At 35.3% G+C, this 144,179-nt stretch overlaps 2 long non-coding RNA genes across 2 annotated transcripts; one reads left to right on the forward strand and one right to left on the reverse strand.

The window, feature by feature from the left end:
• Window positions 1–1,503: 1,503 nt before the first annotated feature.
• LOC112436995 (uncharacterized) lies at window positions 1,504–90,983 on the forward strand. The gene is made up of 6 exons (XR_004666117.3): window positions 1,504–4,560; window positions 10,818–10,910; window positions 59,592–59,676; window positions 61,931–62,001; window positions 81,004–81,120; window positions 89,339–90,983. It is a non-coding gene; the product is annotated as an uncharacterized LOC112436995 (long non-coding RNA).
• Window positions 52,125–105,262, reverse strand: LOC130540793 (uncharacterized). The gene is made up of 4 exons (XR_008954788.1): window positions 105,146–105,262; window positions 103,834–103,932; window positions 91,826–91,914; window positions 52,125–55,484 (listed from the first exon to the last, which is right to left on the reverse strand). It is a non-coding gene; the product is annotated as an uncharacterized LOC130540793 (long non-coding RNA).
• Window positions 105,263–144,179: the final 38,917 nt, after the last annotated feature.

The following is a 144,179-nucleotide window of genomic DNA, read 5'->3' on the forward strand; positions in this document are numbered from 1 at the left end:
GGAGACTTCTTAATCACTTCGAGCCTAGCCTCAGTTTTCTCTTCGATAAAATAGTTATAGAAACACCTGTCACAACATCACCTATGGGAACAACCAAGCATCTTGTTTCCACATAACAGATGCTCAAAATGTAAGAATCTGGCTCACACCTATAATTCCAACATTTTGGGAGGTTGAGGTGGGCAGATAAACTGAGGTCAGGAGTTCGCGACCAGCCTGGACAACATGGTGAAACCCATCTCTACTAAAAACACAAAAATTAGCTGGGCGTGGTAGTACGCTCCTGTAATCATAGCTACTTAGGAGGCTGAGGCAGGAGAATCGCTTGAACCTGGGAGGCAGACGTTGCAGCGAGCCGAGATCACGCCACTGCACTCCAGCCTGGGTGACCAAGCTAGACTCTGTCTCAAAACAAAAACAAAAAAGTAGAAATGTTTTCCCTTTCTCACTATTACAGCGCAGGAATGTGTATATAGCTATGACATTTTCTTTTATGTACTTTTCCCTCTTGTTTCTACCTCATTGAAGTCATTTATAATTTTCTTATCAGAATTTCTTTTTAAAAGCCTCTAATTCTTTTAGAAGTCTAAGGTGGTAGAATCACTCACATCTACTCTCTGAAAGTTTTGAAATCTGCTTTTCTAAAGTCCTAAGTATCTGTCAGACTGTGCCGAGTGTTTCCTTTCTTGGCTATTTCAAGCACTAAGATGACAACTTGACTTTCTCCCCAGGTTCCTGTCACTTGAATTTCATGAACCAGTTTTTTTCTTTTGGTCAAAGTTAAGTCCAGAGAAACAGTTGTCCTCATTGCTTCATCAAGTAGCTGAGAGACAAAATTTTCAACAAAATTCATTGACATTTCAGCTATAGCCTGCCTACCTCTAGTTCATTCTCACATCAAAATCATTTATGCCTCTCCCTCCTGTAATCCTGAGCATGGTATAATTCACTGTTTCTCAAACTGTCTTTAGATAATGCAGTTTTATGGTACAGGAGTGCTCTATAAGAATTTTAAATGTTGTGGATGTTTTAAAAATTTTGCTGATACAGTCTGGATTATTATTTCAATTCCTGGATTTGCATGCATATTTATGATTTTGTAGATGTCAAGTATCACCTAAAATGACACTATTTAATATTATTTTGCTGCCTTTAGGGATGGCATGTCTTAATATCAAGATGAGAACAATATTTTCATGTATATTGTTGCTGAATTATTTTGCCTCTTATAACACATAATTCCTTTTGCAAAGTAAATTTGCAATTAAAAGACATTTCCACAGCATAAAAACTTTAGTTTCTTAAGTTTTTCAATAGATTAAAACATCGATTTGACCTCATGAAAAAGACAGTGCAATACTAGTTCAATTGTCACTCGCTAATGAGAAAAGAACAGAGGAAGTTAACTCAGCATATAAATAATGCATCTCCATCAAATGAAGACCTTGCTGTTCTGTAGGAATAAAGGTGTAACAGAGTTTGAAGAGAAAGATTGGAGGAAGACTTGAATTATCATGTGGAACACATTTTTTAAAAAAGCAGGATAATACATTTCATATCTGTCTTGTTTTAATTTTAGAAAAACAAATTATTACATAGAATAATTTGAATGTTTTTGGTTATGTTCGCCATTGCTTTAATTTAGACTATTCCTTATACATCTTAACTTTATAATTGTGTTAGGATAGGATAGGTGTTAGAGATTCAATGGTGTGTATAAAAAATTCTTGTTACTGTTCTGGTAGAGCATTTCTAGCAAAGTCAGAAGCATCACGAAGCCTTGCAACTACTGCAGTGCTGCTTTTCACCTCAGGACATTGGACTATCTCCTGAGATGACACGAGAATGAAGCAACATCTTCTCATTCCCTTCCCATCACTCATATAGCTGCTCTGTATGATGGAGTCTAATATCAAGCTTTGTAGTTGCAGCAAAAGGGTTAAATTAGAAATATAGCTACCTCTCAGTATAGGTTTATTTAAGAAAAGTCTTTAAGCAGCCAGATGGCTGTGTGGATATTCTCAGATTGTGGGTGAGAGTGAAAGAAGGTGAGGTGAAGATGAAAAAATAAAAGATGTGCCAGGAGGAAAAAGAAGAGGAGAAGGAAGTAAAAAAAAGAAGGGAAAAAGGAAGATTAGAAGGAAGGAAAAAAGAGGAAAAAGTGAAAAACATAAAGAGAGAACACAAAGTCCATATAAAGTTGATATTAATAATGTAACCTAAAATAATTCTAAAAATACAACACAATTAAATCAAAATAGAATATATACTTATTTCTTAATGTTTAATTTTCTTCCATCTCCTTGGTTTTTTATAATTGAATAATGTGTTACAGTAATTTATATTTGAGCCAGAAATATTTAGATTATAAACTAATCATTGCATTTCATGATATATAGACACTCATTAAATTTTTAAAATATGTACATATGTGGTAATAAAATTTGATGCAAAGGCAAAAATTTTAGGATTTAGTATGTGAAATTTATTGTTGAAAAAGCAGGTTCTTGCCTTCTAAGGGGTTAGATGAAAAAAATAAGAAAAAATAAGAAATGCAGGTTTCAATAAATGCCAATTAAGGCTTGATTCTGATAATCATTTTTAAAATGTTATTTACTATTCCGAGTAATCAATAAAATTAAAAACAAGATATGATTTATACGTAACACACAGGAGAATGTAAAAGTAGAAAAAATGTAGTCTATTCAGAAAAAGTTGACTGAAATAAGATAAAATATATGAATTATAATATGAATGAGATTAATTTATTCATTAAAATACATAATAATTGTTCAAGTCAAACATATAAAAGAATATGATCACATGCTGTTTACAAGAGATGCTTGAAAAACAAACTGATTAAACATAAATATTTTAAGCATAAACTATTAAAAAGGGAATTTGTATTAGCAGTAATAACATCAAGTAGGTAAGGCTATTTTATCTCAGCTACAGTTTAAATCAAAGGATCACTGAAGTATGAATGAGAGTTCTTATAAAGTCATCTGATGAAGGATTCATGTGTAAACCTAAGTAAAAGAAACCAAAACCAGAAACTCTATAGTACACATATAGAAAAAAATACCTATGTTAAAGACAATGAAGCACCTGTAATACAAGTAAAATATGCTGAATAAGAAATGTAAATATTTTATTACAAATGGTTTCTCAGATCCATGGAGAAAAACATGATTTTTTGAGAGGTAATCATTTGAAAGTAAAATCAACTCACATCTGTTTTCAAGCAACTCACAATATAAATTCAATTTAGGATGAATTAATGATCTAAAGTGGTCAAATAATTTGAGGATAAACTACACACAATATTAGACTCTGGGAAATTCACAATAAGCATTTGTCATATTAAAACTCCGGGGCCTTTTTTCGCTAGTGAGACTTGCTTTTCTAACTGATCATAGAATAATCTTCCACATAATAATATTGTATTAACATGGAACTAAAATTTTGCTGAAATAACTTTGGCAGGTGCTATGCTAGAGACAAAGCTGATTACTGTCATTATTATTCATTATTTTTTGGAAGACACAGGTAATGCTATAAAACAAAATTATAAAATGCATAGATTTTGAAATAAATATTGCCAAAATCATTTTTGGTTTGTAGATAATATGTACCTAGCTGAGAAACCCAAGAGAATCAACTAAAATTCTTTTTTATGTCCTTCCAACTTTTATTTTAGGTTCAAGGGGTTCATGTGTAGGTTTGTAACATGGGTAAATGGCTTGTCACTGGGGCCTAGTGTACAAGTGATTTCATCACCCAGGTAGTGAGCATAATATCCAAGAGGTAGTTTATCCATCCTCACACTCCTCCCACACTCCACAGTCAAGTAGGCCCAAGTGTCTGTTGTTCCCTTCTTTGTGTCCATGCGTACTCAACATTTAGCTCACATTTATAAGTGAGAACGTGGTATTTGGTTTTCTGTTCCTGCGTTAATTCACTTAGGATAATAGCCTCCAGGTGCATTCGTGTTGCTGCAAAGAACGTGATTTCATTCTTTTTTATGGCTGTGTAGAAAGCCATGGTGTATACGTACACATTTTCTTTATCTAATCCACTGTTGATGGGCATCTCAGTTGATTCCAAGTCTCTGCTATTGTAAAAAGTGTTACAATGAACATATACATGCATTTGTCTTTATGGTAGAACAATTTATATTCCTTTGGGTATATACCCAGTAATGGAAACTGCTGCGTCTATTTTAAGTTCTTTGAGAAATCTCCTGACTGCTATCTATAGTAGCTGAACTAATGCACATCCCCACCAACAGCGTACAAGCGTTCCCTTTTCTCTGCAACCTTGCCAACATGTTATTTGTTGACTTATTAGTAATAGCCATTCAGACTAGTGTGATACGGTATCTCATTGTAGTTTTGATTTGCATTTCTCTGATGATTAGTGATGTTGAGCATTTTTTCATTTGCTTGTTGGCCACATGTATGTCTTCTTTTGAGAAATGTCTGCTCATGTTCTTTGTCCATTTTTTTAATAGGATTGTTTTCTGCTGGTTGCTTTCTGAAATTCTACTGGACCTAATGCGTGAGTTATATGAAATTTTTTTTATAAAATCAATATACAAAATCAATATCATTTTTATATACCAAAAATAAATAATTAGAAAATCTGATCAATATGTTTTATTCATGATATCACTGGAATTCAACTTTGAAGGAAATCTTGAGAACCCTTATATTAAAATAAATAATAATTTTTACAAAACTATGTTTAAAGGCACTCCAGGTATTAACAAAATCTTACTGTAGCAACAAATTTCTAGAATCTGATTCTAATTCTTCCTCACCCATGCAAGCCTAGTTCACTGAAATTAACATGAGGCATTTAAGGAAAATATACTCATTGGAGTAAGTAAACTTCCTTCGAGTTTCTTCCACCGGAAAAGGAAGACATATCTTTCATTACAATCAGTCAGAGGAGTGGGGTCTTGATATGGTTTGGATTTGGGTTCCCCAACAAATCTCATGTCAAATTGGAAAAGAGGCCTGGTGGGAGGTAATTGGATCATGGGGGTAGATTTCCCCCTTGCTGTTTTCATGATAATGAGTGAGTTCTCATGAGATCTGTTGGGTTTTTTTTTTTTCTTTTATTATTATACTTTAAGTTTTAGGGTACATGTGCACATTGTGCAGGTTAGTTACATATGTATACATGTGCCATGCTGGTGTGCTGCACCCACTAACTCATCATCTAGCATTAGGTATATCTCCCAATGCTATCCCTCCCCCCTCCCCCCACCCCACAACAGTCCCCAGAGTGTGATGTTCCCCTTCCTGTGTCCATGTGTTCTCATTGTTCAATTCTCACCTATGAGTGAGAATATGCGGTGTTTGGTTTTTTGTTCTTGCGGTAGTTTACTGAGAATGATGATTTCCAATTTCATCCATGGCCCTACAAAGGACATGAACTCATCATTTTTTATGGCTGCATAGTATTCCATGGTGTATATGTGCCACATTTTCTTAATCCAGTCTATCATTGTTGGACATTTGGGTTGGTTCCAAGTCTTTGCTATTGTGAATAATGCCGCAATAAACATACGTGTGCATGTGTCTTTATAGCAGCATGATTTATAATCTTTTGGGTATATACCCAGTAATGGGATGGCTGGGTCAAATGGTATTTCTAGTTCTAGATCCCTGAGGAATCACCACACTGACTTCCACAATGGTTGAACTAGTTTACAGTCCCACCAACAGTGTAAAAGTGTTCCTATTTCTCCACATCCTCTCCAGCACCTGTTGTTTCCTGACTTTTTAATGATTGCCATTCTAACTGGTGTGAGATGGTATCTCATTGTGGTTTTGATTTGCATTTCTCTGATGGCCAGTGATGATGAGCATTTTTTCATGTGTCTTTTGGCTGCATAAATGTCTTCTTTTGAGAAGTGTCTGTTCATGTCCTTCGCCCACTTGCTGATGGGGTTGTTTGTTTTTTTCTTGTAAATTTGTTTGAGTTCATTGTAGATTCTGGATATTAGCCCTTTGTCAGATGAGTAGGTTGCGAAAATTTTCTCCCATGTTGTAGGTTGCCTGTTCACTCTGATGGTAGTTTCTTTTGCTGTGCAGAAGCTCTTTAGTTTAATTAGATCCCATTTGTCAATTTTGTCTTTTGTTGAGATCTGTTGGTTTAAAAGTGTGTGGCACTTCCCCCTTGGCTCTCTCTCTCCTGCTCTGTCATGGTAAGATGTGCTTGCTCCTCCTTTGCCTTTTGCTGTGATTATAAGTTTCCTGAGGCCTCCCAGCCATACTTCCTGTACAGCCTGCTGAATTGTGAGTCAATTAAACCTCTTTTCTTCATAAATTACCCGCTGTCAGGTATGTGAGAATGGACTAATACAGGTCTCAGTATTTACTCAATTATTTTTATTTTACTTAAGGACCATAGTTCAATAATTCAAACCATGTTTTTCTTGGCTGAGTTGTACTGCCTGGTAAAATTTGTCATTGATTTATAATATATTTTGAGCCAGAACATTATACTTCCTAAAATTTCCATAGGCGATATAACTTTTTGTTTTTCTTTTTCAAAAGCAGAAAAAACATAATATATTGCAGAGGGAAATCCATAATCAGTAAGGCCATTTCTGCCTTATTTTTATTTTCATCGAAGTTAAACAGCTTAAAGTTTTCTTGAAAATTTAGCCAAAATTTAAATATAATTTTATAGACAAAACTTGAAAAAATGATTATATGTTTAGAAGAATAATTAAGGAATAACTGAAGAGTATTTTGAAGAATAACTAAGGAAGCTTTGAAAAATAAGGGTATTAACATGAATACTTTATGGCTGGGTGTGGTGGCTCATGCCTGTTATCCCAGCACTTTGGGAGGCTAAAGTGGGCAGATCACTTGAGGTCAGGGGTTCGAGGCCAGCCTGGCCAACATGGTGAAACCTCATCTCTACTAAAAATGCAAAAATTAGCCAGGTGTGGTGGCACACACCTGTAATCTCAGCTACTTGAGAGGCTGAGGCAGGAGAATCACTTGAACCAGGGAGGTGGAGGTTGTGGTGATCTGAGATCACACTACTGTACTTCAGCCTGGACCACAGAGTGATACTCCGTCTCAAAAAACAAAACAAAACAAAACCATTTATAGTTTAAAAGTATTCAACAGAACAAGCAGGTTAGTGAAAATAATAGTACATGAAATAGAACCATGTATGTAGAGAACTTAACTATGTAATAATATTGACCTCTCAAGCCAGATAGAGGAAAGAATAAAACGTTGAATAAATACTGTTGGATCAACTTGTTAACCATTTGGGAAAACGGTACCTATGACACCTTGTATCTTAGTCATAAATATAAAAGTTACACAAATTAAATTATTTTCAAAGAAAGCATAGTCAATTATAAGGTATGATGTCATAAATTCATAGACTGTGTGTTCAGTTGTTTTATAACTGGCTGTTTTATTTGTAGAGAACATGTATAAAATAAATACAAATGCATGCACAGGTTGTGGTCTTTTATTAAGCGTGGCAGATATGGCTGTGGCATTGTACACAGTTGTATAATTTTATATCAAAGTCATGTGCAAGCACAAATCTAAAATATACACTTGTGAACTACAACCTTCCTAATCAATGACTCTATCATAAGAACTTCAAATATGTGATTTATTGTGAAAGTAGCAAAACAAATGGATTAACTTAAATACTCAAATCCATCATTGTTGCTCCAATGTGTTAATATTTTAAGATATTGTAGGACAAATTTTGTGTTAATTAAACAAGTAATAACTTCACAAGCTTCAGTAGCCTCATCCATGTAATACAAATAATAAAACCTTCCTCATTGAAATTAAATAAAATTGCATATATAAAACACAGTGGCATGTAGTAGGCACTTAAATATTAATTTTCTTCTATTTCCCTGTTACCTGAATGCCTGTGCACTGCCAGTGAACACATACTACACAGTAAGATTAGGTTAATCTGACTGTGACCCATGCAAGTAATGGGATTTTAATCTTTGATATGGGACAAATGGAAGTTAATGAAGTCATAATTTTTTCCTTTTGTTGATATTAAATTATTACAACAATTAACCCAAAGAACCCACACAAAGAGTTATTTGAAATGCAACATCGGGAGATGCCCACATCCAACATTCCATTTTGTTTTCCTATAGCTCTGACCTGAATGCTCTAGCTTATTGAGAAAAATTTTGAAAATTCAAAAGTTAGAAAATTCACTTTTGTATTTCTGTGCACCCAATTTGGTTTTAACACAGAACTAAACAAAATATCAAATCGTTATTGCCTAATGGTCTTGCTTTAGTCCTTCACAAATGCTGTTCTCTCTTCCTGCAGCATTCTTTCGACACTGTCTCTCTCCTCAATCTAGCCACCTGAATCCTACTTAACCTGAAGTTTTCACTTAGACATGATTTTGCTGGGATATCTTTTGTGATTCTACCAAACGGGTAATATGTTCACCCCTTTTATGTACTTCCACAGCATATTGAGCTTCCCACGCCATTTCTCAAATTGCATTCAAATTACTTTCCTTATATATCTGAAGTATTGATATGTGCTAGACAGTAAGCTCCCTGAGAACAGAAACCTCCTGTATTGACCACCATTGTGTCTCTAAAGCTGTGCATAGTACAGGGTACAATATAAATATTCAATTAATATTTTTTGAATTGAGGCTAATTAGGAAAAGAAAATGGCTAACTTTGGGATTCAATTCAACATAAAATCTAGAAAGAGAATTGTGTAAATCTAAACTATTAATTCAGCTCAGCATTTGAGAGCCTGCTATGAATTTTAAGCTATTAATTACACTCATTCTCTGTAATGAGGATTTGCAGTTCTGAAGAAAAGCTAAATGATGCCTTGTGAAAAACATTCATTGCTCTGTAACTGTTTAATGAATAGTTTTATCACCAGCGAAATTATCAGCTTTGATATCTGGAATCAAATCTTAGACTATCCTGTCATCCCTTACAAACACACTCAGGAGCCTCCAGAAGTATTGTATTAACCTATTACATGGTTAATCTATTAACCATGAGATGTATGTTACTAAGTCATTATCTGTAAAACAAAATTCTACTGTTTTTGCTGTTTGCCTCATTTATTGATATTTGTCAACATTTTCTGAATTAAAATTTCAAGAACCACATTTGTATGTGGTTCTTGAAAGAAAAAATGCAAGAGAAGGTTTTTTTTTATGACTTCTAAAGCTTGTAATCAAATTAGGAACATTTTAAATACTAAAACTGATTTTTGGTAATTTAGTTTGCCATTACTGTGGATTATTGCAGATTACCCTAGTAGACTGCAGCTTAACAGCCAAGGAAAAGATAAGTAGGAGAGAAAAAGTCAGGTGGTTTCAAGGATAAAAGGCTTCCCAAAGAAGATGAAGTTTACACTATGAGTAGTAGAAAATATACCCTCCATTGCAAGAAACAGAAAGTCCCACTCGGATACAAAAATAAAGGGAATTCATCAGCTACTGTAACAAGAAAGTTAAAAGGTAGATCTGGCTTCTGAAAAGAATTCATCCTGGGATACAAAATGTCATCAAGGATCTGGCTCCATTTGTTTGTAAGCTTTTGTGTCTGCTGCCCTCGGCACGTTGGCATCATATTCAGGCACCTCTCTTCTGGAAACAATAATGATTACAGAATTCCAAACTTCAAACACTCTTCTTACTCTCCAGAGGCTGAGTTATCCCGGGAGAATCTCTGAATGAATTACTGTGGCTAGTGGGTATGGAGTGCATATGCCCCATCCCTGGCTTTGAGAGAGAAGTAAATTCCTCAGAAGATTCTGTATCTCAAATGAAAACAAGATGCTAATTGGAAGGGGAAAGGGGAAAATTGGCGCTGAGAAGGCAACCAATAAACATTGGCTGCACTTGGCTTTGAAGGAAGTGAAGAATACAGGCTTGTATTCTTGTATCTAACTTGTAAGTTTAGATTCCAGGCAGAAGGAGTGATGTGGCAATCAGTAAGAAAAAAATCATCGAGATGATTTTTAGCCAGAGTGTAAAGAAATAGTTACATATTGATGAATTATGTGATCGAAAACTTTTATATGGTCTTGAAGATTAGCTTAAAGATGCTAAGTTTAGAAGTTATATCATGGAATGGATACTCTAGTGTAAAATTTGCCCATTGAGACTAATAATTCTCCCCCTCCACCTGCTTTTCATGGATATAGCAGCCAGTAAAAGCTATTCCAAAGATACGAGAACAATTACCAAGACCCTTTTAGTTATGTATACAAAAAGCAATAGTCTTAGGGATGGCTGAAGTTACCTGAGTGCAGATGTTGTAGACTAGGAAATTAAGTATAGCTTTCTTGATATGCATTGTAACCATACTGGTAGTTTCATCTGCAATTTCTAAAACTCCTACTATGGAAAAACTGTCATGGAACTGATGTCCTCATGGCATAGCCATACACAGTTTGAGTTGTTGATGTTCACAGCTGGCAATATTTTTAAGACTGAATAGTTACAGAATTTGTTGATGTTAGGTTCTATATTCCAGTGTAATTATCTTCTTGAAATCAAATTAGAATATACTTCTGTGACAGGTAGAAGGGCTTTGGTTGAAAAGAATACACCGTCTCCCTATTATCTAAGATGGTCTCCCGAAACAGGAAATAAGGTCTAAGGATATGTGTTACACCTTGTTGGGGGAAAACAAATATAAGTTTCTTGTTGTATTCTGTGACTGTTTTATTCTGGACTAGGAACTGTGCATAGTCAAAGTATTCCCACTGGTTAGGAGTAACCTGGTTTTTATCTCATTTTGACAGCATTGGAAATGGATGGGGAGAAGGCCTGATGAAAACTACTGAGGAAGCCTCTTAGCCTATGTGCTCTGAGAGTAGTGACACCCAGTAGTCCTTGTAAGTACTTCCCCGTTTGCACTTTACCTTCATTTTTACACAAATCTTTAGTAAAAACTATGCATCTTAAATATATAGTTTCATCTCTGCTGAGCCATAGGAAATAAAAATGGGCGTATAGCTTATGCCAGGCCAGTGCTGAGAAGAAAACCAATAAACATTTAGTGATGATTCTGACTAATCCCTTAATGCGAGAGCAGTGGTCTAGCAATGGCCCCCAGTTGAGGACAGCTGTGAAAAATGGAGGCCTAGTCTTAGGAGGGTCAGCAGCAGCAATGGAGGCAGTGGGGCCACCTGGTGGAGACACTGGAGAGATTGAAATATTCCAGAGTATAATAAAACACGCAGAAATGTTACTGAGTAGAGAAACAAGGCTCTCTGAAGGGACATAAGTAATTGGGACATTCTGATGGGGATTATTAAACAAAAATATAATTTATATCATACTCAAAGGCTGGCAAGGTAAGGACATTTGGCTAATAATATTATAAGGAGCCAGGGTAATAATAGTATAAAAACAGTACTGGAGGAGCATCATATAATATCATTAGTCATGTATAAGGTAGATCATAAGGCAGAATAAACTAAAGATCAGGGTGACCAGTGGAAGAGTGAATGAGAAATAAATACCGTTAATGGGTTTTAAATTCCTCTGTTTCAAAAGAATCTGCAAGCTTTAGGGTTGAATAAAAATGTGTTTTGTGTGTGGTGTGAGCCAATGGTAGTTGAAAAGAAAATAGTTCAATCTGGAAAAGAAAAATAAATTAGAGAATAAGCTCTAAGATCTAGATCCCTTTTTCCATTTCTTGCCCACCACAGTTCAGTCTAGATCTGAAAGTCACACTAAGTCCCCCCTTCCAAGAACACTGGGATGATTCACCAACACCATGATTTAATTTGGTCTCTCTCTACTTAGAAGCAAAGTTTGATCGGAAAAACAAAACTGAATGTTTCCTTATGATGGCCATGTTTGTACTTCTTAAACTATGGAAGTAATTTTAGGAGACACATAGAGTATCCAACATCATTCCTCTTTCTTTCTTTCTCTTTCTTTCTTTCTTTTTCTTTATTTATTTTCTTTCTTTCTTTCTTTCTTTCTTTCTTTCTTTCCTTTCTTTCTTTTTCTCCTTCCTTCCTTCATTCCCTCCCTCCCTCCTTCCTTCCTCCCTCCCTCCCTCTCTCTGTCTCTCTCTCTCTCTTTCTTTCTTGAGACTTCTTTCTTTCTTGAGACAGGGTCTCACTCTGTCATCAGGATGGAGTGCAGTGGCGCAATCTTGGCTCACTGTAACCTACGCCCCCAGGCCCAAGCAATTCTCGTGCCTCAGCCTCCCGAGTAGCTGGGACTATAGTCACATGCCACCATGCCCAGCTAATTTTTGTATTTTCAGTAGAGATGGGGTTTTTCCATGTTGCCCAGGATGGTCTCAAACTCCTGGCCTCAAGTGATCCACCCACTTCGTCCTCCCAAAGTGCTCCAACATCATTTCTATCCCCAGTTGTATTTTAATGGGTATGATGAATTTGGGAATAATAAATTATATTTCTAAATGTCAAGTTATATCTGTTTCTCTTAATAGGAAACAAAAACCTAAATAAAACAGTTTATATTTCCCATGGAATAATTGTATTAGACCCTGAAGGGTTTTTTAAACATTAAATTAATTAAAACTTAATTTCCAAATTGAAATATAAAATTTTATGTATTTATCATGTACAACATGATGCTTTGAAATATATGTACAGTGTGGAATGACTAAATTAGCAAATTAACATGTGTTACCTCACATACTTATCATTTTATAGTGAGAACACTAAATATCCACTCTCTTAGTGTATTTCAAGAATAAAATCTTTTACCTATAGTCACCATGTTGTACAATGTATCTCTTGGACTTATTCCTCCTATCTGACTAAAATCTGTACACTTGAAACAATACCTCTCGAACCCCTTCCTCCACCCCAACTACTCTAGCTCCTCATAATCACCATTCTACTCTCTATTTCTATGAGATCAACTTTTCAAGATTGCACATATGGAGATATATTAGTCTGTCTTCATAATGCTATAAAGAACTGCCCGAGATTGGGTAATTTGTAAAGGAAAGAGGTTTAAGTGACTCACAGTTCAGCATGGCTGGGGAGGCCTCAGGAAACTTACAATCATGGTGGAAAACAAAGGGGGAAGCAAGACACCTTCTTCACAGGGTGGCAGGAAGGAGCAGTACCAAGTGAAGTGGGAAGAGCCCCTTCCCTTATAAAACCATCAGGTCTCATGAGAACTCACTCACTATCATGAGAACAGCATGGGGGGAAACCACTTCTATGATTCAGTTACCCCCACCTCGTGTCTCCCTTGACATATTGGGAATATGACTATTACAATTCAAGATGAGAATTGGATGGGAGTACAAAGCCTAACCATATCAGGAAATCATGCAGTTTATCTCTCTGTACTTTGCTTATTTCACTCAACATAATTTTAATATGTGTGTTAAGTGTGTCTTAAGTGTTTTTTATTAAGTACAGTGCTGAACCAGAGGGAGAATTAAAGATTTAGGTGGCCTTGCTATGACAAGATGACAGAAATTTGATGTGTGGTGTTAGCTAAGGTTTAATATTACCAAATACTTTTGACAAATTTTGAATTACTGGTTAATTTACAGCTGCCCATGTGCTTTTGATGTGTGGTGTTAGCTAAGGTTTAATATTACCAAATACTTTTGACAAATTTTGAATTACTGGTTAATTTACAGCTGCCCATGTGCTTCATTAGCTAGAGAATATTTAGCTCCAATTTCAGAGATCATTTTCAGTTTTAGTAATTATAATCCCTCTATGATTTAATTTTTATCATTTGTCTGTGGGTCCATGACACAGAAAAATGGACAAAATATTGTGTGCAATTATAGTAAAGTGACTTTTAAATAATGTAAAACACAGTGGAAAATTAATACATTTTCAAATAGGAAAAATCCTTGTGTTACTATTATAAGAGTTTTGTTTTTTTAATTAGCCTAAAGTCATTAAGAATCTTAGATAACATTGTCTTTTCCAATACTACTTCTTTAGAAGAATTCAAATTATTTTTGCTAAATATCTTTATTAAAGATCTAATCTTAAAGTATTTAAGTTGCTAAGTGATGGTAGATAAGTTGGTGGTTTCCTATTTTCTCTAATGCTAAAGTTAAGGATGATAAAAGATATTTCAAAGTACTTTAAATTGTGCAGGAACATTTTTTTGAACAGCTTGACAATATTGTATATTCATAAAATAGCTCTTTAAAAAACAAATTTGAATATTTCTTTTGCTAACAACTTTTGTCACTTATATTTGGGAAATGTTTGGAAAATTCAATAAAAGCAAACATTATAAACAAGTTTCACATAAAACTTGGTAGCATAATTATATTATTAGAGGTAAAGTTTTTCTCCTTTCTCTTTTTCCTTCTCTCCTCCTCCTATTAATGGAAATAACTCCATTTGGATTGAGAAATAAAAATGTCAGTCTACTACAACATTGTAGTGTAGAGTTATCTTAGATATATGAGTTTTTTAGCTCTTGCCATATGCAAATGAAGAGAAAAGCATGGATGATAATTTTCTTGAGGGCATGGTGTCTGTCTTTTATTTATTATATTCTCTGTGCTAACATAGTAGAGCATAATAGTCACTTCTGTTATGAACTCCAGTAAAATAACCATATAAATATAACCCCGAACCTCACTTCTGATTGCTGGTTTAAACTTAAGACAAGGTTTAGGCTGGGCATGGTGGCTCACGCCTATAATCCCAGCACTTTGGGAGGCCGTGGCGGGCGGATTATGAGGTCAGGAAATCAAGACCATCCTGGCTAACATGGTGAAACCCCGTCTCAACTAAAAATACAAAAAAAAAAAAAAAAGGTTTAGAATTTCAGGGTTCCTTGACTCCTTTTATAATATTAGTTAATTTCATAGTATTTTTCTTGATCATTCAGGTTAGTTATCATGTCCATTATTTTTCATTGTTTTCTGTTAATACTTTATGTCTTTTCTAATATAACCATGCAGTTTCCTGGACTTAGCATCTGGAAATAAATTTCAAAATTTTGAAGTGATTTTCCACCGTTTTTTAAAGCAAAATATTAAAGTCGACTTTTAAGTAGAGTTGAATTTCTTTCTGTGACAGAAGACCGTTTAAATTATCCTAAGACAATGGATGTGAACAGGCACTTTTCAAAAGAAGACATACATGCAGCCAACAATCAAATGAAAAAAAGCTCTACATTACTGATCATTAGAGAAATGCAAATTAAAACCACAGTGAGTACCATCCACACCAGTCAGAATGGCTACTATTAAAAAGTCAAAGAGATTGCAAAGAAAAAGGAATGCTTATACACTGTTGGTCAGAGTGTAAATTAGTTAACCACTGTGGAAGACATTGTGGTGATTCTTCAAAGACCTAAAAACAGAAATACCATTCAACCCAGCAATCCCATTACTGGGTATCTACCAAAATCAATATAAATTTTTCTATTATAAAGACACCTGCATATGTATGTTCATCGTAGTACTATTTGCAATAGCAAAGACATACAATCAACCTAAATGCCCATCAGTGATAAACTGGATAAAGAAAATATGGTACATATACCATGGAATACTATGCAGCCATAAAAAATGAATACGATTATGTCTTTTGCAGGAACATGGGTGGAGCTAGAGGCCATTATTCTTAGCAAACTAATGCAGGAAAAGAAAACCAAAGGCACCATATTCTCACATATAAGTGGGAGCTAAATTATGATTACACATGGACACATAGAGGGGAACAACACTCACTGAGGCCTATTGAAGGGTTGAGGGTAGGAGGAAGGAGAGGATCAGGAAAAATAACTAATGGGTACTAGGCTTAATACCTGGGCGACGAAATAATCTGCATAACAAAGCCCCATGACGCAAGTTTACCTGTGTAACAAGCCTGCACATGTGCCCCTGAACATAAAAGTTTTAAAAATGTCCTGAGAATATATCATTAAAAATGTTATTTGAATATCACATCTTCTTGTATAATGATTATGGATGAAAAAGTAGGCAAGACTTTTTACCACTAGCTTTGGATGACTTAGAGGAGAAAGTGAGAGTTGAACTGTCTTGTTGATTCCCTAAAGTGAGATAAGTTCTTTCTATATGAAGTTCCTAAACATCATGACTGATGTTAGCTTTCCTAATGGACTTTGATGAGATTTTCATGAAAGTTTTTATGTTCCTAAGTTTCATATGATTTCATATGAAAGCATGATTGTTTAGATATAAACTAATTTCCATAGGTATATGATAATAGATAAGTTATTTTCCAAAGCCTATTTTGTTTATTCCTTTGCTGGAACAAACACCCAGGCAATGAGTCAACACAACCAATAAGAATGTTCTCTTTTTCCTTATAATTTTTAAATGAAAATATTTATAATAAGGAACAATTTGGAAAAATTCAGCTCATAAGCTAATAGAAGTTGACATATCCATCACTTGCCTTATATGAAACCAGTTTTTCAAAAGTCTATGAAGTTTTGGCAAATATTTGACAATTGGGATGCATGGTTGATGATCTCATTCCACATTAAATATTATAAATATTTCCACCTTTTAAAATTTTGTTTCAAATATTATTGCTTGCAATTTATTTGGAAGGCAGGAACATCTATATGCTTTGACTTTAAGGGTTGTCAAGTTATGTTCATTTTTACTTCAACAGCTGGAAATTCCTAGCGCAAGGAAGGTAAAGACTGGCAAATATCCCCCTCAGAACTAGCATAAATGCAAACGTGGTTATTTTGTAAGGCCCTCCTGACACCAGGGCTGTTAAGTAATACTTGGCGTTCAACTTTGGGGCTACTAATATTGAAAACATTTAAAGAACATGAAAGTCTCTGAAAGCCTTATAATTGTAAATGCTGAAGGAGGGACAGTTTCCATCATTCAAAATCAGGAGTGTTAACATCACAGTCAATATAATTATAAATATGAGATTTGTGGAGATCTTATTTATGAGAGCAAGGTCACAAAATCAAAGATTGAAAATTCTGCTGTGAAAAGTTGAGAGTCATCTGAATTCCCTTTATCCAAGCAATAGCTAAAATACATACTCCAAAAGACTCCCTTACATTTTTATTAACTTTTAAAATTGGCAATGTAGATAAAACATTGAGAGATTATGATGTGAATTATAAAAATTAGCTGCATTGTGTCAAGTCATAATATCTTGAGGATAAAGAAGATGACAAAGTTATAATAGCAAACAGGTGTTATGTAAGACTTTTATGTATATTATTCATTGAAAAAGGATATGCTTTTTCTAAGGGGATAAAAATTATGTAAAAATATAATATTTCTTTATTTTATCTATGCTGAATAGCACCCCAGGCCTTCCCACAACTTATTTTAATGGATTGAATTTCTGTAGCTCTTGAAATCTCTGAAATAGCATTTTGATATGCTGAGGACAATCATTATTTCTTGGTTGATGTGGTAGAAAAATAAGTTTCAAGTTTAGATTTTCTTGGTTCATATCCTATGTTGATAATATCGCATAAGGTGGCCAAGACAGAAATAGGAAGAAAATATATGATCAAACCTGTAAAGGCTGCTGATAGGATATGCCTGTGTTTTGAGATAGTGCTTTAGATCCTGTTGGTGGGTGCGTGGTTACGGTTATGGAGAGGGTATTGCTCTACACATTAGGTAAAGTAATTTCTATTTGGAGTACAAATTCTAATTACTTACAAAATGGAGAGCACAAATAAACATGAGCTGGAGCCATAATTCCAATAGAACAGGCTATTTATCTAATTGTTTGAGAAATTAGATAAATGCAGGAAACAGCAAATGTGTTAGACTTCTAGTAGCTTCTCCCAATAAGTGCTCTTTTCAGACAAAAAAGTTTGCTGTAAATTCTAACCACCTCACATTCTTTATGCTTCCTTCAATATATTGTGTACTTTCATGCTTTCTTGCTGTTCCATCTGCCTAAAATGCATCTTTTTCTGTATTTATTTAATAATCACTTACATATATTTCAAATAGGTTTTTCTTAAATAGTCATCCTCAATCCAGCCCCAGGCAAAATTAACCACAGATCTCTAATTGTTTGGTTATTATAAAATTATTTCCGTATGACTCTGTTTCCACTTTTAGATTATATTTTTCACAAGGACAAGACCATGACATTTTCTACTATCTCCATACCCTCTCTTAAATATTTATTGAATTGAATAAAATAACTTAATGTTTAATAGTTTCGTATTACTTTGTAACTCTCACACACACATTGTTAATTTATTTCTGTGCATTGCTTGATATTCACAGAGTTTTAATATCTTCTCTATAGCAAATTTCATACTGTTTTCAATGTTCAGTTACACTTTTTTATTTTTGAATTCTTCCTAGATTTTGCTTCCGGCTTTTGTCCTTGAACTTCAAAATATAAGAGGAAGACTTTTATTTGATAATCCATTCAAAAGAAAAGTCTTTCATACTGAGAGCCTACAAAAGTTTTTGTATTAGTAGGTACTCCGTATTTTAACAGAAATTCAACATTAAGAAAGATTATTTTTCTCTCTTTTTTGTATATTTGTACACCACAAAATGGATGGCATATATGACACATTTCCACTGTTTCATACGTTCATGATCTAATCTTGGCTGTAGTCCCAAAATCTGTTTGTCAGCAGCCTGCTGCTTAAATCTAATGCCCTTTTCTCCCATTCATCTTAGTTGAGATAGAATTATTGACAGAAATGATTTCTAGAGGGAAATTAAGAATGATAATTAATGTGGTGCCCCTTACAGTTACTAAATGGCATGTCTGTCTCTATTTGTGTTGGGGGAGGTGTAGTAACTTCATCCACTTTAAATGAATCAGTATAAAATTTGGCACCAAGACATACAACTCAGAGACCTTATTAAATACAAGGATGATGCTACATTACATTTAAGCAGTACCTGTTGAAAATTAACACCTAATAGGGTGCAATTGCTTCACAGTTTCCTCAAGAGGAAATCTGCCTTATCTCTTTAATTCAATTCATTTTGCTTTGAATAATTTCATGTATATTATTCAGCTTCTGGCTCTAAACAGTGGCAAAAGTATTTATTCATTAGAAAGTAAGTGTCTTGGTTGTTGAGCAATCCTCTTACACACCAGACACATTTTCCCCTGCTATAGACTTTTGCTTCAAATACCTACTTGCATTTTATTTTGTGGATATTTCACATAATTAATTATTTAGCATCAAATTGCTCAGCTTGGAATAAAGGACTAAATATAAGCAAATATATTTATATTTTAAATTAATTTTAATTTTTATTTTGCATTGATATGGTTTGTATCTCTTGTCCATTTGTAATCCCCAGTGTTAGAGATGGGAGGTGATTGGATCATGGGGACAGATTGCTCAAGAATGGTTTAGTATTATCACCTTAGTGCCATCCTCACCGGTGAGTGAGTTATGAGATCTGGTGATATAAAAGTGTGTAGCACCTCCCCTCTCTCTCTTGCTTCTGCTTGGACTGTGTGATGTGCCTGTTCCTTCTTCACCTGCTGCCATGATTGTAAGTTTCCTGAGGCCTTCCCAGAAAGCCTAACAGAAACCAGCATCATGATTCCTGTACAGCCTGCAGAACTATAAGCCAATGAAACCTCTTTTCTTTGAAAATTACCTAGTCTCAGGTGTTTCTTTATAGCAATGAGAGAATGGCCTAATACAGATATAATTTACACACATTGTTTAAATGGTCAAATAGCATTCCAAGGTTTCACTCTTTCCTCCTAAATTCCCATCCCCAGGGCTGATGTTTGGTGGGTGTATCCTGGAGCAGTCTTGCTGATTGTTTATGGACAGAGACTATTGGATTAGTTGGCATATATGTAAATTATTGGTTGTTAAATATTTTAATATTCAGCCTTACTCATCCCCCTCCCTCGTTCTCATTCCAAGGGAACTTCTATGAAGAATTAGAGATACATGATGGATGAAAAGGAAAAATGAGGCCATTATTATTCCAGAAAAATGGCAAAATGCTATACAAGAATGGAAATACATTTTCAATAAACTTGTTTTAGCAAGTAACATTATTTATATAGTCATGACAGTATTAAAACTGAATATTGATTTACCTCAGAGCCATGATATAACTATATTGGGAAGGACACAAGAAAAGAAAACGGTGTGGTCATGGTATTAAAAGTGGTTAGATGACATAAAAGGCAAATAATTGATAGTGTCTAAAATTGATCAAGCAGCCATATAAACAGATTGCTTAGAAATATGAAAGTACATAGCAGAAGAAACAGCTAAAGAATTTATTTCCTCTCTGCTCAGTTAAAAATACACTTTTTAATTCTTTTAGTGATAACACTAGAAATCAAAATTTGCATACTCAATTCACTAAGTCCAAACATACTCAATACTTTTGTCTTTCTCTCAGACAATATTAGTACTGCAGATCATTTTATTTCCACTTAATGCCCCTTTCTAGACTTACATGTTATTGATTTATATACTTTAATCTTAATATTTAACTATAAAACATATTATTGTTTTATATGACCATTCTTCATTTTTCACTTGCCTTTCTCTCCATTCCTAGGATTACCATCCTTCTGCCTAAAGTACCTGCTTTACAATTGCTTTTTATGAGACAAGGTATGCCTTAGCTTGGGTGAAAGATAGTGTTTGTGCTGGGCACTGGTAATCTTTTATGCAGAAGAAATCTTACAAGGCAGCATTTTAAAATAAAACATAAAGAAGTAGAGCTTTCCTGATTGATTTGAGTTAGGAACCTAAAATCCTGTTTAGGCTTTGATTTACTCATTTGTAAATTGAAGCTACAGCACAAAATGGCCATTTTTTCTCATCTACAATTTTCAATTCTTCAGCTATCTAAGATCTCTTCACTCTTCAGTATGATCTATCAATTTACCATTATCTACAAATTGAATGACCTTCTATTTCTTTCATTCATATATAACTCCTTTATTTATTATCTTCCCAAATAAATAGCCACAGAGTAAAAAAGGGAAGGAAGCATAATGCCATATCATGGATGTAAAATGTTGCCAGTGACTTCTCTCCTTATTTCAGACTGTTGGTACTTTTAGTGGTGATGGTGAAGCTAGTTTCTTACAGCTTCTGTTTCTCACTGGAGCCCAAGGTTTTGGAGGACTCACATAGCAGGCTTCATGCAATACTATTGTGTCCCTAAACCCCAGGGGACAGCACTAATATTGTTTTCTAGGTGAATAGTGCCCTGTGGAACTCCAGGAACTTCAAAACATTTATATCCAGGCTTTTGCTACATTTTGATTAATAACCCTTAACACTGTGCAACATGGCACCCTAGTCCCGAGTGAGAATCCACCTGCCCAGAGGTAAAGTCCTGCACAAATTCTTTTTTCTCTTTAAATGACAAAAAGAACAAAGGAAAGATGGTAAACAAGACACAGGGAAAGAGAAATGAAAGTTGTTTTGCTTTGTTTTTATTTTTTGCTTCGTTTTGTTTTTAAAGATGGAGTCTTTCTATGTTTCCCAGACTAGTCTTGAACTCCAGCTTCCCGAGTAGCTGGGACTCCAAGGGCATGTCATCATCAAACAAGCTCAGTCAAGTTTTGACTCCTGGTTATAGTTCCAGTCATGAGAGCAGACTTTAGGAAATCACAAGATGCAAGCTCAATTAATAGCACGGTACTCTCCTAAAATCATTAGAGCAGCAGCCATAACAATGGGGATGTATTGCCTGCTGCAGCTGTTTTATTTCTGGAAGCTCACTTCACTCCCAAATGGGAAAAAAATACAACACAATTACTTGACTTTCCTTTCCATTTCCTGTCTAAAAATTTTTCTTTTGCTTTGCTGAAGGAAAAAAAAAAAACCAGCATTGATTGATACAGCTGTATGTTCACAGTAGGTGATGCAACTGAGCTATTTTCACTAATAATACATGCATCCACTGAAGGGGTATTTTTTGAAGGAAGAAAAGGCATTTTCACAATCAATCAAATCCTGTTTCAATTTTTTCCTATGTAGTAAAGTTAGAATAACAGATATCCTGAAAAACTATGTAAATGACATCCTTTTTTTTCCATTTGTCTACCCATAGATTTCTTCAGAAGTGTGGGCTCTCAGGAATAAATAAGACAACTATGTCATTGGGTTGACTCCATTTTTTCTTTTAAAATTTTTGATTATCTCTCTATAGAAAGAAAAGAAATAATTTGATGTGATTTATTATAAGGAAAAGTAACTTTCAAAATCTTCCAATGAAAGTTATTATTCTGAGCTTTTAATCCTTTTAGGGGACTGAGGCACTTACTTTTCTGCCAGCTTTCACTGTTGCTGCCTGCATTTCTATCCCTCCATCCTTGATACTCCATCTTATTTATCATTTGTCCATTCCTGAGGCACCTTTGATTCCTTACTGTTTTATGTAATACATTTTGTCACCCACCTCTTCTGAAAATGTACTCATTTTCATTTGAACAGTTAAATATGGTTAAAAATCTCACACAACTGCTACTGAATTTAAAGACAGAAAAAACATACACACGCTTGTTCTGACTACCATTGGTAAACAAAGTGAAATGGACATATTGTACAATGTATGCATCTATTTAATTTTCAGATAGGACAACATATTTTGAAGATGAAAGTCATTAAATGGTCTCTGTTAACTACCTACATTAGTTAATCTGAAATGTACCACAGATTCAAATATGTGTACAAATATCTAGATTTATTCCATAACCTTCCTCACTGGTTACAAAATATTTTAGTGACTTCTGTATCAAACTAACCATGTAATCTTTTAGTGGTTAAAATTTTAACCACTAATCTAATAGATCTTAACCACTAATATGACTTGATCCCTAAGTTATATTTCTATCCACATTTTAAATATTTGCAAATATAAACTATGCACCCATTTTCTTCAAAGGTTACAATAGTATTTATAAGGGAGCACTAAAAAGTGTCTTGTTTCATGGTGTAACAAATAATTGTAAACTGTCTTCTAATCATTTATTTCTCTTTTCTCAATTTCCAAAAGTCCTTAATTTCCATTGAGTGATACTTGCAGTGTTAGAGAAACTGCTTCCACCCTGGGCTACGGTAGTGGAATATGTAGACTACAGTATCTCATTCCATATTCCTACCCTAAGTCAGAGTAATGTGTGATTTAACCTGTTCTAATTAAGGTAAATAACAGAAATTCTGCTGGGTATATTGGGGTTAAGATGCATATACTTTATCTCTCATTATTATTATTTTTTAAATAAGTAACATAGAATATGCAGAATTTTTTTATCTGAAGACGTAGACTGGGCCACGATGAGGACCAATACCACTTGTATTAGTCAGCTTGCATTAGGTTATGATGCATAGCAAGTATCTCTTAAATCTGAATGCTTATGACAACAAAGTTATTTGGTTTCTCTCATTACTTGTAATCCGTAGGCCACTGCTAAACAGAGATAACCCAAGTCTACTCTTTTTCTATGAGTCTTTTTTCATTTGAGGATTCAGATGGAAGGAGCAGTCTCTATTTGGGCCATGCAGTTCTCATGGAATAAATAAAATAGCTGCTAAGTGAGCCCAACCACTTGAGTGCTCAAACTTTCTGTTCGGTCATGGCGTACTTCACATCCATTCACCTTCCATTAGCCAAAGCAAATCACACAGTGAACTCCAAGATTAACTGGGCAGGGTAATTAAGATGTTAATAAGTAAAGTCAATTTGCCTTTATGTATAGCTGCTATAACTTTCCGAAATTTTGGACCTACCACGAGATAATGGTTATTAAAAAGTAAAGTACCGTTAAATGTTATTAAAAGTTGGATTTTAGTTTTAATTACTCGGAGAAAAATGATGTCACTTTAAATAATGATTTGACTTTGGTTTTAATGAGATAAATTTGCAGTAAGGAGTTCTGAAACATCCAGTGGAACTTCTCTAAATTTACCAAATGTTTCTCCAGATGTCTATTAAGTGTCAAATTAAACTTGCAAATTATTTTGCTTCACGTGGTGTTTTTAATTGAAGAATCACTCATTTTCTTCTTTCTTCAAAATCTGTGACATTTGGTAGTTGATAGTATTACACAGGAAAATTTCCTTTCAATAAATTTATGTTTCCAGTATAATCAAGAAATACTTTTTTTTCCAGTATAATCAAAGCATGCCCTTGCAGATTTCAACATGTACATGTGATGGTGAATGACACCTATTTTAAATAAAGTTTCCATGTTGCTTTATCAACAGATTATGTAAATTAAAAATTATTCAGTTAACCACATATTTTATTTTAAAATGAAAAGAACATTGCTATGTATATTACAAAATTCTTAAGGCATATGTGAGTCCAGATTTGTTTGCTTGTTTAAATATAACTTCCTGAAGCATATTTGGCAAATACATGTCTGAAAATTATACCTGAAATTCTGCCATATAAATTAAAGATAGAGGTAATAACATATTTTGTATTGCTTTATGTATTAATTTAAAAACTAACAATTGTATGGTCTGTTATATCATCTATCATGTGATTATAGAAGGCTTAGAAATAAGTAAAAGGGAAGAAAGTCATGGAACTAAGCCAGAAGTGGAAGTGCAGACAGACAGGGGTATCAGGTGGCTTACATAATCAACAGGGAGGATGAGAACCAAGACTGAGCAGGATCTTGGTTGTGCAAAAAACTCTGCACAGATAAGATTTTGTTATAAGAAGTGTTTGTTTGCTTAGGGCATCACTTTTGGCATAATTGTCCCTGGTCATGTGACATTTCTGGCCCTGATGCCACTGGACAATTAGCTGGTATGCTGCTTGCCTACATCTTTGAATATTTGATTTACATCATGTCACTAGGCTGTCAACTCTTGGTAGCTGCTTCACAGAGCCCCTGTTTGGCCCTTTATCTTTGTGTCACTCCCCCAGTTTTCTTTTTCTTCCGTAGCAGCTACTAAGTTGCTGTGTTGACTCACATGCCTAACTCTAGCTGCTAAATCATGTTGAGAGAGACATATTTTCACATACTGTAGAGGTGGGAGGAAATTGCTTGCCATACTGAATATTTGCATGCTGGGCAGACAAGACAATAATACAATGTCTACCACTGTCACTTTTGGTATTATCACACAAATATGGGATCATTAGCATTTTTGTTTATATATTTCTAATAATTTTTATTATAATTAGTACATCAAACAAAACATTTTCTTAAAATCTTAGTTTAATAAAACAAAGTTAAGAGATTAAAAACTGGAGGTTATCTGCACCATATATGATAAAAATATTAATGATCTTAATACATACAAAAATTTCAAAATCAATAAGATAAAACAAACATTCCAATTACAAACTGACAAAGGACATGGACAAGCAATTCTAAAGGGAAATGTAAAAAGCTATTAAACATGTGACAACATGTCAACATAACTGGCATTCAAAAACACACACATACACAAAGCAATGATTTTTCACATTTTTTGTCAATCTATGAAATATTAAAAAGATTGACAATATTCAATGTCAGTAAAGACATGAGGAAACCAGCATTCAGACTAAATTGATACTTTCAAGGAGAAAGTTTGTTAACAAATGTAAACTAGTAAAACATAAATGTGATATCCTATTTTCCAGGAATTTATAATAAGAAAAACATCAAATAAATATGGGATAATACATGCCAAAAATATTCATTATAATATTGTTTATAATAAAGAATTAAGCTAAATGACAAATAAAAAATTTAGGAGAGAAGTCCTAGCTAAAGCAATCAGACAAGAAAAAGAAATAAAGAGCATCCAAATTGGAAAGAAAGAAGTCAAATTATCCTTGTTTGCTGATGATATGATCTTACATTTGAAAAACCTAAATACTCTACCAAAAAATTATTAGAACTGATAAACAAATTCAGTAAAAGTGCATAAAATCAACATACGAAAATCAGTAACATTTCTGTATGCCGGCAGTGAAAAATCTGAAAAAGAGAAGGAAAAGATGTCTACAATGAAAACTATAGATCATTGATGAAATAATTGTAGGAAGACACAGAAAAATGGAAAGATATTCCACATTCATGGTTTGGAAGAATCAATATTGTTAAAATGTCCATACTACCCAAAGCAATCTGCAGATGCAATGCAGTCCTTATCAAAATGCCAAATAACAGTCTTCCCAGTAATATAAAAACAATCCTAAAATTTATATGAAACCAAAAAAGACAGATAATGGCCAAAGCTTTCCTGAGCAAAAAGAACAAAACTGGAGAAACAAATCACCTAACTTCAAATTATACTAGAAATCTATGGTAACCAAAACAGCACAGTATTGCCATAAAAATAAGCACCTAGACCAATAAAATAGAATAGAGAACCAAGAAACAAATCCATACATCTATTGTGAACTCATTTTCAACAAGGGTGCCAAGAATATACATTGAGGGAAGGACAGTCTCTTCAATAAATAGTGCTGGGAAAACTAGATATTTGTATGCAGAAGAATGAAACTAAACCTCTATTTCTTGTCATATACAAAAATCAAATCAAAATAGATTAAAGCCTTACATCTAAGACCTCAAATTCTGAAACTACTTAAAGAAAACATTGGGGTCACTCACTAGGACATTGGACTGAGCAAAGATTTCTTGGGTAATACCCTACAAGCATAGGCAATCAAAGCAAAAAAGGACAAATGAAGTCACAAAAAGTCAAAAGCTTCTGCACAGCAAAGGAAACAATCAACAAAGTGAAGAGACAACACACAGAATGGGAGAAAATATTTGCCAACTATCTGTCTGACAAGGAATTAATAATCAGAATATATAAAGAACTCAAACAACTCTAAAGGAAAAATCTGATAATCCAATTAAAGAATGGGAAAAAGATCTGAATAGACATTTCTCAAAAGAAGACATGCAAATGGCAAAGAGATACAAGAAAAGCTGCTAAACATCACTGATCATCAGAGAAATGCAAACGAAAACTACAATGAGACATCATTTCATTCCAGTTAAAATGGCTTTTATCCAAAAGACAGGCAATAACAAATGCCGGTGAGGATGTAGAGAAAAAGGAACACTGTACACTGTTGGTGGGAATATAAACTAGTCCAACCACTATGGAGGACAGTTTGGAGGTTCCTCAAAAAACTAAAGATAAAACTACTACATGATCCAGCAATCCCACTGCTAGGTATATATCCAAAAGGAAGGAAATCAGTATACCGAAGAGATATTTTCACTTCCAATGTTTATTACAGCACTATTCACAATAATCAAAATTTGGAAACAACCTAAGTGTCCATCAACAGACAAATAGATAAAGAAAATGTGGAACATACATACAATGGAGTATTATTTGGCCATAAAAAAATAAGAGCCTGTCACTTGCAACAACGTGGATGGAACTGGAAGTCATTATGTTAAGTAAAATAAGCAAGGCACAGAAAGACAAACTTTGCGTGTACTCCCTTATTTAGGGGGAGCTAAAAGTTAAAACAATTGCACTCATGGAGATAGAGAATAGTATGATGATTACCAGAGGCTGTGAAGGGTAGTTGTGGGGAGAGGGTAAAGCAGGGATGGTTAATAGGTACAAAAAAAGTAGAATGAATAAGATCTAGTGTTTGATAGCACAATGGAGTGACTACAGTCAACAATAATAACTAAAAGAGTATAATTGGATAGTTTGTAACTCAAAGAGAAGATAAATGCTTGAGGGGATGGATACTCCGTTTACCCTGTTGTGGTTATTATATATTGTATGCCTGCATCAAAATATCTCATGTACTCCATGAATATATATATTGACTATGTACCCACAAAAATTAAAAATAATTTTTAAAGAAATATATTGAAGAGAGAGAAAGAGAGCGAGAGAGAAAGACATGTTTACAAGTTGGTTCAAAGAAAATATACACTGGTTACTTTCAGTTAATGGGGTGGCGAGTGAATTTTATTTTCTTCTTTGTATCTTTTTTTATTGCTTAAATTTCCTATGTGAATATGTATTCTTTTCATAATTAGAAAAATAATCTTTCAATTTTATCTAGAATTATGGAAAAGATCATTAAATTATATTGTAAATTTGGTTCTCTTTATGTTTCTGAGTCTTTATTTGTCTCTAAATTGAGAATTTGAGGATATATGATGAATTGTTTTCATGGCCCCATCAGTCTCCAACATGTTTAGTCTACACACTGTTTCAAACCCTAGTATGTCTTCTTCAGAAGGAGAAATGTAATAAAATGTGGTAGGATTGAAAGAGGATGTTCACTTGGAAGGTGACTCCTGATTATTTCTAGAAGATCTTGTATGTGATGTGAAATCAGACATGTTAGTAAGGGTGGGGAACACAAGGTACCTCTTAGAAATGCAGTTCTTCTGTAAAACTTTGGAGATGATGTTAAATGGCTACAGAAGTCTGAAAGCCAACATCAATAACATTTTTTATTCTCAGATAAACTGCTGGGGAAGAAGTTGAGGTGGAACTCAAGATTACCAGAGAATTTTCAAAAGACATTAACTGACAAGAGATGAAATCTAAAGAGCCAATAAACATATAAAAACATTCTCGAATTTAGCCACTTCTGACATGACTTTTACCACCCAAATTTAGGCCTACCTCTATTTTTGTAAATAAAATTTTATTGGAACACAGAACAAAACTCAAAACATTCTCAGCCTCATTAGTAATAAAACACATGTAACTTTAAATTACAATGAGCTACCCTAACACATGTATTAGATTGACCAAAATTAAATAACCAGAAATACCAAGTGTTGGTACAAATATAAGGCAATGGGAACATGCATACTCTGTTAGTGTATTGTAAGCTGGTGCAATGACTCTGGAAAACAGGTTAGTCATTACCTAGAAAAATTAAAGATATATATATATATATATATATATCTCCTATGACTTAGCAAACCCACTTCAAGTTGCATACTCTAGAGGAAAACTTGTTTGTCTACAACACGTTTATAGCAATCTTTTAAAATAATAGTCCAAACTAGAAACAACTCAAACTTGCATTAGTAGTAAAATTTAACATTCTGGTATATTCATAAAATAGAACACTATATGATACAATCCCTAACATGAATGGACATATACAAAGTACTGAGGAAAAGAAGAAAGTCAACAGAATATGTGCAGTATGATTTAAATTTTACATTACTGAGAAGACAGAAAAAATAAACTTTATTGTGTAGAGATTCATACAAAGGAAAACAATAATAAATTATTCATAGAAATCATAATAATGATTATCTCTTGTGGGAAGAGAGATAAATGTAACAAGAAAGGTCAAACAGGAGGCTTTAAAATGCTGACAACAATCTATTTCTAAAACCTGGGTTGGTTAAAATTGCTTTTGTAATTTACTTATGTATACATTTCTGATTTTTATAATATATTTTAAAATTAAAAACCTTTAGCTAGGCATGGTGGCTGTGTGTGTAATCCCAGCTACTTGAGAGGCTGAGGTGGGAGGACTACTTGAGCCCAGGAATTTGAGACCAGCCTGGGTAAAATAGGAAGACCCTGTATTTAAAAATAAACAAACACAAACACACACACACATTTAAAATAGACCTATGGAGAAAAAATATGATAATTACTTCTACATGCGTCTCTTATGTTTTCTTTTTCCGATACTGGTGGTCTTTAGTAGATACACAAGAGTTGTAGGTTAGGGTGAGAGTAAGTGGTTAAAGTTATAGGAGAATGGTATAGCTAAAACACTCTGAGCAGGTGCCACATCTCAGTTGAGAAATGTGTAGATAAAGTCCTAATTTTCCAGCATCAGAGAACACATGTAAGAGGCATACAGCAAGATTGAAGCTGCAATACCTAGGAAAAATAAAAATCAAGAAAATAAATTGAGAAGGATGTGAATTCTACTATTGTGAGATGGAGCGTTCTATAAATCCAGTATGCTAGATCCAATATGTTAATGACATTGTCTAGTTCTTTTATAACTTTGCTGAATTTCTGTCTCCAACTATAATTGTGGATTTGTCTATTTCTTCTATTGATTCTGTCAGTTTTTCCTGCATCTGTTTTGTAGCTCTTTGGTTAGGTATATACACATTTAGGATTGGTATATCTTTTGGTGAGCTAAAACTTTTGTCATTATATTGTTAGAGTAGGTAGTCAGGCAGACATGAGCAGCACGGGAGAAGGCCCCCCCACCATGCCCATCCCTGACCAGGAATGTCAGGCAACCATCAGGTGATGGTCAAGTGGTTGTAAAACTGCCTCTCTAAAATAATAATTGGTTGCAGCCAATGCCAGGTAAAGACAGTCTCCCAAGAGCTAGAAAACACCTGAAACTGGTGATCAGTAGCTTCCCAATAAGATCTCAGGAATTGGGCAAGTGGGCTCAAGCATGTGCACCAAGAGGCAAAATGGCTGAGTTTAATCAGTATACAACCTTCCTCAGGGAACACTTGACTGGTAAGGGAAAAATACCTTAAGCGAGCATGTGCACAATTTCAATAAACATGCCGAGCATGTGGCCACTGCTCATGTGGACAGCCTGCTCCAAGGGAAGAATCAAGAGAGAAGAAATGCAAACCTGGGACTATGCCAATGTGTAAAACCCCAAGTCAAAGGCCAGACGAGGCGCTTGGATCTCTCAAGTCACCTGCTTGGCCCTCTTCCAAGTGTACTTTACTTCCTTTCATTCCTGCTCTAAAACTTCCTAGTAAACATTCACTTTTGCTCTGAAACTTGCCTTGGTCTCTCCTTTTGCTTTAAACCTACTTCTGTGCCTCAGCCAAATTATTTCCTCTGAGGAGGGAAGTATAAAGTTGCTACAGACCAGACCCATATGAATTCACCACTGGTAACAATATAGTGCCCTTCTTTATCCTTGATAATTTCTTTGCTCCAAAGATGATTATATTTTAATAAAGCCAAATATATTCTTTAATTATTTTTTCCAGCTACTTTTGATTAGTGTTTACTAGTATGTCTTTTTCCATTCTTTTAATTTTAACCTACCTACATTATATTTGAAGTATTTTTTTAAATAAACAATATGTAGTTGGGGTCACGTTTGTTTTTACATTCTGATAATCTGTGTCTTAAATTATAAGTTTATTGATTTAACAGTATATGATTTTCGATATGTTTGAATTTAGATATATCACATTATTATTTGTTTCATGTTTCTCCCCTCTGTTTTTCATCCTTCTATTTTACCTTTCTGGCCTTCTTTTGAGCTAGTTGAACTTTTTTTAGCATTTAGTTTTATTTATGTTTTGTGATTTTGACTATATCTCTTTGAATTTTTCCTTTTTTGTTTCAGTGGATGCTCCACGGATTATAAAGTACTTATTTAACTTTTCATTGTTTACTTAGAATTAATATTTTATTATTTCAACAGGAACATTTAGCCCTCCCATTTACACTATAGTTATGCTTACATACTATGTCTTCATAAATTGAGAATGTCTTTATTTCACCTTCATTCCTGAGGGATATTTTTGCTGGATAATGACCTGGATTACCAGTTCTTTGCTTTCAACACTTTAAAAATGCTGTGCCAGTAGTTCCTACTCAAGTCAATATCATTGAAGGCTTGTAGGTGAGGGATTTTTCAGAAGCATTTTGGGAAAAGGAGTGGGGCTGCCTAGGCAATGGGTGCTTGCTGCCGATAGGCCGCAGCAGAGATTAAATCATAGCAGGTCAAAGCTGTCCTCTTGAGCTGAGTAGCTCATTGGTGGGGCCACAGGAGGGGTTTGGTGGGTCGAGGTGGAGCCATCAGTGTCAGACATGCAAAAAACTTAAAAAGATACCTCAAAAGGCCAATGTACAATAGTGATGTTATCTGCAGGAGTAATTGGAGAAGTTGCCTATCTTGTGACCAGTCTACACCTTAGCAGAATTCAGGCTCCTCTCTTCCCCCTAGCCTGGTGGTCTTTCATTAGCTTTACAAAGGCAGTTTAGTTTTGGGCAAAGGCTATTATCTTTTTTTTTTTTTTTTTTTTTGAGACGGAGTCTTGCTCCGTCGCCCAGTCTGGAGTACAGTGGCGCGATCTCGGCTCACTGCAAGCTCCGCCTCCCAGGTTCACGCCATTCTCCTGCCTCAGCGTCCCCAGTAGCTGGGACTACAGGCGCCCGCCACCACGGCCTGCTAACTTTTTGCATTTTTAGTAGAGACAGGGTTTCACCGTGTTAGCTAGGATGGTGTCGATCTCCTGACCTCATGATCCGCCCGCCTCGGCCTCCCAAAGTGCTGGGATTACAGGCGTGAGCCACCGCGCCCGGCCGGCTATTATCACTTAAACTATAACTTAAATGTCTTCCAAAGTTAGCTTGGCCTAAGTCTAAGAATAATTAAGGCAGCTTGAAACCTAAAGGCAAGAGTTGGGGTTGGTTGAATCAAATCTCCCCCACTGCCATATTTTCTCTCTGATATAATTTTTGCAAAGGCAGTTTCATAATCAATCTTCCTGCATTTCTACTTCAATGATGCTATTGTAGAGACTCAGTATTGAAGTAAATATTACTGAAACTTAGTGGGATGGGAATTAAGACTGAAATTTCCAGGTCCTTCTAAATGTATGAATCAGTGTATCTGGACTATAACCTAGTTATTATATGCATTTAAAATAATCTTCCCAGATAATCTAAACTTGGTGGTCTAAGACGCTACAGTATAAATTCTACAGAAATGGGTAAAAACGTGTATAATATTTAAAAACATTATCAGAATCACCTGAAAATATTTTTTTACAAGTATAGACTTAATGCCTCCTACTACTTCTAGTACATTAGACTTTTTAGTGATGTGCTCCAGAGATCTGTCATTGTTGTTGCTGTTGTTTTAAAGGTCCTCAAAGGATACTGTGATTATCTAGATTTGAGAATAACTGCTTTATATTATCTTCTTAAAAATTACTGATTTCATTTAGGAGCTGTATAATTAAAAAAAAACTGCTTGAGATCACTGGGGAGTAATAGATTTTTGGGTATTTAATTAAATGAGGAAATTAATACATTAAATATATAATAAGAAAACGACGCTTCATTATGTGAAAGTAAAAAAAAACAACTTACCATTTTCTTGTTCAAATAGAAAGCATTCCATATTCACACATTATAATAAAAGCAAATTGTAGCCAGGAGAATATATTTTGTTTTCCATTTTGTAAAAATATATGCCTTCACTTCATCCATTTTACATACAAAATGATGGAGCTCTAACTTAAAAAGGAAGAGAGTTAAGGAACATCAGTTTTCTTCATGTATTTAAGCCTTTAATATTGGAATCTTCTCAGTCTTCACTTGGGATATATATAGTCACAGAAGGGTTGAGACTGGGTTGGTGCCATCCATCTCAGTTCAAAGAATTTATTATTTCTAGGGTCCCTTAAGCTTCCATACCTAGCTATGAAACCTAGCTATAGTTTGCTAGGTTAAAACAGAAAACATTAAAACAGAAATTCACTAAAAAACACAAAAGGTAAATAAATTAAGAAAAGCTTTTATCTGTCATAGTGGCACAAATTAAAAGATTGATAATTTTTTTGACAAAGATATAAACAAATGGACATAGTCATTAACACTGGTTGAGGTATAATTCCATATTATTTTTGGAGGACAATTTGGCAGTATGTATTAAATCTGAAAATATGCATAATTTTTGATTCAACAATTCTACTTTAAGGAATTAATCCTACAGAAATACTGCCAATATTGCCTAATAAATTTGTACATGGCAGTAAATATATATTGTAGTATATTTTATAATGGCAAAAATAGTAAAGTAGGTTCATCAGAGAAAGATTAAATAAATTGTGGTACAACTATATGATGGTATACAATGTAATGAGAAAAGAATAAGATAGCTTGAAATGTTCGAACACAGAGGCAAATAGGCTGATGATAATTTAAATAAAAGCATTTGTAGAACAATATTTACCATGTAAGCCCACTTTTGAAAAATATGAATACGTACAATTATAAGAGAAATAGGCAAATACATCTATATAGATAAATATGTAACAAAACATTAAAAAATGTTACTTTTGGAAAGTAGGATTGTAATAGGACTATTCTGTTTCTAATATATCCATTCCTGTATTGCTTAAATTTTTATAGCAAGCATGTGATAGTTTCATAAGAAAATACTTACAAAGGAGAAAAATGGAAAAAAAAGAAAGATTAATGGCTTGCTGCCATCTGGGAATGCCACAAGGCTCTGTCTTCTGCCTTCATACTGTTGAAAAATGTTATCAATTATTTGGGTGAAGTCATATATGACAAGCTTATCATACTTTCAGATGGAAAAAAAATTGGAAGGGATAGTTAATAGCATAGTTGATTGAGTCAAGTGTTATCATAACCAGAACTAGAATGTTGTGTTGAAACTAACAAAAAATTAACAGGGATAAATATAATTTACTCCATTTAGGCATAAATAATTGGTTGATTTAGTTTAAGATATAGAAATATCTGGCTTGTATTTCGTGTGGAAGTCGATTTAGTTTCCCTCAGCTCACTACAAACTGAAGATTGACACGCTTACAATTTTAGGCTATCCAGGTCTCAGGAGTGTTTGTGGTGCTTTGTGCTTGTCCACCAGGGTGATCTTGTTCTATTCAGAGTGTCATATCTTTAGAGAAACATTGCAAAATTAGAGCATATACAGAGAACAGGGATCAAAGTGGTGAAGGATCTATAAAACTCTGCCACAAATTTGAGTTCTTTAACTTAGAGAAGAAAGAATTAAGGTGACACAGGACAGTGGAATTCTAATATTTGGAGGTTGCATTATGATAATATTTTTCTTTTTGAGGAAAGACCAGAAGTTATACCAATTAGAGAAACAACAATGTGAGCTCACCTTATGAAAGAAGAAACTCATTAGCCAGGCATGGTGGCAGGTCCCTCTAATCCCTGCTACTAGGGAGGCTGAGGCAGGAGAATCACTTGAACCTGGGAGGCGGAGGTTGCAGTGAGCCAAGATTGCATCACTGCACTCCAGCCTGGGCGACAGAGCAAGACCCTGTCTCAGGAAAAAAAAAAAAAAAAAAAAAAGAAACTCCCAGTTCTTGGATATCTGAGCAGAAACTAGCAATGTACACAAACCCTGGAAAATGTATTCTGAATTTGGGTGTGTTGAATTCGGTATTTTCTAATTTTTTAAAAAATAACTGCAATCTAGAATTCTAAAAGAATGATTATGGAATATTTTATGTAAGTAAAATAGATGGTTAAACTTGTAACATTTTTAGAAACATGTATTTTGTAAAAACATAAAAATATATATCAGAAATAATGAATGAAATACAGTTGGAATACAGTTCACAGTTGTTTAAATTTATATAGATACATGTTAGAATCACAGCATTTGAAAAATAAGCTTTGTGCAGATGAGTAATATCTTGTGTATCTTACTGTATGTATATAGTTTATATACTTATATATGTATATAAGATATAGATATATCTTACTATATGTAAGATAGTTCCTAGAACACAGTAGGTACTCTACTTTTTTTTTTAAGGATAAAAAGAAATGGCCTTAGTATCAAAATCAGAAATGGAGTGACAGAGGGATAAGACAGATGTGGCAGCAAGGGGAAGGGAATATGTTAGAATGTCTAAGATTAGAAATCTAGGTATGTCCGTAGTATTAGATAAAGAATTTATACCAGGAATATGGGAAATTTGAACACAGGTATTTATTAAAATTAAATCTAAATTGATAAATTTCGTTTATGGAGGAATATATAGGCAGATTTTGAGGATTAGCCAATACTCTGATTTAAGTTCAAATCAAGGGTGTCAGTGCAGTAGGAAAGAGAATAGATTATAACTTTGATGATCTAGCATCTGCTTTTTGATATTTATCTAGGAGAAGATATTGGGTATTTTTCCAAGGGACAGTCAAGCTAAAGATTAGGAAATCCAGTTTCTTAGTATCTTGAAGTACCAAATACAGACTAAGTCATCTCACAATCAGTGATTCAGCTATTAAAATTAAGAGAGGCCAACAGTCAGGAGGGTTTAATGATAAATAATGACCCAAAGCTTCTGACACTACACCTTGCGCTAATAAATGGGGGTGAGGCAACTAAATATTCATGGGAATGTTAGTAATTCTAGTTTAGACTTAGAGAGCTATAGGTTCAGGGAATTAAGCAGACTATTATACCCTCATTTTAACAATGAGGATTGTTATATTCAGACTATCAATGGTTGGTTGGGCAATAATAGTTCCTGAGTTTTTGCTTTGTTTTCAATATGCAAAATCTTAGGGTGACAATTGTATATAGTCTTTTGGTAAATTTTAAAAATTAGGCTGGGCATGGTGGCTCATGCCTGTAGTCCTAGCACTTTGGGAGGCTGAAGCGGGTGGATCACCTGAGGTCAGGAGTTCGAGACCAGCCTGACCAACATGGTGAAACCCTGTCTCTACTAAAAAATACCAAAAATCAGCCGGGTACAGTCATGGGTGCCTGTAATCCCAGCTACTCAGGAGGCTGAGACAGGAAAATTGCTTAAACCTGGGAGGCGGAAGTTGCAGTGAGCCAAGATCGTGCCATTGCACTCCAGCCTGGGTGACAAGAGCAAAACTCCATCTCAAAAAAAATATATATATATATCTAACTCAAATAAGAAAAAGAGTTTTTCTCTAGCTTTCTAGTCAAGTTCACACAGAATATTAGTGACAAATTTATTATTCCAGTGAAGATTGAGATTATTCTAATTAAGTACTGAAAAAAGTAGAACAATTTGGTTATCAAGAGAAAATAAGATAGCATTTATGTGCTCCCTCCAATGTTAAAAATATAATGCTTTAATAAAAAGAGAAAATACATCATTGAGCATTTTGTTTTCCTGAAGGAACTAAGCTATGCAGTGTTTAGAGCCCAACAATATTAAAACACACTTTAATATCCATAGTAACCAGTGACCTATGGCATATTTTTGTTTGAAGAATATATTCAAAGTGTACTCTTTCCAATTGAGACAGCAATTATCCATTGCACTAGAAAACAAACAAAAACACTAAGGAAAGGTAGTAAAAAGACAAAATATTATGAAGAGAAAAACTATAGAAACAAAATTTCAAATGTGTTTTCAAATTAATACCACCTATATTAAATTACTATGAATGTTTGATACTCAAAGTATGGTCCATGAAACACCCTGGACCTATTGAATCAGAGTCCACAATTTAACATTATCCCCAAGTGCATGCACATTTAGATTTAAGAAATACTGCTGTAAACAATTTATATTATTGTAAAACCTCACTCAATTTCTGCCATCTTAGAGAAGCTGTTTCAGGCTTTCACTTCATAGCTAGAAATTGTGGTACAACTATATGATGGTATGATAGAAAACAAACAGTGCAACTTGATTGAGTTCTGAATTTCTAGTTCTAATACCATGTCTAATTTGTAGTAGAGCTTACTAAATAATTTTCAAATGAATAAATAAATAAATGAGCACTCCCTTGGAGAATCTAACCGTCCGTTGTATCTCCAGCACCTTCAGAAGCTGTAGACTCTAGAAAGTGTCAAAATGCAGAAATATAAAGGATCATAAGCAAATACTAAAAGCAATTATATGCCAACAAACTGGATGACCTAGGAGAAATAGATAAATTCCTAGACACAGACAACCTACCAAGACTGAATTATAAAGAAATGGAAAATCTAAACATAAAAATAAAGAGTAAGGAGATTGAATGAGTAATAGTCTCTCATTAAAGAAAAGTCCAGGATCTTATAGCTTCACAGCTGAATTCTATCACACATTTAAAGGAAAACTACTCCCAACCCTTTCAAACTCTTCAAAACAACTGAGGAAGAGGAAATAATGCCCAAACTCATCTTACAAAGCCAGTGTTATTTTGATACCAAAGCCAGGCAAGAACACTTCAAGACAAGAATTTTGGGGGCCAATATTCTCAATGAACACAAATACAAAAATCCTCAACAAAATAGTAGCAAACCAAATCAAACAGCACATTAAAAGGACCATTCACCAAGATCAAATGGGATTTATTCCAGGAATGAAAGGATAGCTTAACATACACAGATCTATAAACATAATATACCATATTTGAAAGACAAAAACTATATGACCATCACAATAGATGCAGAAAAAGCATTTGACAAAATTCAACATTCTTTCATAATAATAACCCAATATATTTGATATAGAAGGATTGTACTGCAACACAATCAAGGTCACATATGACAAACCCACAGCTGACATTATACTCAAGGTGAAAAGTTGAAAGTTTTTCCTCTAAGATCAGGAACAAGACAAAGATGCCCACTGTCATCACTTCTTTTCAACATACTAGTTAATATTCTAGTACTGGAAGTCCTAGCCAGAGCAATTAGGCAAGAGAAAGAAATAAAAAACTTCCAAATTGGAAAGGATGAAGTTAAATGGTCACTGTTTGCAGATGACGTTATTTATGTATAGAAAATCCAAAAGACTCCAGTAAAAAACTGTTAGAACAAACAAAACAATTCAGCAAAGTTGCAGGATACAAAAATCACTAATGTTTCTTCGCAACAACAAAGAACTATCCAAAAAGAAATCAAGAAAACAATCTTATTTACAGTATCTACAAAAAAAAATTATAAGTTTAACCAAGGAGGTGAAAGACTTGTACACTGAAAGCAACAAAATATTGAGGAAAGAAATTGAAGACACAAATAATTGAAAATATATCCCATATTCACGGGTTGGAAGAATTAATACTGTTAAAATAGTCCATACTACCCAAAGTGATCTACAGATTCGATGCAATCCCTATAAAAATTCCTATGACATTTTTCGCAGAAGAGACAATCCTAAAACCCATACAAAACCATAAATGACATTGGCCTGGTCATGAATTTTTTGATATAACCCTAAAAGTACTGGCAACAAAGGCAAAAATAGACAAATAGGATTATTTCAAACTAAAAAGCTTCTGCACAGCAGGCAATCAACAGAACGGAGAAACAACCTATGGAGTTGGAGGAAATATTTGCAAATGGTGCATTTGATAAGGGGTTAATATCGAAAGTATATAAGGAACTGAAAGAACTTTACATTAGTCCGTTCTCACACTGCTATTATAAAGAAATACTCAGGACTGGGTAGTTTATAAAGGAAAGAGCTTTAATTGACTTACAGTTACACAAGGCTGGGGAGGCCTCAGGAAGTTTACAATCATGGTGGCAGGCGAAGAGGAAGCAAGCACCTTCTTCAAAAGGCGGAAGGAGAGAAATGAGCAAAGGAAGAGCTTCCAAACACCTATAAAATAATCAGATCTCGTGAGAACTCATTTACTTTCAGGAGTACAGCACAGGGGAATTGCTCCGATGATCCAATTACCTTTCTCCCTCAACACGTGGGGATTACAGGTTTCTCCCTAGACACGTGGGGATTACAATTCGAGATGAAACTTGGATGGGGACACAGAGCCAAACCATATCAAACTCAATAGCAAGAAAGCAAATAACCTGATTGAAAAATGGGCAAAGAAGCTGAAAAATTTCTCAAAAGAAGGCACTCAAATGGTCAATAGATGTATGAAAAATGCTCAACATCACCAATCATTAGAGAAATGCAAATTAAAACTGCAATGAGATATTACCTCAAACCTGTTAGGATGGCCATTATCAAAAATATGGCCGATAATAGGCATTGGTGAGGATGTGGAGGAAAGGGAACCCTGGCTCACTGTTGGTGGGAATGTAAATTAGTACAGCCATTATGGAAAATAGTATGAAAGTTCCTCAAAAAAATTAAAAACAGAACTACTATATTATCCAGCAATCCCACTACTGGGAATCCAAAGGAATTAAAATCAGTATGTTGTAGAGATACCCGTACTCTCATATTCATTGTAGCATTATTCACAGTAGCCAAGATACAGACTCAATCCTAGTGTACATCATTGGATGAATGAAGACAATCTAGGACGTATACATAATAAAATATGATTCAGCCTTTAAAAAGAAGGAAATCTTGTCATTTGTAACAACATGGACGAACGTGGAATACATTATATTGAGTGAAATAAGCCAGGCCAAGTAAGACCAATAACACAGAATATCACATATGTGGTATCTAAAAAATTGAATTCCTAGATGTAGAGAGTAGATTGGTGGTACCAGGAGCTGGGGTGACGGTGGGAGGTTGAGGAGATGTTGGTCAAAACATACAATAGTGCAGATAGGAAGAATAAACTCAAGAGATCTATTGTACAACCTGGTGACTATTGTTAATAATGATATATTGTATTCTTGGAAATAGCTGAACATAGATTTTAAGTGTTCTTATCACCAAGAATATGTATAAGAGGTAATGCATATATTAATTAACTGGATTTAGCTATTCCCTAATGTACATATACTCTAAAACATCATGTTGTATACCATAAACATATATAATTTTAATTTGTCAATTACAAAATAAATTTTTTAAAAAAGCGTTACAGAACTGACAGCCCATACTTAGCCATACTAAGAATGTGGTTAAACATACTGAAGGTATGAGGCTTATGTTATACGCTTCATAATAATATAAAAATAGTAGTCATTTGTGAGTGCTATGTGCTGTTACAGCATCACATATGGGGGATATAATGATGAAAACCACTCTAGTCTTCGCCATTGTCACAACTGCATTTTGAGAATCCTGTTTCTAATCTCTGGGATTTAATCCTGAGACCTTTCCCCCCAGGTGTTAATCTCTCAAAATCATTTCTAATTTTCCTACTGTTGATCTGACAATATTGTCTTTGCATTTATGAATAATACTAACAGTTTCTTTCTGAATTTCCTCCCCCCTTCTTTCTCCTGTGTTGGATTTTAATGTTTAAAACACTGTCTATAATTCCATTCAGGAAGTTGTTTTGCCTAAGTCTACCTAACGATGAATAAAAATGTCTTTAAGTGTTTTTTATTTCTATCCCAACCTCTATTTGCATAGAAAAGGACAAATAAGATGATAAGAATGGGGAAGAAAAGAATACATTTCTTTGTTCTAGTTCTTGGATCAAATATAAAACATCTCACAGATAATATGGCTGTTCAAACCTTCTGCTGACTGTGATTTTTTTTTCTTGTTGACTCTCCCAATTGGCTTACATCTGGGATAGGGAAGCAAATGATAAAGTTCTCAATTTCCTTAAACCTAAATACTCCACTCATGCCTGGGGTCCCTTTTCATGAACAATTCTATTGCCTGACTATATTATGTACTGCATATTTTGGGTAGGATCCGTTTCCCTTAAGTGCTCATGGTCTTGCCTTCAGTGATTATTCTCATCTTTCTACAGACTTTCCTGCCCCCACCACAATATAAACATTTTCAGTTCTCTCTAGTTTTGGAAAAAGACACACTCCTTTTACTTTTCTTCCTGAAACATATTTTTGAATGTGGTCTCAATTCAAGCAGCTTTGCTTTGATGGAAAACTACAATCATGCATTGCACTGGTAACTTTCTGAGAAATGCAACATTAGGCGATTTTGTCATTGTGTCAACATCACACAGTGTACTTACAAAAACCTAGACCAGCGGTCCCCAAGCCCTGGGCCACTTCCATGGCCTGTTAGGAACCAGGCCGCAGAGCAGGAGGTGAGCAGTGGGCAGTGAGCCAAACTTAGTCTGTATTTGCAGTCACTTCTCATTGCTCGCATTACTGCCTGTGCTCTGCCTCCTGTCAGATCAATGGTGGCATTAGATTCTCCTAGGAGCGCGAGCCCTATTGTGAACCGTGCATGTGAGAGATCTAGGTTGTGTGCTCCTTATGAGAACCTAGTGCCTGATGATCTGTCACTGTCTCCCATCACTCCCAAATGGGACCATCTAATTGCAGGAAAACAAACTTTGGGCTCCCACTGATTCTACATTATAGTGAGTTGTGTAATTATTTCATTGTATATTACAAAGTGATAAGAACAGAAAATAAAGTGCACAATAAATGTAATGTGCTTGAATCATCCCGACACCATCACTACCCTCCCCTCCACCCCCAGTGAGTCCGTGGAAAAATTGTCTTCCACGAAACCAGTCCCTAGTGCTGAAAATGTTGGAGACAGCTGACCTAGACAATATAGCCTACTGCACACCTAGACTATGTGATATAACCTATTGCTCCTAGACTACAAACCTATACAGGATGTTGCTGTACTGAATACTGTAGGCAACTGTGGCACAATGTACATATTTATGTATCTAAACATGTCTAAACATAGAAAATGTGTAGAAAAATGCAGTACAAAAGATTTATCCCAGGCATGGTGGCTCAAGCCTGTAATCCCAGCACTTTGGGAGGCCAAGGTGGGCATATCGCTTGAGCCCAGGGAGTCAGAGACTGGCCTGGGCAACATGCGAAACCCTGTCTCTACAAAAAAAAATAAAATAAAATAAAAATAAATAAATAAATAAAAAACAAAGAAAGTAGCTGGGTGTGGTTGCGTGCACCTGGAGTCCCAGCTACTCAGGAGGCTGATGAGGATCACCTGAGCCTGGGAGGCAGCGGCTGAAGTGAACTGTGATTGCGCCACTGCACTCCAGCCTGAGTGACACAGTGAGACCCTGTCTCAAAAAATACAAATTTAAAAAAAATTAAAATTAAAAAAAGATTTTAAAAATGGCACACTTACCATTTACCATTTTACCATTAAAAAATGTATATCACTTTACCATTAAAAAATGTATAAGACACTTACCATGAATGGAGCTTGCAGGAATGGAAGTTGCTCTGAGTGAATTAGAGAGTGCTGAGTGAATGTGGAGGCCTAGGACATTACTGTACACTACTGTAGGTTTTATAAACATAGTATACTTAGGCTATACTAAATTTATTAAAGCTATTTTTATTTTCTAATAATAAATTAACCTTAGCTGATGTAACTTTTTTACTTCAAAAACTTTTTAATTTTTTAAAACATTTGTAATAACAGCTTAAAACACAAACACATCGTACAGCTGTACAAAAATATTCTTTCTTTATATCCTTATTCTATAAGCTTTTTAATGTTTTTGTTAAACACACACACACATATTAGCCTAGGCTTACACGGTGTCTGGCTCATCGATATCACTGTCTTTCCCTCTACATTTTGTCCCACTGGAAGGTGTTCAGGGGCAATAACATCCATGGAGCTGTCATCTCCTATGATAACAATGCCTTCTTCTGGAATACCTCCTGAAGGATCTGCCTGAGGCTGTGTTACAGTTAACATTTTATATATATATATTTATATATATTATTATATAATATTAATATATATTATATATTTTATATATATACACATGTATATATGTGTGTATATATTGTATATATATGTATATGTATATATATATGAAGTACACTGTAAAATAATGATTAAAATTATAGTATAGTAAATACTAAGTGATATAACTTTTTCAGCTCCGTTGAATCTTATGGAACCACCATCATATATGTAGTCCAGCATTGACCGAAACATCTTTATACAGCACATGATTGTAAAAGTTAGTCTCCACTCCTCTCCACTTCATTGCTCATTCAATCCTCTACTCTTGTCAGCCTTGGGTTGGCTTTCACACACCCCTGAAATTCTCTCACTTTTCAAACCAAATGGCCTTTAGACTGCTAAATTTGGTAGACTCTTCTTAGTTCTTTTAAATATCTCTAAAGTACCTTCAATTTACATCTACAATGCAATTTTGTCCTCCAAACTCTTCCCAGAGTAATCTTAGCAAACACGTTTGATCATTTAAGTGCTCATGAAATACCTTAAATGTTTCCAGGATAAAATTTAAGCTCCTCTGGCTAGTATAATGAGCCTTCGTTATCCAGCCCTTTCTTCATATCCTCTTTTCCTCTATTCCATATTAATGTGTGTACACCAGCCCAAATATGTCAAGCTGTCAGTTCTTTGCATTTGTACGGACTTTTTACTCTGTCTAGGGTACCCTTCTGCTGTTTATATGCCTGGTTAAATTCTATGTATTGCTGAGGACTCAGGTCAATTGTCACCTCTTTTGAGGAGTCTTTAATCCCCATCCCTCCCCATAATCTGGGAAGGGAATGTTTCTCCTCTGAGCTTCCAAGGCATCTTGTGCATATTTCTATCACATCACTCATTTCTGTGTATTTGTTTGTTTATTTGTTTAATTTTATGTCTCTTTCACTAGAGGACGGGAATTATGCTTTTCAATTTCTGTGTCTCTAAATCAGTCCTGAGGACTTGAGCATATATAGCAGGCATGGCGCGTTGGAGAATATGGCACAATTATCTAAGTAAATGAATCAAAGGATGAGATTATTGGCTTCTAGTATTAATTGGTGACTGGTTTTTATTATTACCAGATTCTAGAGGAATATCATGGGAAGAATTGATTTGCCAATGTTACAGCTTATTAAGACAAGCTTTTGTCCTCAACTCCAACTTATTTTGTATATATGCTGCTGCTTAGTTATATCTGCCCCAAAACTTACCACGGTTGGCTACTTAATAACTTACAGCAATTTTAGGCTGCTAGATAGCGTTTTGATTTCTGTAGTTGTTATCTGCATATTGTTTAATCAAACATCTCTCATATTATGCCCCAGCATGAGCCTCTGCTCCAGAAACATTATTTATTTGGATATGTGGTTTATCACTTAGGATAACTAAGGTCAGCATCCTTATACTAAAACTCATATGAATAATGTTTTACAATGCTTAAAATGAAAGAAGTGCATTTCCCTATCGTGTTGAACTTTATTATGAGCTGGTGTAGACACACATGGTGGTTGCTCAAAATCATAGGGACCCAGATTATTTTCAGTGTGCTTCTTCCTCATCCCTAGGTGTGTTACCAGAGCTAGCCAGTGACTTGAGCTCTAGCCATCACAGACAACTTCTGGACAGCAGGACAGAGGCAGGGCATAAGATGAACATGTCCCCTCTCTCAAATAAATCCTCCTGTAAGATTTACAGGACATTTTTACATTTCACTGGCTAAAATTGACAACGAAATGTTAAAAAGTGCTGTTCACCCTCGTAAGATTCCTACTAAATGTATGGCTTGGGGAAGTGACTTTATCTCCTTGCAAGTCATTTTCTTCATTTCTAAAATGTAATTAACATGCTTATCTCATAGAAATACTGTAAAGATAATAAGTGTGTATTTGAAACTCTAGTCCAGTGACACGCACATAGCAGGCTTCCAATAATGGTAGTTGCAGTTGTTAGTGTAGATGACATTACTGATTCAGAGATATCATAGCTCCTGCAAGGTCTCATAACTAATGATGGTTAAACCAGTATTCAAACTTAGATCAGCCTCACTCTGAAGCTTCCTCTCTTATAAATACAGTGAAATATGGCAGGAACTTGGCCTGAGAGCTTCTACTTTCCAATTCAATTCCTCTATATCATGAATCATGATATACTTCTGGTCTGAGTTTTCAGGACCATTGAAAATAGAGTTAAAAATAGAAAGATTTAGTTTCTTTGGTTTGACTTATCCAAATAATTGCCTTGCTTTCACTTATTTTTGTGGAGGGCTTGGCTGAAATCAACAGCATTAATTGAGTGTGTAATTCTGGAACCATCTAAGAAAGCTAAAATCATTTAAAATTAGTTGGGGTTTAGTAACTAGGTTGAACTTTGCCTTTGTCAGGCAGTTTCCAGCTGACTCACTGCAGCTGCAACAATTGACATCATTTTGTGCCTTTCATGCAAAGACTAATTTGGCAGGCAGCACTCCCAGTGGAGTGGGTTTCTGAGGCTTGGTGAATCTCAGTGTTGGAATGGACTTTAAAGGTCATGAAAGCTAAACCTTAATGTAATGATTGAATTGGCTTACATCAACCCCATCAAGAGGTTTTCTAACCTACACTTGGATAAGTCCAGCGACGAATAAATAGTGAAGATTTCCACATGGCCTGAATTGCATAACCCGTTCTGTATTTGAATAGCTCTTACTTCCTTATATTGAACTGCAATCTGTACTCTTAACCTTCCTGCCACCAGTACTACTTCTATCCCCAGTACAAATATTCCTTTTTGGAACCTTACAAACTTTCAAATATTTGAAGACCATGACCTTGCCTGGTCTTAGAGTTTTCTCACTGCTAAATACCTCCAGTTTCCTTCAACTTTTTCTCGTTCAATATGCCTTTAATTTCCTTCACAATCCTGAGCTCATAGAGAAACCCATATGGCTTGGCTTGATTCTTCTTAAAGTGTTCATTCTCCTCTTATCCCAGGAATGAATGAAATCCTGCAGTGTAAATGGAGGGAATGACCTAATCAAACTGTCCTGGTAAAGTAAAAGGGAGTTGCTTGAAACATGATAGAGAATGGTGAAAATTTAGGGAATCATCAAATTGTTGAGATTTTATTGGCCCTCCTTACAACTAAGCGAATGTGACAAAATAATTTCTTGCTGTAAAAAGCTCAAAGGCATAACAAAGTCATAGTACTCTTAAGCACAAAGTAAGTTAGGTTATTTATTGTGATAGTTCAGACTCCATCAACTTTATTTTATTTGTATGGTTCCTTTATTTTAGTGCTGAGTGATATCATTAAGATAAAAAGGATGAACGAATGGATGGATGAGTGAATTGATGGACAGACTGCTCAGGAACAAATGTTAGTTATACTTCAATAGATACAGATTTAAAGGAAAACAAACCAAAACTTTTTCTCTGAATCTGACAAAATTTCAGGTTCTGTATGGAATTAAAATAGCAGTTTTGACTCATTCAATGTTGTACATATGTAACCCTTTAGTAGCCTCATAAATCTTGTTCTGCTCTTGAGAAAGAATGTTGCACTGATGTAAAACTTAATAACATTTTTGTCTGATGCTAAATAACTGTGTGCTATTTCAAAAATATCACTTAGCATCTCTGCTTATGAAATAGTAAGAACAAAATACCTTCATTGTCACAAACATGCGGTCAGGGTAAAATTGTATATTTTAATTCATTCTATGGGGATTTATGCAGTGATTTTTGTATTTTATTTAATGTTCTGAGCAGTGAAAATTCAGTGGGGAAAAGCTTAGAAAAGGCCCATGTCCTCATAGAGCTTATATTTTATAACAAAATTTAAAATCAAACAGTTTTAAGAGCCTCGAAATACAAGGTACTTTTAAATGGTTCTGAATCTTTGATTTTTAAATCGATGTTGTTTCTTTGTGGCACATATTTTTAAACAGTCCCAGTTTTAAAACTAGGTTCTAATACATTTAATGCAAATTTTAAAAATTACTTATAGTTTTTTTTTCCTACACAGAAGGAAAAAACAACTTATGTTCAAGTTTTCATTTCACCCTAGAGGTAGATATTCTTTCGCTTTGTTTTGCAATTATTCTTAATGTTGGATTGCCACTATTTACTAAAAATATTGTCTCTTTCTCAGTCTCATATGCCTTCCAGAAGATATGCTAATATGCTTAAAATGGATTGTATTTTACAGAGTTTTAGGGTAACATTGATTATGTCAGTCTTGTGGATGTGGAGGCCTAATATTGCCAAACTTGATTGATTTCTACTTAAAATCCTGGAAAAATTCTTATCAAAGAAGAGCCACAAATAAATGATTGTTTTTATTTTCTACTTGGTTGTCTGGAAAGTATAACATACAATCTCTAACATATGGATCTTGTATGTTTCCCTTGTAAAAGCAAAATTTTGTGTTTGGGAATGAAAATTTATTTTTATTCTTATTGAATTAAAAAAAAATATTTACAACCTTCAGAGCTTTGAAGGCCCTTTACATAACAGTATATAACCTCCTTAAAGCTTATCTAGTTCTGAAAATCATTCACTCTTCAGAGATATCCTGAAATGGAGACTAGAATTGGGATAAAGTATGTCTTAATTCTTACAAATTTTCTTTAACACAAATAAAAAGCATTAGTGCTGCTCTCTTACTGTATGCTGTCAGAACCATATTTTTAATATATTAGCTTCTACATTACTTCTAGGATTTTCTATTACTCAGAACTACTCTCCCTCTCATACCTTGAGGTTGATGAGACAATTACTTCCTCAAGGAGAGTCTACAGATTTTGGACACCTGAAGCCTCTTTTAAGAAAAAAGAAAATGGCCGGGCATGATGGCTCACGCCTGTAATCCCAGCACTTTGGGAGGCCAAGGCAGGCGGATCACCTGAGGTCGGGAGTTTGAGACCAGCCTGGCCAACATAGAGAAACCCCGTCTCTAGTAAAAATACAAAATTAGCTGGGTGTCCTGGCACATGGCTGTAATCCCAGCTACTCGGGAGGCTTAGGCAGGAGAATCACTTGAACCTGTGAGGCGGAGGTTGCGGTGAGCCGAGATTGCACCATTGCACTCCAGTCTGGGCAACAAGGGTGAAACTCCGTCTCAAAAAAAAAAAAAAGAAAATGATACTTACTTTCAAAAGCTTAAGCCCTGAAGAACGCTGGGCATAAAGTTCATCCCATGAAATGTATATATTTGGGGAAGACAGGGTCTCACTGTTGCCCAAGCAGGAGTGCTGTGGTGCAGTCACCGCTCACTGCAACCTCCGCCTCCACCTCCTGGACTCAGGTGATCCTCCCACTTCAGCCTCCTGAGTAGCTGGGACTATAGTTACACACCACCACACCCAGCTAATTTTTTGTATTTTTAGTAGAGATGGGGTTTCACCATTTTGCCCAGGCTGGTCTCGAACTTCTGGGCTCAAGGGATTCACCCGCCTTGCCCTGCCAAAGTGTTGGGATTATGCGTTTGAGCCACCACACCCACCCTCATAAACAATACCTTTTTTAAAAAAATACAAAATAAGGCAGAAAAAGTTTCCTTCCTGCCTCCTTTCTTTCCAGATTAAATAAGACTTCCATTGCTCTGAGAAAAACAGAGTGGGAGTAGATATGGTAAGGAGACTTAATAAGGAGGGACTTACTTATATATTGAGGTGTGTGTGTATGTGTGTGTGTGTGTGTGTATGTGCGTGCACGTGTGCACCAACACGGTTTTGCCTTGATCCTCTCCTATACACCAGCAAATTGCCACAATAGATGTGGTCTTCTCATTTTTCCTTTGATGAGGAGATAATAGAGATGGACACTTGGTATAACTAGAGGGGCGTGTCTGAGGAAGCCAGAATTTCAAATGTTTCCTGTGTCCAAGAAAGATGTAGACATAGCTAAGACAAAGCACAACTCAAGAGGCCTGTGCTCAGAAATGTGGAAAATACATAACTGGCTTGGACAAGAAAATGAGTAAGTAACTGTGGGACCAGAAACATATATCTGTCAGCATCTTATGTGGGTTGAAGGGTGAGTACAGGATGGGATAATTGCTAGATTATCATCTACCTGACTTCAAACTGTATTAAAAGGCTACCACAACCAAAACAGCATGGTACTGGTACAAAAACAGACACATAGACAATGGAAAACAATAGAGAACCCCCAATATAAAGCTGCATACCTACAGACATCTGATCTTTGACAAAGTCAAATGGGGAAAGGACTCCCTATTCAATAAAAGGTACTGGGATAACTGGCTGGCCATATGGAGAAAAATAAAACTGGACACCTATTTTTCACTACATACAAAAACTAACTCAAGATGAATTAAAGATTTAAATATAAGACCTCAAACTATAAGAATCCTAGAGGAAAACCTAGGAAACACCTCTGGATGTGGGCCTTAGGAAAAAAATTCATGACAAAGTCCTCAAAAGCAATTGCAACAAAAACAAAAATTGACAAATGGAAATCTAATTAAACTAAAGAGCTACTGCACAGCAAATGAAACTATCAACAGAGTAAATGAACAACATACAGAATGGGAGAAAATATTCACAAACTATACATCTGAACAACTATGGTTACAGCTGGAGGCCATTATCCTAAACAAATTAATGTAGGAGCAGAAAACCAAATACCGTGTGTTTTCACTTATAAGTAGGAGCTAAAAATTGAGTAATCATGAACGTACAGAAGGCAACAATAGACACTGGAGACTACCAGAGTGGGAAGGGAAGGAGGAGGGCATGGTTGAAAAACTAACTATTGGGTGCTATGCTCACTACCTGGGTGACAGGATCGATCACACCCCAACCCTCAGCATCATGCAAATACTGAGGTAACAAACCTGCATACATAACCTTTGAATCTACAATAAATATTAAAATTATTTTTAAAAAGAAAAGATGAATTAAAAAGATAATAATAAAAATTGCTAAATATTTGGAATTGAATTTACCACACCTCAATATTTACAACATATAACCAAGTGTTACATAGAAAGAAAGATATTGGCTTAAAAGTTACCTGATGTGATGTCATTACACCAGAGGGACTGAGATAAATGAGCTGGGCCTTCAACCCCAAAATTAAGGGAAAGAAACACAGAATAAATCCAAATAATATAAAAGAAATGAAGAGCAAATATAATGTTAGACATTGAGGAAATAAAAATATACAAAGAAGCAAGCAAACAAAGAAAGTTGTTAGTACAATTAAAATACATCTGCTAAAAATACTAATAAAATAGGTAAACATTTGAAAAACTGATCAAAGGGGAAAAAAGAGATATTATAAATAAAAATATTAGGAATGTGAAGAAGGACATGACCCCACAAACACTACAGATTAAAATAAATGACTGCATTATTTCGGCTAGATGAGTCTGAAGTCCATTAGTTTCAGGCATGTCCTGTAGTGTGCTAGGAATGAAAAGTCAAGCTCCATTTTTAAAATGTAAAAAAAAATACAGAAAGTAATACAGTTGAAGTATTTTCTAACTTTCACATCAAGGAATATGTGTCTCCCCAGGGGTACATATCTGATGGATCACTAGTGACCCAGCAAAAGATCACAGACTCCAGAATCTCTTTCATGATGCTCCCCAGAATATAGTGAAAATTCTACAGCAGTTTGCTATAATGAACAGTAAAAAGGCATTCACAGCAGTATCTTGGTAATTGTTATTTACAGTGCCTTCTTCCACCCAGAACAATCTCTTCCACCATACCTTCATATATTCTTGAATCTTGAATACTACTTGTTATGTAAACTAAAGATTAAATGTTATCGAAATTAAAAATTCAATTTCATATCAAATTTTCATTTGGTTACAGTTATCAATCCAATTTTTCTAGGTTTGATAAGGGCTTTCTCTGTTTAGAAACCTTAGCTATTTCATTGTTTTAGATTAAACAAACAAACATTACTGTTGAAAAAGTTGAGGGGTGTATAGGCCTGGCCATTGAAAGTATAATAATCAGATTTTCTTTTTTTATATATATTAGAATGCACGTATTAATATAATTTAGAGGCAAACGTAAGATTACATAATAATTTGCCTGAATGATGAATCAGATTTTAAAAAACAAGTAATATACCTATTGCAAGAGCAAATACACTACTTCAATATATACATGTTTCCTCATTTTTTTCTTTTTTTTTTTTTGAGATGGAGTCTCACTGTGTTGCCCAGACTGGAGTGCAGTGGCGTGATCTCGACTCACTTGCAACCTCCACCTCCCTGGTTCAAACAATTCTCCTGCCTCAGCCTCCTGAGTAGCTTGGATTACAGGTGTGAACCACCACGCCTGGCTAATTTTTTTTTTTTTTTTTTTTTTTTTTTCCAGTACAGATGGGATTTCACCATGTTAGCTAGGCTGGTCTCGAATTCTTGACTTCAGGTGATCCGCCTGCCTCAGCCTCCCAAAGTGCTGAGATTACAGTTGTGAACCACCGTGCCCATCCTTTTTCCTATTTTTTAATTAACAAGGGCAAAAAAAAAAAGAACCAAAAATATGCCCCCATAAATCAACAATATATTCCTGTTAAAAACAAATAAAGCCTCATTTCCACAGCATTAATGAAACAAAGACTTTGAGAATATAATTGCTATTTCTTCAAAGTTAAGAGAATATTTGTTAAAAGAACAATTTTGATGCATTAAAATGTTATAATTCAGACTTTCTTATTAGTTAATTTCAGGGTAAGTGAAAATACAGCATCAGTTCCAGAATGTTCAGACCAATGGAAGGAAAACAGACTAAATCAATAATTAAATTGTTCAATCAATACAAAATTAAGAGTCTGTTGTATGGTAAGGTAGGCAAGGACACAAACTGGAATGGTAATTAATGGCCAGAAATTTATCAGAAAAGGAAAATTTTGAAAAATTATTATTATTATCAATAATTAGTTATGTATAGAGCTGGTATTTGTTTCTGAACATAAATTAATGATTGCATTGTCTCTTTCATGCTTCTCAATAATATTCATAATTTCTCTTTTAATTTACTAAGTTACCTGTGGTTTGTAAGGTTTATTGTTTTGTTTTTGCCAAAAGCTAGGTAACTTGCTCTTCTGGAGTGGCTTGGGTACTAGAAGATTCCACTTCATTATATAAGAAAAACCACAGGGCAAATTTATTATTACAAGACCCAAATTGCAGTTCTACTTTATCAATTTTTGCCTAATTTTGTTACAGCATAAATATCATTCTGGAAATAATTTTAGAGGACTACTAGAAAAGAGAAGCATTTGTTTTTTATTTTTTATAATTTTTATAATTTTTATTTTTTTATGAGTACATAGTAGGGGTATATATTTGTGGGGCACATTTTTTTTTTTTGAGACAGAGTCTTACTCTGTTGCCCAGGCTGGAGTGCAGTGGTGTGATTTCTGCTCACTGCAACCTCTGCCTCCCGGGTTCAAGCAATTCTCTGCCTCATCAGCCTCCTGAGTAGCTGGGATTACATGCATCTGCCACCGTGCCAGGCTAATTTTTGTATTTTTAGTAGAGACAGGGTTTCACCTGTTGGCCAGGCTGGTCTTGAACTCCTGACCTCGTGATCCACCCACCTTGGCCTCCCAAAGTGCCGGGATTACAGGTGTGAGCCACTGCACCCGGCCACATGAGATATTTTGATACAAGCATATAATGCGCAATAATCACATCAGAATAAATGGTGTATCCATCACCTCAAGCACTTATCCTTTCTTTGTGTTACAATCTAATTATAGTCATATAGTTATTTAAAAATGTACAATAAATTATTGCTGGCCGTAGTCACCCTGATGTGCTATCAAATACTAGGTTTTTTCATTCTATCTAACTATATTTTTGTACCCAATGACCATCCCTGCTTTTACTCCTCCGTTACCCTTCCCAGATTCTGGTAACCATCATTCTAACACAAACATTAATTACAATGTTCTAATGTAACTTTAGAAATGCTTTACTTCTCAGTAATTTTGTGATGAGAATAAACATTATTTAAAAAACTATTTTTTTCTAATAAAATATCCTATGGTAGAATTTCAAATATTATGTTAGATCCTTTCACTTTTATTTGGATAAAAATAAGGCATGTTAAGTAAGTTTAACCATCTCATTTTTAGATTGATATACATTGTATACATTCTTTTTTTTTTTTAATGAGATGGAGTCTCCCTCTGTCTCTGTGCAGTGGTGCGATCTCAGCTCATCGCAACCTCTGCCTTCTGGGTTCAAGCAACTCTCCTGCCTCAGCCTCCCGAGTAGCTGGGACCACAGGCACACGCCACCACGCCTGGCTAATTTTTTGTATTTTTAGTAGAGACGGCGTTTCACCATGTTGGCCAGGCTGGTCTTGAACTCTGACCTCGTGATCCACCTGCCTCGGTCTCCCAAAGTGCTGGGATTACAGGCGTGAGCCACTGTGCCCAGCGATTGTATACATTCTTGAGAAGGTCAGAGCTATTTCTGCTCTGATAAAGACAATGACATTATATATACCTTCACAGATAACAAACACCCTCATGGCAGCTTATTTCAATGAATGTTTTTTTCCTCTCTTATTAGAGCACGTTGCCAAAATGAACAAGAATTTAGAAAACAGCAGCATTTTGCTGGTGGGATCATTTCTAGTGAAAAACAAACAAACAAGTAACAACTGGATATACCTAGACTGCTGGGATTGGATATCTTATTAGTAATTTGCAGCATCTGTGGACTCTGAGATTTCCCTGATGTGGCACAATTTGCACTGTAAAATACTTGCTTTTGATTATTAGGAAATTTACACTGGGTTTTGCCGGCTCACTTTACCAAATCCATTTGCATTTTTCTGCCCAGGTCCACCCATATGATAAAAATAAATAGATAAGAGTAGTTTTTGTTTCCTATAAAAAAATTGTGTAAGGAAATACTTTGGCAGACAGTATGGTGTAGTACAGGTAACGTGGCTGAATCTCACCACAGTAACTGAAAGCTATGATATTGCAGGTGAAACGTCAGCAAGAGACAACACAGGAATTCCTGTGATTCACTTCCTCTCCTCCCTAACCCACGTATGATTCTGAAAGGAGGTGGATTCTGTCATTTCCATAAAATCATTTTTCCATTTCTATGTTTATCAATCCTAGTCTAGGTCAACAGAAAATACCATTTTTGGTGAGTTCTTCTATTTTGCTGCAAAACAAAGGAAGAAATGTTATTTATCTCATAATACACACTCATAAATTCCTGTGCAATTTCTTTGTTAACAATAAATAGGCGGAAAATAGATATAATGAAATATTTGCATAGGACGTATTAAGGTAAAATATACATTCCTGTGATATATGTGAAATAAAAATTCACCAGCAAGGTTGTCTGTAGATGGATTTTACTTTTTATTGTAATTCCCATTGAAAGCAAAGAAATATACAATCCTATTGATAAAGTCCACTTTTATTCATTTATTCAACAAACATTCTGTAGTACTTGCTATGTCCTAGAAAATACATTAACTCCTGTGACAGATACAGGACAAATAATGTTCTATAGGGCACTTCTTGTAGTGAAGGAAATGGACATACAAATTAATTGTATGTGATACTGCTATGTTGGAGGTGTGTGCTGTGGAAATACAAAGGCAGAATATTTATTTCTCTCTGACATGTGATTTCCGGTCACTAAAGTGACGTTGGAGTTAAGAATTAGAGAATGAGTTATATACACTAGGTGAATAGTCTTGGAAAAGCCATTTTTATGTAGACGAACAGCTTCATTTTTTAAAAAGGCACTAAGTGTGAATATGCACAGTATATTTAGAGGATAACAAACAGGTAAGAGATGTGTGCTCCAGTGGAAAAATCTCCACTGGGCCTATATTATTTTCCGGGGCCCTCTATCTTACCTGTAGATAGAACTCTTTTGGTCAAAAATAAAAAAAAAAACATCTTAAAGATTGCTGAATTTTTCTGTTTCTGGTTCCTACCTTTAAATGAATGATACTATTATTTAGGGGAAAGCACATCAATTAATTAACAGCCTTAAGGAATTAGAATATTTTATCAGGAAAAATACTAAAGAGAAAGCAACTTGAAAGATCAGTTAAAAATAGAACATTTTGATAACCACCATTTATTTGGACTCAATAGGCAGAAACCTATTACAGGATTCGATACAAGTAGTGTAAATGGGGCATGAAGGCTTCAGTGTATATATAGAATTGGAGATGCTTTCACTTTCCATTTGATGAAATTGAATTTCTCAGAATGGACTCTATATCTTTTTAATTCCATGATTTTCAGCAAGCAGAAGGACGATATCCTGTAATTTATGAAGATAGTTTATTATTATTTTTTATTGGCTCTCAGCTTTAGCAACCACTTTCTTCCCCCTCCCTCCCCAGCCATGTTGCTGCTGGTGATCCTTATAAGTGAAGCTGCTTTTCATTTTCATCTTCCTCAGCACAGCTGGTGCTTACACTACCCTAAACATTCATTGAGTCATTTCCTGCTGATAAATGTCTATATGTAGTCACAATTGTCACCTATGGGTGTGATACTAAACTGTCCTCTCTCTTTTTAAACCAAGATAGCATTTGTACCAGCCTCTAATCTTATGTACCACTTTCTCCCCTTTCAGAACCAAGCTGGCAATTCTCATCTTGAATAGCTTTAAAATTGCTCATAGCAATCAATGACAACTGAGGCATCACTAAAGAATTTCTTTTATCTCCAAGCTCCAATTTAGATCTGTCATTAAGCTTGAGTAAGCTTGAACTGTCAGAACATTTTCCCTCATCACATGCTCTAAGCACAAAAAGTCAACTTCAAAATCAAATTTGTTCTGTCTCTTACTATACTTTGTAATGGTTTCATGTGAACAATAAACTTCACCGAAATAGTAGTGTCAATCTTTAGTAACTCAGATCACTTTGGTTTCAAAAAGTAGTGAAATGCTGCCAAAACTCAAGTATGACGTATGGTAAATCATTCACTCACATTCAGTTGCTCTTTGTTGTGCTTTAATATTAGGGGAAGGGGGACTTGGCAGGGGGTATGGAGATGAGGAGTCTCTTTCCTCCTTTTAGAGGAAAGGTTGTGTCATCTTTTTGGCAAGTCACTTTCCCTCCCTACGCCTTCCTTTCCATGCCTGTAACATGAGATAGTTTTATTACATGAATTCTAAGTCTCTGCCCATTCCTAATGTTGGCCTTTTAATAAATTCAACTTTTCATTGTGTGGTGTTATTCTTCTTCAAGAAATGGATTAGAAATGTTACCATACAGAGCTAGAAGTCATGAATTAATTAGGAAGCCCATCGTCCAAATCTAATTGTAAAATGCCTTGGTTTCATCTTCTGGAACAAAATGATGTTTTTTTTGGGGGTTCTGCTGATGAACAGAAACTGTCTTTTAAAGATCACAGTTTCTATCTTGGAGATCTTTTCCACTGACAGATACTTCTGCCTCATCCACATATTTAAATGTACTTTGATCTTTCTTTGTTTTGCAAATTTCCTTTTGAAACAGTTTGTGTGAACTTTAGAGGTGCCAAACTGAGACTAAAGACCACTAAAATCTGGCAGAGCTATACATGTGAAGTATTCAGCAGCTCAAATATGTGTACTTTACAGAGTCCATATTCAAAATAAGCGATTGCTTTTTTACAATTTCTTATCAACTCCAAATTGAATTGTATTTCTTCTTGTATCTATAAAGGAAATAGGAGGCTTGATAATAATCACTTTTTGAATTTTATAAGTACCGTTGTGTTAACGTGAAGTTATTCTTTTCTCGTTTATCTTCCTGTTAAAAGATGGCCTTAACAGAAACATAATTCAGGTCATTATTACCATGATGTATTAGAGTGAGAAGAAAATTGATGATTTTTTTTTTTTCCTTAGACATGGAGGTCTCACTCTGTTGCCCAGGCTGGAGTGCAGTGGCATGAACATGGCTCACTGTAACCTCGACCTCCTGGGCTCCAGCAATTCTCCTGCCTCAGCCTCTCAAGTAGCTGGGACTGCAGGCACGCACCACCACACCTCGCTAATTTTTGTATTTGTTGTAGAGATGGGGTTTTGCCCTATTTCCCAAGCTGGTCTTGAACTCCTGAGCTCAAGTGACCTGCTCACCTTGGACTCTCAGTGTTCTGGGATTACAGGTGTGAGCCACCATGCCCAGCCTTGGTGATCTTTTAAACCCAGAAATCAAGATCTTAAAACAAATATTCTAGCAGATGACCAGTGAAATTGAGGGTACCATTCTGTGATTTTTTTTCTTTCCTTTTCTTTGGCAGATCTTCTTTGTGATGGTTCTGTACTTTAGCCCAGAATCTCTTGGTATACTTAAAGTTTTCTCTTCACTCAGCCTTCATTGATTTAACTCTTAGCCTGACCAATGTATTAATGTTAAAATCTGATGGGAATTTTTACAATCTTCACCACATTTCCTTGCTCCTAATCAAAATGTGTGTTGTTTCTTAAAGAGTCATTTGTTAATGGCTAACAATCTTTATTTATTTTATTTTATTCTATTATTTTTAATTATACTTTAAGTTCTGAGATACATGTGCAGAACGTGCAGGTTTGTTACATAGGTATACATGTGCCATGGTGGTTTGCTGCACCCATCAACCCATCATCTACATTAGGTATTTATCCTAATGCTATTCCTCCAATAACCCCCCACCCCTCAACAGGCCCCAGTGTGTGATGTTCCCCTCACTGTGTGCATGTGTTCTCATTGTTCAACTCCCACTTATGAGTGAGAACATGCAGTGTTTAGTTTTCTGTTCCTGTGTTAGTTTGCTGAGAATGATGGTTTCCAGCTTCATCCATATCCCTTCAAAGGACATGAACTCATCCTTTTTTGTGGCTACACAGTATTCCATGGTGTATATATGCCACATTTTCTTTATCCAGTCTATCATTGATGGGCATTTGGGTTGGTTCGAAGTCTTTGCTATTGTGAACAGTGCTGCAATAAACATACATGTGGATGTATCTTTATAGTAGAATGATTTATAATCCTTTGGGTATATACCCAGTTATGGGATTGCTGGGTCAAATGGTTTTTCTGGTTCAAGATCCTTGAGGAATCGCCACACTGTCTTCCACAATGGTTGAACTAGTTTACAGTCTCACCAACTGTGTAAAAGCATTCCTATTTGTCCACATCCTCTTCAGCATCTGTTGTTTCCTGACTTTTTAATGATCACCAATACTTAAAAATGGATTTTGTGCTGGAAATATTTTCAAATTCAGCTTTGGTTATACTGAAGCAGGCATACTTTTCTATATTATATGCAAGTGATAATTACTTGCATATAATACTATATATTATATATTAACTCTGAGAAGTTATTTGTAAGATACAAATGGCATTAATATTAGTATTAGTATTGCTTTCCAATGAATGACTACTGCTCCAGTTTATTTGTGTATTCATATATAGCTCTCAAACTACAGAAAGAAGAATTCAGTGACAGAACAAATCTTTGTAAAGAGAATCTAAATTTGAGGACAAAAACAATGTTTATCTACATGGAAAATTTCTGAAATGTATGTTATTATAAAAGTTAATTTCCCTCCTGAATAAATGATAGGTGATTTTCATGTTATCATACTAGTTTGAACAGCTGCAAAGAAGTGCTTAGATAAAAATTTTAAAAAAGTTTCAGATCCAAATTTTGCTTTCAAATTAACAGGTGCAAAATATTCCAGGATATGAACTTCTGTTTGAAGAAAGAATTTAGCTTGGGATACATAGACTGGCTATGATTGAAATGCATTTATTGATAGTAAAATATTTTACAAACAAGGTTTTTACATATATTAGAAAGAGTGAAAAACTTAGCCCTCTTTACTGAGCAATATTAGTAATTGCAAGGAGCAAGTCACTGGACAAACAACCCTACCACGCAGATGGTTTAGGTGCTGTCAAAGCAGAATCACCCATTTCTGTGTCTTTGAGTGTGTTTTAGAGAAGTGCTGATTGTCAAGGAGAATAAAACTTTAGTGAATGTTGTTTGTCTTTCCTGTGAGGAGACGGGAAACACAACCATTTGGGGTACATAAAACATTCGGAGTATAAAGATACAAATTCCATGTTGAATTCGGCTATTGATTATTGGCTTGTGTAAAATGGTAAAAGTATTGTATTTGTAATTTGTTACTAAGAATCATCGTTTAGACCATATAATAACACAATATAACAGTATAATAATAGTATTTCTATTATATACTACAATGAAATGTATTTAAAATACAATTTGAATTAGATTGCTTTCAAATATTTAAATGTTTGATCCTACGCTCATCTATAAATGCTTACATTTTATAATTTAAGGTCTGTTTAAAAGTTTATAAATAATACAAAACTTTGATTTCATTTGGCTGTCTTTTTGTGCTTTGCTTCTTGAAACTTAGCAAAAGATGATCAAGAGGAGCATGAAAAAATCCCCTGAATCCATTGGCTTTCTTCCCTATACTGACAACAGTTTACTTGTGTAAGGTAATTCTCTTTTGCCTGTGTTGCCTCATTTTGCTTCTCCTTGCTTGGCACCATTCTTAAGCAATTTATTTATTCATTCATTTTCTCATTCACATATTCATTGTTTCAACAAATGTTTATTGATGCTGCTATGTGTCAGCTCCTGTGCTCGACTTTAGGGATACAGAGATGAGCAAGGCAGGTATGAAACCAGGCTCTCATGGACTTTCTGGTTTTTGGAGAAGAGAGACAACTAAATAATTAAGTTTCACTGTATGTGAGAGATGCAGTGAAAGAGGATTATGCTATGCTGTGAAAGCAGCTAATCAAGTTTGGAGGTTTTGGGAAAAGCTTTAGTTTCTGTTCACATACTCAAATTATAAATTATTTAATCTTCAGTTGCTATTTGGTTAGAACATTTCTGACTTTATTGGCTTCCCATTGTAGCTGTAACAGATTACCACAGATTTAGTCAACTTGAAACAGAAATGTATTCTTTTATAGATTTGGAGGCCTGAATCTCAAAGTGGGTTTCTTTGGGACAAAACGAAGGTATCGCCAAAGCCATATTCCTTAGGGAGGTTCTCTGGGAAAATGTGATCCCTTACCTTTTTCATTTCTAGAGATGCATTCCTCGACCCCGGACCCCTTCTTTCATCTGCAAAATCAGCAGCACCCTCACATCATCTCCTGTAACAAACTCTCTCTGTCTCCTCCATATAAGGTCACTGATGGTTACATTTAGGGTCCATGATATAAGGTAAGATAATTGCCCCTCCTCAAGATCCTTAATTAAATCACATCTGCAGCATTCCTTTAGCCATGTAAGAAAACATCCAAACATTCCAGAGATTAGGGTATAAATATTTTGAGGGGCTATTGTGTAGCTGACCATACTGGTCCATCGAAAATTAGTGTCTATAAATAGTTACCTGAATGTGTAACCTAAGAGAGTTCTTGTAAATGATATGAACAAATATTTTATACTCATTTTTGGAAAAGAAGTTCAAAATTTCTTTATAAGGTACTAAACCTTTATGGTTTAGTAAAGGTATAAAATCATATTTTATAATATTGTAAACTTTTGTATGTAACTCAAGAAAGCTAGGCTACATTCACGTAACTATTAGAAGGGCAGTGGTAGCATGTGGACAGGATCAAAACTTTGAGATTTCTACCTGTCTCATACAGCAGTTGCAGCCCCCCTTGACCATCTCAACTTGAGTCCCATGTGCACAGATATCATTTCACAAAAAGAAAAAGAATAATTACTGATTTGGCTCTGAAATGCTTATGTATCCAGCCCTCCAGAGAACAAACCGGTACTTCATATGTATCATGAGGACTACCTTGCCCTAAATAATGTGTGGGCCTCACTATCCTGTCTCTTAGTTCCTTTTTCCTGAACTCTTCCTCCAGAGTTGTGGGTGTTTCTCTTCCAATAAGAAAAGAAACCTATCAGCCACATGGAATTCTAAGGGGGAGAGTATTTAATGAGAGACAGGAGTGTGTTTGCATGGGTCTAGCTGCCATTATGATTCCTTTATTCTTCCCAACAGAAATTCCACCTTCTGGTACAATAGCCTATTCTTATTAATTCCATTTGTCTATTGTTCTGTTCTTCCCCCAGCCCTAGAGGAAGAATGGAGTGAGGTTGTGGGGAGAGAAGGTCTTGAGGTATTTCGAAAGATATATTATATGGTCAAACTGATGAACACCTTGAGATAAAAGTAGAATATACGAGACTGAAGGCAAAATCGCATGAAGCAACTGAAGTTTTTGAACAGTAGCTAATAGCATAAAAATTAGGGTGAAGATAATATCTGAAGAAAAGGAGATGAGTGAACAGATAATTATTGAATGCCTATTATGTTTCAAAATATTTTCTGGGTACATGACCTTTGATGCCTCTGTTTAGTGAATTCTCTTTCTGTAGAAAGAACTAAGGCTGAGAAAAGTTAACTGATTTTCCAAGGTAACTCATGTAGTGAATGGCTATGCTTGTACTTAAAGTCTGGTTTGTCTGAATCCACAATCTATTGGTTTTTTGATATTCCAGGCCCTCTCCAGGGTGCCTGAGTTTGTTGTTTCATCACAGAATTACACGGAAGAGACTGGAAAGATAACTCTTCAAATGTCAAATCATTCCCCTCTAAAAAATTTTGCCACAGCTGTTGAAATATGGCCTTAGGGTTTATGACAGAATTTGAACCAGTCCCATGGAAAATGCATCTTGACTCTGCTTTTTTTCCTTTCCCTGCTGAGCTCCTAATAGAAGATGGATGTCTATTGCTTTTCTCTTGATATTCATGGCACTGCTCCTCTCCATCCATAGGATTATCTTATGTAAGTAATAGTTCTTTCAAATTTTGGGTGGATTTTAAAATGACTTGCTCCAACAGGGTTCACTCTTCTAACTAACACAACCTCTGAGTAGGTTTAAATTCAATTAGTTTGGCTAGTGCCAAAATGTGATCAGCTATTAATGAGTGGTCTGAAGATTTTTTTTTTTTTAAACTGAAAGGGTGATTCTGTCATTCACTTCCTGAAAATTAGAAAAGCTCTTCTGATTTCATTTGCATGTTGAGATTTTCTATTATGACTTGTATTCAATTTAGCACACTCAAATATGAAGCAAATCTATTCATTTAATCTGCTGCCTGAGCCAATATCTCTGCAGCAAGAGATATCCTACCTTCGTGTGTGCATGTGCTTGAGAGCAATTGTTTGGCAATAGCTCTTATTAATATAAATCAACATCTACAAAGAAAGCCTCCTCTATTCCTGAAATTCATATTTATATAAATAGAAAAGTAATGGATTTCAAAATGGGTCCAATAGGTTTGAGCTTCTAGAATTATCCCAAGAGTATAGACAGCACTGAAATATTTCAAGGTGTTTTGGAGAGGGGTGTTGATAAAGTATTTTCATGTTTGCTGCGTGCCTCTGAGCCGGCAGATTCATACTAATAATGGCAGAAGCCAGGAATAGTTATAATACGCTTAATTAACTCTAAGCTTATTTAATGCCATGGTCCAGATGAACTCTAGATAGGGAGACATAATACATATAGCTCATTAAAAAATAATTTGGACTTTTCTAATCTATATTTGCATAAAGTTCAGGTCCTTGTCCTGAAGGTATTAATTATTTTTCTAATATTATTGTTGAAAAATGGATGCCCATGAAAAAATGGTAATTAGAGAAATGCTGGCTAACATAATTCAATTTCACATAACATGCTCATGCCAATTATGCCAGGAAGTTTCTTTGTCTTGAGGAAATACCCTTTTAAAAGAGAGTTATAGTAAAAAAAAAAAAAAAATGTGTAAATGAGATCCTGCTGAGAGCTGTTAAAAATAAAACAATAAACAAAATTAACCGATTTGTCTCTGTTTATATGAGTTAGAAAGGTACTTGCTAGAGACTTTATGCTTCCATCAGAAACAGGTTATTTTTGCTTTGATCATATTTTAGAACTCATTTTCTTAAGGATACTACGTGTTATTTTGAGAAAATGTATGCAGAGAATTAAAAGAATCTGATTAATTGTTGTATTTGATGAGATCTTATATGACACACTTCTTGAATTTTATGGTGAGTTGCTAGCAGCGAACAATTCTAGAAATCAACATTCTAGCAAAGAAGCTATAATGGCATCCTAAATAAGAACAGCAACTTTAACTGAATGTACTACTGAAATGTTTTCTTCTAATTTTACGCATGGTGTTTGTTTTTATGCATTCCCTTTTTTATATGCATATAATGGATCTATTTTGTGCAGAGGCATAGGTCAGTGGCTCCATCATCCAATATCCTTCATGTGTATAAACAAAATAAGGAAAGATGAAAAGGTAGGCAAGGAAGAGATTGCAAAGTTATAGGGTTAGAGAAGCCAATGTTTAACATTCATCGCCATGTTCTGCTGGGGCTTTTCTCAATTCTACATCTTAAATCATATCTTGTTTTTTAAAAAATATTTATATGAAGAAACCAATATGGACTAAGCTTAAAAATGACAAACAATAGTTTTCCGTATCTTCCTTAATTTCTACTGTGGAAACTGTAGCCCGTCTCAAAGTTCCACCAATTATTTTGGGACCTCTGTGTAACTTTTAAAATTTTCATTTTTGCCCTCATTGTTGGTCCATACTTCTAAGGCATTGTATGCTGCTAAAATAATCAAAGTCCACACAATCCTTCAAAGGAACTCTAAGGCTGCTGATATTGTCATAGTCTCTGGATAAAAATCCCTGGAACTGAGCAATGTCAATATTCTATTGAACTGAAGCTGCTTTGCTGCGCCAAAACTGAAGTTATTGTTGAAGCTGAGGAATCACCGTGTGGCCATTCTGCTCTATGCTTAGGGGAAGAGAAGCCCTTTCTCCCACCTTTGTGGTATGCTTGGATACATATGTCCCAGATATAAGCAACCAGAGTAGCCACTTCATGTTGGACTTCATGGTCCCAATATCTCATGGAGATTTTGGTGAAAACAGCTTTTATTTTCTCTGGAAGTCAATTTTCCTAGAATACAAATGTGAGGCCATGAAACTCACATAAAGCACCTATTGATAACTGCCTCCTCTTTCTAAATTGATGTCGTTCTCAAATTGAGCTTGCATGCCTCATTCTTTTGGATAAACTGCTTTAGAGGTGGACATGTCAATGAAATAAATTCCTAGCGGGCTCAACCCATCGGCTCTCTAGGGAGTTACTGCAGCATCTGAATCTTTGAGCACAGTTTACAGCTAAGCTGGGAACAAGCTTCTCCTTTCCCTCCTAATATCTACTTTGTGTGTCATACCACTGATTTACTGGACTAGATCTAATAGTTTTGTGCCAGTTTCACTTAACTATTGTTATTGTTATCAAGAAATGGAGTTAGGTCATGTCAAAAATGGGATATTTGTGTGCATCTTTTTAAAATTGATTGTGTGCGTGTTATTTAGAAGCCCCACGTGTTGGCTCGGACATTTCTACCATCTGTAGTTTAGGCAGAGTAGCCATACCCAAACGACTTCTGGAAAGTGCCGGATATGGAATGCATGGAGCAGAGTGTGGTTGTCTGAGAGTTAACACTGTAACAAGGTTCAAGAAAATGTCTTGATTTGAGTGCTAAGACAGAGGTACAAAGAAAATATCTAAGGTCAAAGCTGTGTGTACCTAAAGTCGTGAAGATAGGGAGTAAAGAGTTAGGGGTACCATTCTGACTAATATGAGGCTTCTGAGACAAGCAGAGAGGTTGTTGTCTGTAAACCTCAGATAAGCACCTAATCAATATGGCAAAGGGTAGCTTATTAATAGTAACAGATAGGATTTTTACTGGACAGTGACACATATGAGACTGTCAAGAGTGATGAATATGAGCCAATGCATGTCAAGCACAGAGGCAGGCTTCAGATGAGGTCTCCTTGGTAACAATCGAGAGGAGGTTCTTCATCTGGAATATTGAAGGCTGTTTTTGTTTGTTTTTTGCTTTTTTCCTTTAATACTACTTGGCTGATGAAAGTTTATAGGAACCTTTAGAAACTAATTTTTATGCATCCTTAGAGGAGAGAAAAATCAACCTCAGGTTAAGAACATGCATGGTCCACACCCAGAGATCAAATCTATTTATGTAATCGTGGAAATAGTATTCACCACATGAGGCTTTTAGAAGGTGAAGTTTTCAGAATGGAAGTCTTCCTGGCCACTTTCATCAAGGAAAACATAAGGCAAACAATAACCTTACTGCAGTTGAAAATTTAAACCACATTTTATAGATAACATCCTCTTGTCTATATCTAACCCCCCCCCCCCAAAAATAGCACCTCTACTTTTTGTATACTGTGTGGCCATACTAGAAATATTTCAAAGCTTGCTTGAAAAATAAAACTTGTTGCAAAAATATCTGTTGCATGCCAAGTATTGTGAAAATACTATAAAAATACAAAAAATGCAGAAGATATTTTGTAAAATATATCTGTGCTCACATTTTAACTTTGGAGGCTGACAGATTGTATTATCCAAAGATGACCAGAGAGACCTCCCATCCTGTGTGCTCTTCTGCAATGTGATGTTGCCACTCTCTCACCAAGACGTAGAGTTTATTTCTCTATTCCTTGACTCTGAGCAGGCTTTGTGACTACTTTGACCAACCATATATGGCAGAAGTGGTTCTGAACATAGCTAGTGCTCAAGGGATATCTTTTCAACCCTGTATAAGAGTTAATCTAGGAGAAGTGAAATAAGAATTTCTTAAAACCGTTTGGCTTCCATCATGTGTGTTTTTATGGCAGACAATATTAATCAGTTGAAGTCTTGAGAGTTATAGATCAAATACTGGTTGGGAAAAGTATGTTAGAGAATTATCTTATTTCATTTGTGTTTTGGTTTGAACTTTTTTATGACTAGTAGCTTAATGTACTTATTTTGATTTACATTAATGAACTAAGAGGGCACTTTAACGTACCTGAGAGAGATGATATTATCTTATTAAGTGACATTTTTCTCTTAAGCTAAGTACTGTTTTAAAATATTGACTCATGATGGGGGAAAAGTTATACTTAACAGTGTATTAACAGTAAGATGAAAGACTTGGAACAGATTAATATGGTTCTGAAGGTTAAAAGTTCTGAGTTGTTATCCTGGTTAAATTCTAAAGAAAAATTGACTTGTAAATGCTGCCCAGCACAAACACATGCATTTTCTTTACACTTTCCCATTGCGTTATTATGTTACTTCCAAGTGATAAGAAATAAACATGCTTAGATTTCCCCTTATGGTGGGAGTTCATTGTAGGTTTACAGGAGAAGAGGGAAAGTACAAGAATCTGCTTCAGTAATCAAATCCCAAGCCCTCAAGGAGTTCTTTGTGTCTCCCCATAGATTTTTAGTTGTCCCATTGTAGGCAAATGCCCATTGCTCCCTTTACTAATCACTCTATTGTTCCACTTGTTTCTCTGCTTTTACTTGTGGCTACTTTTTGCTTTTCTATTTTTACCTCCTGGCTTCTTCTTATTCATGATATGCACTTTCTCGTGGCTCTTATTTATTTATTTCTGCAAATCTTTTAAATCCTTCCACTATCTAATCCTTCTCTAATTGGTTTGGATAGTCACTGTCAATTTTAACATGACCTTTTAAGTTCAGAATACACAAGTGAAGACACCATTTACTCTGCTGGCCAGCTGGCAACTTCTGGCCAGCAGGAGACAATGGGTATGGACGAAACTCAGGGTTATGGTCAACTCTCCACTATGCAATTAATTGTTAGGCATTCTCAGGTGGTATATTATGACTGTAAAAATGATAACTGAATATATGTTCATTATTTCATAGTAGGAGGGAAAAAGAACCTTCAAAGAGGTGAAATTCTGATGCCACAAGATCTTCCTTCTTCTCCTTTGGTTAGAGTCTGGCTTCTCTTACCTGGAGGCCCTGAATGGTATCTACATGTGTACCATTTAAATGAATGTACACAGGTTTTTGAAATTAACATACATTTAATACGTATATTGTGTCTTATTTTAAATTTCTTAGCTTCTCTTATGTGTAATTCCTCATCGTTAAGAATATCATTGAGGAGTTATCTCTTGATGTACAATAAAATTTTTAATGATTGATTGGTACTCCTCAAGGCAAAAATCTTCTTGTTCCAGCACTTGGCCCATCTATTGTAAAAGTTGACATTCTCTCATTCTTTTGGCTCATCAGGTATATGAAAATGAAGGACAGCATTAACACTTGCATATTTTCATTATTGACACATTTAGTACCATCTGGAGAGCTGACTCTGGCAGGCTCTATAAGACTGGCTTACCAGTCATTTCATACATCTGGAGAGAGCTCTAGGAAGTAATCACTGATTGAAAAGCAGTAAGTGGCAAATTGCCTGGGATATTTTTTAAGAGAGTACAGGAAGATTCAAGCTTAGTCTATTTTCTTCAGTCTGTTTTATTAAATATCTAGAGAATATATGACATGTATCCTGGGTACATGTGTAATGTTTCCTTTTCACCTGGAAACTGTTCCTACCACCTGTCTCTGAGTTTATTCAGACATCAAATCTGTTGCATGCTAGATTCTGGGGTTAGAAAGATGAATAAGAAGTCATCTTAATAAGATGAGAATAGTCTATATAAAGCAAAGCCAGATGTAAAGCAATAAGTGCATTAATGCACTACAGATGTTATCATAAAGGTCTACACAGAATGTAGTGGAGGCATAAAATACAGAGTGAAAAAGGTACTCTAGGTCATTTAGAAAGGGTTTCAGATAGATGATGGTCTTTGAACTGAGACCCGACAGATACATACCCTATGTATTTGTGTATTTTTACAATTGTGCATTTTTACGTGAATACATAAATCAACATTTAGACCAAAGCACTATGCTAAAAGAGTTTAGTTCACTTGCCCAAATTTAAATAGCTAGTTAGTGATGTAGCCAGGATTCAAACTCGGATCCTCCTTATTCCAAAGTCTATGTTTTTATTGATTTCCCTACCCGAGTTGTGCAGTTGTGTGTGTGTCTCTGCATGTATATGTGTTTATGTGTGGGTGTGGGTGTGTGTGTAATATATATATATATATATATATATATATATATATATATATATGAGACATTCGGATCAAATAAGATATAAGTAGAATCAGCCAAGCTTGTCAAAACAACACTAAATTATTCCAGATTAGTATTACCATAAATTAGGGGTACTGTAAGAAGGAGCTAAATCATGAAGGTCCTCACATCCTATGTCCTACTGGCAATAGGGCACCATTGAAGATGGTAAGCTAGGATATCCCATGACAATATTCATTTTAGAAAGGTTATTCTGGATCAGGATAGAATAGAAAGAGAAGTAAAATATTTCAGTAGTTATAAAAGGTAAAGCAAGAATCAATATTGTGACAGTGGGAATAGAAAAGAAAAATAAATAAGCAAATATTACAGAGGTAGCAGTCATGGGACATCATACCATTGGAAAATGTAAAGAGAGGGTAGGCAGGAAGATAGCTTCCTATTTTTCTGGTTCATTTGACCTGGCACATGATGGAATCAGTTATAGAATAGAGAGAATAAAGAACACAGAAGGAAATATATATTGGTGACAATGTGATAAAGGGTCATGAAAATGTTAAGAAACCTGAGAAACACATAGGCAGCTGAAATAGAGTTCAGGGTGGGTGGGGAGGTGGCCCAGGGAAGATGACTGGGAACTGCATATATATAGATATTCCAGTGAAACCATGTAGAGATGTCCCTAAAGCCCTGAGAAGTTTTTTTTCTAAGAATAGTTGATGGTATATCTACCATAAACTGCAGAGATAGCCCAAATTCTTCATCCCTCCTTACAAAGGGATCTCTTTGCCATGTGGCTTTGCAGTTACTCTCATTAAAAGGTGGGGTTTATTTCTCTGCTCCCTGGATTCTACCTTAACCATGTAATTTGGTTTGGTCAATGGGAAGTTAGCAGGTATAATGCATGAGAAGGTTTGAAAACATCAGTTACAGGATATAGAGAATCAGTTATAGAGTATAGAGAGTAAAGAATACAGGAGAATAATATATCGGTAATGATGTGGTGAAGAATGAGGAAATCAGTGATAAAAATGTTGAGTCGAGAAACCTGAGAAACATTTAGGCAGCTGAAATACAGTTCGGTGTGGATAGGGAGAAATATACAGTGACAGTTCTGCTTTCTCCTTTTTTTCTTGAAACCATTTACTTATTTATTCTTTTTTTTTTTTCAACTTTCATTCCTCTGCTTTTGCCATGAGAATATGAGTATAGATTGCTGGAGAGAGTTGAGTGAAGCAGAGTGGATTTACTCTAGCCAACGCCCAGCCAGTCCAGATGTATGAGGCCCCAAGCTGGGACTGCAGAGCCCCAGATATGCAGGTGATCTCACCTGAGACTAGAAGAACTATGTGGCTGAACTCAGCCTCAATCATCAGCTTGTGGACTTGTGAGCTAAATAAATGTTTACTGCTGTAGGCCATTGAGGCTTTCTGTTGTTTTATAGCATTATTATGGCAACAGAAAACTGACACAATGAGAAAAAAGATGAAATTGCTTCATTAGGGGCTTATGGGGGTCACACATTCTGCAAACACTCTTAATTCTGTACTCTTCTTCCCTCAACTAGCCATAGTCATAGCTAAGAGTCATCATCAAGAGAAGAGTCATTGCCAAATTTTAATGTTTTTGAATACATCAAGTAGCAAACCAATTCAATACAGACTATGTGGTAGTTTTGTTAAAACAAAACAAAACAAAACCTTCTGTCAGAAGAGTGTAGACTATGTCACAGTATATATTCAAACTTAAGGGCAATTATGATTTGGGTATTTTTTTAAGAAACATTTTGAACTGATTTGCAATGATTGCAAGGATTGACACCACGTGTCTTTCAACCACTTTGACCTTGGTCTCTCTGAGCATAGAATTACTTTTTGGAAACTGGAGCACATACATTATATCCATAGTTAGATATATCTCCAGATTAAACTAAATTGTGGATATAGGAATGGTGAGAATTTTACGACAGATAAAAAAGAAGAAGCCAATGGGATGGCTAGTGAAAAGTGGGGAATATTGTGCTAGAATATATGTTGGTAAGTCCTTTTTTTTTTCCAGATTCACCATGTATTATTTTATTTTTTCACCCGATTGAGTATTAGGCAACAGTCTTTCTAGGGACAAAACTGTATACTTTTATGTATTTTTTTTCTTGAAGAAACATATAAACACATTAAAAACAAATAAGTCAAGGTAATCTCTCATACATCCAGGCCTATGTTGATGAATATAGGCCCACATCTTGATTCTCATTTTGCTGTGCTCTCTGTGTCCTCTTTTAAAAAAAGTCAAAACGGGCGAAGCAAAGGCTAAATGTCTTCTCATTGCTGTTTTTACAGTCTCCTTTCTCTTTCATTATTCTCCCTCTTCTCATTCTCCAACTTCCCTTTCCCCGGAATCAAAGTATAAAAAGCATAGGATACTAACATATCACCACTTAAATGTCCCAATGCCCTTGAAGACCTGACTGGGAAGCTTATCAAGTACTTTTACAGTTTTATCTCACTTCACCTTTCCTCCTCTCTGAACTTGTAGGTTTTTCAATCATTCGTCCTTAATTCTGCAGTATATTCAGACACACAATCCTTAATTCAGCTTCTCTCCTTTCACCTTACTCATATGAATCCTCACGGTGAAAGTACAGTAATGAGAAAATGGTGGTCTGGAAGTGAGAAGATATGGCTCCTAGAGGGCACTTCTAATGTCGTGGATAAGGCCTTTAAATAAACACATCTAATTATTATGCTGTCTATTTCTCTCTCTGATTATAAGAATAATAACAACTACCATTCATATGATGCTTAAAGGATTTTTAAAGTGTTTAGCCAGTATTTCATTTGATTCTTTAGGACACTGAAATAGGCAGGATGGATATCATGCTCCCCTATCCACCCTATTCCTTTGATATGAATGAGGAAAGTAAGGCTTAAACAGTTTAAATGATGCGTAAAAAGTCTCAGGACTAACAACTAAAAAAGTAGGGACCAGAATTCTGATATTATTTCTGGTCCAGACCTCTTTCTATTATACCTTGATGACTGTTGAGATTAAATCTGAGAATTTGCAAAATATTACAGGAACTCTTCTTCTTTCTCTTCAGAACCTAGGTTGTATTATCAAGTGCTATGACTAGGATCTGTGTCCGCACCCAAATTTCATGGTGAAAGGTAATCCCCAATGTTGGAGTTGGGATCCTGGTGAGAGGCAATTGGATCATGAGGGTGGATTTCTCATGAATGGTTTAGTACCATCCCCTTGGTGCTGTCCTGGAAATAGTGAGTGAGGAGGGATCTTGTCCTTTAAAAGTGTGTGGTGCCTCTCCCATCTCTCTCTCTTTTGCTTCTGCTTTTGCCATGTGATGTGCCTGCTCCCTCTTTGCATTCCGCCATGATTGTAAGCTTCCAGAGGCCTCCCCAGAAGCAGATGCCAGTGTTATGCTTTCTGTACAGCTTATAGAACCATGAACCAATTAAATCTCTTTTCTTATAAATTACCCAGTCTGAGAGAACAGACTAATACATCAAAGATAGATAAAACAGAACTTGAGATCTTTCAGCTTCTCTTCACTGTCAAAAGGGAAAGAGGTTGGATAAGCAAGTATGGGGAGGGGGTGGTATCCATTGAGGATGGGAGACCAGGTCTTCCGAACCTCAAATACTTGCTATTTGTGTGGGTTTATAAGCATGTTGTGGGAGAAGGGGCCATAGTGATAGATGATCACATCATACAAACTAGGATAATTTTGATTGTCAGAGGGGATGCTAACCAGTCATAAGACTGAGAAACAACAGATATAACTTGGAATAGTCCTTGGCAAATTGGAACATATGGTCATTCTAGGGAGTAGAAACTAGGGTCCAGCAAGAAAGCCCTGTTGGTTTGTAAGGGTTGGTAAGCCTTAGGCTAGTAATTAGCATTTGACTTTGCCTTTCCTCCCAAGCTCCCACATCTATCTTCTGGAAGTGAGATTTCATATGTAGCCATATATAGCAATTGATTATTGCTCAGTTCATACCTTCCCCTTCTCTTCTCTCAAGTAGGTTGTGAAACAACTTTTTGTTCCAGCAGAGTGATCCTTTATTTTTATAGTATAATACAATGACATTAATTTGTTGCTTTTGCAGTTGATACAAGGCCTACTTTTATTGATTACACAATTTTCTTGTACTGTTTGCAAATTTATTATAGTTTCTGAATATCTAAAGACCTCAATGTCTCTTCCTAATATATTTCCAAAGAAATAAAACCTCAGTTTTTTCAAAATTCCATTTTTAACATTGTGGGTTTCTGCGGCCTTGAAGTTGAGAAACTAGTTGCTATGGGCTGAAATGTGTCTCCCCAGTTTATACGTTGAAATTCTAACTCCCAGTATCTCAGGATGTGATTGTATTGGAGATAAGGTTTTTAGAGATGTGATTGCATTAAAATGAGATCTTTAGGGGGGACCTAATCCAATCTGACTGTTGTCTTCACAAAAAGAAGAAAATTAGACACTCAGGGAAACACCAAAACCCTGTGCAGGAACAGAGGAAAGAATGTGTGAGGACACAGGGAGAGAGTGTCCATCAGGAAGCCAAGGAGAGGGGCATCAGAATAATACCTTGATCTTACACTTCTCCAGAACTGTAACCAAATAAATTTCTGTTCCTTAAGCCACCCATCTGTGGTATTTTTTGTGACAGCTCTAGCAAATCGAACACATTAATTTTCACATATTACTTTGTTACCAATTTGTGAACTTTTTCTTCCTTTTTGTAAATCCACGAAGTCCTCCCTAGCCTAGTTGTTACTGGAGCAATCCTTGCTATTCCCTCAATGTTTATCCTCATGATACTATTAAAGTGTACTCAGCAGAAGTAAAGCATTTTACAAATTTATATATTAAACAAATAGCCCTTGAATTATGTCTCAGGTGCCTTTCAAGCACTATGGTGGATTTCAGGATGTAATATGATTTTTAAATTGTTAAGATAACAATATCTAAAGATTAGGTATATATAAATATTACCACTTTTTTGATACCTGTTACTTAACAAATGAGAGTAATTTCTTCATGATGCTAACTTTTAAGAGGGGGAAAAACCCTGTGTTTAAAGCTATATTTACTTTAAAGTTAAAATTTTATAAGTATTCAGAAATGCATCTTTTTAAATATAGAAATTACTAAGTTCATTTAATGACTAATATAAAAATTAGTCTTTAGATATGTTGTTTTATATTTTAAAAAGTCAGCCAGTTGCGGTGGCTCACACCTGTAATCCCAGGACTTTGGGAGGCCGAGGTGGGCAAATCACAAGGTCAGGAGTTCAAGACCAGCCTGGCCAATATGGTGAAACCCCATCTCTACTGAAGAATTAGGCAGACGGGGTGGCGCATACCTGTTGTCCCAGCTACTCAGGAGACTGAGTCAGGAGAATCACTGGAACCCAGGAGGTGGAGGTTGCGGTGAACCGAGATCGCACCACTGCACTCCAGCCTGGGTGACAGAGTGAGACTCCATCTCAAAAAAAAAAAAAAAAAAAAGTCAAAACTGGAGACTCAAAGCGCTCTGTTTTAGGCACTTTCTGATGGTAAGTGCTTCCCAAATTTAGGTTGAAAATATGAGCATCTAACTGTCCATTGACATCGTTATAATATCAAAATCTTGATGAGGCTATCAATGCCTTGGTGAAAATTGTTATAGTGAGGACACTCCCCCACCAATCCTCCATTTAGCTCATGATGACAAAATGAGCCTTAAGTTTGTAGTTTGGCACTTTCAGGGATACAATGACTGTATATTGTACTCCTCTGTTGTGTTCTGCAAAAAGTAAAGTGTGAACTAATCCTCTGGTAGTCTAGTAGCACTTTAGCAGCTACTGGATAAAATGACTTTCTAAGTTAATGTACTTTCTTATTAACAAATGTCAGAAATTAAGATATGGAGAGAGCTTGAGGTTGGAATTTTCCTCTCATAGGAACACATCTCTTAGCTCTTATGGGTTTAACAAACTTTTAATATTTTAATGAAGGCTTTTTATGTGCGTATACTACTTAATGTTTCAAATTAAGGTCTGTTCTTTTCCTGATATGCACATGCCACTCCATTATGAACCATCAAGAAGAGTGTGGTAGAAAAGCCTCTATCTGTATGGAACAGCACATGCCTTAAGCACAGAAGGTCAACAATTGCGCTTTGACTAAGCTAGGGCTACTTAATGAGAACTTCAATGCTTCAGCAAAAGTGTTTTATATTTTAGTCAAAGCACCAGAGTTGGATAATGATAAGTTTCAATATGTTCTCATTCAAAAATAATTTCATAGTTATTTTAATGTCATTCTCCACTTTTAAAAGAACAACACATGCAATCTGTGGTGTGAATGTTACCTCAGGATTTTCAGAAAAGCAGATTTTAAGCTTTAATGGGTAGTATAACTTGGTTAACTGTCACAATCTGTTTCCATTCAGATGCTAATGACCTAAATTCACTGGTTTCCTTCCTTTCACTAAGGGTCAGTGGTCTACCACTAGGAAAAAGAGATTTTAAAATCTGAAGAAAAAAAAAAAAGAAATCTTTAGCTGTGTAATAACAATAATTAAATGAACAAATAACTAGGAATACCTGTTTAAGAAAGAAAAAAATATCCTAGCAAACTAGAGTAATTTCTTCACAGCACTAACTTTTAAGAGGGGAAAAGAAGCACCTTTATTTAAAGCAAAATCTATTTTAAAGTAAAATTTTTAGAAGTATTCAGAAATGCATCTTCTTTAATATAAAAATTAATATAGGAATTAATGACGATATAATGCCATTTCTAGTGATGAACAAATGAATGCATTGGGACAAAATACTGCTTGAGTAAATCTGATCCTTAGGAAACTTCCCAAGCATTTTTATTTGCCTTCCAGAGGAAATAACTAGAAATACTCCTGGCCCAATATTACAGACACTAATGGCATTAGTATGGTCCTGAGAGAACTGCTTCTCTGAATTATTGTGAAGAAGGAAAGTACCTGGATGGTTCATCAAAAATCACACATCTTATTTAAGGAATAATTAGGGAAGAGATGTAGAGGTATACTGCTCCCGTTAAGAAAATGTTGAATTGACAGTCTCTTGACTAGAGTTAATGTCAGAGCAAACTGATGAGAATGACAACCTAATGATATATTTGAGAGATTCTAAGCTAAATATTTGAAAATTAAATTATGCATCCATGAGTGCTACCACTGGTGCTTTATTCTCTAAATTAAGGCACATCTCATGAGTCCTGCAAAGATCCAAAGTGAAAAGAATCCAGGAGACTATATAGCACATACTCCTGATTTAATAATGAGGAAGCTGGAGGCTCAGAGGCTTATATTGGGTTATCACCTATTAACACCTTACTGTAAAGTTTATCACATCCTTTACACATGATAACTGGCTGTCAATGTTTTGTTAATGAAGACGTTGTTCAGGAATCAAAAGCAACAACTAAAGCTTTGAAATGTGGGCCAGTTATCTATTTCTGTGTAACAAACTACTGCACAAGTCAGGTCTCCAAAGCTATAATCATTTTATTATGCTCATGGTATGACTCAATTACTGGAGGCAATTTGAAGGGGTGAAGGCTGAAACAGTTTGGGCTGGAGGACACCCTTTAAAAATGATCTCTTTATTCACATCTCTAGCAGGTAGAGTGGATGGCAAAAGAATGGACATAGTTAGGAATGTTGATGGGGGAATCTACATGACTCCACCCCAAGTCAGCAGTTTTACACTGTTGTTTAGGGCTCCAAGAGCAAGTGTACCAGTAAGGAAGGTGAAAGCCTGGATAGATATTTTTATGACCTAGTTGTGGAAGCCACATAGTATATTCTAGTGGTAAAAGCAGTTATAAACTTGCCCAGATTAAAGGAGAGGTGCTGTGGACCTCATATCACAATGGGAAGAGTGTCAAAGAATTTGTGTTTTTAAACTCTATCAGTGTGGGATGGACTGGAGAAAGACAACAGTGGTCTAGGTGAAACCCCGATGAGCAGTGACATTCATCGTATGCTTTCTCAGCTAGTATCTCTGGTTGTTATTTCTCATTTAGAAGTAAGTGAAAAGGAAAAAGAATATCAAAAAGACAAAATCTGTTTCATAAATTCTGTTGTCATTTTTGTTAAATAATGTCGTGGGGTATTTTTTCCCCAGCTTTTTTTTGTAGAAAGCCAGGATCTAGTGTCTTCTTGACAACCAGCGGTAATAACAAGAAGATGAACATTTCGGGCAGAAAAAAAGGAGAATATTTAGATCATAGTGATTAAAACAATTATAACTCAGGATATCTTGCCTAAAGATTTTACATTGCTGTAAGTGAAAACTGGGCAAAATACTTTTTCTTTGTTGAGCTTGAAACTTTCTTTTCACCTTGCCTTTCCATTTCTTTTCCACTATAAACACAAGTTTATAAATCTTATAGTAAGGCAAAATAAATTGGCATAGCTATTTAAAGAGAATGAGTGATGAATGGGACAAAGGAATTGATTTAATTAGAATGAATCCTTCAACCTAGTCAAGATTCCTTTTATTGCTTCAATGAGTTTGGATGTCCATTGGCAGTCTGCTGAACTAGGCAGGTTTTTTCAAAGTAGGAGATTTAGGCCTATAGTGAGGGCCATTTAAATGGTTAGGAAAAGACTTGAATAAAATTTGGCGGGTTAAATTTTTATGGCTGTCATTATAGCTAGGCCCAAGCCCCTAAAACTGAAATGGGTCAAGTGTTATTTGAGGGAGAGTTAAACTAGGAAGCTATGGATAGCCATCTTTTGTTATATAAATATGAAGAAGCAGTAAAATACTATATGGAGATGGATTAGAGATCAAAGGGAAGGGGTGGAGAGACAGACATAAATGAAAAAAAAAATGTGCAGACAACCAGAGATGAAATATCTGGCTCTACAAAGACGTAGAAGGAGACCCCGTCTCACTTCCCAACATCATTCCAGTTTCCTGGTTTTAGTTGCTTATTAAATATGGAAAGTATATAGAAAAATTTTATTTCATTTCAGTGAAATAGTTATGTACCCAAAATTAATTTACACCATTTAAAAACGGTTAATTTGTTTGGATTTGTAATTTTTTTTTTTTTTACCAAAATTGTACTATGACTTACCTCTCATGTGCAAAGCAAGATACAGAATACTGTGAATGCAGATGTGGTTAACAAAAATGAATCAGACACTGATAGTCTCCTCATGGAGTCCAAAAACTGAGAAAGGAAATAAGCTGTACACAAATAACAGTACTGCAGTGTGTATTGCATAAAATCACTTAAAAAAAGGAAAATTCAGTTAACACCAAGGTTGGAATTTGAAATACATTTGTGATCAAAATGCATCAAAATACCTGCTCTTGTAGATCTTATATTGTAGTAGAGAGAGATGCAAAAAATACACAAAAGTAAATTATATAGCATTATTAGAAGGCCATTAATACCATGATTAATGAATAAAACAGATACAGCTGATCAAGAGTATAGGATAGAAAAAGATACATTTTTAAATAGATGGTCAGAATAGACCTCACAGAGAAGGTGGCATTTATGAAAATACTTGAGGTGAGGAAATTAGCTATGAGGATATTTTGAAGGACATTCCAGGCAGATAAACTAGTCACTGGAAATGCCCATAATGGAAGTTAGCTTGGTGTATGGGAGGAATATCAAGGAGACAAGTGCAGCTTGAGTAGAGTGAATCAGACAGAAAGGGAAAACCACAAGGTGAAAGAGGCAATGGGAATGACAGATCACGTAGGCCTTTGCAGACTATTGGCTGCTGTATGACGAATGGTAAGAATAGAATCTTGGCAAGTAGCTAGAAGGATGTTGCAAAAACCCACACAAGTGGATAATGGTGGATAAAACCAAGTGATAGTAGGGGAATTTCTGAGAAGCAGTTTGATTCTGGATAAAGTTTGAAGATAGAGTCAAAAAGATTTCCTGGGGGATTGGACAGGGTTTGTGAGGGAAAGAAAGGCAGATAAAATGTTACTGCAAGTTTTTGGCCTGAGTAACTGCAAGGATGATATTATCACTTGAGAGAGGAAAGAGTATTTGTGGATGGAAGATCAGGAGTTCAGTTTTGGACAGGTTATGTTTGAAAGGCTTATTAAACATTCTGGAGGAGATATCAAGTATGCAGTTGGTACCATAGGTCTGGAACAAAGAAGAGAAGACTGGGTAGCATAAATCAACTTTATGAGACATTGCAAATAGATGTTTAAGGCCATTAGGTTGGATGAACTCACCAAAGAAGTGAGTGCAGATAAAGAAGAGGATTTATCAGGGATTCAACACTAGGGTTTCCAACATTAGGAGGTTGATTCAAAGACAGAATGCTGCATGTGCAGAGTATAGAGAAATTGTTTTATGTAAAGTAAGATTGTTTTGAATAGGGAACAGTTCATGTTATTTCATGGAAGAAATAACATTTTAATTAAGTCCTAAGAGTAGGAAGGATTTTGAGTGAGTAAAATTTGGGGATTGAGAGTTATGTCATAGAAAAAAGGAATAGAATGAGCCATATATGAATGAGGACAACAAGTATGTCACCCTGACTAGTTAATAGTATACATCAAGGTTTTGCAGTAGGTTATATAATATAATTTATATAAAGTAGACTATGCTGAAACCAGTTGAGAAAAATGAAAGGCCTTTGCACACAGAATGATAAGGTGGGATGGTGCTTTAGAAAGACTAATCTAGCAAGCAGCATGGTATGGGTTAGTTTAAAAGGGGTTGAGTTTTGTTTACAAAAAGTGGCTTAAAGAATAAATAAAATTGTTAGAGTAGGTAGCTAGTCAGGTATGAGCAGGGCAGGAGAGGGCTCCCCACCAACACACACCAGGAGTGTTGACCATCACATGATGGTCAGGCAGTTGTTAACCGTTTCTCTGAAGTAATAATTGATTGTAGCCAGCACCAGGGAAAGGCAGTGTCCTGATAGACAGAAAACACCTGAAACTGATCAGCAGCTTCCCAATAAGGTCTCAGGAGTCGGGAGAAGTAAGGCAAGATCCCAGAAGCAGGCCAACGTATAAAACCCCAAGTCACTTGGTTTCTCAAGTTGCCCGCTTGGCCCTCTTCCAAGTTGTACTTTCCTTCTTTTCTTTCCTTTCCTTACTATTCTAAAACTTTTTAACAAACTTTCACTCCTGCTCTGAAACTTGCCTCAGTCTTTTTTTCTGCTTTATGCCACTCAGTCGAATTCTTTCTTCTGAGGAGGCAAGAATTGAAGTTGCTGTGGACCTGCATGGATATGCTGCCGGTAACTCGGGGTAACTCTGATCTCTGCCAATGCTAACAAAATGATATATAAGAAAATGTATCAATTAGCAAGAAAAGCAGCCTTGAAAGTCAATACAGGAGGCACAGTTTACCTCTGCTACTCATCCTGGACAATTGCAGCTGTGGTCTACTTTGCCTCATTATTGAATATTAATAGTAGGATAAGGTGTTCTATTAATACATGGTTTACAAAGACAGCATTAATTGATAATGTCTGAATCCACGGTTTTGGTCAGAATCATAGATATTAGATAGATAGATACATACATACATGTATACATAGAGAAAGAAGAAAGAGAAAGAGAGAAGGAGGCCACTGGGTGCTCATATATTTGGTCAAACATTATTCTGGGTGTGTCTGTGAGGATGTTTCTGGATGCGATTAACATTGGAATAGGTGGACTGAGTAAAGCAGATTGCACTCCCTAATGTCAGTCAGCATTATCTAATCAGTTGAAGGTGTGACTAGAACAAAATGTTGGCCCTCTATGAGTAAGGGGGAACTCCTTCTAACAGCCTTTGAGCTGGGACCTCAGTTTTGTTTAGGTCTTGAACCTGGGACTACACCATTGGCTCTCCTGGGTCTCCAGCTTGCTGATTGCAGATCTTGGGACTTGTCAACCTTCATAACTGCATCAGCAAATTTCTTATAATTAAGTCGTATATCTATACATCTATACATCTATATATTTTCTATTGGTTCTGTCTCTCTGGAGAAACCTGACTAGTATACTCACTAAAAAATTGGAGAAATTATCAAATAGGTGTGATCAAAGGAAAAGTTATTCTAGTAGAGTGTGGCCTTGTACTAGGTGATAATTTCTTAATGCCAGTGCTAGGATGGTAACTTTCATACTAGCAGGTGAAGACTACCAGTCTTTCACTTTGTAATTGCACTAGCTTGCACCTGAAGTACAGGCTCTGTTCTATAGCTGTAGCTATTGCTTTAACTTGTGTTCTACTGTGTTATGCTATGTAATGCTGAAACTGAAAAAGTGTTTTTCTCATTCAGTGTGTGGCCTATATGATTCCTGCTGTTAACAGGAAATCAGTTTCTCTCTAGGCCCTGTGGCATTTGTCACTTTGGACCCTATCTCTCTCCTATCTATATTGGACTATGGTGGCACACAGAGTGTTGTAGGTAATCTTTACGTTACTTATTTTTTGTTTACTCCCTCAGTACCCCTAGAGTATAAGGATAATTCGTTTAAGCAGGTTGTCTGTTTTGCTTAGTAGTATATTCCCAGTGCCTAAAACAGTGCCTGACACATAGGAAGTACTCAACAAATATTTGATGATTAAATGGCTGAATGAAAGACTGAATGTGGGGGGATAAGGCTTTCAAGTTAAATGCAGCATGTTGAAAGCTTTTATACTATGAAGCTATTTTTAACCCTAAACTACTTCCAGTTTTGTATGATTAAGTATTGCTCCTAGAGATGACAATCATAGTTCCATTTTAAAGTTCTTTTTTTCTTTTTCTTTTTAGAGATGAGGGTCTCATCCTTTTGCCCAGGCTGGAGTACAGTGGTGTGTATGTAGCTCACTGCAGCCTTCAACTCCTGATCCTCCAACCTCAGCCTCCACAGTTGCTGGGATTACAAGTGTGAGTCACCATGCCCAGCCCATTTAAATGTTTTTGTATCATCTTTAAGATATTGTAAATTAAGAGAAGATTAACCTGTTTAAGTTATGTGTTCAAAAGGAAAAAGCCAGGATCAAGAAGAGACTTGAAAAGGTTTTATAGAGAATGCTCTAATACAGTGAACTATTAATACCAATGTTGACAAAACCTAATATAGTATAATGGGAAGGAGACAATGATGGCAGTAACAGTGAAATGGGGTACATGGTGTAGATGTTAAATACTGCAGTGGGAAAATCAACATGGCCTCCCAACTGACTATATTGATGGAGGCAAGGTCTATGAAGTTTGAAAAAAAGAAAAGAAGAAGAAGAAAAGGCTGGATATGGTGGCTCAAGCCTGTAATCCCAACACTTTGGGAGACTTAGATGGGAGGATAACTTGAACCCAGGAGTTCGAGACCAGCTGGGCACCATAGTGAAACCCCATCTCTACCCAAAATAAAAAACTTAGCCAAACACTGTGGTGTGCACCTGTGGTCCCAGCTATTTGGGAGGCTGAGGCAGTAGTATCCCTTGAGCCCAGGAGTTTGAGGCTGCAGTGAGCTATAATTGCACCATCACACTCCAGCCTGGGTAACAGTGAGACAAAAAAAAAGAAAAGAAAATCAAACTCTAAAAACTCTTAAGTTGAAAGCTTGGATGAGTAGAGAAAACGCCCAAGCCATTAACTGAAGTAGGGAATTAAACAGGATAATTCATTTTAACTAGGAATTTGGGAAATTCAACTTTATGAATATGGCCTTTGAGATTCTGTTATGGTCTCAAAATAGATTAAACAAATAGGTAATTAGAAATGAGAATGAAGGAGTAAAGTGATGGTGGATGTAGGCTTGCTGGTGGGCCATAGAGAAATCACTTTTTTTTTTTTTGGAGATGGAGTTTCACTCTTGTTGCCCAGGCTGGAGTGCAGTGTTGCTGTCTCAGCTCACTGCAACCTCCACTTCCTGGGTTAAAGAGATTCTCCTGCCTCAGCCTCCCGAGTAGCTGGGATTACAGGCACCTGCCACCATGCCCGGCTAATTTTTTGTATTTTTAGTAGAGATGGGGTTTCGCCATGTTGGCCAGGCTGGTCTTGAACTCCTGAACTCAGGTGATCCGCCTGCCTCAGTCTCCCAAAGTGCTGGGATCACAGGTGTGAGCCACCGTACCTGGTGATAAATAATATTTAAAGCCACTAAATATTTAATATTTAGTGAGAGAGAGCTGGAGAAGAACAACAATAACAAAAAAGGAGGAGATAAGGGAATGGGGTGAAGATGCATATATTGAGGAAAAGAAGCCAAGAGAAAAGATAGAGAAGAAATGGCTGTAGAAGTCAGAGGAGAACAGAAAGGGACAGGGTCAGGCAATCATAATTGGAAGGAGAATCTTCCATAGTAGCTCTCAGGTCATAGAGGAGAAAAATTTAAAAAAATTTTTTGAAGTATATAAAAAAGTATACAAAAGTATATTTTAAAAGTATATAAAAAGTATATAAAATTATGTATAATATAGAATATAGAATATAGAATAATATATTTATATATAATTATAATATATATTTTTTATATAATTATATATAAAATTTAAAAAGATATATGTATTTGAGTTGATGACTATGTTATTGTTTGTTTGTTTGTTTTGAGACGGAGTCTCGCTCTGTCGCCCAGGCTGGAGTTCAGTGGCGCGATCTCGGCTCACGGCAACCTCCGCCTCCCGGGTTTACGCCATTCTCCTGCCTCAGCCTCTCCGAGTAGCTGGGTCTACAGGTGCCCGCCACGACGCCTGGCTAATTTTTTTTGTATTTTTAGTAGAGACGGAGTTTCACCATGTTAGCCAGGATGGTCTCGATCTCCTGATCTCGTGATCCGCCCGCCTCGGCCTCCCAAAGTGCTGGGATTACAAGCGTGAGCCACCGCGCCCGGCCGACTATGTTATTGTTACACTTTAAGAGAACAGGTTAAATTTTGTGGCAGGAATTACAAAGGAACAAAGAGCAAATAAGAAAAAAAAAAAAGAGAGAGAGAGAAAGCTGGGGTAAATGAATCTTTACTGAAATTTAGCTGTAACAGCTGTAAATAACGCTGGAGGTATGTACAAAAATACACTCCTTGATGAATCCCAGTAATTCTTTTGGAATGATTACCAACTTTTGATTTGAATCTGTGCTAAAATACCTGGAATACTTTAGGCCTTTTTGACTTTTTGGTCTGTAAGTTCTTTTGTCTCAAGGAAGCTTGTTTTTGAGAGTCTCAATCAATTGTCCTCTTTGGTCAATTTACAGGATAGCACTGCAGAGTCCATCTGAATACACAGACAATATGTATGAGAGTTAATTAAGGAAAGTATTGATGAAAGCATAATTTGTTTCTGAAGCTTATCAACTGAAATGGATATTAATCCAAGGTCCTGCACAATAGCAGACTTGACACATCTATTTCCTGGGGAAACAAATTATATTTATTTTTGAAATATTATTCATAAGACTTTACTTGAACTTGATAAATGTAACTGTCTTGATGATATCATCCACGAACTTTTTTGTTATGTGAGAGACTATACTGATATCTAGGCAATGATATAGACTTACAGTGTGTTATCGTAGCATGATAGAGGCTGGGGTTACCAGTAAGCAACTCAGTTTTGCAAGGTAACCTATTGTGCATCTGTCTGCACAGAGAAGTCAATCTTTTTGTAGATTTTAAGTATTCTTAAATTTATGTTTTCCATTTGTTCATCAAAGCAAATATTGTTCAAACTTTCATTTTTCTGTACCATTACATTTTCTTAATAACATCTGGAAGACATTTCTTAATGTTAAATTAAAATGTTAGCAAGAAGCTTACACATGTATGACCTAAACTGTAAGCTGAGGAACTGAGTCCCATTGCAGTAAGTAATATTTTGTGCGCTGAAGGGAGGATTTATTACTAAACTTGAACATTCACAATGAGCAATGTCACTCTCTTTGGCTGACATATCCAGCTTTTTTTTCTGGATTTTCACTTAGCTATAAGTTCAATAAGAATTTTTCATACATCTTCTGTCAAGAAAAATAGAGTAATCTCATCAGAACTTGGCATAGCAAGAATTTGAAGTGTTGTTATTTTTTGACTATTATAATAAATGAATGACAGAAATAATATATGTTGTCATGACTGTTATTTCTTTGCTTTTGAGATAGGAAAATTTTCTTTTATAATTAGGTTATGTTAGTTAAACTATTTGCATGTAATTGTTTATACAACTGACTCCTAAAATACATTCAGGGAATTCTTAAGTCATTATTAATAAAAAATGCTTTGCAAAATATAGACATATGATGTGAAACCTCATAAATATCCTCAGTCTGTATCCTGATAAAATAAGCAGAGAAAGATTAACAAATACATAAACTTTACATAACATATACATAAACTTTATTTTTTAGCCATCAAAAATCTATGGATATGCATTGTTTTTATGAGAATTTGTATTCAGGAAAAGATGCTTTGAAAGGTATAGTTTAAATTGATGTTCCTATAGAAACCATGTTACCATAGAAAGTCACTTTCCTGACCAAAGACATGATGCCTAACTTCTAGAAGAAATGATTACTGGTATCATAGATAACAAATTAAAAGTAACATGAACTGTCTTTTACTTGGAAGACTTTCCAAAGATATACACGTCAGCTAAACAGAGTGGTGCAATAGCTAATCTTACGTCTAATTAATGAATGAAATGATCAATAGAAGTGAATATGCAGGTCAAGGACAGAAGGTGGGGACAAGAGAAAACAGCCAAAGTTCCCCTGGGAGTGAAGGCCAGACAGTTTCCAAGATGGAGCCAGGACTTGGCAAGGCTTCATGGAAGAAGCTTGTGGGCAGATGGCATGAGACCATTCACAAATCACTGCTGGTGGTGCCTTTAATATTGTAGATATTTTTAAATCTTACATGTACCCATTATGTTGCAGATATGCATGTGTTTTTGAAAAAATACAGTGACATCTTTATTTGTCTGTATGTGTGATGATCCCCTTCTCTTTACCTAAATGATATTGTGCTTTAGTTAGGTATTTTTCCATTTCCATTTTTTTTAACTCAACAGTATGTTTTTAAGATTCTTCCATAGTGTTCTCAGCAATCCAGTTCATTGCTTCTACAAGCTGCTTGATGTATTAGGATATTGATTTAATGCCATTTACTCTTGCCTCCATGGTATAATCAAGCTCTGGAAAGTGAGGTGTTTTTTGTTTTGTTTTGTTTTGTTTTGTTTTTTTTACTTCAGTGAATTCCTGGACTGTCTTATAAACCTAAATAATAATTGAAAATTGTATTACTCTTAATTCTACTAAAAAATATTGAAATACAGGCAGTCCCTGACTTATGATGGTTCGGCTTACAATTCTTTTACTTTACAATGGTGTGAAAGCTATACATATTCTGTAGAAATTGGACTTTGAATTTTGAATTTTGATTATTGGGCTATGAATGTGTGGTATGATACTGTCTCTTGATGTTGGGCAGAGACAGTAAGCCACAGTTCCCAGTCAGCCAGGCAATCATGAGGGTAAATGCCAGTACCCTATGGTGGACTGTGTTGCCAGATGATTTTGCCCATCTGTGGGCTAATGTAGTGTTCTAAGCATCGTAATGTAGGCTAAGCTAAGCTATGATGTTCAGTAGGTTAGGTATATTAAATGCATTTTCTACTCATGATATTTTCAATTTATGATGGGTTTCTCAGGATGTAACCCCATCATAAGTCAAGAAGCATTTTAAAATAGGGACTATTTAGATAGAGTTTTAAAATATTTTGCAATCCTTGAAGTTACAAACCAAGTTTTTAATTTACTGAAATTGATTTAGAACCATCTGCATAAGATCTATCTTGTTGGTCTTTTTTCCAACTTTTATTTTAGATTTAGGGGATACATGTGCAGGTTTGTTACATAGACAAATGTGTGTTCCAGAGGTTTGGTGTACAGTTTATTTCATTACCCAGGTTATGAGCATAGTACATGATAGGTAGTTTTCTGATCCTCAGCCTCCTCCCATTCTCAACCCTCAAGTAGGTGCTGGTGTGTCTCTTGCTGCTTTCTTTGTGTCCAAGTGTAATCAATGTTTAGTGCCCACTTTTAAGTGAGAACATGTGGTATTTGGTTTTCTGTTCCTGCATTAATTCACTTAGGATAGTAGCCTCCAGCTGCATCCATGTTACTGCAAAGGACAAGATTTTGTTAATTTTTATGGCCATGCAGTATTCCATTCACCTTGTTTTTATATTATACATATAAACAAAAGCATCTCTAAATGATGTTTCTCAAGATACACAATGAACTACAGGATGGAATCAACAAAGGATTTTACTGTAATCTATGTTTAGGAAACATAGGAGGTTACTTATTAAATATATTTGACATAAAAGCTGTGAAAAAAGAACAAAGCTTTTAGCACTAGAGTGGTGCTTAAGAACATTGCCCTATAGTAGTTAGATTCTGCAAACCCAGGTGGAACCTTATTTCATATCTTAGCTCTAACATTTGCTACCTGTGTCACATTTGGCAAAGTTCTCTGCCTCTGTTTCTTTATCACTAAAGATTATTACTAAATTAAAATATGTTGCTTTTGGTAAAATTCTTAGGACATTACCTGATACATTATAAACCATACATATATGGATGATGAGTATAAAATCATTCACAAAAATACCTTTAACCTATTGTGGTTGATTCTAATATTTTTTTACTCAGTTTAATTTTCCTATGAACAGTGATGGTCATATGTACTACATTGATATAATGACTCATGATATACAATTTTAAAAAATTAACACAGATTGTTATCTTCTTGGAAAATCGTAATGTACAGAAACCATTTAAAAATGTGGAGATGTCCTGCAGAGAAAAGAAAACCCTACTTATCATTTCTTAGACAGCACTTCTAAAGTTTACTTGTTCATAGAAATCTTTTCATCTAAACCAGGTTTAGCAGATCAAATTCTAAGATGGACTCCCCACAAGATTTCCTGCCTTAACCTTTTGATTTGTGAATGTAACAAAAGAGTATGCCCTGGTTGTGTTACCTTACATTGAAAAAGTGATTTTTCGGATGTAACTAAAGTCACTGAACAGTTGACTTTCAGCTAATCAAAAGGGAGACTATTCTGGTGGGCCTAACCTGATCACATGAGCCTTTTGATAGCAGAGTTAGTTTTCTCTAGTTGGTGGCAGAAAGAAAATCAGAGAGATTCAAAGTGTAAGAAAGATGTTGCATGCTGTTGTGTTCATGGCTTTAAAAATGGAAGGGGCCACATGCAAGGACCAAACAATTGCCTTTAGGAGCCTAGGGTAACTGCCATCCAATAGCCAGCAAGGAACTGAATTCTACCAACAACCTGAGTGAGTTTAACAGTAGATTCTTCCCTACAGCCTACAGATTGGCTGATACTTTGATTTTGGACTTGTGAGACCCTGAGCAGAGAATCCAGGCATTTGCGCCCAGACTTTTGAACTAATGAACTGTGGGATAATAAAGAGATGTCACCTTCAACTAATAAATTTGTGGTAATTTGGTACACAGTAATAGAGAATTAATATACCAGAACACAACTCTAAATCAAAATACGCAAACAATAAAAGAGTAAGTGCAATTTCAACATGAAAAGAAAGATGTAAGAGAGGATTTCATGTTGTTTTCAAGTTTGGTTATGCCTTACTGGTACAAGAAAGCAAAAATGTCAGTTTGTGAAGGGGTAGCATTGTTTTACATACACTATGTTTTAAAAACAACACCCTATAAAAAGTAGCAGCAATAAAGCAAGGCAAGAACAAATAAAATTACCAACTCCTTTTTGTGGACTTACTCTGTTTCTTGTGTCTGGAAAGACTTTTCCACTATTCCACCACCTCAAAAAGAAATCCCATAACCCTTTAACTATCAAACCCTTACCCCTTTTTCCTTCCTTGGCTGAAAACAACCACTCTCTCCATAGATCTTTCTGTTGTGGACTTTCTATGAATAGATTCATATCATATATGGACTTTTAAAACTGGCTTATTTCACTTAGCATAATGTTTTCAGTCATATCAATCTTGTAGCATGTATCAACACTTCATTTTTTATGGCCAAGTAATATGCCATTGTATAGAAATACCACATTTATTTATCTATTTGTACATTGATGAACATTTGGGTTGTTTCTATCTTTTGGCTATTATAAATAACTGCTATAAACATTTGTGTACAAGTCTGTGTATGAACATATGTTTTCATTTCTATTGGATATATCCTAGGAGTGAAATTTCTAGATAATATCTGAATTCTGTTTAATCCATTCAGGAACTACCTGACTTCATAGAAAATTCACCATTTTACATGCCCATCATCTCTGTATTTCATTCCAGGATGTTCTTACCCCAGAATTTACTAACTAGGTTTCCTTTCTTTGGAAGATTCTTAGTCTTCAATAAGCAGCATCATGACTTTTCCATGATGCTCTTCCATCCTGATGCAAGTACAGTTATTCCATAGCTTTCCACCTTATGATCTCCATCCGTTTACCTCCCTATCACACACACAGTTCTATAGCATGATCATTGTGTTAGTTAAGGTTTCTGTTCAGAAAAAACAAAACCATGCAGAAAGCAGCTTTCTACAGGGAATTACTTTTTTAGAAAAGCATTGCAAGCAGATTATCATTAGACTTTTTGCTATAAGATCGCAAATCCCTGCTATTCCCAGGGCTACTTCCACTGCCATCATATATGCTGATGGTTGATGACAAGGGAGCAGAACATTCAGCCTGTCTGAAGCAAAAACCTTCCTGTCAAAACTTGCTTGCCAGCCACCACTGCCCCTAAATGCCATGTGAATGTAGCTAATTCACATCTAGAAACCCGGTTTCCAAAGGAGTCTATGTTGTATGATTTTTATCCTCCTAACCTCTCCAAATAAGAGAGTAAAATGATGTATGATAAAACAAGTTCAAGTAACTACCAGTTTATATGTAGTTGAGTTCATTTCTCTGGTTGTTCCTCAGTGACTTTGGAGTGTCTCATCCTCAAACCCCACATCCCTTCACACTTGGCAATAGCTGCAGTTCTACCTTGGTCTGTTAAGAATTATGCGGGTGGTGGTGGGGGAATGGGGGGAAAATGTGCCTCGCCTATGGAACAGTATCGTTGACTATTTATTTCTTTTATTTCCTCTCAGTCAAGTTGGTGTGTATCTGCAAAGGCGATGGAAAGGAGTTCTTACATATGCATATTCTGAAGAAGGATGTTACCCTTACTGAAAAACTTATTCCAAGATATGTTTAATCAATCATGAGAAAAATAAAGAGACATCCTTATGAATGGAGAATAAAGTCCTCAGGGTTTTTTTCTAATTCCCCATGTGAATGAAGAGCTGTGTTATTCTAAATATAGTGTTTGTCATAAGGCAATTGTGTTGGTTTGAGTCCTTAGTCGCGGTGACACTGATAGAATTCCTATCTCCAATTGGAAGGTAAGTTGATAGATTCTTGCCTCACTTTTGGGCATTTACAAAGTAAAAGTGTCTTCATATTCCAGGTTACAATCCTCATAGAGATGCAGGAAGAGTCCAAAACTACCAAGGCAGACAGAAATGCACCATTGAGCTCTGCTGTTGAAAGCATCTGATGGTGGCCCATTCTGATGAGACATTGGACTTCCCTAGTAGAAAAGTTTGGTTTGGGGACTCCTGTCTTTCTGGCTCAGATTTTCTTAGAGCTGCACTGCAGTCTGAGACTCTACCTGCCCCACTCTCTTTCTTTCCCTTTCTTGTCAACAACATCAGATCTGCATTGCAGTCTGAAGGATTTCTCTGCCTGATCCTGCTTTCTCCTCTTTATTCTTTGCAGTTGTTTCTAACTGCAGAATCTCTTGAAAGTCTACTCCCATCTGGCCGGGCGTGGTGGCTCATGCCTGTAATCCTAGCACTGTGGGAGGCCGAGGCAGGCAGATCACGAGGTCAGGAGATAGAGACGATCCTGGCTAACACGGTGAATCCCCGTCTCTACTAAAAAAAAAATACAAAAAAAAAAATTAGCCGGGTGTGGTGGCGGGCACCTGTAGTCCCAGCTACCTGGGAGGCTGAGGCAGGAGAATGGCGTGAACCCGGGAGGCCGAGCTTGCAGTGAGCCGAGATCACGCCACTGCACTCCAGCCTGGGTGACAGAGCGAGACTCCATCAAAAAAAAAAAAAAAAAAAAAAAGTAAGTCTACTCCCATCTTGCTGTCTGCTTTTCAGATGACCTAAATAAATACTTTTAAAAATATAATTGGTGAAACCCCGTCTCTACTAAAAATACAAAAATTAGCTGGACGTGGTGGTGGGTGCCTGTAACCCCAGCTACTAGGGAGGCCGAGGCAGGAGAATCGCTTGAACCTGGGAGGTGGAGGTTGCAGTGAGCCAAGATCACGCCACTTCACTCCAGCCTAGGCAATAGAGTGAGACTTTGTCTCAAAAAAAAAATAAATTGTTTTGAAGATGGTGAATATGGGATTATCACCTCACCTGAGAATAGGAGTGAGAGAAATTGAATAAATATAGAGAAGTGAAGTTATTTCAATAAGAATTTTTAAATTTAAAGTCATGTAGATTCTGAGATGAGATCATATCAGAAGACAAGTTAGAAATGGACTACTTAGAGAGCTTTAAGAAAGAGTTAACATCTAGGTGCATATCAATAATGGCTAAATCTATGAGCATTCTCCTTGAATGATGAAACTCCATCTTTGTTCCAGTCATGGAATTGTGCTGTTGAACTTTTTGTGTCCTGTCTAGGGCAAGTCTTAACTGCATCAGCCCTCATTACAGGTTAAATACACCCAAAGTCCCTAATCAACATTCACTGCATGTGTTTGTAAGTAAAAGCATTTGCATTTCAATTATGGAAGAGTCTTTATTGTAATATGGAGACTATCTGAGCTTACTTTTGTTATTTCTGTAAAAGTAAGTTACCAGCCCACATTTATCTATTAACTTTTTGCAATAATTGTAGTATAATTTGTGAGCTTATTAAGAATGTGATTGTTTTTTAAATATTTGGAAACATTCTTTCTACAAAATACTAATAGCTCAGATGGGAAATATTTTGAATAATTGTATGAAGTATAGTCAATAAATCAAATAAATTTCAATTCATAACATTTTTCATTAGATGACAATGTTATAGTTATATAAACTTAATATAGTTTCAGTGATAGGTTATATTTGTTTTTTCTTTCTATTCCCTTAGTTCATCTTGAAGCTCATTCTGGTTGTGTAACTGATTCCAAAGGCAATTTCCCTTCATCCTCAGTTTTAGGAACTCCCAGGAACCAAAGCTTAAATATCTATTTTCTTAGGAAGGCTACATTTATATAAATGTATTAAGCCTGATCCCTCTCTGAAAGCAAATATAATTACATTTGTTTTTCCCAGTTTGTAATAAAACTTTAAATAAAGATCTCTAGATAAAGGACTTTTACCCCCCTGGTTAAAATCTGCTTTCTTGTTTACTTAACATTTGGTGGTGATGCAATGTATAAGGTATCGGCCAAAGAATGACTCTGTCTTTTCCTGTTGTTTTCTTCTACAGGTTGTGTTTCACATGGATGTGGGTATGGTATGCCACAGCAACATGACATCTTGATTATGTGTATCTGTCAAGACTGTTTTAAAGAACATTCTCACCTCAGATTTCTTAGGTCATAACATTAGATTCTTGGTATTCACAGCCTAAACTGTCATGCAGATGGAATACACTTTGCTTTCTTGGTGATCTGTGGTAGAGAGAATGAGTTCCAGTTACCATGGGAAATGTATTTGTTTGTTGGCTTGTTTCTTGTCTTAATAGTGGTTTGTATTAAAAGTAAAATCAGAAAAATATCTAAAAAATCTATTGAGATGGTGGCGAACATTACGAATCTTAACCTTCTTATAGAATACCCAAAGAACAGATCTAAAGAATTTCAATAATGACCATAGGTTATGTCAAATAGTACATTAGCTATATATATATATATATCTGTAATAAATAATATTTTGATTAATTTTCCACCAGATATATACATATGTAATTTTCCTGCTAATATATATTTGTACCAAATCTGTACATTTGAACTTTCCCTTCCAAACATTTTTTTATTTGGGTATAGTTATTAGCAGTCATCTGTAGGAGGTCAGAGTGCTGGAAGAGAGGCTGGTAGACATCAAAATAAATGACTTCTGTGCCACATCTGAGATGCCCTAGAGGCCAAGATCATGATTCCCTTTGTCAAATAAACTAAAAGTTCTAGAATTTTCAGACTCCTGTTAGTTTCTGCTACCACTTAAGTGTTAATAGCTAATAATAGAGCAAGCTTGATTACTAGCTTGGTGTCCTAAAACGGATGTTGGCCTGCCAGGTAATGTCCCTCCATTTGCATCTTGTTTTTTCTATCTATGTAGCCATGGAGAACACGTGCCACAATTTACAGGGGATGGTCATCTTATCTGTAAAATAAAGTGTTCCCGTCAGATGATCCCCAGTATGCTGAGTTGTGTTTCTCTGGTATTTTAATTAATTTATTATTATTATTATTACTGTTAATTTTATGTCTGATGAAGTGGCAAAAAAGGAGCTCTACCTGCTTTGGTTGCCAAAATTATCATGAATATTTTTAAATAGTATCAGAGGTTGATGAGCGGCTGGGTTTTTTTGTTTTGTTTTTTGTTTTGTTTTGTTTTGTATGAGACAGAGTCTCACTCTGTCGCCCAGGCTGGAGTGCAGTGGCATGATCTCGGCTCACTGCAACCTCCACCTCCTGGGTTCAAGTGATTCTCCTGCCTCAGCCTCCCGAGTAGCTGGGATTACAGGCACCCACCACCACGCTGGGCTAATTTTTGTATTTTTAGTAGAGACGAGATTTTACTGTGTTGGCCAGGCTGCTCTCAAACTCCCTACCTCAGGTGATCTGCCCACCTTGGCCTCCCAAAGTGCTAGGATTACAGACATGAGACATTGTGCCTGGCCGAGCTGCTGTTTTTTATTCAAGAGTCTATAGTTGTTTTTCCTTTTTTTCTTATTTTCTACTTAACTTCCAGGAGGCATGAGTGTGAACTGAATGGAACACTAAGACTTCTTCCAGTTCTATGATTTTATGAATTATTACTTGATAACTCTATATATTGGCAATGACATAGATGAGAAGTTTTCCTGATTTCTATTCCACTTTTTTTTTTTGCTTCTCTTTCTCCTAGAAAAACAATATTTTTTCCCCAGATTACCATATCTTACTGTAGTAAAGAATAATTAAAATATTCAAAAGCAAAGCGTCACTGGCTGCCAAGGCTCTTAAAAATGCTCAAACATATTTTAGGTCTGTAAAGATTATCTTTTCTCATTCTTCATACAACACTAAAATATTAATCCTGACCATAGTGTGAATATATTAGTTTTAGTATGAGTACTTTTAGATGCTTAGTAATTAGTTCTGCAAAAGATTGATAAAAGACACTATCATATCTATGAGAATTTGAGAATCATAACTTGTCTTCCTGTTTTAAATGCATGCTTAGATAACTAAAAATAATTTTAAACTGTTATCAGTCTCATTATTTTTAGTGAAAAATACACCTTTCTCTGGATACATATTCCTTTATCTGGGAAATATAGATGGAATCAGTGATATACCTGTTGCTGAGCACATTATTATATCATTAATGCTTATATATTTCAAATTATATGCATATTCTCCCCAGGGTGATTAGATCCCTTCTACAGTTAGGGTAATGAAGGCTTTATTTGCCTGAGGGGACACAGGGAACCATTTAGGAGAGTGAGGCAATTAAGCAATTATATAACATTTTGAAAACATTCAATACTTCCCACCATTTGATTTGTACTTCTGGAGAACTGCTTTTCTCATACTAGCTGGTTAGAATAGTAAAAATCCTCACACCCGCCCCTCCCATCTGTAATTTTTTTTTGTCATGAAATTATACCTCATTTTACAAAATGCATTTTTCTGAAAAACTAATGCTTACATTGAATTCTGCAAGTTTAATAATAAAGGATTGGAATGTTTTATTTAAAATAATTAAAATTATTTTTTAAAAGTATCACGTGTGAAAGTAATTATCACCCCCAAATTGTATTTTGCAAATTGTGCCTATTTTATTACTACTATACATTTAGGACAAAAAGAAAAAAGTTGGGGGTGGATAATCTATCATAAAACAAAAAGAAAAACTCTTGAGTCAGTGTTACTTTTCATTGGGGAAAAGGCAGGTGGGAAAAATAGATAAATACAAGTTACAGTTAATCCTAAAATCTCATTACAGCTTAAAATATCAATCTCTAGAAATACAAAACATTTGCCAAAATAATTGTTAATATGTGCAACACTACCCAAATTAAAAAATGCAATTCTCCCTTCTGCTAGTCCTCCTTCTGTACCAATATAATTAGCAATAAAATTGAAGGCAACAAAAATAAGAAAAGACATAATGATCCTGGAAAATCTACAAAATGGATTATCATTTTCTAACAATTGTTAATACACTGTGTTTTTTATGTGGTGGTGTGATAACATTTTTTTCTTGCTTTCTTGTAAGTTAGGTACATTTTTTTCTTGCTTTCTTGTTATATTTATCTTTGACAGGGCACCTAGCATCTGATAGAAATTCTAAACAGCAAATGATAGTATGATATTTTTATTATCTTTGCCTCTTAAAACTCTGGCCAATAGCAAATAACACCATTTCCACCTCCCAGAGGAGAAAGATAAACACAAAAGGAGCTTAAGTGGATAAATCACATAGCATGGACACAGAATCTTTTCTAAACAAATAACCTATTAAAATAGAAGTTGGCAGTCTTATAAAAAGAAAATAAAAGTTCTGATGAGGAAACCTGGGTTGTTTCTCAGCTCTAACTACAAAAATAAACATCCTCGAGAAATTGCTGAACCCCCTTGTTCTTGCTTAATGTAAAATGAGAGGGCAAGATTAAATGATCTCAAAGCTCCCTTTCAGTTCAGGGACTGTGAAATAATATGGTACCTTAGGCTTACTTAGGACCTTGTCGGGCACTAGCACTTTAAGAGTTTTACGTGGATTGTATAATCATCTAAATAATCCTGCATAATAGACACCATTGTTAGTTGCATTTTATGAAGAAAGTGAGGCTTAAGCATTGAAGTATTTTACACAATGTCATGTGCTTAGGGAGCAGCCAAGGTGAAGTTTTCAACCAGGCCAACCAACTTCAGAGTCCACTGGCTTCAAAACAGTGCTTTACATCCTCCTTCCAACATTATTCACAAGCTGATCAAGACTGAGAGAGTCACAAGTGTGTGAAACCTGCATTCTTTCTGACTTCATTTTCCCCGGTAAGATGGTTACTTGCCCACCAATCTGGCTTATGCTACAGTGAAACAAAACTTCTTTTCGGTTAACGTTTTTGTCTGTGCTCATTCTTTAGCTGTAATCAAGAGGGTGGCGCATCTTCCAATAGGATATTTATCCTGTGTATTTTCCAAAAACTGGCCATGCAGTCACTAAACATGGATCAGAGAGAGGTTCATGGAAATTATAAATGAACAGTCAGGAGAGAGTCTTTTGTGGCAAAATTACAGGAATGTCTCCTCAGGTCAAAGTCAAAGTAAGGATGAATTAACTCCCGAAGCAATTTTGAAAAGGTGAAATTCAATGATATTGCAGTTGTTGGACCAGGTGTTAAAATGTTATTGGGTGTTAATTTAATTTTCATCCTGTCAACACTCATCTGAACTGTAACAGCTGCTAAACACAGTTCCACAAGAGCAAACTATCCTCACAGAGGAAGCAGATGCCTAATCAATAGGGCCAATAGAAATGTATGGCTCAGCCAAGCAACACACACAAGGGGGAATGAATCCCACAGGACTCTGTCTAACCTGAATGAAAAAGAACTTAATGATGGTGAGGCTATTGAAGCAGTAAGAACAGGAGACTGAAAGTCCTGGATTGGCTTCCCATTGACTCTTTTTTTTTTTTTTTTTAATTCTGCATGACCTTGGATGGGACAATGCCTTAGTTTCTCTGTCCCCCTGAGCTTGCAGAGGTATTGTAGATGGAGTTTCAAATCTATTGCTATTTTTACTGCTATTATCATTTCATAGGTCTTGCACAGTTCTGAGTAAAAATCAGCTTTTTCTTAACAAAATGTAACTTTCTTGAGCTTCTAATATTAAAAGATAATAATGATGAGGTAGTAATAGTTAATAGCTGTCCTTCATTGCAACCTAGGGTGGAAATGAATAGATGACTTATCACTGAGAAAGGGAATTTTTAGATTTGAATACTTTCTTGAGTACTATAATTTAAAACATGCTAAGATATGTTACCTCCCCTTCTGGAGATTTTCAAATAGAAAGTAGATTGTTGCGTTTAGACCAAATACGATCTTACCTAGAAACTGTGGTTTGACTATATAACCTCTTAAGGTCAATTAGAGCATGCATTTAATAGTTTTCTATAAGCTAGTATACCTCATCCAGAAGGTCAGCTTTATTTATGCATCTCATACTTGGTTATAGATCCCCCTGGGAGCATGTGGTGGTGTGGGGCTGAAATATTACCTGGGATTTTTTTTTTTTTTTTTTTTTTTTTTTTGAGAAGGAGTTTTGCTCTTGTCGCCCAGGCTGGGGTGCAATGGCGTGATCTTGGCTCACTTCAACCTCCACCTCCTGGGTTCAAGTGATTCTCCTGCCTCAGCTTCCCAAGTACCTGGGATTACAGGCATCCACCACCGTGCCTGGCTAATTTTTGTATTTTTAGTAGAGATGGGGTTTCACCATGTTAGCCAGGCTGGTCTCAAACTCCTGACCTTAGGAGATCCACCTGCCTCGGCCTTCCAAAGTGCTGGGATTACAGACATGAGCCACAGTGCCTGGCCTGGAATTTTTAATAAATGAAAATAAGTTGATACTTATTTAAGGAAGTAAAATGAAAATTTCACATGAATATTAAAATAATGCATATTTCAAATAATTTGAATGTTGAGATAGACCTTTTGGCCTACATACAGACACTTGGCAATTGTTCTTTCTTGAGGGGTCATCAGGGAGAGGTTCACTGTGGCTACTTACGTAGGATGTTCTCTTGAAGGAGAGATCTTTCGTTTTTCTGGACTTGTTAAATGTCATACCAACCAAAACAACAACAACAAAACACCCGTCTTTGACTTAGAGTTTCACAGTGCTTCTAATATTCCTTCTTTTCTGCTCTCTACTTCTACAGAAAGTGAAATATTTCAGGAGGCATGCAGTAGATGTTATTTCAGAATATATAGAAACTGTCCAGTGACTTTATGACAAAAAAAAGATTAGTTTTGAGAAGATAAAATAATTGCAGCATATGGCCTGATGAACTGGATTTTTTTTTTTTTTCGGAGATACGTCAGTTTTTAGTTGGGAGAATTCAAAAGGCCATTAGGTGCATATTGAGAATTTTGTATCATAAAATTCTTATTCCAAAACATAAATGCAAATAAGGGTGATAAAAGGAACAACGCCAAGCTTTGGCTCTTTGGAGCTCTTGTAGAAAAACAAACACACAAAAATAAGGTCATGAATTGTATTTCTTAGCATTTAACTGAAACTGGGGACAAGAGCCATCATTCGTTGTGTTTAGTATGACAACATACTAGAAGGTTTTTTTTTTTCTGTTAGGTATTTGAAAAGCTTAAAATTTGGCACAGGACTATAACATCAGGAATTCTTTCATTCCCACCTCTCTCTCGTCTTTCTTCTTCTGCCCCCTTTTCTCCTTACCAGTGGGAAACGAATTTAGATGAAACAATTTGATGAATGGATTTTGAGCAATTTCAGTGAAGAAATATGTACTTACAGGTTCAATTGGGTTTCTAGTGTGTTAATACATTATCAGAGTCATTTATAACCTGTATTCTTATGGCTGTAAATTAATTTCATTATATAATTTATATAAAAAAGATAATAGATTGATGCATGTTATTATTTCCTTACCTTCACTAATTAGGTTATTACTAAATGAGATCAGCTAAATTCTGAAGCTTTTAATGGAAAATTGATGTAGCTATTGTGAGCTCTGGAAATCTTATTTCTTTGTTCTATCACTATAATATGTGTATAAGGATTCATCACCAAAACTTGATATTTAAGTCAAATTAAAGGGCATTTTTACTGTAGTGATCAACCTTATACAATTTATGAAGATTTGTTTTTAAAAACAAAGTTCATAGAGAAATTAATGTTTCACCTTTTCCCTTATAACCAGATGGCTTCTGGAGGGAAAACTGCTTACAGCTTATTCACTGGCTTCTCAATGACTTCAGTGCAAGATGAATAATTTCAGGGGCCACTTTATCTTGACTATGCTGTTTAGTAACTAGTGTGATTGTTTGTAATGAAATGAAAAGAGAGACTGAAGAACGTAAAAAATGAGAAACTAAGGAGGAAACAGGGAGAAGGTTAATAACTCATTCTGAAAATACCTGTAAGATTTAGCCATGCCCTAAAGTTTTAATAGGTTGGGCCACATTTTATTCAGGAATTTAGTGAGGAGCCTATTAACCACCAAGACTTCATTTCTTTTCATATATAATATTTATTTGAGATTTGGGGATTATTCTATATCTTCTGATACGAAATTATAATAATGTGACTTTCACTACTGTTAGAAAAATACTGATTGTCTTTCTTCCAGGGAACCTCAAAGAATTCAAATATGCTACTTAGTATACACACTAATGTTTGCTCACCCTTTGAGCATAAGCTCAAATTTTATTGTAGCTTATCTTCTCCAAAAAATGGGTAGGTCTCCACTTTTCTAACATGTATAATGAATTATTTAGTGTTTGTCTTCCTTGATGAACCCCCATGCTTGTCACAGTAGCTGGTATATTAGGAATTGAATCGGATAGAAATTCACAAATACTCCTCTATATTTATTTGAAAAAGCTTATCCACATTTGTTAGTTGGAGGAAACCAACACAAAGAAATTAAGATTTGCCCATGATCTCTTGAATCTCTAGAATCCTCATTTACTGAATTTTATTCTAATACTCTTCTTAAGGTAATACTATAATCCTTAAAGTTAAATGTAACCTATGGCTAATGAAAGCTGAAAGCTAAGGCATACATCTAAGCACAAGCCTAGAATTAAGAAAATGCTAGGTCTTACACTAATCCTGCTACTAGTAAGTTCAGAGAAGTTACTTGTATAAGTATGTATATGAATTATCCCCTGAAAAGTTGTTTTCTTGTTTTTTAATTCTAACAATGTTGTACTGAAGCTGTTTTAATGTATATTTTCAAGAGATGTGGTACAATATGGTCGTTTGAGAATGTGATATATTGCTTTTTCCTCATAGCACTTATCACTACCTTAAGTTTATCTATCTATCTATCTATCTATCTATCTATCTATCATCTATCTATCTATCTATCTATCTATCTATCTATCTATCTATCTATCATCTATCTATCAGTTGCTCCTCCTCCTCCTTGGCTTCATCTATAATGGAAAAGCCATGACAGCCTGAGAAGAAGGACTTTGTCTATGTTTTTCACTACTGTATCCCACCTTTAAGAACAGTCCCTCAGTCAGCAATGGTGCATAGATAGCATTGGGTTTGTCAGTGAGTGAATGAACCATAAATGTATGTCATCAGCACCGGCTCTATAGCTTAGCCTCAGTCTTAGTGAACTCTATGACCTACCTTAAGTGACCTTATTGAAAGCCTTGAACCACAACTTTAATAACAGTTCTGGTAGTATCTTTATTCTGCTTTTGGCTTTGATTGTTTCTTTACTTGTGTCTTTTGTCCAAATGGATTAACTATTTGAATGTATTGTTGCTAAACATTAATGTAGAATCTCCTTCCACTGTTATTGTAGGATTTTAAGGTTGTGGCATTTGTTGTTGTTTATGAGTCGAAATTTTTGTAGAATAGACAAATCAAGAATGATGACTTCTTAAGATGCAGTATTCAAGTTCAGAAATCTATACTCAGATGACCTTGTGTAGGTCATCTGCTTCTGAGGTTTATCTCACCAGTGGTAACTGAAATGGTATGAATATATAGTACTTCAAATAAATGATAGTGTAATAAACTAACCAGTCTCTGAGAAAGATAACCTATCTTGTGGAACAGCAATCACTCAAATATAAATGAAATAGCTTACTCTAAGGTGTAATTATTACTTATTACTGTAATTTAGTTTTGACTTCAAATCCCCAAGCCTGAGTATCTTACTCATCCTGGATGTTTTAATAGTATTAGAAGTCTCTTAGTTTCCTAAAAATTAAGACTTTGTTCCACATGCAGATATTGGAAATTTATTTAATAGGCCAAGTGACTGAAGTGTTAATTTCTGTTTTGAAATATTACAAGAATCATGTAAATATGGCATGTTTCTAAGAAGTGAATTGGGAATAGATTTTATTGAACAAAATATATTCATAGCGTGTGGCTGCTCTATAAATCCTGGACTATTGTAGTAGAATGTGTGTTGGTTTGCAGATGTAAGGAAAAAAACATAATTCACTGCTATGCTATGGTAATAATAAGTTCCTAGAGGGAGAGCAGACTAAAAATAATTTATTGAAACTGCCCTCAATTTCTAAAGACATTTCTGAATTCTATTTAGAACATAGCCATTGATTACAAAGTGTGATTTGAGAAGGCAAAAGAGGCCAACTTTCCTGCAAACAAATTAAGAGATGCCTATTGACTGCAGGGAAGTATGTCATCACTGAGAAATCGAAAGCAATGGGACTTTAGGAAATCAATCAGCAGTCCAGTCAAATTAGATTTTTTTTTCCTCATACTTGCTGGAACCCTATGTAGAATGTACATATTTTCAGCAGATACAAACTTTTAATTTTTTTAGTAAACCCAGTTCAACAAAATAAATAGAGGATAGGTTACAGGTTCTAGTTCATTCATATTGCATATTTTCAGAGCCCTGATAGAACACAGAAGTCCCTTGGAATCCTATGTAGGTGTATATCATCTTATGATAATTTTTGTCCCAGTAACCCATTTTTCTTAATGGTCTAGTTTGAATGCCCTTTGGGAAGACATGACTCTAATCTGAGACCAATAACCAGCTTTCCACATTTATTTTGACCCCTTTTGGGGACTAAAAAAAATGCGTATCTTTTCAATACATAAAAAGACAATAGCACTATATGCTAGTCAGTTCTACTTGATTCTCTATGCTTATAAGGTCAAGGTCATTCTCCTTTCTGAAATAATGATAGGAGAATGTTCCTAAAAGTAAAAAGTCGAATACTGGAATCAGTTAGATCTCAAGCATATAATGATTCATGGAAGCATGTGTATATTGTCACAGAGTTTTTTTTTAAGATAATAAACCAGAGACCTTATAATAAATAAGAGCAACATATATCCTGAATTTATTATTTTCAACATAATGATATATATTATTTTCAGACATTTTTAAAATATTTTTAGAGAATTGAAAACATATCCTCTAAATATATCAAACTAGGATGTGATTGATAAAATGGGGTTGAAGTGGATCTTAAGTCAGTCTTAACTACTTGTGTGTTTCATTGTGTGCTTGTGTAAGGCCCTATGCTAGCCGCAATGAAGGGTATAAAAATGCATTTGACACAGTGTTTATCCTCAAAGAGATTATCCTCTAATACTGTGTGCAGTTAACACAATCTCTGTGGAATTTTTTTTTTAGAGAGTTGAAAACGTATCCTCTACTTATATTAAACTAGGATGCATAAGAGGGTTGATAAAATGGAATTCAGGTGAACAGTAAGTTAGTCTTAAATACTTGAGTTTAATTCAAACTTGTTTAAGTGTATTTCTTACTAGAAAATGTCCGCTTTCTTTCTATAAGTGGTCTAAGACAATAAAAGTGAAAGTATTTCAAAACTACTTTTAATTTTTCTTCATTTTTATTTCAAAAATACTTTTAATTTTTCTTCATTTTACCAGATATTATTAGAGATATTAAAAACAGAAACAAATAGTATAGATTTTATGATTGTAAAACAATATATGCCAAGAGTGAATAATTTGGATAGCATGGATTTACTCAAAGAAAATAAAAAGCATTCATAATTCCACCACCCAATCATGAACACTGCAAACACAGAGATAAGGCAGTCTTGACTGCCATTGCCAAAATTTCTCCAGTTTTGTGTCAAGATTACAGGATAAATGCATACTGTAGCTTTCCTTTCCAGCTTCAAAAACTTAGCAATGGAAGATATTATAAAATGAATAAATGCATACATATACATAAACATGTTGGTAAAAGCAGTGGGGAAAAATTATAATTATTCCCTTGAAAAAAATTATCAAGAATCAGATTGAAGAGAAAACATAGCAATGCATGGATGGGGCCAGTTATGAAAGGTGGAGGTTGCTCAAGGAGTGTTCCTCAAATAAGATCATGAAATTGCCCTCTTCATTCCCGTCTTGGGAGATTTATCTGCCCCTAGGTAGGAGCAGTGAGAGTTTCAAACTTTTTTTTCCTATATGTAAATATATATATTATATATATATATATATTTCCAGAGTGTTTTCAAAATAAAAATCATTATTATAACATACATACCATTTTGTAACTTATCTAACAAATTATTGTAAGAAAATAACTTGCCTACAAAATCATAAAGTTCAGATGCAGTGTAATTTATTTATTTAAACAATTGCATCTTTCTCTATTTTAAACAGTGCTGCATTGAACATCCTTATAGTAAAATCTCTTAATTTATTTGCCTTTTTTCAATACATGTTTTGATAAATTAAATTTTAGTATTATTTTATAAGTAAAAAATTGGGATTTTGATTAGATTTGCTTTAAATCTAAAAATTAATTTGTAGAAATGTCTTAAATCTTTACAACATTTAAACTTATGTATGGTAATGTCTCTATTCAAGTGCTTATATTATTCAATACTTCTGAGGTTTTCTTCACTTTAATCCTAAATATTATGCATAAGTATTTTTATGTTGTTCATATAGTTCTTTTTAATCTTTGAAGATATTGAATATATATATGCAAGTTACTGGTTTCTGCATATTTATTTTTAAGTATTTTAGAAATTATCTTGTTAAATTTAATATTTTTTTATTTGACTATATTCATTATAATTCTTCATGTACTTTCAGGTTTTCTTCTGATTGCCAAGTGTTCTTTTTACCCCCAACAGGCATCCTGACTCAAGCTGTATACATTTGCAATATCTGATTTTTAACCACACACTCTTCATCCTATTGACCCAGACTGAAAATTGATACTCTTATCTGAAGGACTGTTCCCTTGAGTATATTTAAACCAGACCAATCTCTGTGTTTAATCTGGGTTCATCAGGAACCATTAGCCTTGATTGGTTTGTTTTTCTCCCCCTCCATCTCAGGACTTGATTCTATTGAGTTAACAACTATTCTCCCCAGAGAACAGCTACCGCAAGCCTGTTTCAAGTAATTCCAATATCTGGCTCTTAGAAATTGAACTGATCTTTTTTTTCTTTAGTTTTATGTGAAGAACTGCAGTAATGAATTCTGAATTTGTTCAAATCATTGAAGATGTGTGAAGACAAAACATTCACTCAAATCTCTATCATGTTAGCATGTTATTTATCATTGCTCTGTTCTTCATTGTTGAATAATGCAATTGAGTTAAAAAGAATAAACATTATTTACCGAAGACTCATATGTTGATATCCAGTAAATCCTCATTAATCACAATTTGACAAGCTTGCAATTTCTGGTATTTCAGGAAGGAACTAGGTATATGTTTATCTGTGCAAAATATCAAAAAATGCATTAGTAAGCATTTTAGTAATGTAAATAAGACTGCGGAAGAATTATTAGAGCAAACTATATTTTGTTTAAACTATTCCAGCATAACACATAACTCAGAAAATAAGACAATCTATCGAAGCCTTACAAATTACAATCTGTGAGGCCTGTCATAACTTTCATAAGAATGCTTAATTACATTGTGCTGCTGATATAAAGAACCCATCTATAAATACAGTTAAAACATTATCCAGATTTTCAAACATAATTTCAAGGGGGATAATAAGTAGAAAAACTATGGGGTTATTTTTCAGATCATATATTTCTAGCTCTACTTTTGAATATCTGTGACTCATGACTTCAAGTAAATATTTTACCTCTTCTGAATCTAATTGCTTATCATTTAAATAAAAATACATCATTGTGCACATTTCATGGAGTTGCTAGTGAACATAAGGAGCTTGAGACTGAAAGCTACCTTAAAAATTATAAATCAACAAAATTCTAAATACTCATTACTATGTTCTGGATTACTCTTATTATAAATTTGCAAAATAATTTTGTCTTCAGTTTTTGAATTCTGTATGGCAAGGAGCACAATGGCTTGTGTTAGCTTGTCTATAAAATTGTAATTGGTATGAAACAGCTTTGATAATTACCTCAGCTACAATATTCTGAATAATTCTCAGTTTAGCTTAAAATATTAGAACAAGTGGCTATTCATGAATAAATATTACTGATATCTTGAAAGAAATAACAAGATTCCTTCTTTAAGCTCTTAAACTCTTTCCATTCTGTAAATTAAACACATCAGTAATAACTAAGAGAGAATTCTGATACACCATCATTTACCACTATTATAGCACAAATTTTGGATGTGACAAATTTTAAATTAGTAGATGTTATTTTCCCAAATAAACAAAAGGAGAATCTAACATGAAGCAAATTCAAACTACATCTTTATAAGATGTTTTATAGCCATGTAACATAAAGGCTAATACTAAGCTGTCATTAGTTAAATGATTAAGTTTGGAAAACTTATTATTGATGACTAGTATTGCAAAGTGTTAAAGTATTAAACATTACATCTCCTTGTGTCACTAGGTACTTTCCTTCCTCATTCCAGGCAGCGACACAAGAAAGCATTCATTATTTTAAGGGAGGACAGTCTCAGGAAAACAGCAGAACAAAGGCAAAGACCTAAAATTCTTACCTTTTAGATTCGAAGTGGTTCTCAGGTATAAGACAACAAGATTTGAGAAAAACAAGCAAACAAACATGATCACACACAAAGAGTTCTTTCCCAAACTATACTAGACCAGAGACTAGAGAAAGATCATTAAATCTGAAGGAAGGAGTTTAGCAATCCAGAGGCTGGTACGTGTTTCTTGCCCTCTCCTCTCTTACTTGAGTTAATTCTAAACTGATGGGGACAAAGTGGAATCCCTTAATAATTTGAGGGATCTGCAATTAGATAAAATCTGTGCTGCCAATGTTCTATGTTCCTTCTTGGCAGTAGAGGATACAATGAAATGGCTAAATCAGTTCTCCATGCACCAACAAGACTTACAGTACAGACAGATAGTTTTTCTGGATAAGGTTGGCATAGCTTTGCCAGTCAAATTGGAGGAGAGTTGCAGTAGCATACATGGCATGAATCATATGATAAGAGACCGCATGAGAACTGTATACCTCAATTGATATCATCATGAAGGTATTAATTCCAGAAAGCAGATGGAGGATATATTTTAGTGGATGTCACGATAGGCAGGTAGTGATGAAGGATGAGATGCCACCTTTCACCTCATGTCACATTTCACCTCAGTGACCTTGGCGTTTATACACAATACCAAGAAGAAAGGGAACAGGAAGAGGAATCCTCTAGACTGCTTTGAAGTGGCAAATTATGTTTCTGTTCTCCTGAGCAGAATGGAGTTAGGGTTAAATTAGACTGAGTTATAGAAAATAAAAACTACAATTTTTCATAATTAAGTTTGAAATTATTGTAGCAGATACACTGGTCTTCCTATCATGATGATTGTGTTCTCTTCCTAACATGGCATTCACCTTAGTAACTCACTGTTAATATGTAAAACACAAAACAGAAAGATAAGGAAACTGGTAAATTCCATCAGCCTAACAAGTTTCCTCCATGTTTTCCTTTGACTTATGCTGAAGTTAACTGCAAGGGATGTCCTGGTTCTTTCTAGCTTCTCTAGTTTTAATGTCAAGAGCAATTTATTTTCTTTCTGTCTTCTTATCCACTTGAAGTGGTAGAAAGAAACTTTATTTATAAATAAAATCTCCCTAGGTAATAAATTTTTGGTTTAAAATACCTTTAACTATTGGCAACTCCTAAATTTCTCTCAACAAGGAGCTTAGGGGCAGTAATCCGGCTGGAAGTGGTGATGGTGGCTGCATTTGTAGGCGGCACACTGGCACATTATGCATTATTTGGAGATAGATAATGGGAAAGTTAACAAGGTTTACTAATCATCCCCGCAACAGCACCCACAGATCTGATCTCGGTGATACAATCTTTACTGACGAGCCCTCCTTGTATGCTGCCTTCTGCTTATTGCTTGCATATTTTATTTTATTGCTTGTCCATTTGCTTTAAATGTGGTCAAAAATTAGACAGAGATGATGATTCTCAGTGGTTTTATGTTGAGTAATAGGCTAACAAAAAAAATTCATACAAAATTCTTGGATGTGTTAGAACTGAGTTTATATCTAGAAGCCACAATAGCAGAAATAAGAATTTAAACCTTTTTGATCTTTCATTTTTACTTTCAAGCTGTCTTAAATTATGTCCCAAGAGGAATTTTGGATCTACCTTTCACTGCTCTTCAGTGCCTTGTGCATTCCCGAATCCAGTTCACATCCCTCATTCTTCACTTGAATGAAACGCAAGCATATCAATGCATTTAATCTTAACATGGCAAGACAGCATTCCCCTATTTCTGTGCTTGTCTTCTGTAATTCCAAATCTTAGGCAAGGATATATAGTAAGGTTTGGAAACCACGTAACTTAGTGAAATGGATTTAACTCTTTAAATGAAAATACTGAGGATTATGGTCCAAGTAGTAGAAAGTTCACCAACCTATACAACCACAAATATTCATATAATAAATATCTATTAAACACATGCTATCAAAAGAGCACTGTTCTAGATGTAAAGATGGGATAGTAAAAAACACCAACTCTCTCTCTCAAGATGTTCAGATTCTAGTAGATGAACAGACCGCAGATAATAAGCTAAAAAATAGCCACAAATCATATTGATCATTAAGACTGATGGTCAATGAATGTCCTTCTGAGAGGTCAGCATTTAAGCTTATTCCTAAATAATAAGATGAATATAGCCATGTGAAGATTGCGTGGGAGAGCTTTGGTGGCAAAGGGAACACTAGATGACCAGAAATTTCAGTGTTTCAGGGCCTATTGGATGCAGGTGACAGCAGCATGAGAGAAAAGCATTTAGAGAGGTAGTTGTGGGCTGATACTATGGATATCAGAGAAATTAGACTTTATTCCGGCAGCAAAGGGAGCCTATCGTAGGGTACCAAGAGCATATGGTGATTTGTTTGATGATTTTAAAATATTATTTTTATAGCATAATACCAATGATGAAGTGTTGTGATATCTGGAATTCGTTTAAAAAACAGTTGGAAAGTAAAGTGAATAAGGTTTAGTGAAACAAGATTAGCTGTGAATTGGATAGTCATTAAAGTTGGGCACATAGAATTCATTATACTATTCCCTCTACTTTATATATAATTGAAAGTTTTCATAACACAAAGGTTTAAAATTATATAAAAACACAACTTTCCTCCAGTATAATAAGCAATCCAGTGCCCAGATTTGACTCTGTAAATACTAGCCTTTACTGATAGGATACACTGCTGGGGAATAGTGCTTGGGAACATAGACTGGATAATAGTGCCATTTACTGAGCTAGGAAAGACAGGTCAGTGAATTGCAGCTTGGAGGGGACACTGGAAATCAAAATTTCAATTTTGGACATGGTAAGGGCAAAATGTTTGTTAAACATCCAGGTGGAGTTATTAAGCAGCTCTAATGTCCATATGAACCTTGAGTTCAGAAAAAGGGTAGTGCTGTAGCTGGGATTATTTGTTCATGAGTATTCGTCCCCTTCCTTCCCTTGCCATGTTTATATGCAGAACATATTTCCTATCCCACACGAATGGCTTTGGGTAATAGAATATGAGCAAACCTGACATTTGCTGTGTGTAATAAAAAGCTTTAAATTGGCTTGCATGTTTTAGTTTGGCCCCTTTTTCTTGCCCATTCACCAAGAAAGTGATATGTCCCAGTGATTCTCTGATCCTTAAGCCTGGCATCTGAGATGAGAAGACACATGACACTGAGCCGTTTGAGTTAAGGCCACTGGAGTTGTAGCACTGGAGTGCTGTGCACAAGAAATCCATGTTGCTGAAATCCACTATGTTCCATTTATTTGTTATCCTAGAAAAGCGGACTTACACTGTCAACGAGGCAGATGGAGGTTTGAAAGTCATTGGCTTATTGGTTGTGTTTAAAGCCATTGGACTAGATGAGATGATCTAAGGGAGATGATAATCTAAAATTGTTTTTTTTTTTTAATGTGGACAAATGAGCTCAAAGAAACAAAACAAATCAGCAAACAAAAATTGCCCTAAATTAAGAAGTTCTAGGAAATATATGGGCAAAAGAACATTAATTTTTGTTTCCATAACATTTGAGTTATATTTCAGAAACTGGCAAATGAGTACTTTAAATAAGCATTTAAGAAATATTTGTTCTTGATTTAGATGCCAATCAGACAAAATGTGAAGGCCTTACTCAGATTAAATATCACCATGAGAGAGAAATTTCTGATAATTTTTCAAGTTTTAACAAGGTAGCTGAAATTGGAGAAAGTTATCACTTGCAATGAGTTGATCTATCCCATCCTAAAATATGTCACTTGCTTTAAAACATAATAAATATGATTTTAAGTTGTATCGTTTCCTGGTATAAATTTCTATCATAAAATGTATGAAGCTCTCTTTTAATTAGATGAAATAAGGCATTTCTAAATTGATGATAAATGTTGCTTTAAAGTGCATATGACATTGCACTGGTGGTAATTTGTTAAATTATTATGAAAATTTTATACTTCTACAGTAATTTGCTTTTTATTTAGGGTAAGAGTTCTGTCATAAACTCCCCATTCACTCTCCATACCCACTCTTTCTTCTCTCACACACATACTTGTGTTTTCCCTAATCATGAGGGTCCCAAACAAATCATAGTGAAGGTAGGTTGGTGGGGTTAGTAGAAAAGTATTCTTGAACCAAACACATCTCTTTAGAATTTTCATGCTACATTATTTCCTCTTGAGTATGTTTTCAACTATGGTTTTAAATTTTATTATTATTAATTAGTATGCCTCTTTAAGGCATTCCCTCCCTTTAATCATTTTTATAACATAGGTTGGATTCTTTTTATTTCTTTATTTCCATGCAGTTTATATTAAAGTCCCAGGCATAATACTAAAATGTGGTTTTATACTGGTATAATGCATCCTGTCCAAATCTATTTGACTAAAGTCATGGCTTGCCTCAATCTTTGCTCTCACATACAAAATTATCATAAATATTTCATTAAGGTAAGGAGAGATTTGGGGGTGACCCTTATGAATTGTATATTTTCAGCTATTCAACTATTCAGCAACAATTGTAATTGCCATTTTTAGGCTTTTACTATGCTTCATATGTTATTGTAAAAGCGTATTATTTAATCCTCACATAACCATATTAGGTAGGTTCTGGTAATATTTTCTTTTAATAGGCAAAGGAGATAGCTAAGTAACTGGCCCCATGTTACGCAGTTAGTAAATGGGGAGCCAGGATTGAAACCTTTTTCTGTCTCATGCTAAAGCCTGAATGCCTAACTCTGTTAATTACAGCCCCTTATTAGTTGGAGTAGTCTAAGAGTTCCACGAAACAACCTCCAAATCTCAGTTATTTAGCAAAGTAAAATTTCATTTCTAGCTCATATCACAGTTCAATTAAATGACCGGCATGCAACATTTCAGGCTCCATCTATCTAGTGTCTTTGCCTTCCCCTAGAACTGCACAGTTCAACATGGTAGCCATTAGCCATACGTAGATATTAATTGAAATGAAAAATTCAGCTCCTCAGCTGCAGAAGCCACATTTGAAGTGTTCAGTAGCCTCATTTGCCTACTAACTATTTTATTGGTGTGTAAAGATGTAAAACATTTCCATCTTCACAAAAATCTAGCTGGACATTCTGAACTAGAGCCTCTGGGTCTTCCACTAGGACCTCTGTTTCAAGCCTGCAGATGAGAAAGAGAGAGCATGGGAGATTGGTAGGGGGATTTTTCTGAGCCAGGCTGAGTCCAGTATATCACGTCTGTTCACTCTCCATTGGCCAGAATGCAAATAAATGGCTGCATCTAAATAAAAGAGAAACTGGGAAATGCAATCAAGCTAGGTGCACAGGAGCAAAAGGGAAATGGCTGGTGAACAACCAACCAGGTTCTGTCTCATAGTTACACTAAATATCTCTCTTCTTCAAGCATTCACTGAATACTTACTATATATCCCTCTCTAAGCATTTGAAGTGCAGTTTAAATCCCTCACAAGACATTGATAAAGGTTAGATTATTGTTTAGATAATGATTACTGTCTTTCCCCTTACCACCTCATGAGGGGGAGTTTTCTTCCACATCTTGATGTTGGGCTTGGTATATGACTTGGTTTGGCCAATAAAATGTGAGCTGAAATGACATTGTTGTATCGAACTTGAGTCATTAAAAAACAGTACATTTCACTCTTCAATCCCCTGGAAGCTTGAGAACTCTACTATGAGAAAAATGTGTCTCCAGGTAATCACTGTCCTTCTAACCCAGGTCCCAGAAGGCTGCATATGGAACTGACCTGGACTTAATCTACAAGATAGATACCCCCAGCTAACCTGCAAACTCACAGAGTGATGAGTGAGAAAATAATGCTTCTTCTTCTATGCCTATGTGATTTAGTGATTCTGCTATGCAACAAAAGTTAATGTAATTTTTTAAAGCAGAAGCTATTGTAAAGAAACTGAGACCAAGAATGGTTAAGTAAAGCATCCTATTTCACATGATTATAGAACAAAAGAACTGGGACTCAAACTAAGGCCCTCTGATTTCAATACACATGTTTTTAACTGTTATGCCATGCTGTCTCCAAGTAAGCATATTATTAATATTATTATCAGGTACAAGAACATATTATGTAGAAAATGCCAGGGTTGTTCAGTGCTTCTTTTCAACATTTCTGTTATTAATAGTTTAATTTTCTCACTGTGCTCTTTAAGCTCTCTATCTATAAACCTGTTTTATATGTGTGTGTCTGTACATGTACATGCAAGTAACAACGAATAAAATTTTGAAATTTTATAAAGAACATAATTTCGGCCGGGCACAATGGCTCACGTCTGTAATCTCAGCACTTTGGGAGGCCGAGGTGGGTGGGTCACCTGAGGTCAGGAGTTCGAGACCAGCCTGATCAACATGGCAAAACCCTGTCTCTACTAAAAATACAAAAATTAGCTGGGCGTGGTGGTGGGTGCTTGTAATCCCAGCTACTTGGGAGGCTGAGGTAGGAGAATTGCTTGAACCCAGGAGATGGAGGTTGCAGTGAGCTGAGATCGCACCATTGCACTCCAGCCTGGGCGACAAGAGCAAGACTTTGTCTCAATAAATTAATTAATTAGATAATTTGTTCAGGTGAATTGTTAGACTACTTTCCAATAAGTTCCTTTTTTAGGTAAGTCGTTTCTTCAATAGGTGATCTTTATGGACAACATTGTGGCAAAGGTAAATGAATACACCACAGAAGATCAGGTGGGTATTCATCCAAGTTAGGTTTGAACAATGATACCAAAAAAATTGGCTTCTTTTGGTGAGACCCCAAGAGAGATACTTTTAAGAATGCTAATGTTTCCATGTGTATAAGCAAGCTTTGCTAATACTTAAGTGGCATATGGCTGTGAAATCAGAGATCGGATCTTGCTAGGCTGCCAGGAGTACGTGTGGACACTGAAAATATGAAAAATCAATAAATGAGCAAGATACGAGGAAACCTTGTGGTTGAGAGAGGGTTAGCATAGTTTGTGAAGTGCTAGTATAGTTGAGAAGTGTTGACTATTGAACTAGCTTGTTGCACAGTTACAATATGCAAAACATATTCAAAGAGTATAAACGGGGTTTAACACATCTAAAATTATCCTATTTCTGTGTGCGCTTCCCTTTGTGTGACTTTTTTTCTTTTTGAATATTGTCATTTTAGGTTAATAGTATGGTTTTATAGTCATTGAAGCCAGTAAAAATTTAATAAAATAAAAATTGAACATTTACCTGATGTGACCGCAATTTGCTATTCAAAGTGTGGTCCACGGACCAGCAGCATTGGCATCAACAAGGAGACTATTAGAAATGTATAATGACTGGCCCCACCCAAGCCCGACTGAATGAAAATATTTGTTTTAACAAGGTTTTAAATTTTAACGAGAGAGAATAACAGAGAAAATGTAAAGTTATTGTCTAGAAGCCACCAAATTGCAATCTTATTATTAACCAGGTTGATTTTTTTAAATACTGTCATAAGGAAATAGATTATTTACTAAAATAAAATGTAAAATAAGATGAGAGGGAACCCAGATACCAGCTATTTTATCATTTAATATATATCTGACTTGCAGTTAATGTCCAGAGCAGTGTGAAGAAAGATTTATTTTTAATGGTCAAAATAGATGAGAAGATGTAGCAAGCCCACTACTATTTTTCAGTTGATTATCCTATTCTCAAATGAGCATATTTTTGGAATTTAATGCATTAAAAAGGGAAATATTACAAACTTAGACTAGAACCTTTAATCAAAGCGTAATTAGCAAATACAATAGCTTTGGAAATAAGAACAGAATGAACATTAATATCAATAACGTGCTAATTGTCTTTCCTTTCTGTTGACTTTAGGAAGATTTGGACCGTAATCTATTTATAAGAATGAGACTTAGTGCTGCTATTTGATGCCTTCATTTCATATCTTTACAATAAGCCAAAAATATATTTGTTCAAATAACATTCAATTTAAAATTGATATTAATTTACATAAATTTTGATAGGATTCATGTCTGGTGAGATATCTATGGTGAATATGCTGCCAAAAATGCTAAGTATAATAGAGGCTATGATGAAGTCCTTGAACATTTTCTTTTGGAGAGGATTTTTATGAAACTAGTTGTCATGTCTGTGTTCAAATAGCTTTTAATTTATTGTTTAATTAAATATAATTAATTACAATTCAGTAATTAATTACTAAATTAATTACTATTGAGTCAAAGAATCCTCTGTCAAATAACTTCTTAATTTATGTTGTTGTCTTTTTTTCTCTTATTTTGATGGGCCAGTATAAGGGACATGAGTCATGTTATTCTAAATGCGTGTGTGTGTGTGTGCGCACAAAGCTTTGCATTTGATCCAACATCAGGCTCAGTGTTGTTCGTCAGTATTGTGACTTCTGATATGTACTTTTTTCTGTGTTTTAATTTCTATGATCATTGATATTCAGTGACTGAAGAAGTTATCCTTTATGGACACACTCTGAAGGAAGAGTGTGACCTACTGATCTTTCCAAAATGAGCATGTATTTGGAAATTTGGCAGCTTTTCACAAAGCCAGTCACTACTTGATATAATTTGTCCAAACTTGGAGGCTGCCTGGGCAACTGTGTTCCTCAATATCTAGTTCCTAGTATCAGAGACCACGTTTCATCTTCTTCAGTGCCATCAGCCTCCCAACATCATGATTTTAAGGATACAGGAAAGCCACCTTACTTTCAGGAAGATTCTCTACTGCTTACCAATAGATAGAAGTTTTTTTTCTTTCAATTATTTGACATTTTGTCTTTTATAATACTTATATTTAAATGTGAAACTTTATATAATTAGGAATGAACCTTAAAATGACAAATGTAATTATTAATATTCACATGTATAGCATCTAAAATCATTTTGGTTACTACATTTGTGAAACATTGACTTCTGTTTTGGAGAGTTATTTTTCCGAGAAAAAAAGTTGCGTAGAATAGCTTGAGAGCTCAATGGACTGAATAAGCTAAATGCTCCTAGTGAGTTGAATTGGGGCGGGGGGGCTAAATCCAATGACAAGTGTCATTGGAAAAAATGTCCAAGGACAAGTGTCATCTAGAAAAGCAGAGGAATATTTGAGATGCACACACAGAAACAGGGGAGAAGTGAATGTGAAAAAGGAGGAAGAGATTGGACTGATGCATCCTCAAGCCAACAAATGCCAAGAATTGCTAGCAGCCACCAGAAACTGAAAGAGACAAGGAAGGACACTTCCCTAGAGTGTCCCTCTTTGGAGGGACCATGACCCTGCCAAGCCCCTTGGTTTTAGATTTCTGGCCTTCAGATCTGTGATAGGATAAATTTCTGTTTTTTTAAGCCACTGAGTTTGTGGTCATTTATCAGGTCAATCCTAGGAAACTAATACACTGTTGTACCAATAGATTCCCAAATCTAATGAGTTAACAAAATATATGTTTATTGCTTATTCACATCATAATCTGACGTCTTGACAGGTAGGACTCTGCTCCGTGCAGTCATTCACTGACCCAGGTTATGTCCACAAGGTGGTCCTGCCATTCTCAAGAACTGGCTTCTAACATCTCTGCAAAAGGGAAAAAAGAGAATAGATGATCATACAGATTTTTTTTGATCATGTGTGAAAGTGGCATACATCACTTTTACTCACAGGCATACTCAGATGGCTAGGATTCAATCATAGAAACTCAAACTAATCAAACTGATGTATGAAAAAATGTACTCTTCTTGAAAGCCAAGAAAGGTGCTTTTGGTGAACACATAGCATTTTCTCTGCCAAAGTCTGTACTTCCAATATGAAATATCTACTTCACTCTTACTTCTACACACAGAAAACACTAATGACCTTTCCAATGAGGTGGAAAAAATTCATTCAGTCACTGCCTCCAACTCAAAGTCTAGAATCTTCCGACAATGTGTTGTCTTTTTCATTGGGTCAGCATCCTATAACCTGAAAAGTCGTTTTATCTGGTTCTATCCCCAAAACCCAATAGCATGACAACATTGTCATGTGAAAAGGTAAAGAATGGGCTCCATGTAATAGACACTGGTATGGAAAAATTCTAAAACTTGCTTGGTGAACATTTTAAGCACTACGTATTTTGGAAGAGGGAGAAGTTTATTGATTAGATGCTAATTCCGCTCTCTGCAAGAAACTCTCCTAGGAGGTGCCTGGCTCTGCCTTCTCTGAGGACTGCACAGGTTTTGCAGCCGGCCTCTTAGTCTGCTAATGGTTAACATTTCCCCCAAATCCTCCAGTGTTTTAGACTAAGCTTATGATTTCCTTTTTTAAAAAAACAGTTTTGTCACAAACAGTATCTTCTAATCTATCTTTCTTGTCATTTACATGGCCTAGTAGCCATACCTAAAGTTCTTTCTCAGATATAGTTCACAAATATACTCTTTCTTTTAATTCCTCATTCACGTCTCTGACTCTATGCTTAATGCCAGCTCTTTTGAGGCTATCAGGAATTTTAGGAAGGATGGATCCCTGATCTGAATTTGGGCACAAAGCTGAGTCACTTTGTTCAACTGAAAAGTTTCACTGGGTCAGAGACTTTCCTCAATTTTATTTCTTACTCTTTGGGATCTAGAAGGTGTTAGCAAGGCTCAAAAATTCTAGATTCTCATCCTCATTTATTTATGCTTGTAAATTTAGCCACTTTTTTCTTAGTCTATCTCTTTCTTACAACATATTACCAAACACAACAGAAGCAACCAACCTATACATTGATGGCTTTGTTTTCTAACCTCTTCCCTTAGATCAAGTTCAGCAGGCACAGGCTATAGGTGATAGTTTACCAAATGTGTTCAATGAACACTCTGATGCCTGTCATGAGTCATGTCACAGTCAATGTAAGTTGCCCCACCTAATCAATTCAAGACCTAGCCTTCTCCCGTCTTCAGCATGTAGCTCCAGGAGAATGCAGGAGAGTAGTAGTGAGAATGCAGGATTGTGGAAGAAGCTTTCTGGCTGAGTCTGGGAATAGTATACATCAATTATACCCAAATTCTATTAGCCAGAATGCAGAGATATGAAATGTGAAAACAGGATAGGCTAGGCATTATAGTCTTCTTGTATGCCCAGGAAAATGGCATGGTTTGGGGAAGCACATAACATTGTTTCAAACCTAGGCTCCAGAAATCCCTTTTCTTTTTCTTTGTAGCTAAACAGTCTAAGGTAGTTCCAGTTCAGAGACTGGGGATAGAAAAGAGTCATGATCAATTCATTCAGACATTCAGAGACCAGGCTGCCAGCAGCCATGTTATCTTCCAGGACACCCTAGGCTTTGATATTCAGCCAACAGATAGTAAAAGAGAAAGGAGAAGGCATGCTCATTTTTCAAATATCTGGACCATTAAATAATATACTTTGCTTCCAGCCATTTTATCCCATTAAAAACTAGTCATACAGCCCCATTTTGATGCAAATGGAACCTAGAAATGAAGTCCTGAAATGAGTGCCTGCTTCCTAGCAATTATTCCATATGATGGAAGGAGGAGTATTTGAGGAGGGACAGACAAAGGGCCAAAAGTGCCTAAACATGAGTGAAGTTTCAAGAAAGGAGAAGACAGCAAGGCTGACAGGCTTGCCCACTTTATATTTTTGGCTAGGATTTGTGATTGATTCTTACAAAAGTAATATATTTTAGTCATTATTTAAGGCTGTGATTACATGGATTAGTGACATCAATACATTTAATTTAATTATTTATTTAATTTGCTAATGTTTTTTATAATCACATTGCCTCACTGTTTAGATGAATGGGTGATTTGCCTCATCAGTTAGCCATGGGTGTGCCTTCTGGTGACCTGGGTGTAAGTGCACATGGCAATAGTGTGGCCTTTTTAGACCACACAGTGAATCATTTTTTCTTTGCATTTTATTTTGTAAAATGTAAATAATGATGAGCCTTTTCTGGGACTGAGACTAAGATTCCCAGCAGCAGTAAATACCAGCAACAGTGGCAATTTCCACTTAAAAAAAACCCCACAAGGTTAGCCCATGGTCTTAACTTCATTGGTAAACATAGCACCTAATGTCCAAGGCAAGCAGAAAGCTTGATGATTCATCTGCCTTAGCCACCCAACCAGCTAAATTGTATATTTTCCAAGAGTCATATCTATTTTTAAGAAATTATTTTGTATACAGTTGAAATATTGCAGAATGAAATAAAGTTGTTGTTTGAGTTGTTGGGAAGGTTTATTATAGAACATTTCCAAAAAGCATTCTGTAGAATTTGTTGAGGATAAAATGATTGTAAAGGTTTGGGAAAGTATATAAAAGTATGAAAAAAATAAATCACCTAAAGGATTCTACACTTTTCTTTCCAAGTATTTTTAATTTCTTACTTCATTTTAAGGGAACATAAAATTATATTTATCAAAAATAGGGAAGAGTTGTGGGTTAAGCAGAAAAATGATGAGAAATTCCAACCAGGAGCTCTCCTCTACTGCCCATAGTAGTAGCAGACACTGTTGATGCTTCATGCTCCATCCACAGCTTTTCTGTGATCACCTGCACTTTCAGTAGACAGTGCCCAGCAGCTTTATAGCTTGCCATGCCACACACATGCATTCCTTTGACTCTGCATGAGGATTTCTCTTAGAGATACAGAAGCTTGCTCAGTCCAGTGCCAAGGCCACCTAAAGCGCTAGGGGTTTAATGCTCCCAGGTAAAACTCTGATTCGATGAGGCATGGACATCAATGAATAAATATATAGCCAGCTTTCTATCTTTTTTTTTTTTAAGGGTAGTTTTGAAATACCACACAGTTCCTCAGAGAATTTCAAATGTGATTGAATTTCAGTTTCCACAGCTAAACCTACACGTTGATGACTTTTCTCCCCTTCTCTAAATCATCTTCCCTACTTTATTCATTGTGCTTTCTTGGAGCACTTTCAAATAAGCCACTTGTACTTTATCCTTATTTCAGTGTGTGCTTTGTGGGGAGCACAAAATAGGATACCCACCAAAGAAAAAGTTTGGCCATACATGAAAATATCTACAGATAAATCTGTTAATGTATCCATTTCTTTCTCCATGTCTGTCTGTCCTGTAAATTGTTTAAGACAATTTCTTACCTTAACTGATTTCTTAGAGTAAATGATCAACTTCTAGTGCCAATCATGTTGGATAAGGTTTTGTTCAAAGGCTTTGTGGGATTCAGATGGGCAAAATGACTAAATACTCAGGTTCTGAATTCTTATCCCAGCCCTGCTATTCTTAGGAAATATAATTTTGGACAAATTATTTATCCTTTCTGGACCCAATTTATATTTGTAAAATGGAAAATAAGTAATGATTGGCTCTAGTTATTAGTTTGTGTTATCATGAAGGTTAAATTGGCTAATGCATGCAAAAATACTAGTACTATTTAGTTTGTAAATTGCAGAGAGTAGACTGTTAGTTTTGACTTTTGAAGATGCCTTGAGCCTCCCAAAATGCATATTGACTTACATATACCAGATGGATCTTTCAGAGCCTGTGTACATGTCACAGCATTTTAGGACAGCAATCAGCTTTAAATTCTAGGGAGACATTTGATTAAAAACACCCGATGAAATGAACGTCTTTGGGCAATTAATTATATTCTCTTTTTGAAATCTAACAGGATATTGTGGGATGGCCCCTGATAGGCCTAAAATTCATTCTTCTTTCCTTTTTTTTCCTCTTTTTTAAACCCTCTCATTCTATATTTTATTTTCTGGTCAGTGTGAGAGTCAATATATTTGACTTCCTTCTAAACTTCTAGGTTTTATAATTTACTGACATAGAATTTGATAAGTGTATTTGTTGTAGTTTTGTTTTTTAAAACTATGCATAAACAACATGAGACATTCATTTCGTTTGGCTTGTGAATCTCTGCTGTTGGTTTAAACCAAGTATAATCACCAGCACACCCAATTTAGCTCCAAGTCTCTGCAAACTTTTGGATATTGTGCTGAGCAGATTTAGTGCAAATTCTATAGCGTGCTGTTTTTTATGTCACATGAACATTTTCTATGGATCCTCAGACTTATTTCAAAATGATAATGTCCTTGATCTCAAGGTATCTCAAATGAAGAGAACTTTTATGGATTAACATATAAAAGAATGTGGTTATATAAAGCCGAAAAAGTCACCATCTATTTTGGATGAGGCATTTATAGCTCATTTTATGCAAGCACTGATAGGAAAGTGCTAAAGTACAAGCACTAATCCAGGAGTGGTTTTGCTGCATAGTAGAAATGTGCTAGTGAGAAAAAAATTAAGGGCAGAAAGATTAGCTTGCTTTCTTTTGTATTTCTTAGTCATAGAAACCTGTATTAAGAAAAGAGATTTCAGGAGCCTTTGAACAAGAAGAGAGAGGAAGAATGACATAACTGAACAAGAGAGATGGCGAGCAGAGTTTCCTGAATGCTGTGAGCAGAACAATTGGACAGATGAGGGAAGTCTGTGACAATCCAGTGGAATCACGCAGTGTGTTTAAGTAAAGCTCCCTTTGCTCAAAATAAATTTTAAAAGGAAATTAAATTCTAACCACGTCTTAGGCATAAAATGACCCTCTTTTCTCATCTAGCCTCATTCTCTGAAGGTATACAAGAATGTTTCAGGTACCTGCAAAATTGAAAGAGCCGACTATACTTTCCTTGTCTATTACATGTTGATTTTTACACAAAAATAAGAAAAGAAAGCCTTCAAATTATCACAACATTTCAGTTAGTAGATTTTGATAGTCCTTGGGTGGGATATTTGGGAACAGAAAGTAGACAGTTTTTCTTCAGGACAATTACAGCCCAGAGCAGCTAAGTTCTTTTCAAAATTTCAAAATGCTGGATTGCTTTAGGTAAGTTATCTAAGCTACCAATTATGTTTTAAATGTAATAAAAGCCAATCCTTCTACTCTTGGAGGCAGAGATGCTATAGCTTGTTTAAAAGTTCTTGCCTTATTAAAGAATGCTAATTATGAGTAATGGAAGTCAAATTAGTTTTCCTTTCTCGAATAGCTGTACTGTATTTGCAAAGAATTTTAGAGAAATTGAATTAATTTAAGTTTGTTTTAATTATAATTTGTTTTCATAACAGCCAACTGACAGGTGATACTTGCACTTGCTTGAATTACATCCACAGTTAATGTTTTCATGTTTGTAGCTGTATAAATTATTTTAGCTCAATGATAATATTTAGTCATAAAATAAAACATATAAATACTTTTAAAACAGACTGAAGTTGTTTATTCCCTAAATAGATTATTACCTATTGGGCATGCACTTAACATCTGTGATATCTAATATAAAATCCAAATTACCTTGAATACTACTGCTACATTTCATAAAGAGCTTACATTTTCCTCTTGTGAATCAGATTGTCTCATTTAACAAATAAAAATAAAGAATGCCACTATATTTTCCCCTACCTCACTGTTCCTTCAATTGTTATGTTATATATATTTACTTTCAAAAGTGGTAGAACCTTAAAAAAAAAGGAAATTTACTTTTCTGGTCAACTCACCATAAAGCTACCCGGGGGCAGATATGCCTTATCCTAGATTTAAAAATAGAGTCTCTCTTTGGGAGGCCCAGGTGGGAGGATGGCTTGAGCCCAGGAGTCTGAGGTTATAATAAGCTATGATCACACCTCTGCACTCCAGCCTGGATGACAAAATTAATTAAAATAACAATAAAGAGTCTCTCATTGGATACACTATGAATGCTTATAGATCTAGTTCCAGCTCTATTCAGGTGAAATGCAGTGGAGAAAGTAGAAAGAAGTGTAATTATCATGAGGGCATATTACATGCTTAGAACTAGTAATCTGAAAGGTGCTTTGCTTCTTTTTAAACTCCCTTGGAAGCAGCGTCTCATGGAAAGAAAAAATGAAACCTTAGGTTATAGGAATTAGAGGGAGATACCTGGTTAGAGATTGTGGGATAAATCAACACTCATCTTCCTTGAAGTTTAAGTAGTATTTCTGGGGTGTCTAGGTATTTTTCTCAATCAACATTTAATGTTTAACCCATTTCTATACCAAACTGGAAGATGCTTACAAAGACTCAATCTTCATCAGGGGACTCTAACTGATTTCTAATTCTAGTACTGTATAATAAAATCGCAATTCTGTCACATATTAACTATATGACCTTGGGTGGGCCTTGACTTACTAATCTATGATACTAGACTTGATTAATTTACTTTCAACTAAAGTTAACACTTCTTGCTGAATTAGAGTCTCAACATGAATGAGTTTTTCAGATGAATTACATTGACATTTATATCAACTTATCTTTGGGTTCTCTTTTTGTTTTTTTCATCTCATTATTTCATCTACCCATTTTAAGATGTTACCTTGATCAGATGTGTGAATACAGAGTTGATAAAAATGTGAAATTTTCTTTTCCCACAGAGTAGATATTTGGCATGTAATAGCTCTAATAAGCACTTCTGAAAACTTTGTCCTCCTCCATCTTCTTCTTTTCCTCCTTCATCTTCTCTTGTTTGTTTAACTTCATACTCCTAAATAAGAGATTACCAGCAGGTCAGTTGATTTTATTAATTTTTGCTAAATGTTTATTTACTTATATATTTTTTGTTAGTTTTCCCTGACAAGTAGGAAAGGAGCTCAAATGGAGCTCCTGCTACAGGAGTTTTCTCTTTTGCTTATTGGATCTTTCTTTTGAACACATTTCATTTCGATCCCTAAATACATTTCAAAATAATACTACATAAAAGAAATTGTAAACCATTAACTGGATAGGCATGTAATATATAAATTCATTACCTATAGACCTGGTATAGTGTATAATACTTTGGCTCCAGATGTATACAATATTGCTTATTAATTGGACATAAACAATTTTTGGAATACTTACAATAGCCAAATAAAAGACATTTCTTTTTTCTAATATTGTTTCATTATTTTAAACAGATGGTATATGATAGCATGAAATTCTTTTTCTAGGAGTGCTACTTTCCGATCTCAAATGGCTGTTAACAAAATATTTCTTATTATTCCTTAGAAGATAGTTTTAGTCTCACTCTCCCTGAAGTTTGCTTCTGGCACCTGCAGTGAACATCAAGAATATGTGTTTTTTGAAGACAAGAAATTGATCTCATCAGTCTATGCTGTGGCTCACTGTAGGGTCCTTACTTACAGGGTTGGCTAGACACATTCCCCTATCCATGTGAACACCAGGCTTCAAGAATTCCTGTCTGAGCAGCATTTGACTTTCTCCAGAAGAAGGAGTGGATAATGTTTAAGGACAAGAATAATGGAACCATGATTAACAGTGGATTACTTTAATGAATGAAAACAAAACTTCCTGGAGAAGAGATTTTAATAATGTTTTTGTTTCTAAGTTTCTAGGCATTTCAGAAATATTAGTGGCACAGCCACTTCCTAGTGAGAATTGTCTTCCCAATAAATGCTCTCTACCCCCTCCATAAAGGCACAGCCCACGGGGTTTATCATCAACTTAATTTCATGAAATATAACAATGTTTAAAATTGTCAAATTTTTTTGTCCACATGTTTTTCCAGGTCTATCAGAATCTTATTTCATTTGAGACAGAAATATGTCTCAAATATATGGCTGTTTCATTAGGGAAAAAAAGGTAATATGTTATCATTTTTGGATTTCTTTATGATTGCAAAATTGAATAGAGAGCTGAAATTATAATCTGGGAATTCTGCCAAAATCCTATTCTTGAGACAAATATTTGGGACCTGAGTTATCCCTATTGGTTGCCTTTATTGCTCACATTCATTTCACAACTACTTTTCTGCCATATCATTTTTCTTGAATTGATGTATACTTAAAGACACTCTTATGACAGATAAATGTTTCTTTCTTAGTAGCTAGCTTTCAGACGTAGTACTATGTGCTTACACATTCACCTAAAAGCCCATTTATGAAAATAGGCATTCGTGATACATTGGACTACCAGTTTTTTTTTCTTTCTTTTTTTAATGCTACTGCATGTCAATGGGATATTTACTTTGCTGGAAAATGTTCTTGAATACTATTGAAGTTTTATCAGTTTCTGTCTGACAAGAAATGGCTTGGGTTGCCTATGAATGGAATGGGCCAATAACCTAGATAAACATCAGATAATATGTGAGCCCTTAAGACACTTTTGAGATATGATAAAACATGTCAAGGTATGAAGGGAAACTATCTCAGTAACCTTCGAACCACAGAGTATTAGTTTTGAAAGATTAATCTTAATAGATTTTGAATCAATTTATGCCATTTGAACACACAATGAGACAGGAAGGTGCTTCTCTGTTCTATTTATACTTCCTGAAGGTTAACTTTCAAAATGTGTGTGTACTTTGCATTTGGAGAGCTGTCAGATGATTTTTAAGACTAAAAAACAGATTAGATTTTGGGATTGTATTTCCTATCCCCACAGAGAGTTTACACTTGAGCAGAAAGTTGAGTTTTACATGTAAAAGTGAAATAAATTTTACGTTTTTATTTAATAGCTTTTGGAAAGGTAAGTAACACGGATTGCATTAGCTAAGCCACAGGTAGAAAAATAATTCTTTAAAGTATTTAAATACATCTTAAAAATGCTATACTCCCACATTACATTGGGTGTACAATTTAAAATACATGATTTTTAAGTCATGAAAAATATTCTGGGGCACATATTTTTACAGAAATTCTTGAGTTCAGCTTGTATGTTTTATGCATGAACACTTGCAGTGGCAAGCCAAAATGACTTATTAGAAAGGGTGAATTTTCTGTAAGCACCTGAGCATTTGGGTGATCTATGTTTTTGGAACAGCACTAGCTTAACTAGATGTGAGAGGGTTAGATATTTTGGGAAGTAGGGTCATTAGCATAATGTGGGTTCTTCTGAAGCAGGGGGAATGTAGGTGATCTAAACGCAATCAAGGTCACGAAGCAGCAGCTGATGTTCAAGTCAGCTAACATTCTTTTTGATTTAGGCCACCTTGATAGAAGGATTTTTTTTTCTTTCAAAATGTGTGTAATGATGCTAAGTCCATTACCAGATTATATAAGGAAAGTGATCATTATACTAGCAAATATGCCTTTGTAGAGCCTATCCTGTGAATGTTTGTGATTTCACACATATGCAATTAAGATAGCAAATAAGCCAGTTTAAAGAAAAGGCAAATTCACTGTCACAGTATGAAGTCAATCTTTTTAGTTCCTAAAATTCCTTTCTAAGCAATGATCCTTAATGACAGTGGATAAGATGTTGTCTTTCCTAAGAGAGAAGCAGTGACAAGATGAGATGGCTATGGCATGATTTGTGATATTTTCTTTCAGGAGCTTTTATAGTTAATAAATAAACCTAATTATAACTCACCCACAAGAAATTCTGACAATATAAAGTTGACGACCGCTAAAACTCAGCAGGTTTGTAACGTTTTCCAGCAGCTATTTTGGGCTACTTTATGAAGGGTGTGAAACGAAGATCAGTCAATCAAATCAGGGTGACATTCATTTATAAGACTTGTGAGAAGACTAAAGATAAGGTTTAAAGTGCAGTTCAATTATAAAACTGATTCAGAGAAACGATGTGGGCTAGCCTATTCATTTTCACTCCTTGTCCTCTAGGTCAGACATGGTTTGATGTGTAAGTCCAAAGCTGCAATTTGCAATTTAAAGAATTACTAATAGAAAATCACAAAAAGTGGAAAATCCCAGTTTTTCACCTCTGCCCTCTGACATCATCATGAGAAAACATAATTTATGCCATTACCTTAATAGTGCATGATTACATCTGAGGCTCATACAAAAATTAAAGATTGATGTAGATACAATATTTGAAAGAGGGGTTCAAAAGTTCCTTGAAGCCTGTCTCAGGTTTATAAAACTTGCTTTAGAGGAAACTCAGCTGTAGGCTATTCTCTAATCTTTTGTTTTTTTTTTTGCCTGAAATAGTTTATCTGTAATTCTACACAATTTTATTTCTACACCCATATCAATTCTTTGAGCCTCTTCTCATAGATCCTCTTTCCCAATCATTTCCATTGCTCTACTCTGGACACATTCCAAGGTTTCCACAACTCTTTTAGTAGTAGAGGCACAAGCACCAATAAGGATCTTTTTAGGAGCCAAGCTGAATGGAATCCCACTTGTTTTTCCCTCTGTTGCAACAACTCTTTGGGACTGCCAAGGAGAAAATAAATATTTGTTACTTTTGGTAATGAAAAAAGTATGTGTGACTCAGCAACACATGGGGAGCAGATGTGTTGAGTAAGAGGCCACTCGTGTGCAACAGACCTGTCACTAAGTGAGGCTATAAATAGACAAAAATTAGGAGAGAATAAACTGCATCTCTGATTCGGCTCAATCGCGTTTAAACTAGAATTACTAAAGTTTTTGTTTCTGATGTAAGAACAATTCTGCTCTGTATAGATGTCTGGTCAACATGTGCTTAAATAAGCCAGGCAGTCCCTCCACCCCTGCCACCCCACACACAGGCAGTCTGAACAATGGGAGTCCTGGGGATGTTGAAACACATAGAAGTTCAAAGAGTGGATATCTTGCTCTAGAAATTGCTGGATTGGCCTGATTATGTTGACCATCTCTACCTTTTTTGTCCTAGCAGGTGAGAGATGAAATTTTACCTTGGACTTGCCTGGGTGTTTTTCACAGGGGAGGGTACTGAGCTCCCAGTTGGTAAAGTAAATGCTTGTAAAAGACATGTTCTACTGGATCAAAGTCAGCCCTAGAAAGTTGGCCACATCTCTTCCCAGATAAAATTGTTCAGCCTGGGGGTTGGTAAGAAAGTGGATTTGGATTAATAAATAACTCTAAGAAATCAAATGTGTAGAGTTTACTAAAGAGCTACCACTTGGACAGTAAGTATCCTTTTTGCAGGTGTGAATTTCCTAGAAATAATTCACTTGCAATTTTGCAATATGACTTTTTCAAGCTCATATTAATACTTTGATACTTACATCAGGGAAATTCAATGGAAAATATCTGCTCCTGTGTCTCATAATTTGCCAGATAAATTATCTGTACATATAACGATGGACTAAAAAGAAGGCAGGGCAATTCTAATGGTCCTAGGACAAAGCCAACTATATTATCATCTCTTGAAGTCTAGAAGCCAGCCTTAGTCATCTGTGCATATGACAAAACAATATAATATTGTCTAGAATATAATCTAGGCTCACTGTATATTTGTAGGATGACATAAACAATTCTCTCATAACTACCTACCATTAGAATGAGATTTTGACACTCTCTCCCAAAACCTAATTCTAGAATGTTATTGTCTCAAGACAATTCTTGGTTGCTTCACAAGGAAGTTCTCCTTAGACCTATAATTTGAAAGGAAAAAAACTGAGAAGGCTGAATATTAAAATGATATTTTGTTATGGTATCTCATAAGGTATGTTAGTTTTTTTTTTTTTTGAGACGGAGTCTCGCTCTGTCGCCCAGGCTGGAGTGCAGTGGCGCGATCTCGGCTCACTGCAAGCTCCGCCTCCTGGGTTGACGCCATTCTCCTGCGTCAGCCTCCCGAGTAGCTGGGACTACAGGCGCCCGACACCACGCCCAGCTAATTTTTTGTGTTTTTAGTAGAGACGGGGGTTTCACCGTGTTAGCCAGGGTGGTCTGGATCTCCTGACCTCGTGATCCGCCCGCCTCGGCCTCCCAAAGTGCTGGGATTACAGGCGCGAGCCACCGCGCCCGGCCCCTCATAAGGTATGTTCTTTTACTTCAAAATAAAAAATAGTATTAAATGAAATAGCTGTGGTGACTACATTGCGATGGAACATATTCACTGTCTGAAGCCAATCAGTAATGGAAACATTACTTTGATATCTATACTGCAATGAAAAATTGACAGTTTTTTTCTACATACCACATACAAAATGCTGATTAACTCTCATGTTATTTAGGTAGGAGTCTCCGCTCCAAGGCAGAATTGATTAGAGTGGCATTCTTTGCTTCTGCCCTCCCCTCTCCTCCTGCTTTTTTCTTTTTTACTTGATTGCCAAGACTGCTTATTCACTGAAAATTACACTTGTGTGAGAATGCCTTACTGATAGACATAGCAGGAACAGATAATTTGCAGAATCACTTAACTAAACTGCATTGCAAAGAAATCTAGCAGCCAACTTTTGTCAATGGCAGACACCTGAGTTATTATCCTAGGAAGAATTCTTGCTCCTCAGGCCTGTGAATGATAGGCGTTTTATAAGCTCTTTATCCAAATGCTGTAAAGCTAAGGTCAATAAACCTTTGGGTGAGCTACAGTCAAGAAAAATTTTATTTTCATGTACTTCATGGAAATCAAAACAAAAAAAAATACTCATTCTTTATAAAAGCAAGTTTCCCTTCTTATGTTTTACTGGTTTTATAGTCCCCAATTTTTCAATCCCCTTCCAATATCTTGAGTTAACTTCCAATCTCCCAGAACCTCACTCTTCTTTCCTCTCTCTTTCCTCATTTATCATAGACACCAAACTATCCTAAATGAATATCTCTTTCTCATAATTTAATAGACAATTCCACTGGCCTTACTTACAAATACCATTTTTTCTTATTACATGGAAAAATAATAATAGGTCTCTCATTGAGTAATAATACGAAATATTTATCCATGTACAAATTACTTACATGCAATATGGAAACACATTCCACCATAATTATTGCTTATTGACATAAAATGTCAGTTCCAAATCCAAACTTTCACCTGCAATTTTAATGATTGTTTTAGTTTTCTCTTAAGAATAAATACCCTGTCTCCTCACTGCTTCATTCTTAGCTCAGTTTTATTTTCAGGTGTTAATCTATTACTGAACCTTGCTGACATATTCACATGTGCTCTCTGATACCCCCATATTCTGTGGTACATAATATGTGACAACACCAGTTCCCCATCTGTCTTCTGTCTCTTCCCAAACCAAGCCTTGCTCATGTTAAAAATTCTATAACTGTCATCATCTTGGAAATGTCATGACATTCATGGATCAATAAAATCTTTTCCCAGGGAGAATGAGAAATATATGAAAAGAGCTTACTAAATACTAACAATTTCCTTTAGAGGTTCAATGAATGAGTAAGAAATCTGTGTGAGAATAATTTCAGGAAGGGGGTGTTGGATGAATGCAGAAAGGGACTGAGAAGGCGGGTTATAGGAGTGAGAATATGGGGAGAAAGGGAGTTCAATTTCAGTTGCCTGCAAGACTTCTTCATCTTAGAGATTATTTTCCTTAAGGAAGTGCACGTGAAAGGATGAAGAAAGTGCAGAGGCTCTTTCTTCATCAGGGACTGTGAAGTGCAGAGGCTCCTCAGTGGCCACCACGTCTCTGCAGTTTACTAGGCCATACCGAGATATAATGAGGTGCTTTGTATGCGCTGTGCATGAGAGAGAAAATCAGCTCACCAAATGACTTTTTTTTGTGGGTAATGACTTACAGTCAGGGGGCAGTTTTGTGAATCTGAGGGAACATAAGGATTCTGGAAGGAGTGCTATGTGTCCAGGGAATGGAATAGAAAACAAAAAAGGATTTTGATGTTCGTACTCTGAATGTCACCCTAGAGCAAATAAAGAAGGGGAAGAATTGTGTTATAAAGGCTGTGACATCAGAAAGATGAGCAAAGCAATTTTACAGTTATAGTTAGAAAATCATTAAACGCTGATGTATAATAGGTAGCTGAAATGAAGAAGGTAAGCAGAATGTCAAGGTCCTTTTAAAGAGCTTAAAGATTACAAAACAAATAAAAGGTTCTGGCAGCTTCTCAGACACTTGCAGGCTGTAGAATTCACAGAGCAACAAGGTATATGGGTTTTTCTCTTTTCCTTTCCTTGAACTCAAACAAAATGTGAACAAAAAGGGTGCAAGTGTGTGCAGCAACAATGTGTCAAATGTGCCTGATGAGATCTTTTAAATTGACACATTTTCTGGACTCAAAATGAAGTATTTTAGCTTATTACTTTCTGTGAATTTCAATACAAACAATTCAGTTAGATGTGTTTTGTCGAAGAAGTAAAAAAGAGTTAAGGTCAATCAAAGTCATAAGGTAGTTCTAAAATTCAACAAGATTTTCTCCAAGAGGCTAAGTTAATATACTTATGTGCTAAACATTACGAAATACATACTTTCCTACTTATATATTATTGATTAATGATATATAACAAATTAATTTCTAGAGTAAGAAAGAAGTTACAAAACTAATAATCGAACTAAAATTAACTTTGATTTTCTCAGGGTAACATAAATATAGATACAAATTTTGCTTTTCTATCATATGGTAAGTGGCAGTATTTTTATTTTGGAAGAGGGTCTAAAATTTATAAGTTTTGAAATTTATGTCAATGGAAAGGCTATATCCTATCCCTTGTTTCTTTTTTAAAAATAAAACTGTAAGAAATTATTGCTTAATTTTATTTGAAGCAATAATATAAGTTATAAATGAGAATATGTTTATAATTTTATGTAAGACAGAGGCACTTAACTTTGTTAGGTACTTTGGCATATTTTGCCTCTTGATTAATCTGGGAACTACATTTCCAGAATCCCCTTCTGCTTATGAGTCTGGTTAAGAATTGGCAAAAAAAGGAACTTATGCAAAGTTGGGAAGGTGGAGGTTAAACGCTCTGAACGTGGGTGTGAAACTCTCCAAAGGTCATTCTGTGGTTAAATGTCCTTGCAGACAGACACAGGGGGGCCGGCTAAGTTGTAGCTTGTCTTTTCTTTCTCCTGCTAACTGAGCAGGTCTTTTCAATTATTGTCCCCATTAACTAACAGGGTGGGTCCATGGCTACTACCACATGTATAGCTGTGGACTCATGGAGGTGATAACTATACAAAATACACAAGTTCTCATAGATTTCCCCATAACCTTCCCCTTGGTGGACCCACTCATGCTTAGAAGTACTTGGCTTAGCAGACTGTTTTGTTAGTGACTCTCTGTGAACCTCTGTCTCCCATATCCAGTCTTTACTTCTCCAGGTTCTCCCACAATTGTGGATTATATATTTGAAAATAAGGTGACCAGTATTTGCTTTATTTGAGTCTGAATAAACGTAGACATTTTATTAGCATGTAGATATTTTCTGTATCATTTGCCATTTTTAGTCTATATTTTAATTTCTCCATCTATCTCAAAGTACTTTGTGATTCTAAATGGCTATACACCAAGATCTTCTTACAGATAGTTTCGTTCACCAAGTTTGTGGCTTTTACTACAATATATGTAGAACTGGATATTTAGAATATCATTAAAACAAAATACTTTGTGATTCTAAATGGCTATACACCAAGATCTTCTTACAGATAGTTTTGTTCACCAAGTTTGTGGCTTTTAGTACAATATATGTAGAACTGGATATTTAGAATATCATTAAAACAAAATACTTTGTGATTCTAAATGGCTATACACCAAGATCTTCTTACAGATAGTTTTGTTCACCAAGTTTGTGGCTTTTACTACAATATATGTAGAATTGGATATTTAAAATATCATTCTACATGGACAAATTGTATATGATCAGGATTGCTTTGAAGTGAATTGGTGTCACCTTGTAAACCAGGTACTTGTTTTGGGTAAGTTGGAGCCTACTACTATTTTTTTTAAATAACAAATGGAGCAATTAATTAGGCAATACTGATCAAAATTCTTAAACATCTATTTGTGCACTAGAAATTCTTCCCTTTTACAAATATGCCATTTGTCTCAAAAGGGAGACATATCTGAGTCATACACAGTCATTTTACTTAAATTTTGTGAAATTTACTGTTATCTTTGTCACCTGTGCATTCCATGAACTATATAAAATCTATACCTTTCAAAGTGATAAATTGTGTGTAGGTTTTACAGTACACGTGGAGCTCTAACAATACCTAAACTAGAGCATCTTTATTGACAAGAATTTGCTCTCAATCATGTAGGAAAATATACTATTGATGCAACATCACTGGGGTTCCATTTGAATCCTTGTGGTAGTAAGTATCAATGATTTGACAACTCTAATAGAATTTCTAAGTTCAAAGTTAATGGGATTATTGTGTATGTCTGAAAGGCATTTAATAGATTTCATCGTATATCTTAACCACTCTTTTAAAGATACAAAATAGTACATTTTATCTAGCTATGATGAGATGAATGAAAATTTGCTTATTAATGGCCGTAAGTGCTTTCAAATTACTTTTCTGTGAATGACCAATGCTATGTAATTCTCTGTGGAGTTGAGCTTCTTTCCTGAGAAATGGGAGAAATAGGAGAAAGATTTGCATTATATTAATAATAAAAATAAAATTCAGATGCCAGAAGCAGACCTACATATGATCTAGATATAAAAGTTGCCAAAGACTTTTAAGCTAATTGTGATGGAAATATTAAAAATTGAGACATATATGAACAAAAATCAGTGTAAAAGATAAATAAAAATAGCAATCAATAAGATGTACAAATTAAATAACTCATAATTTAAAAAATATTATATAGAACTGAATAACTCAAGAGATGAGTTTAATAGTCAATTGCACAAAGCAAAAGGCAGGATGAATTAATTCAAAGATGAGTCAATAGAAAATACTGAATGCAGAGAAAACAGAATAGAAAGCAAAATAAAAAAAAATAATAGCATAAGAGACACATGGGCATATTAAAAGCCTTAATATAATTATAATTGGAATTCCGGAAAGAGAGATTAGTCTCTTTCTGTGTCAGAGGCAATATTCAGAGAACAAACAATAAAGAATTTTCCAGATTTGGTGAAATATGTTAACCTATTCCAAAAACTTAGCAAATCCCAGGCAGGACAAATACAAAGAAAACCATACCAAGAGCCATCATAGTAAAATTGTCGAGAATCAAAGGCACAGAAGAAAGAAACATTCAGAAAAACAAACAAAAAAGGACACGTGGCTTTCAAAGGAACACTAGACTGATAGCTGATGTCTTAACATAAATTATTCAAATCAGAAAAAATTTAAATGATATTTCTAGAAAAAACTCTCAGCTAAGGTTTCTATCCCAAAATATGTTCCTCAATAAACATGGTAAAATAAATTTTGAAACAAATAAGACAGGCAATTTATTATTAGCAGACCAACACTAATAGACACACTTTTCAAGGGAGAAATGATCTAGATGGAAATGTGGAAGTGCTTTATAAGAGAATAAAGAACACAAGGCAAGAGAAACATACAGGCAAATATTAAATTCTACAGACTACTGAAAAATAATAGTAATATCTTGTGGGTTAAATTATATGTAGAACTAAAAAGCATGATTCTAATAATATAAAAGGTAAGAAAGGTCAATATAATTTACAAGTACTGTGTTTCCAGGTAGTATCAAGAAAGTAGTAGGAATACAAATTTTATTAGATTATAATAAGTCAATGATTTATGTTGTAGTATCTAGCATATACACTGTATGAATAGTAAAAAACAAAACCCAAATAATCACACTACTTGAAAGAAACAAAAGAACAAATAGAAATATTTGATCTTATCCAAAAGAAGTTAAGAAAGCAAAAGGAAACATAAAGTAGTTGAACTAAACACAAAACAAATAATTAAGTGTGTAGATATAGACCAACATGTAATTATATTTTATGTAGATGGATGACATAGTCTAAATAAAGACTGTTCAGGTTGGATTAAAAAAAAATGACTGTAGTATTCTTATAAGAGAAACATTCTTTTTTTTTTAATCAACTTTTATTTTAAGTTCCTGGGTACATGTGCAGGATGTGCAGGTTTGTTACATAGGTAAATGTGTGCCATGGTGATTTGTTGCACAGATCCACCCATTGCCTAGGTATTAAGCCCAGCTTCAGTTAGCTATTCTTCCTGATGCTCTTCCTCCCCACTTTCTGCCCAGACAGGCCCCAGTTTGTGTTGTTTCCCAACATGTGTCCATGTGTTCTTATCGTTCAGCTCCCACTTATAAGTGAGAACATGTGGTGTTTGCTTTTCAGTTCCTGCATTAGTTTGCTGAGGATAACTGCTTCCAGCTCCACCCATGTCCTTGCAAAGGACATGGTCTCATACGTTTTATGACTGTGTAGTATTCCGTTATTGTATGTGTACCACATTTTCTTTATCCAGTCTACCATTGATGGGTATTTGGGTTGATTCCATGTCTTTGCTGTTGGAAATAGTGCTGCAATGAATATAACATGTGCATGTATCTTTATAATAGAATGATTTACATTCCCTTGATTATATACATAGTAATGGGATTGCTAGGTCAAATAGTATTTCTGTTTCTAGAACTTTGATCTTTGAGGAGTCACCACACTGTCTTCCATAATGGTTAAACTATTTTACATTCCTACTGACAGTGTAAAAGCATTTGTTTTTCTCTGCAACTCTGCCAGCATCTGTTATTTCTTGATTTTTTAATAGTCACCATTCTGACCGGCATGAGATGGTATCTCATTGTGGTTTTGATTTGCATTAAGATAAACATCCTTAATTTAAGAACACAGAGAAGTTAAGTTAACCAAATGCAAAAAAAAAGTATCATAAAAATCCTAAACAAAATTAAGTAGGCCTAGCAATACTATCAGACAATCTTTAAAAGCAAGAGTTGGTAGAGCCGAGGAGAGATATTCATAACAATATAGGGGCTAATCCAACAAGAAAATATCACAGTCTTAAATCTGTACATTACCAAAAACATATTTTCAAAATTTACAAAACAAAAGTCGACAAAACTAAGAGGATAAATTAGCAAATCTACTATTATATTGGGAGATGTTAACATACCTCTCTCAATGGCTAATAAGGCAAAAAATATTAAGCATATAACATGCTGAGCAACACAATTAACAAATTTATCCTGATTGACAGACATATATAGAAAGCTGCAATGAATAATGACAGAATTCACATTTTTTTCAAACACACATGAAACATTTACCAAAATTGTCCATTTGCTGCCACAAACAAAACCTCAATGAATTTGAAAAGATTAAGATAACACAGATGATGTTATATGACCATGATCATATTACTAGAATAAATAACAAGAAGACAACTAGAAAAACTCCCTGGAAATCATACAATATACTTGTAAATAATTCATGAGTCAAAGAGAACTTAAATTCAGAAATGTAAAGTATTTTGAACTGAATATGAATGATAACATAGCATCATAAAACTTATGAGATGTAGATAAAACAGAACTCAGAGGTAAATTGATAGCCTTACACCTAGGCAAGCAATAGCACTTCAAAGGTAAGGAAAGACCTAATAAACATAAGAGCAGAGGACAATAAAATATCTCATGCCCTTTCTGTTTCACTATCCACTACCTGCATCTGCCAAGAATCACTACTCTTCTAACATTATATGCTAGTTTTGTCTGTTTTTGAAATTTATAGCAAATGGGATACCATATTTACTTATGTGCTTATGACTTCTTTGCTCAATATTATGTTCATTAGATTCATCCATGCTTCTGTAATGCATCTGTAGCAGTATCAATATGATAAATTAAAATCATATTCTTTTCTAATGCTAATTCTTGAATTCCTAGGATGCTCTCAGTTCAGTTGTAATGTACTCTTTTGTACACTGAAAGAATCAGGTATTTTTTCAAATGTTATTTTAGTTTTGGGGGTACAGGTTGTCAAATTGCATGTCACTAGTGTAAATAACATGTCACTGGGGTCTGGTGATTTCATCACTCAGGTAGTGAGCATAGTACCCGATAGGTAGTTTTTTGACCCTCGCCTTCCTCCCATCCTCCATCCTCAAGTAGCCCCCATTGTTTATTGTTCCCTTCTTTGTCTCACATGTACTGAATGTTTAGCTACCACTTATAAGTGAGAACTTGAGGGATCTGGTTTCTGTTCTCACATTAATTTGCTTAGGATGATGTCACCAGCTGCATCTATGTTGCTGCAAATGACATGATTTCATTTTTTGTATGGCTGCATAGTATGGCATCTACATGACATGCAATTGACAACCTGTACCCCCAAAACTAAAATAACATTTGAAAAAATACCTGATTCTTTCAGTGTACAAAATAGTATGTTACAAAAGAGTACATAGTATGGCATAGTGAATATGTACGATATTTTCTTTATCCAGTCCACCATTGATGGGCCTCTAGGTTGAGTCTATATCTCTGCTATTGTGAATGTGCTGCAGTGAACATATGTGCGCATGTGTCTTTATGGTAGAATGACTTATATTCCTTTGGTGTATATCCAGTAATGGGATTGCTGGTTGAATGGTACTTTTGTTCTAAGTTCTTTGAGAAATCTCCATACTACTTTCTATAGTGCCTGAACTAATTTACATTCCCACTAGCAGTGTATAAGTGTTTAAATAATCAGTTTTCTAATATTAAGAATTTTTCTTCCATTTTAAGAAATCACACCTACTTCTCATTCTGCCCTTATGTAATTTTCACATTAACCTAAGGCCCACTGCATAAAATAAATTCTCTCTTGAGTCTCAGGGACAAATTTTTAAAGGAGGAGATTATTTGTTAATTTGTGGTTTTGGAGAATCTGTACAGGCACACCTCAGAGATACTGCAAGTTTGGTACCAGACCACCACAGTAGACCAAATATCACAGTAAAGTGAGTTACAAGAGTTTTTTGGATTCCCAGTGCATATAAAAGTTATGATTACACTATGCTATAGTCTAAGTGTGAAATAACATATCTGAAAAAACAATGCACATACGAAAAAGTGCTAATAATCATCTGAGCCTTAGGCAAGCTGTAATCTTTTTGCTGGTGGAGGATCCTACATCAGTGTTGATGGTTGCTGACAAATCAGGGTAGTGATTGCTGAAGGATGGAGTGGCTGTGGTCATTTCTTAAAATAACAGAACAATGAATTTTGCCACGTAAATGGACTCTACCTTTCACAAAAGATTTCTCTGTAGCACGTGATGCTGTTTGAAAGCATTTTACTCACAGTGAACTTTTTTCAAAACTGGAGTCAATCCTCTCAAACCCTGCTGGTGATTTACCAACTAAGTTTATGGAATACTCTAAATCCTTGTCATTTCAACAATGTTCACAGCATCTTCACCAAGAGTAGATTCCTTCTCAAGGAGCAACTTTCACTGCTCATCCAAAAGAAGCAACTCTTCATCCATTCATGTTTGACCATTAGATTGCAGCAATTCAGTCCCATCTTCAGGCTTCACTTGTAATTCAGTTCTCTTGCTATCTCCACCACATCTGCTGTTACTTCCTCCACTGAAGTCTTGAACCCCTCAGTCATCCGTGAGAATTGGAGACAAAATGATCACAACTGTGAGGCTGCTACAGGCATCTAGTGAATAGGGACCAGATACACTGCTCAATATCCCACAATGTATAGGGCAGCTTCTGAAAACAAACAATTACTAGTCCAAATCATCAATGGTAACAAAGCTGAGAAATACTGGTGTAGACCAATTCAATTTCTCTAATGGTTATAGGTCTTCTATGAAATATATTTGCAAGTTGTCCTCTTCTAGTAAGCCTTTTAATTAAAAGTTTATATTCATTGGCTAACTTTGTTATTAGTTTTTTCTTAGCATTTTAAATCTCTGCTATAATTGTATCACTGTTGCTATTTATTGTTAGTATTGTTCATTTTAGGTGTCTGCATTGGCTAATGCCATGTGCTAAAGGTATTGTAATCAAACTGGTGCTGTTTTAATATTAATTTTGTACTTTAAGCACCATAGAGTTTGATATTTTGATTTGAATTTCAAATCCATGTTAGGTTCACCACTATTTTGGATTCTCAGATCAGTTCTTTATTCACCTAAATTTCAGGGAAAAGCATAAGCTTACTTATAGTCCCTCTTTACCTACGCGTGTCTACCCTTTTCCTGAGGGCGAGTGTCTCAGCTTTGTGGGAGACTATCACTAATAATCCGTTCCTTTCTCAGACACAGAGTATTAGCTACATCTGGGCATTAAAATCCAAGATCCCTTGTTAAGGAGAGGAATTAACTGTAGCCCACTCCACCCCAGCAAAATTATCAGCTCATGTAGTTCTCCCCTACTTTTCGTTCCTTTTCCAATTTTGGTTTCTGAGGATATCTCACAAGTGTAATTTAAATATTGGCTATGCAGTTAAAATATGCAGTAAAATTTTATTCCACATTTGTAGCTGTTTGGTAGCAGCTGAGTTTTCAGATTATTTTGATCATCATATTGCTGGAAACAGGAATTATATCATCATTTAAAATAAATATTTGCATTTTCATGAGTTATTTAAAGTACATTTATAATAATTCTGACTCAATTTATATTTGGCATGTTACATGCCATTTCAAGAGGGTTCTTTGATTTTATACTGTATAGCTTCTGTAATAAAATAAGAATAACACCTATGAAATGTTTGTTGGTGGAAATATTTTTATTAATGTTCTAAAACAAAAAGAGTCATCATCAGGCCCTATTCGTTTTCTTATGTCAAATTAAATGTACATGTAAGTTACCTGATGTTGAAGCCTTTGTTTTTTTAACTTGTCTGGAGAAATTCCCATTGTAGTAGGCAACCCCCTTCTCGTTGTGAATTTTGGTCAGTCCTGAAAAATACAAATGATGTCGGCCGGGCGCGGTGGCTCACGCCTGTAATCCCAGCGCTTTGGGAGGCAGAGGCGGGCTGATCACGAGGTCAGGAGATCGAGATCATCCTGGCTAACACGGTGAAACCCCGTCTCTATTAAAAATACAAAAAATTAGCCGGGCGTGGTGTCGGGCGCCTGTGGTCCCAGCTACTCGGGAGGCTGAGGCAGGAGAATGGCGTGAACCTGGGAGGCGGAGCTTGCAGTGAGCCGAGATTGTGCCACTGCACTCCAGCCTGGGTGACAGAGCGAGACTCCGTCTCAAAAACAACAACAACAACAACAAAAAACAAATAATGATAAGATATTTTGCTATTCAATGAATTTATTTAGAGATTGAAAAATGAAGTCCTTATATCATTAAGGTTTTTGAGTTACCAGCAACAGAAAATTAGTCACTAACTTAAGAACAAATGAATGAATTTAACTAATGTGTGTTAGCTCAACAGAATAAAGAAAAATCTGAAGTCTTGGAAAATTCAAGATCCTTGGCTGTTTTAGGAATTTGGATTTTAAGAAGTATTGCATAATCTCTGCAGAATTTCCGGGATGAAACAGCTTCAACTGTTTTCTGTCTTTGTTACTCAGGTTGATTGAAATTCTTAGGAGAGAGAGTCAGACTGACCTAACTTTGGTCATATGCCCATCTCTTTTTAGTGGAAGAAGATAAACTTTACTGAAAGTCTCACTAGAATTCATAAGGGTACGAATTTGTGTCTGTTATCACTCAGATATGCTGCCAATGATATTGAATACTAGAACTACAAACTATTATCCTCATAGAACCATAAGCAATTATTGCTTGCTCATATTTCCGTGGGTTTGCTGGGGTTTGGCTGATCTTAGCTGAACTCACTCTGGCTTGGCTACAGGCGAGGTGTTGTTTTAGCTCATCTCCACGTGTCTCTCATTATTCTAGGGCCTGTGTGCCACCAGGGGTATCTTCTGTTCATAGCAATGGCTAAAGAACCCTGGAAGCACTGGTTCAAGTACATGTGAAGCTTCCGTGTCATGTCTGCTCACACTCTCATTGATCAAAGCAAATAACACAGCCAATCAACGAGGTAGGGAAGTATAATCTGCTACTGTTGAAAGAACTGCAAAAGATATAAATGTAGAGAGGGGGAAGATTGGGAGTAAAAACATAATGTAGTCCAGTTTCCTGAAGGGAAATCTGTGTGCTTTAACAAAAGATGGACAAAAAGGTATGTTACTGGAAAATAAAAAAACCTCATATGTACCCTGCAGCGTCTAAGACATGTCTTAATAAGTACATTTGGTTACAAAGTGAGTATGGACAAAATTGGGAAAATAAATTTTTATTAACTATATTTTAGAAAAGGAAAACATTTTATTTCTTTTTAGTCACACATAATTTAATTGTATAACACATACAGGTTCCAGTTAAGCCTCTTTGAGTAGGAGAATCTGGTAATAGAATTATCAAAGAACAACTTGGCACAGATAGAGCTGAACCTAGAAGGCATCAGAATACTTTCGCCTTTGTTTTATCCACGTGACTTCCTTTATTTTGAAAACATTTATACTGAAAAAATCAGATTACAATGTGTATGATTTCAGTCATAATGGGGAAAAGGGATGTTATTTATTTTAGGAATCTCAGATACAATCTTGAAGTTTCTTCACTCACTAACTTTATCAACCAATTCTCCATTCTGCTTTAGTTTTCTAATTCATAATAACATACAGAAAAATCATGGGGCCATTCTAAAGAAACTGCTTGTGAAAAATGGCAGGTTACATTTAAGGTAATACGTAGATACTTTTCCCTTAAGGGAAGTATTTCAATTAAGTAAGGCGAAGGGAAATAATCTAAGAGTTTAGGTGGGGAGGGATGAACAAGTCAGAAATGTGAAGACTAGCACTAAAGAGTATACCTCTTTAACGAGAAAGCAAAAATCTTACATTCTTACAAATGTATATTCATCTAAATTCACTTACATGCTTATAAATTAAACCCGTGTTAGTTCACTAAACGGTGCTTTAATTGCCTAACTTCTGTATACTTGAGGTGTGTTACCCTTGTTAGAATTGTTCCCTATTGGACTTCTTGTTCACTCACCATTTCCAAAGTGATGGGTTCTTCCTAAAACAATTTCTTAGGGGTCTTCTCCTCTTAGTCCACCAATATCTGGAATCTAGACCTAATGTCTAGGAAAGTGCCTAGCACAATTAAGTGTGCTCTTTAAATTTTAGACAAAGAAGCAAAGCAGAAAGGAAAGTATCCGTTTACAGTGTACTGTGAAGGGAAAACATATGCCACAAGTGCCCATCTGTGGAGAGTCTGAGTTTCCCCAGGAGTTCACAACACTGTGCACTGCTAGCTGAGAGGACTTGGCAGTAGATTCTCATTTCAGAGATCCAGAGTTCTTGTTTGTTGTGACTATCTCCTCTTGGGCTTGTCTGCCTTTTCCTTCTCCTAAGCATGACAGTGATATCAGCTGAATTTCATTCCAGCTCTTCTGAAATTGGACAGCTTTGTATTTCCCCCTTGGTTCCAAGGATCAAATTTAAATGCTATTTTAGCCTCTTGCTGCATAGGGAGCCTACAGGATATATTCTGCCTTTGCCATAGAGAACAGGCCTTTCAAACATGTGGTAGAAAACCTAAGGGGGTTGGTTGTACACTGGAATTGGCCAGCGTACCCAGCAGCTTGCCTAGCCCTTGTAGCAAACATGTTAATTCAAGCTTAGTTATGCTAAACCTCAAGGCTTGTTCTTTAAAAATTAAATTGGTACTTCCACACAATTATTGGCTGAATATAATTTACACTGAGGTCCTAACTAAAGCTTCGCCATAGCTGTGAGAATAGTTAAGCACAGACCAGCTATTTTAGTCTGAAAAACTGCCCCTGGCATGGGAGAAGTAGAACTTTTGTTCACATGTGTTTTGCTTTGCCATATGTGAAACTGCTGTTACGGCAAAAGAGTGTTTCCTGAGTAATATTTCAGAGCTCTGGACTACTGTCTTTTGGGAATGTTCTACCTGCAAACTGGCTTATCAACTTTGGTCAGAGAAATTGTGTGGGTCAAAACTTGTATTTTACATGATCCAGAGTTGTTGCTATGTTTGAATTCTCATTATTTTGGTCTCCTCCTATGTTTGGATTGATGTTAACAACCTAATATGTTAGGTTCAACCACACTAAATTGTCATTATTCAACCAGTTTTGATAGACAAAGATGACATTTTCACATGGCTCAACCTAATAGCTTTGATTTCTAAAGCCATTTAAGTCCTATTTTATTCTAGCAATCTAGATATCATCATCACTAAATTATCAATCAGCTGGTGAATAAGAGTGAGAAATATAGTGAGAAAACTGGCTCATCTTGAATTTTCCCTTGTTGAAGTCCTAGAGCTTTAGGCCACATTTTTGTTTTGACTGCTGGAGTGCTTCACAGAGAAAGGGGGTTTTCATGCTCCTTTTTCTTTTTTCTTTTTTTCTTTCTTTCTTTATATTTACCAGGGCGGGCATCCTGAGAATTAAAGACTCCTTTCCCTTCCCTTTCTCTGGCTTCTCTCTTTCAAAGTCCTCCTTCTGTTCTGTCTTTTTAATTGATAGTTTTGAAATGGATTTAAAAAATGATTTTTCAAGACAGAGTTCTGAAGAAGAACCTCGGTTTCTCTTTTTGTAAGTCCCAGAAACCAGAATAAGCCCAAGCAGATGGCTCTTGCTCAAGAGCCAGTCTACTTCAGTACACAGTTCAGCGAAGGCTGCCACTGAGTCACACAGAGCCCTCTTTTTACTAACAGTGTAATCTTGAAATGTTGCCTAACCTTTCTGAGTGTCAGTTTCATCATTGGTAAGATGGGATAACTACCACCTACCTCACAGGACTAGTGCAAAGATTAAATATATAATATATAAGCCATGAAGTGTGTTTTGTTTGTAATGTACACTCAGTAAATGTCATCTCCTTTTCATTCCCCTAGGTTCTTTAGCCTCAAGACAAATCTCAAGGGGAAGGCTATGTAATTCCAGAGTTTGTCTTCTTTTCTGTTACTAGTGGGGACATTACAGGAAATCTTATCTTCTGCACTTTTGTTTGTTTGTTTGTTTGTTTGTTTTTTTGAGACGGAGTCTCACACTTTCACCAGGCTAGAGTGCTGTGGTGTGATCTCAGCTCACTGCAACCTCCACTTTCCGGGTTCAAGCAATTCTCCTGCCTCAGCCTCCCAAGTAGCTGGGATTACAAGCACGTGCCACCACGCCCGGCTAATGTTTGTATTTTTAGTAGAGACGGGGTTTTACCATGCTGGCCAGGATGGTCTCGATCTCCTGATCTCATGAATCGCCTGCCTCGGCCTCCCACAGTGCTAGGATTCTGCACTCTTTTGATGAAAAAGTTCATTGCCCTAGTGGTGGGATTGTGTTCTAAGATGGTTATATTTTATGCCCTTGTTGTTTTCTAGGGACTTCCCTGAAAAATTTGAAGTAGATTGTGGGAGTGTGAAGGAAAGGGGACTCCCGATACTACTTTCAAAAATCAGGTCCAAAATTCAAGAAAGAGTATTTATGAATATGCACGCTCCCTTATTTTAAAACACTTTGCAATATAATACTTTATACTATTAAATTGAAACAGGTAGTTGTAAATATTAACATTTTCCAAATGCCCGGGGTTGCACACAAATGCTGATTTGCATGTAGATGGGTGTGGGTATGTCTAGTTTCTAAATTTGAATGTCTTCTTGCAGATTGTTAAGGACAAAGGGAGATGAAAAACTCCTAATTCAGTGATTCTGATTGTAGAATGTATGAGATATGGAATTTTAAAAAATTAATTAAATATTTTTTGAATATCTGTTAAGAGCCCAGTGCTATGCTAAGAGCACTTTTTCTCTTTTGCTGTTCCTTGTTCTGGTCTGCAATTACCTGTGCTTCCTTACCCAGTCTCTTTTGGAAAAGCCCTGAGAGACCTCCTCTGTTGGCTATCTGGAAAGTCTCTGCTAAGAAACAAAGAACTCCCTGTGTTGTACCTCTAGGGAATAGAAATGTGACGGATGATGGCTAAACTGGGTGCAAACACAGCTATAGAGCTGAGTGAACTGTCAACTGGAAATAGCTCCTTCCTAATTCTAATAAACTTTATTTGTGGAATATTGCCTCAACTACCAGTATTGCTTTGGGAAAATTCTGTTCTCTTTGGCAACACAAAGGAAGCTCAGAGTATAAAATGTAGGGATGGAAAGTCCAAAAATCTATTATGTTTATTGTTCATGTCATACTTTTTTTTCCTGCAGACTTTTATTTTCTCAGCCCACAACAAGAGCTGAAGAGAAGCAAATTTTTCAATTTAAGGCTTGAGAATACAATTTACACATGTTATATATAACATTGCCAGAGGCAGGATTTAAACACTCTTGGATTTCTGTAACTAGTGTCATGGTAACATAGTGGAGGGCTTCTGTGTAGTTTCAGGTATTTTACTTGTATTTGCTTTTATTTTTATTTTTCTCACAATGGTAGATTCTTGTGAAAAGTCCCCTTGTTAAATGAACTTTGGTATAATATTAAATTTACTACCCAGTTCTTCCCGTAGAAAATACAGCAATTTTGTCACTGTGTGAGTATTATTGCCAGAATATACCTGCTAATTTGCTGATGGCTCATTTTTAAAAGATTCTATAATATACCTTCGATTATTGCTATTGAATATAATACTGTGTCTCTTACATTTTACATAAATGACTCGAGAACATCCACTTTTGTGCAATTATTTTACTAACACAATTAACTACAATATATGACATAGAAATAATTTTTTACATAAAATCAAGGATATATTTTCAATCAAAATCCTTTCTACATTTAGAGAAGTGTATTCTAACCAAAAGATAATGGAACCAATTGTGCTCTTACCTAATTTGCCAAAATATATTCTTTAGATTGATCATTTTATGTTTAAAAAGTGAAAATATTCCTCTGTAGACATTTTCATTAGTTGTTGTTTTATAGAAACTCTTGGTACTATTGTTGATCTCATTTTGTTACTAGTGCATTAAATATATATGGAGATTTGCATGTTAGCTAAATGTTGCTTCGTGGATTTGTGAGGGTCAGGTACTAGAATATACACACATATTCTTCATAGGAAAACATTAATTTATTCTACTTCATTCTTTTCAGATTATTTATAGTTATTGTCTGTTGAACAAAATAAAAATAATTGACCGTTATAAATGATTTTGGTAAAATTGCATTCCTATAACTTCAGTGTCTCTGTAGCTTTTGGTGTGTAACAATGTTAATCTCAGGAATGGGAATATGAAGGTCAATATGATGAGAAAGAAAAAAAGTCAAAATGATTTGTGGAATGGTTTTGTTGTGGGAGAAGAGATAACAAGGAGGCTATTTTACTGACAGAGTTATAGGATGGATGCAAATGAGAACAAATTTTGTATTTGCTATGGACAGATATTTGAGAATGATGAATCATAGAACATTAATTAAGTAAAGCAATGGGACTCAAAAGAAATGGAAATTTCAGAGAGAAATGAACAGATATGTGTG

Source organism: Pan paniscus, chromosome 15, assembly GCF_029289425.2.
Source record: "Pan paniscus chromosome 15, NHGRI_mPanPan1-v2.0_pri, whole genome shotgun sequence".
Classification (NCBI taxonomy): domain Eukaryota; kingdom Metazoa; phylum Chordata; class Mammalia; order Primates; family Hominidae; genus Pan; species Pan paniscus.